This window comes from Pelobates fuscus, chromosome 5 (assembly GCF_036172605.1).
Source record: "Pelobates fuscus isolate aPelFus1 chromosome 5, aPelFus1.pri, whole genome shotgun sequence".
In the NCBI taxonomy this organism is placed as follows: Eukaryota; Metazoa; Chordata; class Amphibia; order Anura; family Pelobatidae; genus Pelobates; species Pelobates fuscus.
In genome coordinates, this window is record NC_086321.1 from 372,374,850 (window position 1) to 372,519,028 (window position 144,179).

The following is a 144,179-nucleotide window of genomic DNA, read 5'->3' on the forward strand; positions in this document are numbered from 1 at the left end:
GGGGGGCCCACATACTGCCAGGGATATTACTAGGGGGGCCCACATACTGCCAGGGATATTACTAGGGGGGCCCACATACTGCCAGGGATATTACTAGGGGCCCACATACTGACAGGGATATTAGTAGGGGCCCATACACTGACAGGGATTTTACTAGGGGCCCATATACTGACAGGGATTTTACTAGGGGCCCATATACTGACAGGGATATTACTAGGGGCCCATATACTGACAGGGATATTACTAGGGGCCCATATACTGACAGGGATTTTACTAGGGGCCCTTATACTGACAGGGATATTACTAGGGGCCCTTATACTGACAGGGATATTACTAGGGGCCCTTATACTGACAGGGATATTACTAGGGGCCCATACACTGACAGGGATATTACTAGGGGCCCATACACTGACAGGGATATTACTAGGGGCCCATACACTGACAGGGATATTACTAGGGGCTACACTGACAGGGATATTACTAGGGGCCCATACACTGACAGGGATATTACTAGGGACCCATACACTGACAGGGATATTACTAGGGGCCCATACATTGACAGGGATATTACTAGGGGCCCATACATTGACAGGGATATTACTAGGGGCCCATACACTGACAGGGATATTACTAGGGGCCCATACATTGACAGGGATATTACTAGGGGCCCATACACTGACAGGGATATTACTAGGGGCCCATACACTGACAGAGATATTACTAGGGGCCCATACACTGACAGGGATATTACTAGGGGCCCATACACTGACAGGGATATTACTAGGGACCCATACACTGACAGGGATATTACTAGGGGCCCATACATTGACAGGGATATTACTAGGGGCCCATACACTGACAGGGATATTACTAGGGGCCCATACACTGACAGGGATATTACTAGGGGCCCATACACTGACAGGGATATTACTAGGGGCCCATACATTGACAGGGATATTACTAGGGGCCCATACACTGACAGGGATATTACTAGGGGCCCATACACTGACAGGGATATTACTAGGGGCCCATACACTGACAGGGAGATTACTAGGGGCCCATACACTGACAGGGATATTACTAGGGGCCCATACACTGACAGGGATGTTACTAGGGGCCCATACACTGACAGGGATGTTACTAGGGGCCCATACACTGACAGGGATGTTACTAGGGGCCCATACACTGACAGGGAGATTACTAGGGGCCCATACACTGACAGGGAGATTACTAGGGGCCCATACACTGACAGGGAGATTACTAGGGGCCCATACACTGACAGGGATATTACTAGGGGCCCGGAGATTACTAGGGGCCCCTGGTTCTCTCTCTAGGTCCCAGGCTGGAAGGGATAGCAGTCCGGGTTACCTGCCCATGGAGGCGGCTGTGGCCCTCAGTCTCAGGCAGCACCGGGCGGCGGGGAGCATGGCGGCGGCTGGGTCGGGCTGCACGTTACACTCAGGCTGTCACCGGCGCCAGCACATGGAGTCCTCCACACTGTGACCTTCCCAGCATGCACCGGGACAGCCCATAACAAGGGCAATATTCAGCGCTCCGGGCGCCGGGTGATGACATCACCGCTCCAGGCCGCCATGTTTCTGGTGGGAGATGCTGGCTGTCATGTGACCGAATAGGAGATATTTTATTATTTATTATTATTTATAATTAGAGTCATTGAACCAACCCCTTATTAATAATATTATGGGATAACTTGCCACTCAGGTATCCAGAGTCATTTTATTAAACTGCTGGAGAAATAATAATAATAATAATAATAATAATAATAATAAAAAATAATAAATAATCATCATAATAACAATAATGATAATTATTATTATTAATAATAATAATAATAATAATAATAACAACAACAAAAATGATAATAAATAATAATGATAACAATAATTAATAATAATAAATAATAATAAAAATAATAATAATAAATAATAAATAATCATCATAATAATTGATACCGGAGAAACTGACGGAAGCCAAGCACAGAGAGATGGACACAGGTTTCTTCAGGAAGGAAGAGATTCTTTATTGGATCACCGATCGGGACTCAGAGGGACTAGCGTCACCAAAATACAGCAAAGTCTGAGCCCCGGACAATAGTGCAGGCTCCTTATATAGGCACATAACTCCTCCCATATTAAGCTCCACCCGCACATTCTCTTGACCAATCAACACAAATAAGAATTAACTTCCTGTTTGACCGCATGGCTTGTCCAGCACAATGGAGGAGGGGGAATACTATATCCTGTATTCTTGCACATGCTCCGTACACTACTGATCGTATCTTGCCTCGTGCAACCAACTGATCGATACGTCAGCATATGCACGTACACATGCCACGTGGTAATCTCGGCCTACTAAATTTATTTTTACCGAGATTCCACCACATTCCCCCCTTTGATGCCTCTTGATATTTTACAATTACTTGAGGCATCACTTAACCTTGGTTTGCTTACACCGCAAGTTACCTTGAACCAGACCAGACTTATCTTATGATGTGAATCTTTTTAACACTCATCTTCCTGCATTGGTTCTCCCTGATCTAAAGCCTTATACTTATAAATCGCCATTATCTGTGCAGCAGCCTTCCTCTCTGCTATATTTCCTATCAGGCTTTGCACAGACCTAACTACTAAGGGTATAAGACACGGCAGGAGTAGACACAACATTAAAATTAGTAGGACTCCACCTACCACTGCCTTAAGCCCTCCAAACCACTCATACCAGCTACCAAACCAACTACTTGGATTATACCCTTTCCATACCTGAGTAGGCACATGCGCTAGTTTAACCATATGGCTAGTAAGCTCAGCTATTGCTTGCCCTTCGTCATCTATTTGAAGACAGCAATTGCTCAGGTTAAACTTCCCACATACACCTCCCTCTACTGCCAAAAGGTAATCCAAGGCTAATCTATTCTGGTAGACTGCTGTCCTCATCCTGGTGTTATGCTTCGCTAGAAGATTGAGCGCCTGTGATGTTTCGTTAGTGATAATCTCAACCACCGCCTGTAATCTTATAATACGGTTGAGCATATAAATAGGGGTCCTGTAACCAAAAGTACCATCCTCAGCCCACGTGGCTGGCCCATAATAATCTATGATACGCTGGGGAGGCCATTCATTATCTTCCCAGGTGCCTATCTCTATGGGTCCCCTTTTCTTCCTATGATTCACATCATACACTTTAACACCTAAAGTCTCACCTGTTTCAATCGGTAACAAGAAGAAGGATGGTTTGAGCATACCCAACACACATGCCCCTTCCCAGTCCTGTGGCAACTCCGAATAGGCTTTCTTACCACAGATCCAGTACAAATTTGCTGGGGCTCTCCAGGTTGATGTGATGGATAGATCAAACCACACATCCTTTAAATTGGCGTATCTAGCAAACGGGTTAGATGGTTCTGAGACATTTGAAGCCGACCACCAAGTTGTATTCTTTGTATCATCATCATAAGCTTTTTGCCCTAGACAAGTTAATTCTCCTACAGAAGTATTATACATTATTCCTTTCCTTGCTATGCAAACATAACCTATGATGGAGGTCTTTAATCTCCACTCAGATTTACCTCTAACACTCATATGATAATCGGCTTGTGTAGATATTAGTTGGTCAACTGCCTCAGAACCGGACATTACCTCCTTTGCTTCCCAAGGCCATTGGTCTCCCATGTTAGTACCTCCACACACATAGCAGTTGGTAACATTAAGACTACCGGCAATACTTTCGGCTAAATCGATGAACAGGTTTTTAGCATTATGGGGGATCTTATTATCTATACTCATCTCTTCATAAAAGGAATGGTATACTTGATGAGTTTGGGAGGATACCGTATCAGTCTCTATCCCTATAAACAATACTGTCCCAGGATCTAAACCCGTCCCGTATATCTGAAACCCAAATAAATTGCCATATTTGTCTAAGAACTTATCGGGGTTATTTATAAGTATATGGATGGGATTACATTCCATGGACTTACAATATGGGCTAGTCGGCAACTTAGTCACTATCATGTCTTTGTCTACTGTCTGTCCCCAAGTCGCCCACCCCACACAAGACCAATATGGGCAAAAGTTATAGTCTTTACTTGGGCATCTAGGACCCACATATCCATTTTTACCACTGGGACAAATATATTTATCATTAGACCCATACGTCCTCTCCCATCTAAGATCCCCACATACATTCCACGGCTTTCTACCACTCGATATCGCTTTACACGCATCAAACAGCAGAACACCCGAAGAATGTACGGATTCTAACACCGTCTTATTAATTAGGGTCCCCTGAGGATCTCCATTCCTGAGAGTCAACCAAATTGTACGAGGTTGATACTCCGGACTGAAGCACCTAGGTTCTCCTACTCCTAAATGGCACACACTATAGTCTATATTTAAGTATCTACATCTCGATACATCTCCTTTACACTCGTATTGTGAATGCCAGATTAGGGTTTGGGAAATATGGTTACCTGTTCTCGTAGTCTTAATGCATACCTCACAGCTAGGAGTGTCGGTACCTCTACCTTCCTGAATATAAAAACACATATAAATAAACACTATCAAAAGCACATCTTTCGCCGTCATCCTCAGTCTTCGTCCGTGCGAAGGAGCCTCAGCTTCCAGGATGTGAGGGCTGCAGGGAATGGAGTTCTGCTCGTCTTCACAGGTGTCCCCTCGAGACTCCCCCGGCCCACAAACCATACGTCGGTGGGCGGACAGGCCCCACCATGGCCCTCTCACTCACTCCCTGCAACAACAAAATCCGTAATCCACACGATTCCTCGTTACTCCGACTGAGTAGTGCGTTTTAACCGGATCTTGCAGGGATTCTCTGGGTCTGCTGTAACTTGCCAAGAATCGACTGCTGCTGGTTTAACCCTGGAGTGATGTATCCACGGAGTCACTTCGGCTACTTTTATCGCTGTAGGGGTAGACAAAAGAACAACATAAGGACCTCTCCACTTGGGCCCTAACGGTACATTATTCCACTCTTTAATCCACACTTGATCTCCTGGATGATAACTATGAACAGGGGGATAAATATTCACAGGTAATCTATCTTGTACCCATTTCTGTACCTCCTCCATAGTCTTACCCAACTCTACAACCTGCTGCCGGGTAATTCCTTCTCCCAACTGACTCAAGTCCCCCCTTAAGTTACCAAGTACGGGAGGTGGTCGCCCATACATGATTTCAAAAGGAGAGAGGCCCATCCTTCTGGTAGGGGTACTGCGGATTCGCAATAAAGCTATGGGTAAGAGAACGTTCCACTTAAGTTGGGTTTCCTGACACATTTTAGCCAACTGGTTCTTTATAGTTCTATTCATTCTCTCTACCTTACCAGAACTCTGGGGTCTATATGCAGTATGAAGCCTCCACTTTATACCAAGCATATGAGTCAGTTGTTGTAGGCACTGATGAACAAAAGCTGGACCATTGTCCGATCCTATAGAACAGGGTAGTCCATATCGGGGCATTATTTCTCGTAGCAGGAATCTCACAACTTCTCCTGCTTTCTCTGTACGAGTAGGACATGCTTCTACCCAGCCTGAATAGGTGCACACAATTACCAGCAGGTAACGATGTCCACCCGATTTAGGCATCACTGTAAAGTCTATTTGTAGATCGGACATGGGGAGTCCCCCCATAAACTGGACTCCTGGTGGCTTTACTGGTCCTTGTCTTGCATTATTTTTAGCACACGTTACACATCTTCGTACAATGGCCTGAGTCAAGTTGGACAATCTTGGTATGTAGAAATGTTTTCTGAGAGATTCTTCAGTACTGTCTCTCCCAGAATGTGTCCCGTTATGATAATTTTGGACAATTTCTACCGCTAGTGATGCTGGTATGACTATTCTTCCATCTTCTAGCTGATACCACTTGTTCTCCAAATACTTTCCCGGTTCAGTCTTTAACCACTCCTCTTCTTGAGCTGTATAAACTGGAGTCCATTGGGACAGTGGAGTTGGTACAAGAGCAGCTATATGCCCCACATACTCCTGTCCCCCTGATTCAGCAGCACGCTTAGCTGCACCATCTGCCATCCGACCTCCCCTGGTTACATCACCATCTCCTCTCAGATGCGCTCGACAATGTATGACACCGACCCCTCTCGGCTCCCACACTGCCTCCAATAGCTGCAGGATTCCAGCTGCGTACTCGATTTCTCTGCCTTCTGAATTCAGTAGTCCTCCTTCTTTATACAAAGCTCCGTGGGCATGAGTGGTCAAAAACGCATACTTAGAGTCCGTATAGATGTTTACTCTTAAACCTTCAGCCAATTGTAACGCTCGTGTCAATGCTATCAATTCTGCCTTTTGTGCTGATGTTCCTTTCGCCAGTGGCCGAGCTTCTATCACCTTGTCTATTGTTGTCACTGCATATCCTGCATAGCGGATCCCTTCTTTCACATAACTACTGCCGTCGGTATAATATTGAACATCGGGGTTCTGGATGGGAAAATCACGAAGATCTGGTCTACTTGAGAATACTTCATCCATTACTTCCAAACAATCATGTTGACTTTCAGTAGGTTGTGGCAAAAGGGTAGCTGGATTTAAGGTGTTTACAGTCTCTAAATGCACTCTTGGGTTTTCACACAACATTGCTTGATACTTGGTCATACGGCTGTTACTAAACCAATGATTTCCTTTGTAATCCAACAACGTCTGTACTGCATGTGGAACTCGTACATAAAGTTCTTGACCCAGAGTGAGTTTATCGGCTTCAGCTACTAGCAGGGCGGCTGCAGCTACGGCTCTTAGACAAGGTGGAAGTCCGCTGGCCACTGCATCCAATTGCTTAGACATGTAAGCAACAGGTCTTTGCCATGATCCCAAGTACTGTGTCAATACTCCCACAGCCATTCTTCTTTGTTCGTGTACATACAGGTAGAATGGTCGTGTGTGATCAGGTAGACCTAATGCTGGGGCACTCATCAAAGCCTTCTTCACATCTTCAAATGCCGTTTGCTGTTCTTGGGTCCATAGGAAGGGGTCGTGCTCTGTACCTTTGATAGCTGCGTACAGAGGTTTTGCCAGTATCGCATAGCTGGGAATCCATATCCTACAGAAGCCTGCTGCCCCCAAGAATTCTCGCACTTGTCTTCTATTCTTGGGTATTGGTATTTGGCAGACAGCTTCTTTTCTCTCTGGCCCCATAATTCTTTGACCTTCAGAGATATGGAATCCCAGATACTTGACGGTTGGCAAACACAACTGAGCCTTCTTTCTAGACACCTTGTATCCTGCCTTCCAGAGAATGTGTAGTAGATCGTGCGTTGCTTGCTGACAGATTTCTTTTGTAACTGCTGCTATCAACAAGTCATCTACATATTGTAACAATACACACTCTCCTGGGATGGACTCGAAATCCAGTAGATCTTGACTTAGGGCTGAACCAAATAGGGTAGGTGAATTTTTAAACCCTTGGGGCAGTCTTGTCCAAGTCATCTGGCGTTTTGAGCCCGTTACAGCGTTCTCCCATTGGAAAGCGAAAATACATTGACTTTCTGCGGCAATTCGGAGGCAAAAGAAGGCATCTTTGAGGTCTAAGACTGTAAAGTAAGTAGCCCCGCCCGGAATTAAAGCAAGCAGGTTATATGGATTGGGTACAACTGGATGTATACTAACAACCGCATCATTGACTGCTCTCAAGTCCTGCACAGGTCGATACTCATCTGTACCGGGCTTTTGAACAGGCAGCAATGGGGTGTTCCAGGGGGAAGTACAGAATTTTAGGATACCATACCGTATGAACTTATCCAGATAAGATTGGATGTTCTTCTTAGCCTTCTGCGGGATATGGTATTGTCTTAGGCTCACTGGATAAACCCCATGTTTCAGTTCAATTTTTATAGGTGGAATATTGCGGGCCAGTCCTGGTGGGTTGTTCTCTGCCCAAACTCCTGGTATGTTAAATAATGACTCATTACTCCTAGGGTTTTGGCTAGTCAACACTGTATAAAGTCGCCACTCTTCCTCCTTTGGCACGGATAAAGTCATGATACCTGAAGGTCCACTAAACTTTAAAGATGCTGTTCCATTTGGCAGGAACGTAATCTGCGCCTGTAATTTGGATAGCATATCACGTCCCAGCAATTGGACTGGACACCCAGGCATATAAAGGAATTGATGCCTTACTACGTGGCCTCCCAATGTACAGAGTCGACTTTTAAGAACCGGTTTTTCAGCACTTCTTCCAGTTGCTCCTATCACAGTAATAGTCCTTCCAGATGGAGGAGCAACTAGATTAGTCACCACTGAATGTTCAGCACCAGTGTCGATCATGAACGCACTCCTTTTTCCCCCTATTGATACATCGACCATAGGCTCCGCTCGACCAAGGGGGATGGAGCCCGGTCGGTATCAATAGTCCTCCATGACCGTGTCAGCCAATCCTACAAAGTCCCTACCTTCTCTATCGCGGGACCTTTGCGCTGCTGGAATATACCTGTCTTCCCTAACACTTCCTCTGTTCCCATTACTCCCTCTATAACCATTACTCCCTCCGGGACCTCCTCTACCTCTCGCTCTGCCTCTAAAGTTTCCGTAGCCTGCCCTGGGTAGGTCTCTCTCGTACTGCTCTCTTTGCGGACATTCGTTCCTCCAATGCCCTTCTTCCTTGCAATACGCGCACTGATCCCTACTCAAAGGCTCCCTACTCCATCTATTATTGCCTCTATCTGGGCCCCGTTTATCTACGCCTGCGATCGCTACCGCTAGCATATCAGCCTTTTTACGCATCTTGCGCTCCTCCTCTTTCTTGCTTTCTGTTTCCCTATTCATATAAACCTTATTAGCTACCTCCATTAGTTGGGTGATTGACATACCTGCAAACCCTTCTAACTTTTGTAGCTTGCGCTTAATATCTCCGTATGCTTGGCTGACAAAGGCGGAGTTCACCATTCGGGAATTGTCTGCGTCTTCCGGATTAAAGGGGGTATACAAGCGGTATGCCTCCAATAATCGGTCATAAAAGACACTGGGCGCTTCATCGCTTTTCTGAATCACCTCAACTGTCTTCGACATATTAATGGCTTTCTTTCCTCCGGCTTTCATGCCAGCGATTATAGCGTCTCTATAGGCTCTGAGTTGAACCATATCAGCACCATTTACGTTCCAATCGGGATCGGTGTTAGGATAATGTGTTGCGGCCCATGCTGCTGGATTGGCTTGGTTTAAAGTACGGGCTTTATCTTCTAATGCTTTAATGGCTGCTTGATTAATTCTTGTCCTTTCCTCATTGTTAAACAAAGTCATTAATAACTGCTGGCAATCAGCCCATGTCGGATTATGTGTCTGTACTATTGAGGTGAACAGATCAGTCATAGCTTGTGGTTTCTCAGTATATGAGGAATTGTGGGTCTTCCAGTTTAAAAGATCGGTTGTAGTGAATGGGACATATACGAAGACAGGGTCAGCATGTGCCATTTGGCCTGCGGCATCGATATAGGCTGACCCGGGATTCAGACGAAGAGGCATCTGATAGTGTCTTAATTGTTGGGCACCGGTCAACTGTCGGGTCTGTATGGGGCTACGTGGAGGGGCGTCAGTCATAGGTTCCAGTCGGGGAGAAATAGGGTATGGGGATGTGGGAGTTTGGTTTTGGGAAAAGGTGGTAAATAAAACACTTCGAGCCGAGCTAGATGAAGCTTGACCGGAAGTCTGAAGTGGCGCCAAATCAGGATATTCGTTTTTAATGGGGGTTGGTCTATCTGGTTCCGGAAGGGGAGATTTAGTACGAGGGGGGGTGGATCCTGTACTGGAGGAGGAAGCGGAAGTGGATGGGGGTAATGAGGGGAGGGTTGCAGGACTTCCTGTATTCGCGTCACTTCCTCTTAACGGAAAGTAAGGGGGCGGCAAAGGGATCTCGGACTCAGGGGGCGTGTCCAAAATGGGCCTAACACCAGTCCTAGTGGACGAACAAGTCCTAGCTACCATGAGGCGACATTGCTCCTCGTGGCATGTCCGGAGCCATTTTGGCGAGTCATCTACGGCCTGTCTCCAACAGTCAATATAAGGAAACTGGCCGCAAAATTCAGGCCTACCTGATACAGCCACGTGTAAGCGCTGTACCAGAGTTGGATCCAAACTGCCACGTGGCGGCCATGCCGCAACCAAAGTAGGCCACTCCCTAGTACACAAAGTGACCAAACGTACAGGAGACATCTTAACCCCGAAATCACAAATTTTGAATCCCTTTTTAAAATTCTTCACCATACATCCCAAGGGATCCGGAATCGTTGACCGCGACGCACCCATTCCTAACAATGGAACGTCGTCGACAACGAACACTACACACGCGCACCACTCAACAGTCACACCCGTTTCCTCTGGCAACAACACCACGTGGTACGGTTACCAAGTGAAACGTACACAACAACAATAAACACTCAGGGAATTCCCGTACACACACAGCCGCTACACCAGTCACTATACAATCAATATTATGCCCTTTGGCGTAACTATACAGTCACCCACGCTATAATTCTCTATATACGAATTACCCGTCTATAACACACCCCAGTAACATCGTCTTTTACAAATAGCGGTTACAGTACGGTTAGCATAGGTCAAAGCACAAGTTAAGGTCACAATACAATTACTAGTGGCCATGGCGCCAAACATGCAATGGACGACAATGACCAGTACTCATACACAGTGTCAGTAAATATACAGGGTTATGGTACCGTGCACTATAATACAGCAACACACTATTAACACTCTCGCTAGACGGCTGAGCTCGCGCTATCTAACAAGATATACACTTTACTAAACAATCGTTAACACATTTACAATTCCCAACTAAACTATTGGCCAGTACCTTGATGGACTACCTAAAACTATATACACCCGTTTTGGTTAGCCACACTGCCCAATCACCACATATATAGCGAGCTAGAGAACCGAATTTACACAGGCGCCTCTTAGTCGCACTATCAAAAGTCTAGTGGGTTCCAAATTTACACGCCTTCCCACTTAGCCCAGATAGGATGAGAACTAGCGAACCGAATTTACACAGGCGCCGCTTAGTCTCCCGGTCCCTCCGACCTAGCGAACGTAATATACACCCTAGAACGCTAGTCTAGACAAGACACCGGTGTCCGGCTAGGGCTATTTACACCAGGACCCCGCCTGACTAACCAAATCAAACGGTCTGACTAAAGAGCGTTCGATCGAGCGGTGCGCCTTCGCTCCTTCCCTCCGACAGAGGGGGCAGATACACAGATTCAAAACCCCTTTGGGCCTACCGCACAATCGGTATACCCCTAGTGGGTCCTGCCGTCTAAAACAGCAGTTGTCTTACCTCCTCGTTCCTGAACCTGAGTTCACACTCATCGACGGGGACACCCCAGCACTTCTCACGTAGAGGCCGATGATCTCCTGGACAACAGACCAGTGGCGCCGAGACGAAGGGAGGTCCACGCAGAAGTTCAGGGGTGCAGCCGTAGAGAACGTGGGCAAAGATAGACCGTCTCACGCCTCTGCCTCTCAGCTACCGTTGAACGATGAGCTTCCCGGCCAATGCACCAAATGATACCGGAGAAACTGACGGAAGCCAAGCACAGAGAGATGGACACAGGTTTCTTCAGGAAGGAAGAGATTCTTTATTGGATCACCGATCGGGACTCAGAGGGACTAGCGTCACCAAAATACAGCAAAGTCTGAGCCCCGGACAATAGTGCAGGCTCCTTATATAGGCACATAACTCCTCCCATATTAAGCTCCACCCGCACATTCTCTTGACCAATCAACACAAATAAGAATTAACTTCCTGTTTGACCGCATGGCTTGTCCAGCACAATGGAGGAGGGGGAATACTATATCCTGTATTCTTGCACATGCTCCGTACACTACTGATCGTATCTTGCCTCGTGCAACCAACTGATCGATACGTCAGCATATGCACGTACACATGCCACGTGGTAATCTCGGCCTACTAAATTTATTTTTACCGAGATTCCACCACATAATAAATAATAATGGTAATAATGTGGTGGAATCTCGGTAAAAATAAATTTAGTAGGCCGAGATTACCACGTGGCATGTGTACGTGCATATGCTGACGTATCGATCAGTTGGTTGCACGAGGCAAGATACGATCAGTAGTGTACGGAGCATGTGCAAGAATACAGGATGTAGTATTCCCCTCCTCCATTGTGCTGGACAAGCCATGCGGTCAAGCAGGAAGTTAATTCTTATATTGTATTGATTGGTCAAGAGAATGTGCGGGTGGAGCTTAATATGGGAGGAGTTATATGCCTATATAAGGAGCCTGCACTATTGTCCGGGGCTCAGAACTTGCTGTATTTTGGTGACATTAGTCCCTCTGAGTCCCGATCGGTGATCCAATAAAGAATCTCTTCCTTCCTGAAGAAACCTGTGTCCATCTCTCTGTGCTTCGCTTCCGTCAGTTTCTCCGGTATCATTTGGTGCATTGGCCGGGAAGCTCATCGTTCAACGGTAGCTGAGAGGCAGAGGCGTGAGACGGTCTATCTTTGCCCACGTTCTCTACGGCTGCACCCTTGAACTTCTGCGTGGACCTCCCTTCGTCTCGACGCCACTGGTCTGTTGTCCAGGAGATCATCGGCCTCTACGTAAGAAGTGCTGGGGTGTCCCCGTCGATGAGTGTAAACTCAGATTCAGGAACGAGGAGGTAAGACAACTGCTGTTTTAGACGGCAGACCCACTAGGGGTATACCGATTGTGCGGTAGGCCCATAAGGGGTTATTTGTGTATGGAATCTGCCCCCTCTGTCGGAGGGAAGGAGCGAAGGCGCACCGCTCGATCGAACGCTCTTTAGTCAGACCGTTTGATTTTGTTAGTCAGGCGGGGTCCTGGTGTAAATAGCCCTAGCCGGACACCGGTGTCTTGTCTAGACTAGCGTTCTAGGGTGTATATTTTGTTCGCTAGGTCGGAGGGACCGGGAGACTAAGCGGCGTCTGTGTAAATTCGGTTCGCTAGCTCTCAACCTATCTTGGCTAAGTGGGAAGGCGTGTAAATTTGGAACCCACTAGATTTTTGATAGTAATCGACTAAGAGGCGTCTGTGTAAATTCGGTCCTCTAGCTCGCTATATGTGGTGCTTGGGCAGTGTGGCTAACCAAAACGGATGTAGATAGTTTTAGGTAGTCCATTCAAGGTACTGGCCAATAGTTTAGTTGGGAATTGTAAATGTGTTAAAGATTGTTTAGTAAAGTGTATATCTTGTTAGATAGCGCGAGCTCAGCCGTCTAGCGAGAGTGTTAATAGTGTGTTGCTGTATCATAGTGCACGGTACCATAACCCTGTATATTTACTGACACTGTATATAAGTACTAATCATTGTCGTCTATTGCATGTTTAACACCATAACCACTAATAATTGTATTGTGACCTTAAATTGTGCTTTGACCTATGCTAACCGTACTGTAACCGCTATTTGTAAAAGACGATGTTACTGGGGTGTGTTATAGACGGGTAATTCATATATAGAGAATTATAGCGTGGGTGACTGTATAGTTTCGCCAAAGGGCATAATATTGATTATCTAGTGACTGGTGTAACAGCTGTGTGTGTACGGGAATTCCCTGAGTGTTTATTGTGTTATTGTGTACGTTTCACTTGGTAACTGTACCACGTGGTGCTGTTGCCAGAGGAAACGGGTGTGACTGTTGAATAGTACGCGTGCATAGTATTCGTTGTCAACGACGGTCCATTGATAAGTATGGGCGCGTCGGAGTCAACGATTCCGGATCCCTTAGGTTGTATGGTGAAGAATTTTAAAAAGGGATTCAAAACATGTGATTTTGGGGTTAAAATGTCTCCTGTACGTTTGGTCACTTTGTGTACTAGGGAGTGGCCTACTTTGGTTGCGGCATGGCCGCCACGTGGCAGTTTGGATCCAACTCTGGTACAGCGCTTACACGTGGCTGTATCGGGTAGGCCTGAACTTTACGGGCAGTTTCCTTATATTGATTGTTGGAGACAGGCCGTAAATGACTCGCCAAAATGGATTCAGACATGCCACGAGGAGCAATGTTGCCTCATGGTGGCTAGGACTTGTTTGTCCACTAGGGCTGGTGTTAGGCCCATTTTGGACACGCCCCCTGAGTCCGAGATCCCTTTGCCGCCCCCTTACTTTCCTTTAAGAGGAAGTGACGCGAATGCAGGAAGTCCTGCACCCCTTCCCCCATTGCCCCCATCCACTTCCGCTTCCTCCTCCAGTACAGAATCCACCCCCTCTCGTACTAAATCTCCCCTTCCGGAACCAGAACCAACCCCCATTAGAACTGAATATCCTGATTTGGCGCCACTTCAGACTTCCGGTCAAGCTTCTTCTAGCTCGGCTCGAAGTGTTTTATTTACTAATTTTTCCCAAAACCAAGCTCCCACATCCTCATGTTTTGTTACCCCCCGACCGGAACCTCTAACTGACGCCCCTCTACGTAGCCCCATACTAACCCGACAACTGACCGGTACCCAACAATTAAAACATTATCAGATGCCTCTTCGTCTGAATCCCGGGTCAGCCTATATCGATGCCGCAGGTCAAATGGCACATGCTGACCCAGTCTTCGTATATGTCCCGTTCACGACAACCGATCTCTTGAATTGGAAGACCCACAATTCCTCGTATACTGAGAAAGCACAAGCTATGACTGATCTGTTCACCTCAATAGTTCAGACACATAACCCGACATGGGCTGATTGCCAGCAGTTATTAATGACTTTGTTTAACAATGAGGAAAGGACAAGGATTAATCAAGCGGCCATTAAAGCGCTAGAGGATAGAGCCCGTGCTTTGAATCAAGCCAATCCGGCAGCATGGGCCGCAACACATTATCCTAACACCGATCCCGACTGGAATGTAAATGGTGCTGATATGGTTCAACTCAGAGCCTATAGAGACGCTATAATTGCTGGCATGAAAGCCGGAGGAAAGAAAGCCATTAATATGTCGAAGACAGTTGAGGTGATTCAGAAAAGTGATGAAGCGCCCAGTGTCTTTTATGACCGATTATTGGAGGCATACCGCTTGTATACCCCCTTTAATCCAGAAGACGCAGATAATTCCCGAATGGTGAACTCCGCCTTTGTCAGCCAAGCTTACGGAGATATTAAGCGCAAGCTACAGAAGTTAGAAGGGTTTGCAGGTATGTCTATCACCCAACTAATGGAGGTAGCGAATAAAGTATACATGAATAGGGAAACAGAAAGTAAGAAAGAGGAAGAGCGCAAGATGCGTAGAAAGGCAGATATGTTAGCGGTAGCGATCGCAGGCGTAGATAGACGGGGCCCAGATAGAGGCGATAGTAAGTGGAATGAGGAACCTCTGAGTAGAAATCAGTGCGCATACTGTAGAGAAGAAGGGCATTGGAGAAATGAGTGTCCGCGAAGAGAACAGTATGAGAGAGATAGACCTAGGACAGGTTATGGAAACTTTAGAGGCAGAGCGAGAGGTAGAGGAGGCCCCGGAGGGAGTAATGGTAATAGAGGGAGTAACGGGAACAGAGGAAGTGTTAGGGAAGATAGGTATTTTCCAGCAGCGCAAAGGTCCCGCGATAGAGAAGGTAGGGACTTTGTAGGATTGGCTGACACGGTCATGGAAGACTATTGATACCGACCGGGCTCCATCCCCCTTGGTCGAGCGGAGCCTATGGTCGATGTATCAATAGGGGGGAAAAAGGAGTGCGTTCATGATCGACACTGGTGCTGAACATTCAGTGGTGACTAATCTAGTTGCTCCTCCATCTGGAAGGACTATTACTGTAATAGGAGCAACTGGAAGAAGTGCTGAAAAACCGGTTCTTAAAAGTCGACTATGTACATTGGGAGGCCACGTAGTAAAACATCAATTCCTTTATATGCCTGAATGTCCAGTCCAATTGCTGGGACGTGATATGCTATCTAAGTTACAAGCGCAGATTACGTTCCTACCAAATGGAACAACATCCTTAAAGTTTAATGGACCTTCAGGTATTATGACATTATCCGTACCAAAGGAAGAAGAGTGGCGACTTTATACAGCGTTGACTAGCCAAAACCCTAGGAGTGATGAGTCCTTATTCAACATACCAGGAGTTTGGGCAGAGAACAACCCACCAGGACTGGCCCGCAATATTCCACCTATTAAAATCGAACTAAAACTTGGGGTTTATCCAGTGAGCCTAAGACAATATCACATCCCGCAGAAGGCTAAGAAGAACATCCAATCTTATCTGGATAAGTTCATACGGTATGGTATCCTAAAATTCTGTACTTCCCCCTGGAACACCCCATTGCTGCCTGTTCAAAAGCCCGGTACAGATGAGTATCGACCTGTGCAGGACTTGAGAGCAGTCAATGATGCGGTTGTTAGTATACATCCAGTTGTACCCAATCCATATAACCTGCTTGCTTTAATTCCGGGCGGGGCTACTTACTTTACAGTCTTAGACCTCAAAGATGCCTTCTTTTGCCTCCGAATTGCCGCAGAAAGTCAATGTATCTTTGCTTTCCAATGGGAAAATGCTGTAACGGGCTCAAAACGCCAAATGACCTGGACAAGACTGCCCCAAGGGTTTAAAAATTCACCTACCCTATTTGGTTCAGCCCTAAGTCAAGATTTATTGGATTTCGAGTCCATCCCAGGAGAGTGTGTATTGTTACAGTATGTAGATGACTTGTTGATAGCAGCAGTTACAAAGGAAATATGTCAGCAAGCAACGCACGATCTACTACACATTCTCTGGAAGGCAGGATACAAGGTGTCTAGAAAGAAGGCTCAGTTGTGTTTGCCAACTGTCAAATATCTGGGATTCCATATCTCCGAAGGTCAAAGAATTATGGGGCCAGAGAGAAAAGAAGCTGTGTGCCAAATACCGATACCCAAGAATAGAAGACAAGTGCGAGAATTCTTGGGGGCAGCAGGCTTCTGTAGGATATGGATTCCCAGCTACGCGATACTGGCAAAACCTCTGTATGCAGCTATCAAAGGTACAGAGCACGACCCCTTCTTATGGACTCAAGAACAGCAAACGGCATTTGAAGATGTGAAGAAGGCTTTGATGAGTGCCCCAGCATTAGGTCTACCTGATCACACACGACCATTCTACCTGTATGTACATGAGCAAAGAAGAATGGCTGTGGGAGTATTGACACAGTACTTGGGATCATGGCAAAGACCTGTTGCCTACATGTCTAAGCAACTGGATGCAGTGGCCAGCGGACTTCCACCTTGTCTAAGAGCAGTAGCTGCAGCCGCCCTGCTAGTAGCTGAAGCCGATAAACTCACTCTGGGTCAAGAACTTTATGTACGAGTCCCACATGCAGTACAGACGTTGTTGGATTACAAAGGAAATCATTGGTTTAGTAACAGCCGTATGACCAAGTATCAAGCAATGTTGTGTGAAAACCCAAGAGTGCATTTAGAGACTGTAAACACCTTAAATCCAGCTACCCTTTTGCCACAACCTACTGAAAGTCAACATGATTGTTTGGAAGTAATGGATGAAGTATTCTCAAGTAGACCAGATCTTCGTGATTTTCCCATCCAGAACCCCGATGTTCAATATTACACCGACGGCAGTAGTTATGTGAAAGAAGGGATCCGCTATGCAGGATATGCAGTAACAACAATAGACAAGGTGATAGAAGCTCGGCCACTGGCGAAAGGAACATCAGCACAAAAGGCAGAATTGATAGCACTGACACGAGCGTTACAATTGGCTGAAGGTTTAAGAGTGAACATCTACACGGACTCCAAGTATGCGTTTTTAACCACTCATGCCCACGGAGCTTTGTATAAAGAAAGAGGACTATTGAATTCAGAAAGCAAAGAAATCAAATATGCAGCTGAAATCCTACAACTATTGGAAGCAGTGTGGGAGCCGAAAGAAGTCGGTATCATACATTGTCGAGCGCATCTGAGAGGAGATGGTGATGTAACCAAAGGAAATCGGATGGCAGATAGTGCAGCTAAGCGTGCCGCTGAATCGGGAAGACAAGAGTATGTGGGGCATATAGCTGCTCTTATACCAACTCCACTGTCTCAATGGACTCCAGTTTATACAGCTCAAGAAGAGGAGTGGTTAAAGACTGAACCTGGAAAGTATTTGGAGAACAAATGGTATCAGTTAGAAGATGGAAGAATAGTTATTCCAGCATCACTAGCGGTAGAAATTGTCCAAAATTATCACAACGGGACACATTCTGGGAGAGACAGCACAGAAGAATCTCTCAGAAAACATTTCTACATACCAAGATTGTCCAACTTGACTCAGGCCATTGTACGAAGATGTGTAACGTGTGCTAAAAATAATGCAAGGCAAGGACCAGTAAAGCCACCAGGAGTCCAGTTTATGGGGGGACTCCCCATGTCCGATTTACAAATTGACTATACAGTGATGCCTAAATCGGGTGGACATCGTTACCTGCTGGTAATTGTGTGCACCTATTCAGGCTGGGTAGAAGCATGTCCTACTCGTACAGAGAAAGCAGGAGAAGTTGTGAGATTCCTGTTACGAGAAATAATACCCCGATACGGACTACCCTGCTCTATAGGATCGGACAATGGTCCAGCTTTTGTTCATCAGTGCCTACAACAACTGACTCATATGCTTGGTATAAAGTGGAGGCTTCATACGGCATATAGACCCCAGAGTTCTGGTAAGGTAGAGAGAATGAATAGAACTATTAAGAATCAGTTGGCTAAAATGTGTCAGGAAACCCAACTTAAGTGGAACGTTCTCTTACCCATAGCTCTATTGCGAATCCGCAGTACCCCTACCAGAAGGATTGGTCTCTCTCCTTTTGAAATTATGTATGGGCGACCACCTCCCGTACTTGGTAACTTAAGGGGGGATTTGAGTCAGTTGGGAGAAGGAATTACCCGGCAGCAGGTTGTAGAGTTGGGTAAGACTATGGAGGAGGTACAGAAATGGGTACAAGATAGATTACCTGTGAATATTTATCCCCCAGTTCATAGTTACCACCCAGGAGATCAAGTGTGGATTAAAGAGTGGAATAATGTACCGTTAGGGCCCAAGTGGAGAGGTCCTTATGTTGTTCTTTTGTCTACCCCTACAGCGATAAAAGTAGCCGAAGTGACTCCGTGGATACATCACTCCAGGGTTAAACCAGCAGCAGTCGATTCTTGGCAAGTTACAGCAGATCCAGAGAATCCCTGCAAGATCCGGTTAAAACGCGCGACTCAGTCGGAGTAACGAGGAACTTTGTGGATTACAAAATTTTATTGTTTCAGAGATTTGGTACGTGAGTGAGAAGGCCATAATAAAGCCTGTCCGCCCACCGACGTATAGTGTATAAGCCAGGGAAAGTCTCGAAGGGACTCCTGTGAAGACGAGCAGAACTCCATTCCCTGCAGCCCTTACATCCTGGAAGCTGAGGTGCCTTCGCACGGACGAAGACTGAGGATGACGACGAAAGATGTGTTTATGATAATGTTTATTTATGTGTATTTTTATATTCAGGAAGGTAGAGGTACCGACACTCCTAGCTGTGAGGTATGCATTAAGACTACAAGAACAGGTAACCATATTTCCCAAACCCTAATTTGGCATTCACAATACGAGTGTAAAGGAGATGTATCAAGATGTAGATACCTAAATATAGAATATAGTGTGTGCCATTTAGGAGTAGGAGAACCTAAGTGCTTCAGTCCGGAGTATCAACCTCGTACAATTTGGTTGACTCTCAGGAATGGAGATCCTCAGGGGACCCTAATTAACAAGACAGTATTAGAATCCGTACATTCTTCGGGTGTTCTGCTATTTGATGCGTGTAAGGCGATATCAAGTGGTAGAAAGCCGTGGAATGTATGTGGGGATCTTAGATGGGAGAGGACGTATGGGTCTAACGATAAATATATTTGTCCCAGTAGTAAAAATAAATATGTGAGTCCTAGATGCCCAAATAGAGATTATAACTTTTGCCCATATTGGTCTTGTGTGGGGTGGGCAACTTGGGGACAGACAGTAGACAAGGACATGATTGTGACTAAGTTGCCTACCAGCCCTTATTGTAAGTCTATGGAATGCAATCCAGTCCATATACTTATAAATAACCCCGACAAGTTCTTAGACAAGTATGGTAATTTATTTGGGTTTCAAATATATGGGACGGGTTTAGATCCTGGGACAGTATTGTTTATAGGGATAGAGACTGATACGGTATCCTCCCAGACTCATCAAGTATACCATTGCTTTTATGAAGAGATGAGTATAGATAATAAGATCCCCCATAATGCTAAAAACCTGTTCATTGATTTAGCCGAAAGTATTGCCGGTAGTCTTAATGTTACCAACTGCTATGTGTGTGGAGGTACTAACATGGGAGACCAATGGCCTTGGGAAGCAAAGGAGGTAATGTCCGGTTCTGAGGCAGTTGACCAATCAATATCTACACAAGCCGATTATCATATGAGTGTTAGAGGTAAATCTGAGTGGAGATTAAAGACCTCCATCATAGGTTATGTTTGCATAGCAAGGAAAGGAATGATGTATAATACTTCTGTAGGAGAATTAACTTGTCTAGGGCAAAAAGCTTATGATGATGATACAAAGAATACAACTTGGTGGTCGGCTTCAAATGTCTCAGAACCATCTAACCCGTTTGCTAGATACGCCAATTTAAAGGATGTGTGGTTTGACCTATCCATCACATCTACCTGGAGAGCCCCAGCAAATTTGTACTGGATCTGTGGTAAGAAAGCCTATTCGGAGTTGCCACAGGACTGGGAAGGGGCATGTGTGTTGGGTATGCTCAAACCATCCTTCTTCTTGTTACCTATTGAAACAGGTGAGACTTTAGGTGTTAAAGTGTATGATGTGAATCATAGGAAGAAAAGGGGACCCATAGAGATAGGCGCCTGGGAAGATAATGAATGGCCTCCCCAGCGTATTATAGATTATTATGGGCCAGCCACGTGGGCAGAAGATGGTACCTTTGGTTATAGAACCCCTATTTATATGCTCAACCGTATTATACGATTACAGGCGGTGGTTGAGATTATTACTAACGAGACATCACAAGCGCTCAATCTTCTAGCGAAGCATAATACCAGGATGAGGACAGCAGTCTACCAAAATAGATTAGCCTTGGATTACCTTTTGGCAGTAGAGGGAGGTGTATGTGGGAAGTTTAACCTGAGCAATTGCTGTCTTCAAACAGATGACGAAGGGCAAGCAATAGCTGAGCTTACTAGCCATATGGTTAAACTAGCGCATGTGCCTACTCAGGTATGGAAAGGGTATAATCCAAGTAGTTGGTTTGGTAGCTGGTATGAGTGGTTTGGAGGGCTTAAGGCAGTGGTAGGTGGAGTCCTACTGATTTTAATGTTGTGTCTACTCCTGCCGTGTCTTATACCCTTAGTAGTTAGGTCTGTGCAAAGCCTGATAGAAAATATAGCAGAGAGGAAGGCTGCTGCACAGATAATGGCAATTTATAAATATAAGGCTCTAGATCAGGGAGAACCAATGCAGGAAGATGAGTGTTGAAGAGTCACATCATAAGATAAGTCTGGTCTGGTTCAAGGTAACTTGCGGTGTATGCAAACTAAGGTTAAGTGATGCCTCAAGTAATTGTGAAATATCAAGAGGCATCAAAGGGGGGAATGTGGTGGAATCTCGGTAAAAATAAATTTAGTAGGCCGAGATTACCACGTGGCATGTGTACGTGCATATGCTGACGTATCGATCAGTTGGTTGCACGAGGCAAGATACGATCAGTAGTGTACGGAGCATGTGCAAGAATACAGGATGTAGTATTCCCCTCCTCCATTGTGCTGGACAAGCCATGCGGTCAAGCAGGAAGTTAATTCTTATATTGTATTGATTGGTCAAGAGAATGTGCGGGTGGAGCTTAATATGGGAGGAGTTATATGCCTATATAAGGAGCCTGCACTATTGTCCGGGGCTCAGAACTTGCTGTATTTTGGTGACATTAGTCCCTCTGAGTCCCGATCGGTGATCCAATAAAGAATCTCTTCCTTCCTGAAGAAACCTGTGTCCATCTCTCTGTGCTTCGCTTCCGTCAGTTTCTCCGGTATCAATAATAATAACAACAATAATGATAATTAATAATAATAATAAAAATAAAATAATAATAACAATAATAATAATAATAATGGTATGAGATCAGAAGGGGAAATCCTGCTAATGTTTTAGGTGAAGTCAGAGGAAGCAAAATACTGGGATGGTGTAATTACAAATATACAAACCCACACCTTCAACATTTCACATGGACAGAGAGGAACACTTTCACTTTACAATGTGAGTGGGGCTGTGCTGATAAAGTTTAGGTGACTTACTAATAATTTGTAGCTAAACTATAAGTTAAAATACAGTTATTGTAGTTTAAATACACATTACTGGGAGTATTATAGCTGTGGAGCTCTGTTATACACTCAGACCCATTACTGGGAGTATTATTGCTGTGGAGCTCTGTTATAACACATTACTGGGAGTATTATTGCTGTGGAGCTCTGTTAGAACACATTACTGGGAGTATTATTGCTGTGGAGCTCTGTTATACACTCAGACACATTACTGGGAGTATTATTTCTGTGGAGCTCTGTTATACAGACATTACATGGAGTATTATTGCGGTGGAGCTCTGTTATACACTCAGACCCATTACTCGGAGTATTATTGCTGTGGAGCTCTGTTATAACACATTACTAGGAGTATTATTGCTGTGGAGCTCTGTTAGAACACATTACTGGGAGTATTATTGCTGTGGAGCTCTGTTATACAGACATTACATGGAGTATTATTGCTGTGGAGCTCTGTTATACACTCAGACCCATTACTCGGAGTATTATTGCTGTGGAGCTCTGTTATAACACATTACTAGGAGTATTATTGCTGTGGAGCTCTGTTATACACTCAGACCAATTACTGGGAGTATTATTGCTGTGGAGCTCTGTTATACACTCAGACACATTACTGGGAGTATTATTGCTGTGGAGCTCTGTTATACACTCAGACACATTACTGGGAGTATTATTACTGTGGAGCTCTGTTATACACTCAGACACATTACTAGGAGTATTATTGCTGTGGAGCTCTGTTATACAGACATTACATGGAGTATTATTGCTGTGGAGCTCTGTTATACACTCAGACCCATTACTTGGAGTATTATTGCTGTGGAGCTCTGTTATAACACATTACTAGGAGTATTATTGCTGTGGAGCTCTGTTATAACACATTACTAGGAGTATTATTGCTGTGGAGCTCTGTTATACACTCAGACACACAAACAATAGGGAGCTCCTAGAAAAGAGGGACGAATGAATTGCCCCCAAAATAAGGAGTGTCCATCCTAAATAGGGACAGTTGGGAGGTATGAAAAACAATTGCCTTACTAAGATTACTAAAATTAATAAGTTCAATATAAAGTCTTTAGTAGTTTAGCTGTAAGTGAAGAACCAAACAATTATATTGTTAAATATCTGCTATATTAGATAGACAGGATCCATAATTATAAACAGCTATTCATTAAATATTGATTGTGGAGAATTTAAGATTATGCTAGCTTTAGTGTACTAATAATCTTAATTTTAATAAGGACAGGAGGCGAGTATTTTGCATTAACTCTCTTTACTAAACTCCACAGCAGTAAAGAAAAAACGTAAAGTAACAAGTAAATCACTGAGCAGCACAGTATATAAGGGTCATACAGTCTGCATAACTTCCTCTTTCTTGAAGCGACATCCAAGTCCAGATAGATGCTCGAACGTCCAGAAACTCAACGAAACTGTAACAGTGGTCTCTGGCGAGCGGAACTTGAGTAGACTCCTGATAACGAGGTAGGAGATAAGACCAAAACGAAGTCGTCAACCCATCTTACGGAGTCGTGAGGTTAATCAACCAGCGATCAGTGGAGGTCCTGGAGAGGGTTACACTGAAAGGAGAGTATAAAATCGGTTAGGTACTGAACCGGAACTGTTCACACCTGTGTGTTGTAACGGAATGGAGTAAGTCAAATTAACAAAGACTGATAGAGAACTGATTATAGAGTAAAAATGGTGTGAGATGTAAGCATGTTGCATGACTAGAGTGTCTGTCTAGATGGCCGTACGGGCATGGAGGTGGAGAGATACCGAATGTGTCCCGTAGGTAAGTAATCACTAAATAAATCCCAATATCCGTCGCCTTCAGATCCACTCCCCCGAAGAGTCAGGGTAGGGAACAGAAGGGAGGGAAAATACTCGCCTCCTGTCCTTATTAAAATTAAGATTATTAGTACACTAAAGCTAGCATAATCTTAAATTTTATAACATGACAGGAGGCTTCCTATTTTGCAATTTTAACGCTGAAGAAGAGACATCCCAGCAGAAGGGGGAGTGCGAAAATAAAATGTACGGAAGGTGGATTCCCGAGACCAGTCCGCTGTTCGGAGAATATCCGAAAGGGACGCCCCTGCCATGAAGGCTGATGATGCCGCCGCACCGCGGACGGAGTGGGCGCCGAAAACGGGGTCTATACCTGCAAGGGAAAGGATCCAGCGGATCCATCGGGCCAGAGTGGTGACCGAGACCGGTGCATGAGGGCGTACGTAGGAGACTAGGAGTTGACCCGACGTAGAGGGGCGGAGTGAGGAGGTGACCGAAACATACCTGCGGAGGGTGGACACGACGCAGAGCTGCGGGTCGTTGGGGAAGAAGGGGTAAAAAACCGAAGTCGATCCCGACTTAGTACGACGAGAAACGCGGAAAGTGACCCCTTCAGGGGCCACCTCAAAGGCGTCAACATCGAAGGCCCGAACATCGGAAACCCGTCGAAAGGACACTAGGCAAAGGAGAAAAGCGAATTTAGCGGATAGTTGGCGTAGGGAGAGGCGGTCATTTGGAAGCCAATCCCTGAGAAAACGAAGGACTAGACCCACATCCCATAGGTGGGGGTATTTGGGGGCCGGGGGGCGGCGGAGCCGCATACCGCGGAGTAGACGGCAGACCAGAGGGTCTTTGCCGACCGGGAGATCCCCGACGGGGGTGTGAGCCGCCGAAATCGCGGAACGAACGACGTTGACCGAACGGTAGGAGCGGCCAGCTAAGAACAAGGAGGAGAGAAAATTAAGAATCATGGGAATAGGTGCTGTAAATGGATCGGAGTCCCGTTCCATGCACCAAGTAGACCAGGAGGCCCAAGCTGAAAGGTAGCATCGTCTAGTTCCCGGGGCCCATGAGTCCCATAAGAGGTCCCTAGCCGCCTGCGATAGTCCGCTGACTCGCCAGGAACCCCGGAAAGAGACCAAGCCACCAGGGGTAGCCGGTCTTCCAGTAGGAGAGGGTGGAGATACCCTTTGGGATCCGTGAGAAGGTCCGGGAAGGATGGTAGGAGAAGAGGGTCCCTGTAGGAGGAGGCCAGGAGGTCCGGGAACCATGGTTGGCTCTGCCACAAGGGTGTTATGACAACTAGTTTGATCCGTTGCGTCCGCATCTGGTGTAGCGTTCTCGCAATCATGGAGAATGGGGGAAAGGCGTAGGCTCCTGTCGTCGGCCATTGTTGGAGAAAGGCGTCCGTCGCCTTGCTCTCCGGGTCCGGGAGCCAGCTGAAGAATTCCGGAGTCTGGTGATTGTTGCGAGAAGCGAACAGATCCAGGTGAAATGGACCCCTCCGGGCTGCCAGGGCCCTGAAAATTCTCGTGTTTAGCTTCCAGTCGCTGACGTCTCTCCAGTGGCGAGAGAACCAGTCGGCAGTGAGATTGATCTCTCCCGGAAAGTATTCCGCTTGTAGAGTGATGTTGCGAGGAAGGCAGTAGTCGAAGATGTCCCTCGTGATATCCGACAGCAGGCGAGAGCGAGCGCCTCCCAGGCGGTTGATGTACTGGACTGCGGACACGTTGTCCATGCGTAGGAGGATGCAGCAGTTGGTGCTTTCCCGGGCTAAGCTGCGGATCGCGAATGAGCCTGCCAAGAGCTCGAGGCAGTTGATGTGCATGGAGAGCTCGTGCGCTGTCCATGTTCCTCCCGTGGAGACGGTTCCGTTGGTGGCACCCCAACCCCACAGACTGGCGTCTGATTCCAATACGAAGTCTGGGGTGTCTCCGAATATGGCCCTGCCGTTCCAGGCCTGCATGCTGTCCAGCCACCATGAGAGTTCCTCGCGAACTTCCGTCGTCACCGGGACGGGTTGGTCGTAAGTAGGCCTGTGGCGTAGGTACTTGGTCTTGAGACGTTGCATGGCCCTGTAGTGGAGGGGACCCGGAAATATGGCCTGGATGGAGGCGGATAGGAGACCCACAATCCTGGCCAGGTTGCGTAGTGGAATGGAGTCGAGTCGGAGAACCCTGCGAATCTCCCTGCGAATGGCTGCAATCTTTGAGGCTGGTAGTCTCAGAGTGCAAGTCGTCGAGTCGATCTCGAAGCCGAGGAATTGTATAGTTTGGGCAGGGGTCAGCTCCGACTTCAGTTGGTTTACCACGAAACCCAACGATTCCAGGAGGGACACTGACAGGCGAGTGTGTTGGCGGAGCCTGTGTTCGTCGGAGCAAAAGAGGAGAAGGTCGTCTAAGTAGATGATGCACCTCACGCCCCTGGATCTTAGGTGGGCCACCACTGGCTTCAGGAGTTTGGTGAAGCACCATGGGGCTGAGCTGAGTCCGAAAGGGAGGCAAGTGAACTGCCAAGGACGTCCGTGCCAGAGGAAACGTAGGAGTGCTCGACAGTCCGGGTGTACCGGGACTGACAGGTAGGCGTCTTTTAGATCGAGCCTGGTGAACCAGTCGTGACTTCGAAGGAGGTCTCGTAGGAGGTGGATGCCTTCCATCTTGAAGTGGCGGTAGACCACATATGCGTTGAGGGCGCGTAGATTGATGACGGGGCGGTATTCTCCTGACTTCTTCCGAACCAGGAAGATGTTGCTGAAGAAGCCGCCCCTGTCGTGGGCCGGTTGGATAGCCCCTTTGTCTCGGAGCTCGCGTAGCTCCGCGTTGACCAGGTTGTGGTCGGAGGCTGACATGTGGATGGGGCGAGGGGGCTGAACCTGAAGGGGAGTCCCCGCTAGGTCTATGACATAACCCTGTACAGTCTGTAGAATCCATGTGTCTGAGCAAAGGGCGGCCCAATTCTGGAAAGAAAGGGAAATACGGCCCGCAGTGCGGGTACAAGGTAACAGTGGAGGAATATGGGTTCTTACCTGCGGCAAAGCGGGAACGTCCACGTCCGCGGGGTCCGCGACCTCTATCTGAGCCTCTCGAGAAGGGTTGTTGTCGGTAGTCCCTTGTCGGGTAAAATGGTGTTGGCTGGGTGCGGGGGCCTGAAGGCCAAAATCGGCTGGCGGCACGGCCCCGTTGCCGGCCAGCCCTTCCAAAAACCCCTCTGGTGGGGTTGCTTCGGAAAACTTTGCGCATGGATGACTGCGCCTTATTGAGGGAGGTGAACACGTTCACGTGTTTATTGAGTTCCTTGAGGAACGGTTCACCGAAAAGTTTTCCTTGTGCCTGGGGCCCAATCTCCTTAGTGCCAAGGTCTGCCAGTTTGCCGTTAATACGGTACAACGCTGCTTTTCGCCTCTCCGAAGAGAGCGTAACATTGGTGTTTCCGATGAAACAAAAACACCGTTGTGCCCATTCACGAACATCATGTGCCCATTCCCTGATGTCCTCGGAGGAGAAGGAGTCGGCTTTTGCGTAGGCGTCATCCGCCAGATACATAATGCGTGCCAGGGGGCCTACAGAATCCAGCAGGTTGTCTTGGGCACCCCATAGGCCTTTCTCCACCCCACGGCGGGGGTCTCTACCACTACGCATCATGAAGGTCGACATGACCTTATCGAATTCCGGGGTCTGAGCGACTTTATCCGGCAGGGAAGGGCGTGGGCATTCAGACCTGAGTCTCAAGAGGTTTGCGAAGCCACAGGTGCATAAACCTGGCAAGGTGTTCTGGAGGCGACCAATCACCCGATCTGGGGTGCCGTATGTTACGGGGGTCGAACATCGCTTGACCCGAGGGGTCCAAAATAGTGTCTGAGTCGCGAGGTTCTGCGTCCGCAGTATCCTCGGTACCTCCAGACTGGGCAGCACCCAGGAGGGTCTCTCGCATGAAAGCGGAGACAGACTTCTCATCCGAGCCCCAAGCGTCGTAGTCCGAGTCAGAAGCATCAGCCTGCCATTCATCCAGGACTGCCATGTACTGGGCAGGGTCCTGCTCTTCGTCCGAAGAGTATTCCAGACGCGGGGCCGGGGTGTGTAATTTAGAGGGCTTGCGTTTGGCAGGTGCCTTACCCTTAGTCGATTTTGGCGTGAAACCTTCGCCTTTGTCATGGCGCTTTTTAGGGCGGGGATCGTCCCTTGACTGGTGGTCGGATAACTCAGATTCCGATTCGTGGCGGGAACGTCTGCGTTTTGGCACGTCAGGAGCCGCGGCAGAGGCACAGAGGCAGCGACAGCTGCGTTAATCATGGCCTGAAAGTCCACAGGGAGGTTCTGGGAATCTTCCATGGCAAGGGTAGGCAAGTACGTCACTGAAGGCACAGTAAAAAACGGGCACCCAGGTCTTGACAATAGGCTTAGGGTCAGGTTTGTATAATGGTGGGAACAAGCCCAGAATAACCCCAGCAGGGTATGATAGTGACCTTATAAACTGGGGCTCACCCAGTTAGAGAGAACTGCGACAGCTAGTCTCCCAGTAAGCAGCGTATTATAATGGGGGCTCACCCCGGTTGCACAGGGTAGAACCCTTAAGTGCAGGTCACAGTAATAATAAACAGGCAGCAGCACTGACCTGACTGACCCAGCCACAGTATATCTTGATAGAAGATGATGAGACAGCAAAACAACAGCATATAGAGGTGATTGAGCAGGTAATCCTTTTGTTGAGACACAAAGGGTGTGAAAAACCGCAGTGCAGGCTGCAATAGCAGGTGAATACAGGCACACTGCGTCCCTAATGAGGTGTACAAGGCAAGGTTAAGATGGCCGCGAAATTCTCGCGAGATTCGCGATCCAAGATGGCGGCCGCGAGGTAGGCCGCAAAGCCGGGGACTAAATTTATTAGGCCGGCCGCGAGTGGAAGCGGGCCGGCGCGGAACCGGTCGCGAACGGAACCGGCCGCAAGGAGGGAGCCCAGGAGGGCACTCCAGGTAGGGGGGGGGCGGTGGGGAGGCCTGGGGGACCGGGGTAAAGCCAGGGAAAGGTCCCAGGAGGTGTAAAGGGGGCAGAGAAGAGGGCCGAAAGGCCACAGAGAGCCCCTAGTCCCACAGCCCACTAAATAAGTACAAAGGCTAAAGTAAACAGCAATTTAGGCTAATGTAAATAGAATACATATAAATAAACAGATAAATAGGACGAAAATGATAATAAATATAAATATAAATATAAGAGCTCCAGAGGAGCAAATATTCTGACCTGTCTGCGATGGAGCAGTAAAGAAAGAGGAAGTTATGCAGACTGTATGACCCTTATATACTGTGCTGCTCAGTGATTTACTTGTTACTTTACGTTTTTTCTTTACTGCTGTGGAGTTTAGTAAAGAGAGTTAATGCAAAATAGGAAGCCTCCTGTCATGTTATAAAATTGCCTATGGCATTGCAAGTTCCAGGACTTAACTGTTCAGTAGAAACATTCTCCAAATCAGCTATTATACAACTTAAAGGGACACTATAGTCACCTGAACAACTTTAGCTTAATGAAGCAGTTTTGGTGTATAGATCATGCCCCTGCAGCCTCACTGCTCAATCCTCTGCCATTTAGGAGTTAAATCCCTTTGTTTATGAACCCTAGTCACACCTCCCTACATGTGACTTGCACAGCCTTCCATAAACACTTCCTGTAAAGAGAGCTTTCTTTATTGCAAGTTCTGTTTAATTAAGATTGTCTTATCCCCTGCTATGTTAATAGCTTGCTAGACCCTGCAAGAGCCTCCTGTATGTGATTAAAGTTCAATTTAGAGATTGAGATACAATTATTTAAGGTACATTACATCTGTTTGAAAGTGAAAACAGTTTTGTTTTCATGCAGGCTCTGTCAATCATAGCCAGGGGAGGTGTGGCTAGGGCTGCATAAACAGAAACAAAGTGATTTAACTCCTAAATGACAGTGAATTGAGCAGTGAAATGGCAGGGGAATGATCTATACACTAAAACTGCTTTATTTAGCTAAAGTAATTTAGGTGACTGTAGTGTTCCTTTAACTGAAAATTCCAGTTCTCCATATTCCCTGGTTTATTGAACGAACCAAAACATTACTGCGTTCTAAATAAATTACAGAATGAACATGACTTTTTATACAAATTCAACTGGACAGTACTATCCCAACCCAAAAGCATAACCTTCGGAGAGCAACCTATCAATTACAGATAATTATGAACACCCCTGATATAACATTATAAAGAATTTGCCTCCCCTCCTTTAATTTACTTTATCCCAAATCATCTCGCCTTACGCTCCTCCGTTTTGATCCCATCTTATCGAATTACTGTCCTTTTCTTCACCACCTCATGTCATCTTAACCTCCTCTCTCTTGTCAATTTATGTACCATATTTCTCTAATATTCCTTTCAATGTACACACTCATCACGCAGTCTGCCCTAATTCCCACACTCATCACACAGTCTTCGTTCTGCTTGGATCACTCATTCACACCATCAACTGCCTACCACTGCAAGGCAACATTACATAAAAAGCAATGTGTGGGCTCTCAGCCATGTGTAATACTATATGGCGTATTACTGCCACCCATGTGGTGCTACTATCAATGGATTCTGGAATGTTGGCAACTCTTTATCAAGAACGATTTCGAAATAAAGTTCTTAAAGAAAACCAACAGGACATGCCTGCAGATAGGTCCAAATTTGACCAATTTATAGGAAACAAAATCTCTGTATGTATGGACATAATCAGTCACTTGAGTATTTCACAATAAAACTGGTCACTATCTAGCTGTTGTGGAACTAAAAATCGCCTGTTGCTTTGATAGGCTTGCAGAGCATCTTTGGACTTGTAGTTTCAGCTGGTGTGCTACTGGTTGAAAATCCCTGCCATAGAGCTTTGTCCTATGTGTCAGCATGACACAGTCTTGAAGAAGATGTCAGCCCTTATTGACAGATGGATTGTAAGCGGAACCAATAGAACAGACCAGCCAGATTTGAAAAACACAAGGGGATCTTGTTCTGATAAATGTTTATTATATTGATAACTAACAAGTCACTAAACCAGGAGGTTAATACAAATACAACAGAAACGTGTGAAACACCCATCGTAAGATAGCTTTCTGTAACCTGGTGTGTTTCACAATCACAATAAGCTTTAAAGAACACAAGAGGGCAGCTGGGATGGAATGAGTCTGTGGGATTATGTTTAAATGTACCCCTTGCTTAAATCACAGTTTCACCGTTACTGCAACAGCATTAAAAAAAAAACATCAGATTAACTCCTACCATTGAAAGTGTCATACATATAAAAGGAATAATAGCACGATTTCTATAGTATTATATATATTTTAAAGAGGCATATTCTGCCCATTATGTGTATACTAGTATAATTTCCTGGTTTTCACTAGTATAATTCTGAGCTCACATTATAAAATCTTCAGCTGTTTTGTTAAACTTTATTTTCCATTTATCTTTGACACAAACCCAGAAAATTTCCTGGTTCGGGAAAATGAAAGTCTCTGAGAGCTAGGAAGTCGGCATTCTAATTCCCGTGATCTATACATTGTGCCAGGAAATGCTAGTTTGTAAAGAAATAAAGGTTTTGTAAATTGGGGGCCCTTTTCTGGCGATCACCACCACACCGGTATGTAAAATCATTAGTCTGTTTTATTGTATGCAATATGTCATTCTGATATCAAGGGGTAGAAGTATTCAATTTCTCAATCAATTGCCCTCCTTCCTTACTTGCTCATTTTGGTAGTATGTCGATAGGTGTCCTATTAAATATTCTGCTTTATCGACTACATATGCAAAGTTTTTTTTTTTTTATTCCCTATGTAAGTCATATTACAAACATCAATGCAGATATAACACATCTGATACAGCAGAAAAGCAGAGTCCCTGGAACTAAACATGAGTTACTGAACACTTACAGGATAAATAGCTTTAGCTTTGAAAGGCACACTTCAAGCAATGAAACCGAGACGGCATCGCTGGGCTTAGCTCAGACAGAGCTTGTATCTCTCCATAGGAAGTAGTGAAGGCGGAGAGCAGTGCCTGGCGTGCCACAGGTAATAAATTAAATCAGTTTGATTCCTTACAGGGAGGTGGGGAGGGCATTCTACAAAGTGTTTCTTTAATATCGTAATGAAAATACATCTTGGAGATTGTAGTTAATGGATACTTAGCTTTATGATCCCCTATTACAGTTAGGAGTTAAGATACACAGACAGCTTCACATTTCTCTGTTGCCATTTCCTGTGGATGGCAAACCACTTCATAGCTGGTAACAAACAGTTTCACTCTCTATGATTAGTAGAAAAAAAAAAAAAAAAAGGAGCAGCTAATGTTCTCTAGAGGCATAACTCAAATTGTGGGTACTATTATCACTATTAAAATGATAAACTGGCTTCTTGTTGGGAGGCAATGGTAAGTCGTTCCACGACAGCAGGAGCATGCATTCGACATGGGTCTTTTTACAGAGATTGCTCGCGTGGACTAGGGGTACTCTGTATAAATACAAGCTATTTTAAAGACAAACAAGATGTGAGAATCAGGTGTTACAGAGAGAGTAAGCCTCTGGTTAACGTAGAGTGCTCCTCTGGGATCTGGTGATATTATATCGGAGGAAGGAAGCTTGCGGTCATAGTGTGAGACACTGGAAATGGCAATTACATTAATGTAGTGTTTTACTGCAGCGGGCTACATGCTAAACACACTGGGGGCAGGAGAGGCAGCATACAAGGATAGCTAAATCGGACATGTTTAAAGGAACAGAGAAAGATGGCTTCAAGGATCAGTCAAATGAGATGAGCTGGGCTTCGCTGCCCCCCGGCCCCTGCTGGCCATGTGCTGGTTGCTGCTGTTGAGGTTGCTGTTGACCAGCTCCTACTGGCATCTGGAAGAAAAGAATGGGCTCAACATTCATTAATCAGACCCATCAGTAACAGCTAAGCCTCCCTCCACCTCAACTAACTGATGAGAACTACTTCTTAATGTACAGATTTTTTATTTACTTCTAAAGTTAGCTACTAGTGCTACAGACCACAAAGCAAACAAAGCATCCATAAGCCAGGTACACAGATTGCAACAAGATACTAAACCAACACACAAAGCGTGCCATATTATGTACATTGGACACACTACACCAGATTCGTAAACATTCTATTGCCCCAAACACTCTGCACTCCTCCTAAAGCTCTATTTCTACACAAACCCTCTATCCTGCACTTACTGGCTGGTACATAGGTTGCTGTCCTCCAAGGAAAGGCTGCTGAGAGGGCATGTTGCTCAGAGCTGGATCCTGACCAGGGAGAGTGGTCATGAGGTTCTGTAGAAAAGAGAGTGAGATAAAGCCACACTTAGATTCACATTCTATAATGAAGACTTGACTGAGTGAGCTAAAACATTCACATCCCAGAAAGACTGAAAAATGAAAATTAGCTATCAAATAAGGAGTAAATGCAGTGTACAAGTAATCATTATGAATGGTTTCAGATCAAGTCATTCCATTAAAAAAATAAAAATAAAATGGAGGAATTTGTTCTTCTACCAGTTTATCCTCTAAAACAAACACAAAATAGCAGCACTGGCAATATCAGAATGAAGATGGACCTAACTCCTTTCTGTTACTTAAGACAGATTTACCTGCATATTGTACGGCTGGTAACCCATTGGAACGTTCTGAGTGGGCATGTAACCCATGCCGCCTGCTGGAGGATTCTGGGACATTGGAGGAAGGCTCTGTGAAGCCACATTCTGTGAATAGAAACCAAGTTATTCAAACGGTCACCTCCACTGGGATCTCAAACGTCTTATCTATTACATTTTCTTACAGATATAGGATCCCTGCAATGTACTGATCAGTTGTTTAAAATTTGAAACATTAAAGAAGTAAATAAATACAAAGTACCACATTTCCTCTAGTCAAGGGTCAAACAGACAAGGTCTTGGGTCAGTGAAGCTCCTCCTTTTCTTGGTCTTACCTGGTAAGGCTGGGTAGGTGTAGGTTGGTAAGAGGTATATGTTGGGTTGGTGGTTGGCACTGGTTGCCCTTGCTGAGCTGAGGGCGCAGAGCCACCTGGATACATGTAGGCATTCACCATGTTGGGATCTGGGGGAGCCACGAGAAGTTTAAAATATAGACCGTGAGCCATCTGAATGTACAAAATCTCAAATCATAGTAATGAAGCGACCCTCACCTGTGCCCGGCACCTGCATGGGTGGGTAAGGAGCAGAGGTTGCCTGACCTGGCTGATTCATATACACACCATGCATTGGGGACCCCTCTACAGAGCCTGATGGACTGAATGTGCCAGGGTAAGCATTTGGCCCAGAGGGCTGGTACATGACTCCTCCTGATGCTGGCAGTGACTGTAGCTGCAAAAAAAGTACAGAAGTTATTGAGAGCTTGCCGATAGTAAGACCTGGGCCTAAGACAAGTCGGCACGATTTGTGTCTTATGAAAAGACTGCAGTACCTGAGCATAAGGCAATGAGAAAGCTGGCATCTGAGCCCTCATTTGGATGGTCTGTTTGTGTTGCTCCAACCGAAGCTGTCTTTCCTTCTCTTGCTCCTGCAGTCGTTGGATGGCGAGCTGCCGTTGCATTTCTAGGTATTCCTGGAACATAAAACTTTTCATCAGATAAAGAAAGCTTACAAATAAGGTTCTGTGACTAGACGGAGCAAAATAATCCCAAACAATTCAAGGAACGACCTGAAATCAGATCATTGACAGTTATAGAAGCAAAACAAAGTCAGTATTCTGTTAGATACAAATAGTGTCCACATAGACATCAACAAAGCCCCTATAACAGAATACCTGCTTCTTTTGCCTCATTATCTCCAGTTTCTGTGCCAGCTGGATTTGCCGCTGTCTCTCTGCCTCCTCCGCGGCACGGCGTAGCTTCTCGCGGTGCTCCTCACGGAGTGCGTTTAGTGCACCCCTTGCATCCCTGATCTGGGCCAACTTGTCCTGCAGTCCTTCGTAGTACACTGTTTGGAGAAGCCAGTATTTTATTCCATCTCACTCACATAACACATGGTACACACATTGTTGCCGCCACCCGCACATTATAAAGTCATTTTATGGTCACTCTCCCTTTACAATCGGTAATTCCCAGTAATTCCTTTTCATGATTGCCAATAATAATCATTTCGGCAAATATCAAACCTTATTATTAGCAATCTTGAAATGGAGGAAAGAGTCCACTTGACCTAAATGCCTCTGGGTATATAAAGCTGTATATAAAAAGGTGTCCATTGGCACATAATGAATAACAGAATCACCCACACCACGTTCGGAGCGGTAGATACCATTTCCAACCCAATGCTCGCCCCCTCACCCCACGATCTACAAGTCCCATCACAACACTCACAGCGCCTCTCGTCTAGCTGATTGAGCAGCTCCAGTAGCTGTGGGTGCATGTTGTTTATGGACTGGAAGAGGGAAAGAACGGCAGAGTCGTTGGTGATACTCCTGCCACGCATATGGTTGCTCTTCATTCGGTTGACGAAGGTGGTGACAGCATTCTGCAGGGCTTTCAGGAATTGTTCGTGGTTCTCCTCAGATTCCCCATTCTGGTACTGCTGCTGGAGGAGAGGGACAGAGGTCAGTCCTGGCTCAGTTGGTACACGGAAAATATCACACTAATTCCTTGGAACATTAAAAATAAGTATACACAGCCCCTGATTTAGTAGTGAAAATCCACGCACTGTATTCATGATATAATTCCTTGGGCCTACATTCCCAAAATTCAGCAGACATTCAGCCTCTCTAGTGAATACATTTAAAAATAGTTATAATCCCCTTTAAAGATTAAACAGATGTGCAACATAAAAGGGATTTTATGTCCCCGTAATATACACTAAATGGTGAAAAGAATAAAGATAGCTATATTACAATTGACATAGCATTAATAGCTCAGCCTGGCCTGCTCTTACCTCCATCACATTCACCATGCTCACTGGAGGCACCTCACTCGCCTGGACCACCGGCTCTGCCATTGGAATGGGTGCGGATGGAGTGGGGCTTTTTCTCACCTCCTCTTGCTTCTTCTCCCAGTAGTTACGATTGAGGTAACGAGCAAGCTTTGGGAAAGGGGAGACAGAGAAATAGAGTCAGGATGAAAAAACAAGGAGAGCAAACATGAAATGGTCTGTTTCAATTTTCTGTTTGTTTTACCTCTGGGTCGATTTCCTCAGCAAGAGGGGCAGATGAGTTCTAGAGAGATAAAAAACAATATACATTATATATATATATTTATTGAGATTAAGCATCCTATGAGCCTCCCTTCCTCAACACACTTTTACTTGGAGCAACGCTTCTTCCCTTCCATTTAGACAATCTAATTCTCCTTCCCACACCATCTCCATGGTGCAGTTATACTGCCCACACCCCTTCCATGTAACTGCCCTGTACCACACCCTCTTCCACCATCACACCCCTACCATATTGCTGTCCTCATACCCTTTATCACACCGCATCTGTTTACCCTTCCAAGTAGCTGCTCAGCATATTTACACGGGGGCAGAAGAAAGGGGTTAAGAGGCTATGAACGTGTGTTTAAGAAAATGATTCAAATAAATGGGGGTGGAGGGGGAGTCTTTCATCAGTGTCTAATTGTACAGATACTCACTGCAACAGTGGAGTACAGTGTGCTGGCTGGAGGGGCAGACGAGGTAACGGGCGTAGGATCAGTCTTTGGGTACATGCCATAGGTGGTCTTTTGCTTCTGTAATGAAGAAACAAAGTAACACAAGATGTTTAAACCTTTGAAGCGTTGAGGAAGCATCACTAACATTTGTTGAATAATCCCTATTTTGCATGTATCCAATAAACAAGCATACACTGAAATGCAGGATTTTAATGGTTACTGTTATAAGAACTAGGTGTGCTGTGCAAATACTGTATAATCATGTCATTTAAATACCATTACATAAAAACAATGATTTGCATTACATTTAGATGCATGCTTCCTATCTGATCATTAAAGGAACACACTACACAACGAAACAACTATAGCTTAAATAGTTTTTGAGTATAGATCTTACTGCACTATTCTCATTCAGGAGTTAAATCACTTTGTTTATGCAGCCTTAGCCACACCTCCCCTGGCTGAGACTCACACAGCCTCCCTACGATTTCCTGAAAAGGAGTCAAAATATTTTAGCTTGCCTGTTATTAGCTTTCAGGAGCATCTCGTGTGGGTTTAAAGTAAGATCTGGGTGAAAATAAAACCCCTTTTCTTTCTGGAGAATGTGTGAATGTGTGTCACTGAAACAGGAGGTGTGACTGGGGCTGCATAAACAAAGTGATTTGACGCCTAAATGGCAGAAAATCGAGCAGTGAGACTGCAGAGGTAGGATCTGTACAACAAAACAGCTTCATTAAGCTAAAGTTGTTTTGGTGGTATGAGTCTCCCTTTAACCCCTTAAGGACCACACTTCTGGAATAAAATGGAATCATGACATGTCACACACGTCATGTGTCCTTAAGGGGTTAATCATTGACCAGGATTGGTAGGATAGGAAGCAAAAATTCAATTGAAGTGGTTTAAATTCTGAATTTATTAACTCACTAGTAATTCACCAATATTTTTCCACAGCCGATAATTTTTTACACAAATCTGGCATTAAATAAACATGCTGACAGCAATCGCACTCATATCACTCTCAGTCAGCACCTCCCCGTCTTCAGATGAGCTCTGCATGTGGGAACTCACAGGCAGGGGAGATGTGAGGTTGCGACGTGGCACCTCATTGGCTAGTGCCTGGAGTTTCCAAATGCGGAAGACGGCGTGCGGTGACAGAGAAGTGAGCAAGTTATCAGTAAATTACAAGACCGATTATCACAAATATGCCGAATACTGGCTCTAATAATTGGGCTACCAACTCACCATCCGCTCTTTTTCCTCGGCCTCAGACTGAGACAGGGCGATTGCTAGCTGCAGCTCCTCCTCCTCCTGCAGGGCTGCCTCATCACGCTTGGGGGGCATCTACAGTTGGAGACAGGTACCAAGGTGAAGCACGTGGAAAGGAAAGAATAGCCAGTAAATAATAAAAACAATGCCCTAAACTAAGGAAAGATTAGACACAAGTTAGGGAGTGGGGGAGACAGGAAAATAACTCAAGCTGGTACTATTAAACTAAAGCACCAACAGCAATTGTAGAGGAATTTTTGTTTTGGATTTGAAGTGTGTTGATTGGGTGCGATCAATCTTCTCAGCTGAGATGAATTACTGTTTGTTGATTTGGTGTGGTGCAGCCTCCTAAACATTTTACAGCGTGTAATCTAACTGCTGCCATGCTCACCTTTCTGTTGGAAGTCTCTGTCCCTGCCGCTCCCGGCTCCTCCTGCCCCACCTGTGTCTTAAATTAACAATTAAACAAAGACAAGAAGGGAAAGAATAATAATATGAGAGGAGCCGGACGAGCAGAGGAGACTAGAGGTCAATCAGAGAGGGACTAATATCTTGGGGAACCACGGAACACTAGACCCACTGCTCTCACGGAAAAACTAGACCCGGAGCCCTCAAAGACAACTAGACCCACTGCTCTCAAAGACAACTAGACCTGGTGCCCTCAAAGACAACTAGACCCGGTGCCCTCAAAGACAACTAGACCCGGTGCCCTCAAAGACAACTAGACCCGGTGCCCTCAAAGACAACTAGACCCGGTGCCCTCAAAGACAACTAGACCCGGTGCCCTCAAAGACAACTAGACCCGGTGCCCTCAGAGACAACAAGACCCAGTGCCCTCAGAGACAACAAGACCCAGTGCCCTCAGAGACAACTAGACCCGGTGCCCTCAAAGACAACTAGACCCACTGCTCTCACGGAAAACTAGACCCGGTGCCCTCAAAGACAACTAGACCCGGTGCCCTCAAAGACAACTAGACCCGGTGCCCTCAAAGACAACTAGACCCGGTGCCCTCAAAGACAACTAGACCCGGTGCCCTCAAAGACAACTAGACCCGGTGCCCTCAAAGACAACTAGACCCGGTGCCCTCAAAGACAACTAGACCCGGTGCCCTCAAAGACAACTAGACCCGGTGCCCTCAAAGACAACTAGACCCGGTGCCCTCAAAGACAACTAGACCCGGTGCCCGCAAAGACAACTAGACCCGGTGCCCGCAAAGACAACTAGACCCGATGCCCTCAAGGACAACTAGACCCGATGCCCTCAAGGACAACTAGACCAGATGCCCTCAAGGACAACTAGACCCGATGCCCTCAAGGACAACTAGACCCAGTGCCCTCAAGGACATCTAGACCCGCTGCCCTCAAGGACAACTAGACCCACTGCCCTCAAGGACAACTAGACCCGGTGCCCTCAAGGACAACTAGACCCGGTGCCCTCAAGGACAACTAGATCTGGTGCCCTCAAGGACAATGAGACCCTGTGCCTTCATGGACAACTAGACCCGGTGCCTTCATGGACAACTAGACCCGGTGCCTTCAAGGACTACTAGACTCGGTGCCTTCAAGGACTACTAGACTCGGTGCCTTCATGGACAACTAGACCCGGTGCCTTCATGGACAACTAGACCCGGTGCCTTCATGGACAACTAGACCCGGTGCCTTCATGGACAACTAGACCCGGTGCCTTCATGGACAACTAGACCCGGTGCCTTCATGGACAACTAGACCCGGTGCCTTCATGGACAACTAGACCCGGTGCCTTCATGGACAACTAGACCCGGTGCCTTCATGGACAACTAGACCCGGTGCCTTCATGGACAACTAGACCCGGTGCCTTCATGGACAACTAGACCCGGTGCCTTCATGGACAACTAGACCCGGTGCCTTCATGGACAACTAGACCCGGTGCCTTCATGGACAACTAGACCCGGTGCAATCATGGACAACTAGACCCGGTGCAATCATGGACAACTAGACCCGGTGCCTTCATGGACAACTAGACCCGGTGCCTTCATGGACAACTAGACCCGGTGCCTTCATGGACAACTAGACCCGGTGCCTTCATGGACAACTAGACCCGGTGCCTTCATGGACAACTAGACCCGGTGCCTTCATGGACAACTAGACCCGGTGCCTTCATGGACAACTAGACCCGGTGCCATCATGGACAACTAGACCCGGTGCCATCATGGACAACTAGACCCGGTGCCATCATGGACAACTAGGCCCGGTGCCTTCATGGACAACTAGACCCGGTGCCTTCATGGACAACTAGACCCGGTGCCTTCATGGAAAACTAGACCCAGTGCCATCATGGACAACTAGACCCGGTGACTTCATTGACAACAAGACCCACTGCCTTCCCGGCACAAAATGCATAAAAGACAATAAATGCTTAAAGTTAAACAAATCTGTGAGAAAGGGAATATTTCCTTAGACCACCATCACTTTCTAATGTTATTTCCAGATGTTTCAAAAGGCTCTTGTTAGTTTTAAATATCTAACAACTTCACAAGGAGGTGGTGTATTTTTCTACTCTAGGTATTGGTGACTTTGTTTGTACTTGTTCTGGTAAAGGAAAACAGACCAGACAAATAAAGCAGAACTAGGTGGGAACGCACAACAAAATAAGAAATTGCACAACTCCATGGAGCACAGACATGAACATACTGACAGGTCCTCATATTCAGCTCTCCAGCAAACACACAGAAGTGGCACACAAACATTTACGATACATACACAATGACCAACACTCTGGGGATGGACCAGGACACCTCAACACAGGCAGGGTAATCAAGTATCAGGATTTAATATGGACACAATGGATGCATATCAACAGGAGCAGAGAAGACTTGGGAACTCACCTGTGATTGCTGAGATAGAGGGCTGGTAAGATACTCGGGGGGCAACTCTCCACTTGATGTGGATTTGCCCTCACCTTTCCTGGAATGAAAGAAACACATCAATATGTCTGCATGAGAAAGGTGCAAATCTATGAACATGGCATGATGGGTAATACAATATCTGGACGGGTAACAGGTGGAGGAGATGGACAGGATAAAAACTCATGGTGTGAAGAAAGTGAAAAACATGAACAGTGCAGCTCAAGTTACAAATTAGCACAGAGGAAGGAAAAACTCTCTGTGAAGACGTGTGAAGGGTTAGCTACTCTGTTGAGATAACTTACATTCAGCCTCCTTTCTTCCCTCACTTACTTGTTGAGCTGCTCGAAGCAAGGCTCACAAACTCGAACCTCCTTCTCAATTCCAAACTTCGGGATGGTAGAGTATTTGGAAGAACATTTCCCACAGAAGATCTGCCCACAAGCACGGCAATGGTGCTGCAAAGAAAGGGAGAACACGTAAGACAGGGAAGAAACTGAGAAACACAAAGGGGTAAGCAAACAAAGTAATGTAGAAGGCAAGGGAAGTTTAAGTTGAGTATGAAAAGAAATGGGAAGCTATGGATATACATAAAATGCATAAAATGTCCACGTTCTTGCAGAGAAAAGCACCTAACACTGACCTTTCGGGTCATTACCCCAAACTGCACCCGACAACGGTGGCACTCCTCAGCATCCACCCACTCAGGAGCCTGCAAAATATGAGCATTCATATTTTCTTTATGCTCGGCATGGCAAAAGAAGGCAATATATTTAGAAAAAATTAGTAGGAGGCACACGTGTCCAAATTTGCCAAACTCACCCGCTCTGCGGCAAACATGGCATCGCTCTCCTTAAACTCAGGGAAGTTATGACCTGGAATAAAAAAAGTTTTTTAGAATAATTATGGGGTTAAACCTATTTCGGTACTATAATTAACATAAGACAGGAAAAAACACAAGACACAAGCATTTTGACCTCAGTAAGCTGGTCTCAATGTTTCAACTACTCTGTATCTCTCTCTCTCTGTGTGATGTGTTTCACACACGTTTCAATTAGCCACACACTGCAAACCACACACTTCAGCACAACTGTGGTACTGCAGTTACCATGAGCCTCTGCCAGACTGTCATACGATAGCTATAGGCTGTTATCCTATGGAAATACAGTATAATACTATAAATATTGCCCCACAACTTACCCTCCACTTTCATGATTTGGTATGTATCTTGCACAACCTTATACTTTGGCTCGTTACGAAAGGCATGGGCCCACGCCTGGATCAGGTAAAGGATCTTGTTTCGTACGTTGGGCTCCACCTGTCGCTGAAGAGAACATTAACACTTGTCACATGAACATGGCCCAGGATCGCGTACTAGTAATGGTTATGAAGGTACAGAGATCTTTATGTGAGGCTCCTAGAGAATGACTTGGTTACACAAAGCAAAGAGAGCACTGAGATTAGAAGTAGGCTCAGCTCTCAAGTGAGCGAGAAAACTGCCTAGCAGCTTGTAAAACAAGAAAAGGAGTGGATCTCGCATAAACACGAAGCCTAATCTCTGTATGTTAAATGTGACACTATCATGATCTGAGCTCAATGACACACCGGCTCACCTGACTAATCAGGAAGCTGTGAAACATGGTCACATGACTCACCATTCTGCTCTCTGCAGGGAATTTCCATCCAAGTATAGAGCCCCAAGCAAGAATAAACAAAACAACCAGAAAATACTCACACTTGCGGGTGGGGTCGTCAAAGCATACTGTGGGGGGGGACGACAGATTTTCTTTGGGGGCTTAGGAGGAGACGTTGGCTTTTGATGCATACAATACACACTACTTGGAGGAGTAGTGGTGGCACGGTAGCAGGGAGATACACGTCACTGTGGTGGGGGTGGGTTTTGGTGCACACATTAATGGTACACTGTCGCCCTTGTTTTAAATGCACACTGTCAGGCTGGGGGAGAGTGTGTCACTGATATCATATGAGGGTTTCATACAGATTTATTCTGCTTAGCTGTAGCCAAGGGAGATTAAGAGTATGCTCTCACCTGGCTGAGGTATGGCATTTTAGCTCTCTATTTCAGATTTGATAGATGCCCCAGTTATATTATCTTTATCCACTTAAAGACCACATGGCGGTCTCTGGTGTCATACAGTGCAGGGCTTTAATGCCCAGGGACGGCTTAGACCATCAGTAAAAGCTACCTGCAGTGGTTACATCTTGCTGTTGTCAAGGAGCTCCAGGGTCTCCTCTGTCAGCTGGGGATGCAGTTAGTGGCCCCAGACTGACAGGACAGCTATGAGCAGAACCCAGAGTAAGCGCAGCTCATAGTCCTTTAAATCTCTCTCAGTCGCAGTATTTCTGAGTCTGCCCTTCAGGAAAAAAAAGGAAAACCCCAGGTATTTTTAGATATCTGGGGGTCCTCTCTGTCAGTTGGGGCCAGAGTAAGTGTCCCCACACTGACAGAGATATGACCAGCGCTCAAAGCGTTGCTCATAGCCCTTTAAATCATTGCTCATGCTGCAATCAGACAGAGCCCTATGTACTGTGTGAGCTGGGAATCCCTCTCCCTTGAGAAGTGAGCTTAGTGGTACAATTACGACAGGAATTATGGGTTAGATTAGAGGAGAAGGTATACATGTGGGGTATCACTGTACTTGAGAACAGTAGCAGAATACAAAATATGGGATGTTTGCAGTAGTGGGACATGGTATATAAATGTTTCCAAAATAAATAGTGTGGAATAAAACCCACAAAATAGTTTTACTTATTTGACCTGGGTGCCAGGTCCAGCTAGGATTAACCCTTGTTTCTATAAACATAGCAGTTTCAGAGAAACTGCTATGTTTATAAATGGGTTAATCCAGCCTCTCACTTCTTGCAATAGTTGTTTTACAACGTCTAAAAATGTATTAAAATCCTACATATATTGGGAATTTAACAATCAGGACTAATTAGTAAATCTAGTTTGAGTTATTTTTCTTAATTTGCAATTGGTGTGACGAAATTATTAAAGGGACACTATAGTCACCAGAACAACTACAGCTTCTTGTATTTGTTCTGGTGAGTAGAATCAGTCCCTTCAGGCTTTTTGCTGTAAACACTGTTTGTTTCAGAGAAAATGCAGTGTTTACTTTACAGCCTAGTGATAACTCCACTGGGCACTCCTCAGATGGCAACTAGAGGTGCTTCCTGGGGCAGTGCTGCACAGTGTGACTGACATTCAGTGTCTCCACCCTCTGCATTGAGACACTGAGCTTTCCTCCTAAAGATGCATTGATTCAATGAATCTATATGAGGAGATGCTGATTGGCCAGAGCTGTGTCTGGCTTGTGCTGGATCTGCCCCTGATCTGCCTCCTTGACAGTCTCAGCTAATCCTATGGGAAAGAATTGTGATTGTCTGCGATCACCACTTCTGATGATGCCAGCCAAGCAGGCAGATCAGGGTGAAAGCCAGCAGCAGTCTGGAATAAAGGTAAGATTTTATTATATTTACAGGGGTAAGGGGGATGGGCGGGCAGGGGGGCTAGATAGTGTTTTTAACACAATAGGATTAGGAATACATGTTTATGTTTCTGACCCTATACTGTTCCGTTAAAAGTAAAACTGAGAAGAAGAAAATTTTTTTTTTAATCATTTATTCCTATTTAATATTGTGTAATGAATAGAAAGCCCTATTTTTCCTTAAAAAATTATATATAATATATATGGGTGCACCTAAACAGAAAGCGAGAAATTATGGTAGAATAAACACATGGCAAAAGCGACAAAAAGGCCTTGGTCACAATTGTGTAACATCACAAAAAAGTCTTACTCCTTAAGGGGTTAAAGAACACACCTGGCACCATAACCACTACTACGCCACTTTGGTATGATGTTCTGCTTTGAGATCTGATTGAAAATAAAACAATTTTTTCATGGAGGCTGTGTCAGTCACAGCCACGGGAGGTGCATTGTTTCATACTTTTACTGTAGACGTCTTCTCTATTTCAAATTAGCTCATGAAAATTAAGCTTTAGTCATTTTTAGAAATGTGCTTCTATTTTTAGATCTCGCTCTAGGTATCTTTACTTTGTCTCTGTCATACAAACAATCGAGGTACAGGGCTGGTGACAGACAGCTGGGGAATTTGGATGATGTTCTGGGTCTCATTTATTAACATTTAAATTAATAGAATTAAAAAGTTTTTAAAAATAATTAAAAAAAAGTTAAAATGGTATAATTTCATTAGGTTTCATTACAGTAAACGAAAATGACTTTGTTAAGGTCTGGCCCGCCAGGGTGGGCCTTTCCCTCATCTGATGACCCTGGGTCCATTACCTTCTGTAGTTCTTTCAGTTCCTCCATGGTCTGCTTGTTCGCCACCTCATCGTGCACAGTCTGGCCGCAGTTTTTCACCACAGACTCCAGAACCTGTACGGAACACAAAGCGGTGAGATCTACCACTTGTCTGGATATTATGGGAACACCGTTTTCTTAATGTTTACCGAGCTCTAAACATAAACAGGCACTAGATATGATGTTATCAAAGAAACATAGAAAGGACAAGGCTTCCTGAAAGGTATATAAATATATACTGTACGTGGTACATGTTCCTAGGTTTGGCCTTATTCCACAGAGATACCTCACCTCGAGAGCAAATAGAGCCACGTGTGGATTCTTGTCATTGACCTTCTTCTTGATGGCATTCATTGCATATTTAGCTCTAAAATAAGAAATGTGGGGTGAGTCTTCACCAACAGACAGAACTAGAGACAAAGGGGGAAGGCTAATTGAAGATTACCTCTAATCCTAATAACAAGAAACCACCAACGGAAAGCTGTCACTTCATAGAATTTGTAATACTGACTGAGTTAGTTACTAAAGTGATAATTCAAAGTGAATTCCAAATTTAAGTACAGAGTAGCCAGATTAAAAAAAACAGCCACATTTTTTCCATTTTGACCTTAAATTTGAAATTCACTTTGAATTATCACTGTAGTAGATAACCATGTGTTTTTTTTATTTGTTATGTGTCTTACATCTACAAAATGACCTTAATAGAGCTGCAAACTAGCCCATATAAACATATAGAATACAATATGTTCGAATCCACTACCTACTGCCCGAAAATCATTCTAGTATTCTTAAAATACATGATGTGAACTTTTTGACTATTTATTAATATGCTATTTCAATTACGGTCTCCTCTATATTAGTGAGGTAAATCAAGCATGTCATCTCAGTTAAGTTGACATGATATAGAGTTGTAATTCATATGATTTCGACCCCCCATTGAAAATCAGGTTTATTGTCAAAATTTACAGACTTTCAGCTGTTTGCAATGAACAAATCAAACAAAAGCAATTGAAATAGCTCGACGCAAATCAAAAGCTTTAAGTGGTTTCCTCAAATTCAACAGAAAATGCAACTTATAATGACTTATCCAGTCTCAAAATTATTCAACCCCGTGAATAGAATCCCTCACAACAGCACAAATATGCGAAATAGGTGTTGTAGGTGTTGTGTGCTTGAGCTGGAGCACTTGAAATACATGAACTGGCTAGGGGTTTGTTGAATGTCATGTTTAACTGCATGTTAGAAATAGGGCTGAGTCAAAAGAATGGTCCACAAAGTCCACAAAGAGAAGAGCTCATTGTCTTCACAAATAAGAAACAGGATACAAAAAGAAAGCTACGGCACTGAATGCTCCTGGAGACACTGTTGGAAGCATAGTTTGCAAGTTTAAAGTTGAAGGAACAGTGATTACACTACCTAAATGGGGCAGAATAAAGAAGCTGTCAATGGCTGCAATCAGATTTCTGAAAAGGCAGGTTTTGAAAAACCTGCTAGTGACTGCAAAAGACCTGGTGGCAACAGGCACCCGAGGTTTCAGTGAGCATAGTAAGGCTCGCACTAAACGCAGAATGTTTTCCATGCCAGACCTCCAAGTAGTACTTGTGACGAAACCAACCTCGCCACTGGGCATTGGAGAAGCCTGTTTGCCCGCCTCCTACCTGCTGACTATGGCCCTGGGTTATTTGGCCCTTCATGTACAATATTTGGGCATAATGGACTTATATTCTACGGTTTCTGGCCCTTTAACGGTTTGGTACTTCGATACTGCACTTCGGATACAGTCGAAGTGCCGAAGCCGCCAAAGTGCCCACCATTAGACATTCGAACACGTGGCGGTGGCCATTTTAATGCAGTCGAACGCGGTCAGCGGTGACCTGTACCTTTCCCTACCCTTCGACACCGCAGCTGGAGACTAAGTCCCGTTCCAACATTCGAACACCCGTTCGAATGGGACTTTGTCATATTTCCATGTGAAATAGACCGCCACTCGACTAACGACCAACGTGGAAGTTTAAACCGCGTTTTACTTTGACACAAGTCGAAGTGCGTTCGACTATTCGAACGCCACCTTCGGATGGGACTTTACCGATTTTCAAGGCAGGAATAGACCGACCACACAGCCTGAAATCTGTGGAACTATCTTGGGCATACAAACAGACGTGTGGTCGGTCCAAAGAGACTTTTTCCATATCTCTGGAACCCCTGAACCGATTGGTACGAATTTTTAATATGTTTGTCCTCAAGTTATGTGGTTCATGAAAATATAAGTGTTATTCCTGTGTGATACAAAATCATAAAGTTATAAAAATGTATAAAATGTTTAAGTTTAGCTGGGAGATAATTGAGTAGATACAGTAAGAAACTCAATTATCTCCCAAGCAGAGGGGAGGGAAACTGTGGGTTGTACTATTATGTTATTGGTTATTTTATACCTCCCTGTGAGCGGTCCTGTATTGGTAAAGATTGTAATAAAAGCCAGACTGGGTGTGCTAGCACCTCATATCATCTTGTACCTTCATGAAGTTTCAGCTCATGTTTGGGGGATTGGAGAACTACACTCTGGGGATTGCTATAATCACTATACTCCCCAGGGTATGATCACTGAGCTCTGCTAAGAGCTTGTTCCTGTTCCTGCCCTCTGGAATTCAGAGAGGTCCACCTACTGGAAGCTAGACCCTGGTCTTTGGTCCAGAGTGGGTAGCGTGGCGAGACCCCAACCAAGCTGCGGCGGTTCGTGGGAGTCTACAGTGGTTATGGTGACTGGTGGAGTGCTTGGAGTCCTCGGAAAGCACTAGGAGCATCCGTCAGCGGAGGGTACCCGGTCGGGGTGCCAGCGGTTCCGTTACAGTACTGTCCCAAAAGCACAAGAAAAGTCGGCTCCAATGTGCACACACAATAACATGCTACGTCATGTTTCCTATTAGAAATACTCAGCAGAAAGCTGGCTGCAGCAGGGATTATTACAAGTGTTTGTTTTTGTCTCTGGGCATTGTCCAAAATGCAGATTTAGCCAGGTGTATTCTTACACTAAGTTTTAGTAGGGGTAGAGGTTGACCAGGTGCCTAAAATCAAGCTTTAACATTCAGATGTTGGACTTCTGTACTAGAAAACTATGTATTTGAGGAAAACACAATATGGTGTGAAACACAATGGAGATTCATGCACAAACACTGAACTGAAATCGGAATGACAACATTTAAAGAACATTTTTATCTGATCTAGAAAAATGATCTGCCTTCACTAGTCACAGCTCGGCTATTCTGGCCTGAATTTGCCCATTTGTATTTCAATTTGCTGCAAACCAGGGTTTTGTGAATAAACACCAAAGCTACTACTTGTTTAACTGCATGAAAATCTGAGAAATAATAAACTCTGGCAGGTAGGTAACAGGGATACACTTACTGGGTGTCTCCCTGACGAATCATATCACATATCTGCAGAATGGACTCCCAATCAGTCTCCAGCAAGAGCTGGCTGGTGGCTTTATCTGTAAAGAGGAAAACAGAATTGATTAAATCATGCTATCTCCTAACAGCCTGATTTGTGTGATATGAAATAAAGCGGACAATCACACTGTGTTTTAGTTCAGTATTGATCCCAGACTGCCATATATTTTAATTTTCATGTCAGCCATCCGATCCTGCAAAAGTTCCTTCGTTGAAGAAACCTATCTGCAATTCTCCCATATAGAAGCAAATCCTTAACTTTATTTGAACTCAAACCCAAATAACAGACTCTGTGCAAACACGTCTCCCTGAAGTCTTCTTCACATAACGAGCCCCTCTCTGGGTTTCCATCTAAGAAATTACCCCAGGAATCTGTTTCACACAATGGACTGGTCCATTCGCACCTCATGAATATTTGTGCATTAATGTAACTAACAGACTAAGCAATGATTCCTATTAAAATTGCATAAAACAAGTCTGGAGTGAGTCTGGTGCAGTTTTGCTGAATATATCTTCCATTATAGGTCCTGGTTATAGGCACATCAAAGCAGCCAACCCAAAATGGGCTTTTATATTTAATCCTTTATGGTATAACAGCATTATCCATGGCTCAGATATAAAAAGACATCTCTGTACTGTAGGTATAGAATCATACGCGTTCTGTTGTAATCTATGAATACTCTGATCTTTCTAATATGTCTACTTGTCCATACATTTAGTGATCATTCAGCTATCACAGTTTATGAACAGTATTACATGCAGACTAAGTCAGCAGGTATATGTTGTCATAAAAGTATACCCAGACGTCCTTCCGGTATAATATGTCATGCCACTTTAGAAGCGTTACCAAAACACATTTAGCTTAGTGAAGCAGTTATGGTGTATAGATCATGCCCCTGCACTCTCTCTGCTCAGCTCAGCTCTCCATTTCAGGAGTTAAATGTTTCATGCAGGCTCTGTCAGTCACAGCCAGAGCGGCATAAACAGAAACAAAAGTGATTTCCCAGGGGGCATAGGCCCGCGATACGGAGTACATACCCGTCCATACTCAATTCTATTCGGATTTGGGATGCTTGCCATCTCAAATACAGACTGGCACCGTCCCCCTCCCCAATGACTCCAATCCTTAGGAATGGGGACTTTCTCCCCGGCATGGCTCCCAGAGATTTTCGTAACATCGAACGAACTGGGCTGCAACGTCTACATCAGCTGTATCGAAATGGCTCGGTAGTTCAATTTGCGGAACTACAACAAGGGGCCCATTTGACCCCCGCGGATTTTTTCCGCTATGTCCAGATTTGCGACTTCGCTAGCAAACCTCACATTAAGACATCTGCTCTGGGTCAGTTGACCTTTTATGAAAGGCTTTGCTCCAACGGGACCGCCCCCAAGGGAATGATTACGCTTCTGTACGCTCACTTGAGCGCAGAAACTGGAGAATGGGGAAATCTGAATTACACGGATCAATGGGAAACGGACCTCGGTGAAGTCTTGGAGGGATTGGAGTGGAGGGAGATATGGGAGGCAAATACCACTGTCTCGATTTGTGTCAATCTCCAAGAGCAAGCATGGAAAACTATGCTTCGGTGGTATACCACGCCTGTGAAACTATTTTGCATGCACAAATTAGATAATGATGACTGCTGGCGGGGCTGTGGTTCCCGGGGCACATATATCCACATGTGGTGGGAATGCTCAAACCTCACCGGCTTCTGGAGGTCAGTAGAAGACCTCCTGAGGCAGACGTTCAACAGACCCCTAGGTATGGATCCCTGGGCATACCTGCTAAATAGGTCTCTCGATGGTTGGACCAGGAGGGAACAAAAAAATTGGTGCATAAGATAACCCTAAGTGCGCCCCGTGCTATAGCGATCGCGTGGCTTTCCCCGGAAGGCCCGGACTTCTCCGGAGTGATATCTAGGATTAGAAAATGTAGAATAATGGATGACTTAACTGCTAGAGTGCAGGGGACAATAGCGTTGTTTCAAAAGACTTGGGAGCCATGGGACAATAGTCTACTGGGCTCGGGCAGTGCTTGACGGCACCTTATCTTGTTGCGGAGACACCCCCCCTCTTTCCTTTCTTTCCTCGCATCTACTCTGCTTTCTATATTTCGGCTGTTTCTCCTTTTTCCTCTCTCTTTGCTCTGGATTTTCACTTTTCTCAGTCTCATCCCTTTCTTGTTCCTACTTTTTTCTCACTCCCCTCCCTCTGGTTTCTCCATGGGAGGTGGCGTTTTCTTTTTCGCCTCCTGTAGATACGAAGATGCGGTTGGATGAACAATGTAGTCTGTGAGCGAGTTGGGCACTCACATAGACTGGGATCACGGTCTAGCTGCCATGCAAGTACCTAACTTTAGACAGCGGACACCTTGGGCATATGTCAGGGATTGGCACGTGATGTCAATATAACTATATACAATATGGCCCGGCGCAATGATTGTACTGTTTTCGTTATTTCCCCGATTTTTTTCTGGGCTTCTCTCACAGTCATTGTTCCTCTTTTTATATCAATATGCAACGTGAGTAGCAAGGCTGCCATTACTCATCAACACAGAATTCGATTTTGATTGTGTATGGAGCGCTACGTGTCATCCAACTCACTGTTACCTAACAGAATTGTGTTTTATGTTTTATTTTTTTTACTCTTCAACCTTCAAAACTGTGTTGTATTAATCTATGACATTGTCAAATACTGTAAGATGCACACAGACGCTGGTTTGGCTCTGTGTAATTGTTGTTGGTACATGCACGACAAAAAAAAAGAATAAAAAAAAAAAAAGAAACAAAAGTGATTTAACGATAACTATATATAATGATATTGGGGAGTCTATACATAGTTACTATATATTTAGTGATATTGGGGGGGTCTATACATGGTTAGTATATAATGATATTGGGGGGTCTATAAATGGTTAGTATAGTTATTGGGGGTCTCTAAATGGTTAGTATAGTTATTAGGGTCTAAACATAGTTAGTATAGTTATTGGGAGTTAATTAATGGTTGGTATAGTTATTGGGGTTTATTAATGGTTAGTAAAGTTATTGGGGGGTTTATTAATGGTTAGTATAGTTATTGGGGGGTTTATTAATGGTTAATATAGTTATTGGGGGGTTTATTAATGGTTAGTATAGTTATTGGGGATTTATTAATGGTTAGTAAAGTTATTGGGGTCTATTAATGGTTAGTATAGTTATTGGGGGTTTATTAATTGTTGGTACAGTTATTGGGGGTTTATTAATGGTTAGTATAGTTATTGGGGTTTATTAATGGTTAGTATAGTTATTGGGGGTTTATTAATGGTTAGTATAGTTATTGGGGGGTTTATTAATGGTTAGTATAGTTATTGGGGGGTTTATTAATGGTTAGTATAGTTATTGGGGGTTTATTAATGGTTAGTATAGTTATTGGGGGGTTTATTAATGGTTAGTATAGTTATTGGGGGTTTATTAATGGTTAGTATAGTTATTGGGGGGTTTATTAATGGTTAGTATAGTTATTGGGGGGTTTATTAATGGTTAGTATAGTTATTGGGGTTTATTAATGGTTAGTATAGTTATTGGGGGGTTTATTAATGGTTAGTATAGTTATTGGGGGGTTTATTAATGGTTAGTATAGTTATTGGGGTTTATTAATGGTTAGTATAGTTATTGGGGGTCTATAGATGGTTGGTATAGTTATTGGGGGTCTATAGATGGTTGGTATAGTTATTGGGGGGTTATTAATGGTTAGTATAGTTATTGGGGTTTATTAATGGTTAGTATAGTTATTGGGGTTTATTAATGGTTAGTATAGTTATTGGGGTTTATTAATGGTTAGTATAGTTATTGGGGTTTATTAATGGTTAGTATAGTTATTGGGGTTTATTAATGGTTAGTATAGTTATTGGGGGTCTATAGATGGTTAGTATAGTTGTTGGGGGTCTATAGTTGGTCGGTATAGTTATTGGGGGTCTATAGATGGTTGGTATAGTTATTGGGGGTCTATAGTTGGTCGGTATAGTTATTGGGGGTCTATAGATGGTTGGTATAGTTATTGGGGGTCTATAGATGGTTGGTATAGTTATTGGGGGGTTATTAATGGTTAGTATAGTTATTGGGGTTTATTAATGGTTAGTATAGTTATTGGGGTTTATTAATGGTTAGTATAGTTATTGGGGTTTATTAATGGTTAGTATAGTTATTGGGGTTTATTAATGGTTAGTATAGTTATTGGGGTTTATTAATGGTTAGTATAGTTATTGGGGTTTATTAATGGTTAGTATAGTTATTGGGGTTTATTAATGGTTAGTATAGTTATTGGGGGTCTATAGATGGTTAGTATAGTTGTTGGGGGTCTATAGTTGGTCGGTATAGTTATTGGGGGTCTATAGATGGTTGGTATAGTTATTGGGGGTCTATAGATGGTTGGTATAGTTATTGGGGGTCTATAGTTGGTCGGTATAGTTATTGGGGGTCTATAGTTGGTCGGTATAGTTATTGGGGGTCTATAGATGGTTGGTATAGTTATTGGGGGTCTATAGTTGGTCGGTATAGTTATTGGGGGTCTATAGATGGTTGGTATAGTTATTGGGGGTCTATAGATGGTCGGTATAGTTATTGGGGGTCTATAGATGGTTGGTATAGTTATTGGGGGATTATGTGACCCTGTATCTCACACAGGGCTGGCCCCTGACACTCCAGCTGTCGCGGACTACATTTCCCATGATGCCCTTGGCTGGGTGAGTCCAGCTGGAGAGCCCGAGGCTGGCCGTGACCGGTGCAGGACTCAGACCCGGATCCCACGCTTACCCAGCAGCCTTTCAAACGTTCCGCCCCCGCGACCCATCTCGGTACCGAATAACCCGTGACACAGACACCGACACAGCAACAGCTCGTCTTCCGCTTCCGGTGTGACAGAGGGGGCGGGGCGACGGGAGATGGGCGGGGCCGGAAGTGAGAGGTTGCCACAGCTGGTAGCTTGTCCGTCCAATCGCTGGGCATGACGGTTACCAAGGAGACGGAGAGAGAGCGTTTGGAGCTGGACCCTCTTCCCCCCCTTCATTGTGTGGGACACTATAGCCCCCCCCTGTCTGCCTTTAGGGGCCCCTGAGGTCACCCCAATCTCTACCCCCCCCTGTCTGCCTCTAGGGGCCCCTGAGGTCACCCCAATCTCTACCCCTCCCCCCCTGTCTGCCTCTAGGGGCCCCTGAGCTCACCCCAATCTCTACCCCCCCCTGTCTGCCTCTAGGGGCCCCTGAGGTCACCCCAATCTCTACCCCTCCCCCCCTGTCTGCCTCTAGGGGCCCCTGAGCTCACCCCAATCTCTACCCCCCCCCCCTGTCTGCCTCTAGGGGCCCCTGAGGTCACCCCAATCTCTACCCCTCCCCCCCTGTCTACCTCTAGGGTCCCCTCAGTTTACCCCCAATCTCTACCCCCCCCCCCCGTCTGCCTTTAGGGGCCCCTGAGCTCACCCCAATCTCTACCGCCGTCTGCTTCTAGGGGCTCCTGAGCTCACCCCAATCTCTACCCCCCGTCTGCCTCTAGGGGCCCCTGAGCTCACCCCAATCTCTACCCCTCCCCCCTGTCTGCTTCTAGGGGCCCCTGAGCTCACCCCAATCTCTACCCCTCCCCCCCTGTCTGCCTCTAGGGGCCCCTGAGCTCACCCCAATCTCTACCCCCCCTGTCTGCCTCTAGGGGCCCCTGAGCTCACCTCAATCTCTACCCCTCTCCCCTGTCTACTTCTAGGGGCCCCTGAGCTCACCCCAATCTCTACCCCTCCCCCTGTCTGCTTCTAGGGGCCCCTGAGCTCACCCCAATCTCTACCCCCCCTCGTCTGCCTCTAGGGGCCCCTGAGCTCACCCCAATCTCTACCCGACCCCCCCCGTCTGCCTCTAGGGGCCCCTGAGCTCACCCCAATCTCTACCCCCCCCCCCTCGTCTACCTCTAGGGGCCCCTGTGCTCACCCCAATCTCTACCCGACCCCCCCCCCCCCGTCTGTCTCTAGGGGCCCCTGAGCTCAACCCAATCTCTACCCCCGTCTGCTTCTAGGGGCTCTTGAGCTCACCCCAATCTCTACCCCTCCCCCCTGTCTGCTTCTAAGGGGCCCCTGAGCTCACCCCAATCTCTACCACCTCCTCCTGTCTGCTTCTAGTGGCCCCTGAGGTCACCCCAATCTCTACTCCCCCAACAATGTGTCTCCTTCTAGGGGCCCCTGGTGTTGGAAAGACCTTGCTAATGAAGAGGCTTCACAATATCCTTTCTGTTATGGCAGCTATAGAAGGGCAAATTATCTTACATGGTTATTTGTGTTATAGATGAAATTTAATATCTGCCTTGATGCCCTTCCTGATGTGTTTGTACACCGCACCTCCTCTAGACTGTACGCTGGTTTGAACCAGGTCCTCATCAACCTATTGTTGTTCCTGTAACATTTTGTAATTGTCTTAATTACACATGTCATGGTATACATTACCTTGGTTTTTCCATCAGTTTATGTGGCTTTCCATGCCATCATGGCTCTATGTTCTCAATGCAACAAGTGCCTCTGGCTTCACTCTTCAAAACACTGCATTTACAAGTACAAGGATTCCCAACACGTTACCAGGCATACAGGAGCACAGGGCTACAAGTGTATTCTCTTATGAAAATATGGTGGGACCCAACATTCATTTTGGGTAATAAGCAGTAAAAACTGCATTTATTGGGAAAGAACAATGTAGCCAAATGGTAACTCCAACATATTACATGATGGCAGATCATGGAAGTTGTAGTACTGTGTGCATGGCTGTGTTTGCCAGTAGGTAGCTGCTCAGGTGCCTCTCAGCAACTGATACCTACCTACCGTTGGTATTATTTATATAGCGCCAACATATTCCACAGTGCTGTACAATAGGTAAACCAGGCAAACCCTTCATTCTAATAGGTGGGCATTGTAAAGGCAGCCATGTTGAATAAAGTCTAGAGACAAACATTTCAGCTGTTTTGGCTTTAAATTTTAAATCCATTTTGAATTTCTGACATTTGTCATTTAACCCTGCTAGCGAGTAATCGTGGAAGGTTTGGTGCTTAGACGAGGCAGTGGTCAGCAGGGCAATATTAATACTGTCATGGATGAGCAAAGGATAGACTTCTCATATTCCCAATCTTCCCTGTATTCTTTGGTTCAATTCTTTAACCATGTTCATTAAAAATTACCTCTAAAGACACAGAGGACCTGTCTGATGTACCTCCCACCCAACCCACAGTAAGTATTTTTTATTTTACATGAATTAGGCGTATGCATTGGACTTTCTCTATGGTGTGTTTCCTCTTGGGTGTTTACTCACTAAACTTTGAATTGTAGCAAGTTGGAACCCAAAATTTAGGCAAGCGAGTCAAGCCGTGACATGGCTGATTTGGATTTTGTTCCTAAATCGGCTAGTTTAGCCTAAGATTTTCAATTCGGATTTCAATGTGATATAATTTAACATTTAGTATAGGATCGAAGAGAACTGCATAAAAACACAATCTTGGTAATGATTTGACTTGATGTGATTTCTCCTTCAGGTTGGTACCAACTTGACTGACCTAACCATTCATCGGACACGGGTGACAGTGCGTGAGGTGGGCGGATCCATGGGACCTATCTGGTCCAGTTATTACAAGGACTGCAAATCTGTGCTGGTACGTTGCTTTCAGTAATTATTTAGCTGACCACTCTAATAGCTGGAGTTGGGGAACAGGTATCTTATTCTTATGGGCATAAATAGTGATGCCCTGTAGTATGTAGAATTCATATTCTGCAGGAAGGCATTAATCAATAAAGGATAATAAATGGGTTTCCTTCCTGTTGTATTTGAATATTGTGTACTTTAGACTGCACTATTCATGCATCATTCACATGCTTAAATGTGGTGGTTCTGTCATCCTCTAACTACCTTATTCTTTAACCCCTTAAGGACACATGACGTGTGTGACACGTCATGATTCCATTTTATTCCAGAAGTTTGGTCCTTAAGGGGTTAAAGAAGCAGACAGACACATTCAGCACTTCAACTTGCTGAAGTGCTTTTTGTGCCTGGAGTCTGTCATATCTGTGACAATTTAGAAAAATACAGATTTTAATAGAAAAATGCACGTTTATGAAATGCCTACCCAGCTGTCACCGATACAGCCATGAAGGTTTTCTTCCGCTTCCATTACCTCCACATATCTAATGGAAGTAGCAGGCGTGTTGGGCTAGCCTATCTGCCCCCCCAATTCTATGCAAAAACATAGGAAAGCTGCAATCATACAAACTTGCAGCTCTATCGGTTATTTCCCCGGCACAAACTAAAAGTCTATGTCGGAGAAAGAGGGGGAGGGCTTTAGGGATATACCGATTGTCGGTTTTGCCGATATTATCGGGCAATATTCTGATTTTTTGTAAATATCGGTATCGGCCGATAATCACCAGTAATATCGATAATGAGGTGGGCCGGCACGTCCATAATGCAGCACAAGCGGCCTGGGGGGCGCAAGAATAGAGTGACTGGCAAAACTGGCATGGCAACGGGGGGAGGGGGAGGGGGATTGGAAAAGGAAAGAACAGTATGGGATGGCGGGGTAGAAGGAAAGAACACTGTGGCACGGAGGAAGAAAAGAACATGGGGTGTGTGTGAAAGAACACTATGGGGGTGGGTGGTGAATGAACACTGTGGGACAGGGGGGTGGGGACGACATTAAGGGAGGGCACTAAGGTACAGGGGAGGGAGAGGGAAAAGTAACACTGGGGTAGAGGGGGGACCACTAAAAGAGAAGGGAGATGAACATTAAGGTGAATGGGGGGAGCACTAAGAGACAGGTATGGGGGGTACCTACCGCACATATTTACACACATACACACTGCGTCCACTACCCACACTGCATCCACTTCACAAACACACACACACTGCATTTATTAATCAAATACTCACTGCATCCACTACACACAAACACAAATATTTTTGAAAACATAAAACAAATTTGACTGGCATGTATATTTTGTGCATTTACCACTTAAATAAAAAAAAGATTTGCAATAAAAAAAATTAAATAATCATGTTCCGTTAACAGTAGATTTGTGTAGAAATTTTATTTTTTTCAAATCAGTAAATGTACAGAATATCGGTAAGCTTATCGGCCTGAAAGTTCCCAGATTATCGGTTTCTGCTCTAAAAAAATTTATATTGGTCGATCCCTGGAGGGCTTGCAAAGACTGCAGACAGCTGGTTTGCTAATTTTGCCAGCTGATTGTTCACATACCCCCCTAAAGGAAACATGCAGGAAGAAGTACATGTATGTTTTTGTTGGGGTATATCTACTTAGTTATTAAGTTTCAGTGATTCTTTAACTGCTGATACATCCTGTCTTGCAGTTTGTCGTGGACGCTGCTAACCCATTCCAGGTGTCTGCATCCTGTATCCAGCTCTTGTCTGTGCTTTCATCTCCTCTGCTGGTCACTGCGTCGGTGCTTATCATTTTCAATAAAATGTAAGTTTTTAGGGTTCAAATTGGCTCTAAATGTAAAGAACATCATGTGTGTCCCATTTAACAGCTTTACTTGTCTTTTTTGCACGCATATGTATTTTATCGTTTCTATTTTTCCTTTTGTATAACATTTACACAATCATTTATACAATGAACCCAGATCTGCTAATCTCCACTTTGCCACTTTGTATCAGTTAAAGACCCAATTCACAGTTTGTGTCCTTTTATTTATTTTTTTATGAACCGGACTTGATCTTGTACCTAATTTCAGGGACCTAGCAAGCTCCATGTCTCTGGTGGAAATGAAATCACTGTTCAGAATGGATGACATCATTTCCTGTGCAAAGCAGCCAATCACTATACTGGAAATAAGTGCCCTCGATGGCACTGGACTCCAAGGAATTCTACAATGGCTGCACTCCTCCAGTGATTCCAAGAACTGAACATATACATCTTTTTTTTTTTTTTTTAAACAAGTAAAAGAAAATATTGATCTGTACCGTCAAAATGTCACCACACTCGCGTAGACCTGCCACCAATGGGAACAAGCAAATACAATAACTTGTAACATGAAGCTTTTATGAAGGACTTTCTGTAATGTGTTAAATACTGTTAATCCAGTGGCCCATAACCCTCTGGGAATCCAAAATGGCTCATTATATCATTTTATTTTCCCATCAGGCTACAGGAGATTGTTTGATGTTGCTTCTCTCTCTGCAATGGACACATTTGAAGTAGAAGAATCTTATTGAGGGGATTTATTCATTATCTAGCTATAGTGAATTGATAAAATAGTTTGTAAAATTTTGAGAACAATATCTGATTTGTTAAAATTCCCCAACTCCAATACAGCCACAGTTTGGTTATTTTAATCCAAATGTTGGTATTTGATTTTTAGTTCACTACAATTCTGTGTGCAGTAAAAAAGCCCCAAATTGTTCTGCAAATTGTTTGTTTTAATGTTAAATATATTACGTTTTGAAGAATGGAGCTCTAAACCAACTTTCCAGCTGAAGAATTTTGCCCTTGATTTTTGTCAAAAATGGTTACCATAAGTGTTTAATTTTAAATACAGCAATATGCCTGTAAGCCAGAATCACCTGCAGAAAGGATGTCATCTCTGCCTTAAGGTGTATTAATGTCAAACAGAACTATCAATAATTGAAAGATATATTGGCTTTGTTTAGTTTATTTACTAGTTCTTATATAGCTTTCATATTCCAGAGCAGTTTACAAAATCTAGCATTTCATTATAGACTAGTTTACACAATCTAGCATTTAATCATAGGCTAGTTTACAAAATCTAGCATTTAATCATAGGCTAGTTTACAAAATCTAGCATTTAATCATAGGCTAGTTTACAAAATCTAGCATTTCATTATAGACTAGTTTACAAAATCTAGCATTTAATCATAGGCTAGTTTACAAAATCTAGCATTTAATCATAGGCTAGTTTACAAAATCTAGCATTTAATCATAGGCTAGTTTTACAAAATCTAGCATTTAATCATAGGCTAGTTTTACAAAATCTAGCATTTAATCATAGGCTAGTTTACAAAATCTAGCATTTAATCATAGGCTAGTTTACAAACTCTAGCATTTAATCATAGGCTAGTTTACAAACTCTAGCAGTTAATCATAGGCTAGTTTACAAACTCTAGCATTTAATCATAGGCTAGTTTACAAACTCTAGCATTTAATCATAGGCTAGTTTACAAACTCTAGCATTTAATCATAGGCTAGTTTACAAAATCTAGCATTTAATCATAGGCTAGTTTACAAAATCTAGCATTTAATCATAGGCTAGTTTACAAAATCTAGCATTTAATCATAGGCTAGTTTACAAACTCTAGCATTTAATCATAGGCTAGTTTACAAACTCTAGCATTTAATCATAGGCTGGTTGGCAGACAGAAAGATGGACATGTTGCACTGGCAACCCAGAAGTGTGATGGGATGCTTAGAATTGGGAAGACGATACAATCTCTCCTAACCATTAAGATATAGAGAAGTGTTGGTCTTTATCTGACGCAGATCACTCCCAGTGTTTCCGCTCTTCGCTTTATGTCCTGCAGTATTGTGTGATCTGAATTCCTTAAAGGACTTCGTTGTCAGTGCTTCTATCAGCAGATGCTCTCGTGAGTCAAAGCGTGGAGTTGCTCTCGTGAGTCAAAGCGTGAGGAGATGATTTTATATCCTCCCTCCTCCATCCCACATGCTTTAGTCTGTGATTGAATAGGTGGAGCAAAGTGTTAAGTGTGAGAGGTGCACTGATTGCTGTAGTTGATCTCACACGGCACACTACTACACCACCGGGTTAAACGTGGGGGCTAAGTAAATATGTTTAATGGAGATTGATGTCATGGTGAAACTGAGAGATAGGGGATGAAAAAGAGAAACAGGATCTGGGAAATAAAAATGTAGATGTATGTATTATATAAAAGTGAGTGTTGTGTGTGTGCATGTTTGTGTGTATAAATTTGAGTTCTAGATGTAAGACCACCACTGGCCCACAGATAGCTCAAGGGACTCTCTAAACACCAGAGCCACTTTAGCTTACCAAAGTGGGTATGGTACAAGGATAGCCTTTCTGCAGTATTTAATTTTACTCACTGAAATACTTACTCATTGGTACGAGAGCCTAATTTCCAACTCTCTGACTGACATGGCTTGCAGATTGAGCTCAGAGCTCTGCTTTAAAGCCCTGTTTTGTCCGTTTGCTAAGTACCGTAATTAAAACTAATTTTCAGTTTACTGTAGATTGGTGTTTAATAAATAAACCCATATGTTCCAAGTATTTTATCACAATTTATGTTAAATTTAACTTCAGTCCAATAGCAGGTCTTAAAAAAAAAAAATAGAATAAAATAAAAATATATATACTATTTGTGTATATCTGCTGTCTCTAACCCCATTCTTATTTATTAGTTAATATTGGCTGGATTGGGCAGAATATGTCATGCCGCGGACAACTGCCTGCAATAAACAGGATTATTTGCTAAAGTGAGACTTTAAATTAATCAAATAAAAAATAGCCGAACTAGAGAATTCTCAGTCCGCCATGTTTCCAGTTTGGCTATTCTGGCCTTAAAGTTGAAATTCACCTTCAATTCTCACTTTGGTAAAAAAAAAACCCTGAAAGAGTTTTCTATAGCAGCACTTACCTTCTGAGGGCAACGGAAATGCTTTCTAGGACACTAGAGGGGACCTAATGAAGATGTTTTGCTGAGTTTACTTCAGTCTAATTATTGAATATATATATATATAAAAACCAAGAGCATCCTGTGATAAAACTACCTATTTGTTTCCCAAAAGTTATTTTTCTGCATTCGAACAGCCGACCATCCCCTGACTCATTAAAGGGACACTCCAGGGACTCAGACCACTTCTGCCCATTGGAGTGGTCTGGGTGCAAACTCCCACTACCCTTAACCCTGCAAGATTAATTATTGCAGTTTTTGGCGGGGGAGGAGCGTGAAGGGGTTTTAACCCCTTCAGCAACTTGGGATGGGGGTGGGAGGGAGAGGGGACCTGCAGTGCCAGGAAAACAGTTTGTTTTCATGGCACTAGAGAGTCCCTTTAAGTTCAAAGATAACCACAGGATTAAGTGCTCTCCCTTGTCGCATGAAAAGAGGCAGCGGGACTTGGTCGTCGAGTGTCTGGAACTCCAAGTCGTACACTCGACCCCGCGAACGCCGGTCAACTTCGCGAACGCCTGCTTCTTTTCAAAGACCAACCCCGAGAGCGCTGTTCGGTAGGTTTATTTACACGAACAAGCCATAGGAACTGTTCATAGAAACATAGAATGTGACGGCAGATAAGAACCATTTGGCCCATCTACTCTGCCCAATATTTCAAAATACTTTTAATTAGTCCCTGGCCTTATCTAGGTTAGCCTTATGCCTATCCCACGCATGCTTAAACTCCCTCGCTGTGTTAACCTCTACTACTTCAGCTGGGATGCTATTCCATGCATCCACTACCCTCTCAGTAAAGTAATACTTCCTTAAATAATTTTTAAACCTTTGCCCCTCTATGTCCTCTCCTTATGGGAGTTTGGAACTCCTGAAATTGACCGACCGCTGCCACTGAAAACTATGGAACTGTTTTGGGCAAACGCCTCATGAGCGGTCGGTGAAAACGTTACCTCGGTGGCGATTCGGCTACTTGGACAACTTGGGCGCTCAGATCCAAGCTATCCGGGGAAATTATCTTTATGGGGGTTCCTATATGTTTTATGTGTATTTTTATGTATTTTCAAATTGTGTTTTGTGCAGAGTCATTGTGACTCAGAAATTAGTGGGCGTGTTGTGGGAGTTTTTGTGGGCGTGTATACTGTATTCCTGAATTGCATAAAAGCTGGCCATCTGGCCTGAATAAAATTATTCCTGTTGTACCCTTCATCTAGTCTCGACTGATGTTTGGGTATGTGACTGACGAAATGCTGGATTTACTTTTATGCTTCACTGTGACTTTCAGGAATGTACGAATCAGCGCTACCGGCTGCGAGCTATAATCACTAAGTCCCTAGCAGTTCAGGAGTATACGAACGAATGGGTATACGAAATACCAGCATTCGTTACACATTCAATTTTATTAATTTATTAATTTTGAGCCCTTTTAGGTAAAAACAAAACTCAACTACCATTATATATCCTGAAAATCTGGATACATTTTCTATCATAACTGGGTAAGTCCAGATATTGCAATAGCGATGGGCTCTTAGACCTTCCGTATAGCTGTACTGCCACTCTTCAACCATTCCTTCATTCCCACTTAATGTGGGTACCCCTCCTACCATCGACCTATCATTATCGTGGCATGTCTCATTCGTTGGCTTTTCCCTCATAACCCTATGACTATTTTCTGTTTCTCACATCCTTGCCACCCTAGTTGTTCACTACTCCGATAACCCTTTTTGGTTGTGCTGGCGTCTTCCTTTCCTATAGTACCTAGTTAATTTATGTGTACCCTTCTTATTCGCACAAGCCAATAAAGATTTTTTTTTATTATTATTATTTAAATACTTTATGAAAATATATTGATGTAGACATATTACACAATTTTACTGCATTAAAAATTAAAATAAATCTTATATATATTTAGTGTATTCTATATTTATCACATGCAGAATGTCACATTTGTAATGAAATAGTCTTTGGTTCTTCTTGATTTTGGGTTGTGGTGAACAAACAATGTGTGATGAAAGAGCACTGTTTGTTACAGATGAGAGAAATTCGGATTCGTCCGAAATGTATTGAGTGGTTTATCGTTGTTATGAAGTTAAAGCAGTTGATCAATGGAGATGCAAGCTTTGTTGTACAGAAAGCAAAATGGTGATGATTTACATGTTCATATCAGATTATCATCCTTGTTGTATGTAGCGTACATCGAACATAAAACAAAACTAAATTCTATTGTTTTTCAGTTTAGAACTTCTTTTAATCCTTTCATTGAATGCATGTCTCATGAGTGTGCCTTATTGCCTTTTCAAAGGTAAGTGATTACTATATCATCTTATATCCTGGGGTGTTAACAATGTATTATAACTAGGATTCTTTTATACAAAAACAAAACTTCTGCAAGTCAGACACAGGATGTATTTTGTGGTTCATTTCTCAGCTGTGTTACATATAACATAACCTAGCATGACAAAAATAAATTCTGTTATTTTTCAGCTAAGAATATTTTGACTCTTTCATTGAATGCAACAAACACATATATATTTGTGTTCGGAGCACAAGGCTGTAACAAGTGAAAGTGCTTAAAGTTGTGTTGATGTAACACATAATATATGAAAGTCGATTATGGCGCGCTGTAATGGATGATTCTGTAGGCCTGTAATGAAGAGGGCACACCATTAAAGTTCTAAAGTGTATATGTGCTTAGGGGTTGAGGAGGGAGGGACATGCAGATCGCCCGACCAGGTAACGGTGTGGTAGAAAAGATGGGGGTTCCTTTAAAAGGGCACCCACGCCCCTCTCACAACTACAGTAATTCAGCAACGGAAGGATACCGCACTCACACTTAGGAATCCAGGTGCTTATCAAGGCCAGAAATGGCAAAAAACAGTTTAGTAGATAAAATAAATTAAGTCCAGGCACTCAGGATTGCTGCAGGAAGGCAGGTTTATTGGAACAAATTTGCAACGTTTCGACATACACAAGCTTGATAAAGGCCTCACTGTAGGCCGAAACATTGCAGTTTTTGTTTCAATAAACCTCCCACAACTTCAGGCCAAACCTTTATATTTGTGTTGGGGGCACAAGGCTGTAACAAGTGAAAGTGATTAAAGTTGTGTTGACGTAACACATAATATATGAAAGTCGATTGTTGTGTGCCAGAACAGACTGCTGTAAGCCTGTAATAAAGAGGGCAAAAAGGAAACATACCATGCATATAAATTTATTACAATCAACAATCATAATTACAATTAATTACAATGTCATATCAAAAAAGGCTTGCCTGATTTCGTGTACAGGTTGAGGAATATAGCGAGCATAAACCGAGGACTTCCAGTGTCCTAGAGTTTTTATAATGTGCAAATCGCTAGACCAGGTAAAGGTGTTGGAGAAAAGATGGGAGTCCCTTAAAAGAGGACCCAAGCCCCTCCCACAACTACAGGCCAAGCCTATACACATATATGTCAACAAATTCCATTACAGCCATCACGCTACATCAGAGGTCAGCTGAATGACGAAACATATAACAAGCAAATTAACTGTCCCACAAATGGGAACTTTTATATCACTCTGCCAAAATAAGTCATTTGTTTGTTCATTTCATAATTACAAATATGCCCTTATATAAGGTGTGACAGAAAAGTATGTCCTATTTCTTTTCCAGCCGCAGGTCTATAGAATTCTGCTCGCACTATATGAACAGGTCAGAGCAGTGTCTCTACATATAACGTCTAGTAAGATATATAGACCATTAGAATGCTTGCCATTGGTTTACCTATCTCAGACAGGATTATAGAAGAGCCATTCTCCTTCAGGAAGAGTGAAATCACGGGAATTAAGAAGGCTCCTGAGCTCACTAATCAGTTGCTGCTGATATTCGGTTGTGAATATATGTTCTATTTCTTCTCTGTTCATCGGATTTTGGTTGTTGAATTGCTCACTGACAGTAGTGTTTCTTAGATCTGGGCAGCACATTAGAAGATTACTGACTGATTCAGTCTCTGCTAAGCTCCCATATAAGCAGATCTCTTTGTCCGTTATGGACAAAGGATCAGGCTGCTCATTTTTAAACAGTTTCTCACAGTCTGTGCAGGAAGGGATTCGCCTAAAATTACATTTTTGAGCCTGGAAACTGAAGGTTTCGCATTGGACCTGGTTTGGGAACATAATAGCAGGGCTATTTCTATGTCTGCACACGGCATAGGAAATAGCCTTGTCCCACTTATACAAGGCAGATATACGGATCATGATCTGCCGCGGAATCTTTCCTTTGCAAGACATCGATGAACCATATGCAATTTTCAGAATTCCATTTGTCCTAGCATCTCTGTAACAGCTGTATGCAATGATGTAAGCTGTGAAGGCAAAGTCATTGGCCACTGGATGGCTTCCGATCGTCCGATCCATCTTCCACAGTGAACTGTTAACATTTGCAAGTTGACTGATAAAGTTCTGTGGGTCTTTAACGTTATCATTTTCCGCCATCTAAGGAAAGAAAGGAAGCCTGTAAGAACGATTGCATATATGGATTTCCCCTGAGTTGTGGAGAATAAAGCAAGTATTGACATGTTCTCCAGAGAGGATAGTACACAACATCTTGTAACCAGGGGCGTACCTAGAGCATTTGGCACCCGGGGCGGATCCTCCTTATGGCACCCCCCCCTCCCCAAAATGTAAAAAAACACCCAATTTTTTTTACAATGAATGTAGCACTGAGCAGTGTTTGTGCATCTAAATGTAAGCATGGGTTTTTGTATGGAAAATGTGTGTAGTGTTGGCGTTTGAATGCAGGCATGCATTTGCGTGTAGTGTTGGCAGTATAGGGCAGTGGTGTGGTTATATCAAAAACATGGTGATGTTTTAAAGGTGTGTTTGTTTGTAGTGTTGTTTGAATGCAGTGGTGTGCTTGTGTGTAGTGTTGGCAAAATGCTAAGATGTATACACATACACAAATATATACACACAATCAGACAACACATTTGCATAGAATTCATACTAGCCACCCAGATTTCCTGTTCTGTGCTGGCTGACACCTCTAAACTTCGATCTTTGTTTAGCAGATAACTCTTTTTTTTATATATTTAAATATATAAAAAAGTTTTATATATAAAACTTTTTTTTTATATATTTTATATCCCTATGTGAGATTGCCATATTTAGATCTAAAGAGCACCCTAATTTGGCATATTTAAATATGGAAATCTCACATAAGAGCATTAATTTAGGGAATTATCTACTAAACTGCTAAAAGATCAAAATTTAAAAGCCTTTTACTTCATTTTAATCTTTCAGTTGTTTAGTAGATAACTCCCGTATTTGTTATCCTTATGTGGGATTGACATATTTAAGGACACCAAATAAGGGAGCTATCTACTAAACACATACTACACATTTATATACACACAGACTTGTACATCTGTGGTTGTGTGTGTATATAAATACACACACAATCCCAGACATACACCTAATCACAGACACACACAAAAATCACATTCTTACACACATTTAGTAATTAAGATATCCACCCAGCTTCCCTACCTTGCTCTTGGATCTTCCCCATGGTGATTAACGGTTGCTGCTGGGCGCTCTTCCTGCACAGCTCACTTGTGCTCCCAGTAGTGATGACGATGCCATCTTATCCCAGCTGCCGGTTCACTGCAGGGCGTGCACTAACCTCACTGCCTCCCAGAATATACCTGTCCTTGTCCCTTGTGTAAAAAAATGTGTTTGTGACAGCGTATGTATGTGCATTGTGTGTGACTGCATATGTAATTCGTGAATGTGAGCCTGTGTGTAATGTGTCTATGTGACAGTAGGGGAACAGTTGTATGTGCCTGGGTGGGTCGGAGTAGATTGGGGTCTTGGACTTCGTGTGTGATATTGCAAGAGGGAATAGGGCAGGGAGGGTGAGGGTATAATGGCACGGAGGGTGGGGGATATAGGGCAGGGGGTGGGGTTATAATGACAGGCGGGTTATAGGGCGGGGGGTATAGTAGTACCTTACTATTTAGGAGGGTGCAGGGTCTGTTTCACCATTTGGTGGCTGCTCTGGGGTTATAATGGCAGTGAGGTGGGGTATAGGGCAGGAGGGGTGGGAGTATAATGGCAGGGGGGTTATAATGGCAGTGAGGTGGGAGTATAGGGCAGGGGGTGTGGGGGTAAAGGGGTGGGAGTATAATGGCAGGGGGGGTATAGGGCAGGGGGTGTTATAATGGCAGGGAGGTGGGGGTATTGATACCGGAGAAACTGACGGAAGCCAAGCACAGAGAGATGGACACAGGTTTCTTCAGGAAGGAAGAGATTCTTTATTGGATCACCGATCGGGACTCAGAGGGACTAGCGTCACCAAAATACAGCAAAGTCTGAGTACTGAATACATAGAGTACATTCCTTATATAGCACTGTAGCTCCTCCCACAATTAACTACACCCACACATACCCTTAACCTATTTAATAAATAGAGTCTAAACTCATCCATCCGGTCTAACCACGTGGCTCATCTGATACAAAGGAGAGGGACGCGTAATTCCAGTTCTTACATTCCTGCACCTGGTCAGTACAGTGATAACAGTATCTTAGCTACGTGTAATTAACTAACTGATACTACAAACACATATACATACATATGCCTTGTGGCAATCTTAGCCTGCTAAACTTGTATTTTACTGGAATTACATCACATTCCCCCCTTTGATGCCTCTGATATTTCACAATTACTTGAGGCATCACTTAACCTTGGTTTGCATATACCTCAGGTTACCATGAACCAGACCAGACTTATCTTATGATGTGAATCTTTTAACACTCATCTTCCTGCATTGGTTCTCCTTGATCTAGAGCCTTATACTTATATATCGCCATTATCTGTGCAACAGCCTTCCTCTCTGCTATACTTCCTATCAGGCTTTGCACAGACCTAACTACTAAGGGTATAAGACACGGTAGGAGTAGACACAACAGTAAAATCAGTAGGACTCCACCTACCACTGCCTTAAGCCCTCCAAACCACTCATACCAGCTACCAAACCAACTACTTGGATTGTACCCTTTCCATACCTGAGTAGGCACATGCACTAGTTTAACCATATGGCTAGTAAGCTCAGCTATTGCTTGCCCTTCGTCATCTATTTGAAGACAGCAATTGCTCAGGTTAAACTTCCCACATACACCTCCCTCTACTGCCAAAAGGTAATCCAAGGCTAATCTATTTTGGTACACTGCTGTCCTCATCCTGGTATTATGCTTCGCTAGAAGATTGAGTGCTTGTGAGGTCTCATTAGTAATAATCTCAACCACCGCCTGTAATCTTATAATACGGTTGAGCATATAAATTGGGGTTCTATAACCAAAGGTACCATCTTCTGCCCACGTGGCTGGCCCATAATAATCTATGATACGCTGGGGAGGCCATTCATTATCTTCCCAGGTGCCTATCTCTAAGGGTCCCCTTTTCTTCCTATGATTCACATCATACACTTTAACACCTAAAGTCTCACCTGTTTCAATCGGTAACAAGAAGAAGGATGGTTTGAGCATACCCAACACACATGCCCCTTCCCAGTCCTGTGGCAACTCCGAATAGGCTTTCTTACCACAGATCCAGTACAAATTTGCTGGGGCTCTCCAGGTAGATGTGATGGATAAATCAAACCACACATCCTTTAAACTGGCATATCTAGCAAACGGGTTAGATGGTTCTGAGACATTTGAAGCCGACCACCAAGTTGTATTTTTAGTATCATCATCATAAGCTTTTTGCCCTAGACAAGTTAATTCTCCTACAGAAGTATTATACATTATTCCTTTCCTTGCTATGCAAACATAACCTATGATGGAGGTCTTTAATCTCCACTCAGATTTACCTCTAACACTCAAATGATAATCGGCTTGTGTAGATATTAGTTGGTCAACTGCCTCAGAACCGGACATTACCTCCTTTGCTTCCCAAGGCCATTGGTCTCCCATGTTAGTACCTCCACACACATAGCAGTTGGTAACATTAAGACTACCGGCAATACTTTCAGCTAGGTCAATGAACAGGTTTTTAGCGTTATGGGGGATCTTATTATCTATACTCATCTCTTCATAAAAGGAATGGTATACTTGATGAGTCTGGGAGGATACCGTATCAGTCTCTATTCCTATAAACAATAATGTCCCAGGATCTAAACCCGTCCCGTATATTTGAAACCCAAATAAATTTCCATACTTATCTAGGAACTTGTCGGGGTTATTAATAAGTATATGGACTGGGTTGCATTCCATAGACTTACAATAAGGGCTAGTCGGCAACTTAGTCACTATCATGTCTTTATCTACTGTCTGTCCCCAAGTCGCCCACCCCACACAAGACCAATATGGACAAAAGTTATAGTCTTTATTTGGGCATCTAGGACTCACATATTTATTTTTGCTACTGGGACAAATATATTTATCATTAGACCCATACGTCCTCTCCCATCTAAGATCCCCACATACATTCCACGGTTTTCTACCACTTGATATCGCCTTACATGCATCAAATAGCAGAACACCCGAAGAATGTACGGATTCTAACACCGTCTTATTAATTAGGGTCCCCTGAGGATCTCCATTCCTGAGAGTCAACCAAATTGTACGAGGTTGATACTCTGGACTGAAGCACTTAGGTTCTCCTACTCCTAAATGGCACACACTATAGTCTATATTTAGGTATCTACATCTTGATACCTCTCCTTTACATTCGTATTGTGAATGCCAAATTAGGGTTTGGGAAATATGGTTACCTGTTCTCATAGTCTTAATGCATACCTCACAGCTAGGAGTGTCGGTACCTCTACCTTCCTGAATATAAAAACACATATAAATAAACACAATCAAAAGCACATCTTTCGCCGTCATCCTCAGTCTTCGTCCGTGCGATGGAACCTCAGCTTCCAGGATGTGAGGGCTGCAGGGAATGGAGTTCTGCTCGTCTTCACAGGTGTCCCTTCGAGACTTTCCTGGCTTATACACTATGTGTTGGTAAGCGGACAGGCTTTATTATGGCCTTCTCACTCACACCTGTAACAATAAAATTTGTAATCCACAATAATTCCTCGTTACTCCGACTGAGTAGTGCGTTTCAACCGGATCCTGCAGGGATTCTCTGGATCTGCTGTAACTTGCCAAGAATCAACTGCTGCTGGCTTAACCCTGGAGTGATGTATCCACGGAGTCACTTCGGCTACTTTTATCGCTGTAGGGGTAGACAAAAGAACAACATAAGGACCTCTCCACTTGGGCCCTAACGGTACATTATTCCACTCTTTAATCCACACTTGGTCTCCTGGATGATAACTATGAACAGGGGGATAAATATTCACAGGTAATCTATCTTGTACCCATTTCTGTACCTCCTCCATAGTCTTACCCAACTCTACAACCTGCTGCCGGGTAATTCCTTCTCCCAACTGACTCAAGTCCCCCCTTAAGTTACCAAGTACGGGAGGTGGTCGCCCATACATGATTTCAAAAGGAGAGAGGCCCATCCTTCTGGTAGGGGTACTGCGGATTCGCAATAAAGCTATGGGTAAGAGAACGTTCCACTTAAGTTGGGTTTCCTGACACATTTTAGCCAACTGGTTCTTTATAGTTCTATTCATTCTCTCTACCTTACCAGAACTCTGGGGTCTATATGCAGTATGAAGCCTCCACTTTATACCAAGCATATGAGTCAGTTGTTGTAGGCACTGATGAACAAAAGCTGGACCATTGTCCGATCCTATAGAACAGGGTAGTCCATATCGGGGTATTATTTCTCGTAGCAGGAATCTTACAACTTCTCCTGCTTTCTCTGTACGAGTAGGACATGCTTCTACCCAGCCTGAATAGGTGCACACAATTACCAACAGGTAACGATGTCCACCCGATTTAGGCATTACTGTAAAGTCTATTTGTAGATCGGACATGGGGAGTCCCCCCATAAACTGGACTCCTGGTGGCTTTACTGGTCCTTGTCTTGCATTATTCTTAGCACACGTTACACATCTGCGTACAATGGCCTGAGTCAAGTTGGACAATCTTGGTATGTAGAAATGTTTCCTGAGAGATTCTTCAGTACTGTCTCTCCCAGAATGTGTCCCGTTGTGATAATTTTGGACAATTTCTACCGCTAGTGATGCTGGTATGACTATTCTTCCATCTTCTAGCTGATACCACTTGTTCTCCAAATACTTTCCCGGTTCAGTCTTTAACCACTCCTCTTCTTGAGCTGTATAAACTGGAGTCCATTGGGACAGTGGAGTTGGTATAAGAGCAGCTATATGCCCCACATACTCCTGTCTTCCTGATTCAGCAGCACGCTTAGCTGCACTATCTGCCATCCGATTTCCCTTGGTTACATCACCATCTCCTCTCAGATGCGCTCGACAATGTATGATACCGACTTCTTTCGGCTCCCACACTGCTTCCAATAGTTGTAGGATTTCAGCTGCGTACTTGATTTCTTTGCCTTCTGAATTCAGTAGTCCTCTTTCTTTATACAAAGCTCCGTGGGCATGAGTGGTTAAAAACGCATACTTAGAGTCCGTATAGATATTTACTCTTAAACCTTCAGCCAATTGTAACGCTCGTGTTAGTGCTATTAATTCTGCCTTTTGTGCTGATGTTCCTTTCGCCAGTGGCCGAGCTTCTATCACCTTGTCTATTGTTGTCACTGCATATCCTGCATAGCGGATCCCTTCTTTCACATAACTACTGCCGTCGGTGTAATATTGAACATCGGGGTTCTGGATGGGAAAATCACGAAGATCTGGTCTACTTGAAAATACTTCATCCATTACTTCCAAACAATCATGTTGACTTTCAGTAGGTTGCGGCAAAAGGGTAGCTGGATTTAAGGTGTTTACAGTCTCTAAATGCACTCTTGGGTTTTCACACAACATTGCTTGATACTTGGTCATACGGCTGTTACTAAACCAATGATTTCCTTTGTAATCCAACAACGTCTGTACTGCATGTGGGACTCGTACATAAAGTTCTTGACCCAGAGTGAGTTTATCGGCTTCAGCTACTAGCAGGGCGGCTGCAGCTACGGCTCTTAGACAAGGTGGAAGTCCGCTGGCCACTGCATCCAGTTGCTTAGACATGTAGGCAACAGGTCTTTGCCATGATCCCAAGTACTGTGTCAATACTCCCACAGCCATTCTTCTTTGCTCATGTACATACAGGTAGAATGGTCGTGTGTGATCAGGTAGACCTAATGCTGGGGCACTCATCAAAGCCTTCTTCACATCTTCAAATGCCGTTTGCTGTTCTTGGGTCCATAAGAAGGGGTCGTGCTCTGTACCTTTGATGGCTGCGTACAGAGGTTTTGCCAGTATCGCATAGCTGGGAATCCATATCCTACAGAAGCCTGCTGCCCCCAAGAATTCTCGCACTTGTCTTCTATTCTTGGGTATTGGTATTTGGCAGACAGCTTCTTTTCTCTCTGGCCCCATAATCCTTTGACCTTCAGAGATATGGAATCCCAGATACTTGACAGTTGGCAAACACAACTGAGCCTTCTTCCTGGACACCTTGTATCCTGCCTTCCAGAGAATATGTAGTAGATCGTGCGTTGCTTGCTGACATTTTTCTTTTGTAACTGCTGCTATCAACAAGTCATCTACATATTGTAACAATACACATTCTCCTGGGATAGACTCGAAATCCAGTAGATCTTGACTTAGAGCTGAACCAAATAGGGTAGGTGAATTTTTAAACCCTTGGGGCAGTCTTGTCCAAGTCATTTGGCGTTTTGAGCCCGTTACAGCGTTCTCCCATTGGAAAGCGAAAATACATTGGCTTTCTGCGGCAATTCGGAGGCAAAAGAAGGCATCTTTGAGATCTAAGACTGTGAAGTAAGTAGCCCCGCCCGGAATTAAAGCAAGCAGGTTATATGGATTGGGTACAACTGGATGTATGCTAACAACCGCATCATTGACTGCTCTTAAGTCCTGTACAGGTCGATACTCATCTGTACCGGGCTTTTGAACAGGCAGCAATGGGGTGTTCCAGGGGGAAGTACAGAATTTTAGGATACCATACCGTATGAACTTATCCAGATTGGATTGGATGTTCTTCTTAGCCTTCTGCGGAATGTGATATTGTCTTAGGCTCACTGGATAAACCCCATGTTTCAGTTCAATTTTTATTGGTGGAATATTGCGGGCCAGTCCTGGTGGGTTGTTCTCTGCCCAAACTCCTGGTATGTTAAACAATGTCTCATCACTCCTAGGGTTTTGGCTAGTCAACACTGTATAAAGTCGCCACTCTTCTTCCTTTGGTACGGATAAAGTCATAATACCTGAAGGTCCATTAAACTTTAAGGATGTTGTTCCATTTGGTAGGAACGTAATCTGCGCTTGTAATTTTGATAGCATATCACGTCCCAGCAATTGGACTGGACATTCAGGCATATAAAGGAATTGGTGTTTTACTACGTGGCCTCCCAATGTACAGAGTCGACTTTTAAGAACCGGTTTTTCAGCACTTCTTCCAGTTGCTCCTATCACAGTAATAGTCCTTCCAGATGGAGGAGCAACTAGATTAGTCACCACTGAATGTTCAGCACCAGTGTCGATCATGAACGCACTCCTTTTCCCCCCTATTGATACATCGACCATAGGCTCCGCTCGACCAAGGGGGATGGAGCCCGGTCGGTATCAATAGTCCTCCATGACAGTGTCAGCCAATCCTACAAAGTCCCTACCTTCTCTATCGCGGGACCTTTGCGCTGCTGGAATATACCTGTCTTCCCTAACACTTCCTCTGTTCCCATTACTCCCTCTATAACCATTACTCCCTCCGGGGCCTCCTCTACCTCTCGCTCTACCTCTAAAGTTTCCGTAGCCTGCCCTGGGTTGGTCTCTCTCGTACTGCTCTCTTTGCGGACATTCGTTCCTCCAATGCCCTTCTTCCTTGCAATACGCGCATTGATCCCTACTCAAAGGCTCCCTACTCCATCTATTATTGCCTCTATCTGGGCCCCGTTTATCTACGCCTGCGATCGCTACCGCTAGCATATCAGCCTTTTTACGCATCTTGCGCTCTTCCTCTTTCTTACTTTCTGTATCCCTGTTCATATAGACCTTATTTGCTACCTCCATTAGTTGGGTGATGGACATACCTGCAAACCCTTCTAACTTTTGTAGCTTGCGCTTAATATCTCCGTATGCTTGGCTGACAAAGGCGGAGTTAACCATTCGGGAATTGTCTGCGTCTTCCGGATTAAAGGGGGTATACAAGCGGTATGCCTCCAATAATCGGTCATAAAAGACACTGGGCGCTTCATCGCTTTTCTGGATCACCTCAACTGTCTTCGACATGTTAATGGCTTTCTTTCCTCCGGCTTTCATGCCAGCAATTATAGCGTCTCTATAGGCTCTGAGTTGAACCATATCAGCACCATTTACGTTCCAATCGGGATCGGTGTTGGGATAGTGTGTCGCGGCCCATGCTGCTGGATTGGCTTGGTTCAAAGCACGGGCTCTATCCTCTAATGCTTTAATGGCTGCTTGATTTATTCTTGTCCTTTCCTCATTGTTAAATAAAGTCATTAGTAACTGCTGGCAATCAGCCCATGTCGGATTATGCGTCTGTACTATTGAGGTGAACAGATCAGTCATAGCTTGTGGTTTCTCAGTATACGAGGAATTATGGGTCTTCCAGTTTAAAAGATCGGTTGTGGTAAATGGGACATATACGAAGACTGGGTCAGCGTGTGCCATTTGACCTGCGGCATCGATATAAGCTGACCCGGGATTCAGACGAAGAGGCATCTGATAGTGCTTTAATTGTTGGGCACCAGTCAACTGTCGGGTTTGGATGGGGCTACGTAGAGAGGCGTCAGTCATGGGTTCCGGTCGGGGAGAGATAGGGTATGGGGAGGTGGGAGGTCGGTTTTGGGAAAAGGTCGTAAATAAAACACTTCGAGCCGAGCTAGATGAAGCTTGACCGGAAGTCTGAAGTGGCGCCAAATCAGGATATTCGTTTCTAATGGGGGTGGATTCTGGTTCCGGAAGGGGAGATTTAGTACGAGGGGGGGTGGATCCTGTACTGGAGGAGGAAGCGGAAGTGGATGAGGGTAATGAGGGGAGGGGTGCAGGACTTCCTGCGTTTGCGTCACTTCTTCTTAACGGAAAGTAAGGGGGCGGCAAAGGGATCTCGGACTCAGGGGGCGTGTCCAAAATGGGCCTAACACCAGTCCTAGTGGACGAGCAAGTCCTAGCTACCATGAGGCGACACTGCTCCTCGTGGCATGTCTGGAGCCATTTTGGCGAGTCATTTACGGCCTGTCTCCAACAGTCAATATAAGGAAACTGGCCGTAAAGTTCAGGCTTCCCGATACAGCCACGTGTAAGCGCTGTACCAGAGTTGGATCCAAACTGCCACGTGGCGGCCATGCCGCAACCAAAGTAGGCCACTCCCTAGTACACAAAGTGACCAAACGTACAGGAGACATCTTTACCCCAAAATCACAAACTTTGAATCCCTTTTTAAAATTCTTAACCATACATCCTAAGGGATCCGGAATCGTTGACTGCGACGCACCCATACTTAACAATGGAACGTCGTCGACAACGAATACTATACACGCGTACTATTCAACAGTCACACCCGTTTCCTCTGGCAACAGCACCACGTGGTACGGTTACCAAGTGAAACGTACACAATAACAATAAACACTCAGGGAATTCCCGTACACACACAGCTGTTACACCAGTCACTATATAATCAATATTATGCCCTTTGGCGTAACTATACAGTCACCCACGCTATAATTCTCTATATACGAATTACCCGTCTATAACACACCCCAGTAACATCGTCTTTTACAAATAGCGGTTACAGTACGGTTAGCATAGGTCAAAGCACAAGTTAAGGTCACAATACAATTATTAGTGGTTATGGTGTTAAACATGCAATGGACGACAATGATTAGTACTTATTATATAATGTCAGTAAATATACAGGGTTATGGTACCGTGCACTATAATACAGCAACACACTATTAACACTCTCGGTAGACGGCTGAGCTCGCGCTATCTAACAAGATATACACTTTACTAAACAATCGTTAACACATTTACAATTCCCAACTAAACTATTGGCCAGTACCTTGAATGGACTACCTAAAACTATATACACCCGTTTTGGTTAGCCACACTGCCCAATCACCACATATATAGCGAGCTAGAGAACCGAATTTACACAGGCGCCTCTTAGTCGCACTATCAAAAGTCTAGTGGGTTCCAAATTTACACGCCTTCCCACTTAGCCCAGATAGGATGAGAACTAGCGAACCGAATTTACACAGGCGCCGCTTAGTCTCCCGGTCCCTCCGACCTAGCGAACGTAATATACACCCTAGAACGCTAGTCTAGACAAGACACCGGTGTCCGGCTAGGGCTATTTACACCAGGACCCCGCCTGACTAACCAAATCAAACGGTCTGACTAAAGAGCGTTCGATCGAGCGGTGCGCCTTCGCTCCTTCCCTCCGACAGAGGGGGCAGATACACAGATTCAAAACCCCTTTGGGCCTACCGCACAATCGGTATACCCCTAGTGGGTCCTGCCGTCTAAAACAGCAGTTATCTTACCTCCTCGTTCCTGAACCTGAGTTCACACTCATCGACGGGGACACCCCAGCACTTCTTACGTAGAGGCCGATGATCTCCTGGACAACAGACCAGTGGCGCCGAGACGAAGGGAGGTCCACGCAGAAGTTCAGGGGTGCAGCCGTAGAGAACGTGGGCAAAGATAGACCGTCTCACGCCTCTGCCTCTCAGCTACCGTTGAACGATGAGCTTCCCGGCCAATGCACCAAATGATACCGGAGAAACTGACGGAAGCCAAGCACAGAGAGATGGACACAGGTTTCTTCAGGAAGGAAGAGATTCTTTATTGGATCACCGATCGGGACTCAGAGGGACTAGCGTCACCAAAATACAGCAAAGTCTGAGTACTGAATACATAGAGTACATTCCTTATATAGCACTGTAGCTCCTCCCACAATTAACTACACCCACACATACCCTTAACCTATTTAATAAATAGAGTCTAAACTCATCCATCCGGTCTAACCACGTGGCTCATCTGATACAAAGGAGAGGGACGCGTAATTCCAGTTCTTACATTCCTGCACCTGGTCAGTACAGTGATAACAGTATCTTAGCTACGTGTAATTAACTAACTGATACTACAAACACATATACATACATATGCCTTGTGGCAATCTTAGCCTGCTAAACTTGTATTTTACTGGAATTACATCACAGTATAGGGCAGGGGGGATTATAATGGCAGGGGGGGATTATAATGGAAGGGAGGGTGGGGGTATAATGGCCGTGGGGGGTGGGGTATAGGACAGGGAGGGTGGTGGTATAATGGCAGGGGGGTTATAATGGAAGGGGGGTTTAATGGCAGGGAGGGTGGGGGTATAATGGCAGTGGGGGAGTGGGGTACAGGGCAGGGAGGGTGGTGGTATAATGGCAGGGGGTACAGGGCAGGGGGGTGATATAATGGCAGGGGGGTATAGGGCAGGGGGTGATATAATGGCAGGGAGGGGGTTATAATGGCAGGGGGTATAGGGCAGGGGTGATGGTGATATAATGGCAGGGAGGGTATAGGGCGGGGGGGGGGATATAATGGCAGGGGGTATAGGGCAGGGGTGATGGTGATATAATGGCAGGGAGGGTATAGGGCGGGGGGGGATATAATGGCAGGGGGTATAGGGCGGGGGGGGATATAATGGCAGGGGGTATAGGGCAGGGGGGGTGGTGATATTATGGCAGGGGGGGTTATAATGGGCAGTGGGGGGGTGGGGTACAGGGCAGGGAGGGGGGTATAAAAGTTACTTACCATTTGGCATTTTGGAGGGTGCATGGGCAGCAGCTCCTTCCCAGGCAGGCAGCAGGTGCAGGGGATCTGTACAGAGTGACCGCGGGGGAGCAACCTGGCTCTGCGCCCCCTGCTGGTACACTCCGAAATAGCCTCCCTGCAGCTCAGTGTGAGTCAGAACACAGGCTGGGAATCCCCTCCTTGTGCTCTGACTCACTGACTGAGCGCCGGTCTGCCGGAGCTGCGGGAGAGCAGGAGGTACAGAGCCTGGCACCCCCCTGCTGAGTGGCACCCGGGGCGGACCGCCCCCCCCCTTAGTACGCCACTGCTTGTAACTAATGCAATGGTTCTTAAAGGGTTAATCAAATCCAAGCACCAGGACCACATCAGTGATTTGAAGTGATCATGATGGTGCCTGGAGTCTATAAGTGCAGCGTTTCGTTATAAAAAAACCTGCAATTAGCCGGCCATAAAGAAAAGTTCAGTTTGGCTTATTTGAATTCTGTACACATTTGACATTTGACGTGAGACAGCTAGTGGCAGTATACCCCTCGCCCCCCCCACCATGTCCTCCGTGATGTCCCTCTAGTGAGGTGGTGTGACCTCAGTTGTGGAGAATCAAGCTGGAGGGACTGAGGGAAGGGAGGAAACAGCACAGCAAGGATCACTTACGTTAACCAAAACCAATATTTTATGAAAACTTTGTATTTTGATGTCAGTAACCTTTTAACCCCTGTGTCTGGACCCAAAATTAGGTTCACTTGCTATTTGAATAAGTCTCCAGGCCATCACTTACAGTAAGTGGTTTACTTTAGTATCTGTGCCTTCCTAAGAGCTACAGAGACCCATCTGGCACTGGATAATCTAATGAAGCAGTTTTGTTAAATCACTTGTGCTGTTTATTATATTTCAGTTGTAGAACAGGCTATTTTAGTTAGTTTGGATTTGAAGTTAAGATTCCCAAGTAAGTGTCTTGTACGTAATATGGGCCAGTAATTAAGCACAAAAAGCACAGTAATTAAAAAGGATCGGTCACCCTTGAATAAAACATTGAAAATCACTTATAACGTGTGCAATCCTTTTTATCACGTGTGGTGCTCAATTTTCTCTTAAATGTATATTAAAGACAGTAGGCATCATGATCCAGTTCAACCCTGGCATAGCAAGGCACACATTGCACGGAAGCATTCTGTCTCTCCTTATATGCTGACTGACAGTGGCCTTGCTGGAAATTGAACCTGTGTTTCTAAAGGTTACAACCAGTAACCAGTTTAACTCCCTCATCTGCATAATCTATTTCGAATCTTCCTTGGATATTGGAAAATTTACCAAGGATTCAGATCTGTTTTTTATTTTTATTTATTCATTTATTTATTTTTGTAGTTTGTTACTTATGCAAAGGAATATAATTTTGTAATAGGTGCAAGCAAACCAAAGAACGCCATACTTACAAATTCTAGCAGAATTGAGTAGGGGGTCTGCCTGGCCAGATGTGTCTTGCATTGTTCGAAAATCTCTGGACACCTTATTCTTAAATTTCCCTGCAGGTGATCAGGAATAAAATCTTCCGGTAGGATTTGTGGTTTATTTATGTGTCCAAGGAAGAAAATTGCATGTAGGACCTGTGGCAACAGAAATATTTAAAAATGATCTGGGTTTTTTTTCTGGTTCAAGCCATGCAAAATATTTTTGAATTTACATGAGGATTTCTTATAGATTTGTAAATTGTAGCACTTTAAGAAAAGCAAATAATAAAAAGAAATGCCCCAGTTATTTAACTATTTCACTACTGTAGCCAAGCTAAAATCTTACATAGAAACACAACTACATTGAAATATACTCAATATATCTGCTTTAATAAAATAAATTAAATTAAATTACCAGCACCTGTATTCTTTTTTGGGGGGATACGACAATGTTTACATTGCATGGCTAAACACACCTCTAGTGGCTGTTTTCCTGACAGCTTCTATATGGTGTTTCCCTTGTGAGAACCGAGTTAGACTCTGTTGTGTGATGCTCAATGTTCTCACGCACTGCATGACAATGTTGAATGTCCTCTAACGCTTTTCATACGGAAGCACCAGATTCAGTCCTTCACTATGAGAAGCATTTGCCGCGCATGTTCTTCTCATCCTCATTATTTCTCTATTAGAAGCATTGTTTTTTTAATGAGAAGATGAAGAGGAGAGAACTTCCATGAAGACATCATGGGAGGTGGAAAAGGACATTGCCTTTATTTTTATTTATTATATTTTTTATCCTTATGCCAAATCTCAGCAACTGGGAGCAGCCATTTTGTTCTCTGTCCATAAAGTCTGTTTGCCCTACTGTGGGATTGATTTTACTGATGGATTATGGGTAAATCTAATTGGCAACTGAAACGGGACTTTTCTTTAAACTCCGAAAATTGGCACGTTATGTCAACCTGTCTGCTACACATAACGAAAAGTATATCCTCAGGAAAAAAAAAAAAACGTTTCTCTGCTGAAGACCATATGTCATTTTGCAGTGCGGAGAATTGGTTTTTATACAATACTTATTGCTAGTTCTTGTTATTCTGGTCAGATCGGCTGCCAATGACTTACTTTTTTTAAGTACTTGGTGCAAACTTCCGGAGTAGCGTTTGTTTTGCCAAGGATCCCTAAAAAGACATCGATGAATAGTTTTCCACTTGTAATTATATTTTCCCTCTCGTGTTCCATATGCAAGCGTTTAGCTCTGCAAGACAAAGGTTGGCATTGGTCAGTACATGTACCGTAACATATCATGGGGAACTAGAGACACAATCTTCTCTGGACTTAAATATACGGTGTTTGTGGGACAGTTTGGTCAGGATTCTTGGCAGGGCATTACTTAGTTCTAATACTTCCTGGGACTTTAGCCCATGTCAAAATGTAATAACCCCTCCATCAAGACTGCATTCAAGGCCAATTCCCAATGCCATTATTTAACCACTGCATGCTATATCCCTCACCCCCATCTTGTACGTTTACCCCCTATTTCCTTTTACTCCCTTGTGTCTCTCGCCATCTCCCTAACACCCATGTTGTCTCTGTTCCTCCCCACCTCCTATAGAACCATTTTTGTCTCTGACCCCCATCTCCCTATGCAGTCCTTTGTCTCTTTGTGTATCCTTTGCTAACCCCTATTACTCATTACCGTATTATCGTATCTGGCAGGAATATGCTGATGCTGTACTGTGTTTCTTTGATTAGCTGCTGTCTAGTATAAAATGATAAAAGCACTAGTATCCTGCTACGAAAGAGTTCAGAGGCTGAAGAACCCCATGCCCATGGCCCCTTTAGTCCCTAAAGCCACCCCTAACAAGGCATATGATGCTGGGTGACATGTAAAAGGTCTGTGCTGGTTGACCCCAGTGCTGGTACCAGTTGAGGTGTAAGCATCACCTTGACCCCAACTTCTCCTCAGTCCTTTGTACATTATTAATATATAATCAATATTAATATATACACATCCCGATTGTGTGCAGGGCAATACCTCTTTAACCATGTTTTTTTTTTTTTTTTTAGTGAGAGTGGCCACTGCATATCTTCCAACCATCCAGGTTTCCAGCTCCTTTCTCGCCGTCCCGGGTTGTTTCCCGGGTGTCCTCTACAAGCTCAGCGTGAGTGCATCATTAAACAATCTCGCACTGTGATGACGCATTTAGAACCACGGAAGTACTTCGTGTTGCTCTGTGGGCAGGGCCAGATTTTCCTATAGGCTAACTAGGCTTCAGCCTAGGGCCTCAAGATCAAGAGGGCCTACATTTGTTAGCAAAATTAAAATTACACTATTCTAAAAACAGTGAACACTAAAACACTGAACCGAAAATAAGGAGAAATTCTACGCATATGATATGACCACGGCAATGCTCTGATTGGGTCTCGCGAGATCCATGGTCTGCAGCTCTGCGGAGCTGCAGACCGGAAATGAGGGCCACGGGACCACCAGGGACCCCACCGGACCACCAGGCAGCCCCCACTGGACCGCCAGGGATTTAAGGCAATTTTTTTAGTCACCCCCCCCTCTCCTCATCACCCTCCTCCCTCTCACAATCACCCCCCCTCTCCTCATCACCCCCCCCCTCCTCATCTCAACTTTTGTTAAATGTATTATCCGTGCCACATTTTTTATAAAGGTTAGTACCAATCACAACATGTTTCATTTAACATATTGATATATATCACAGTAATGATGTATTTTATTGTCTCTCATGTAATTTACAAACTTAAAAATGGGAGGTGAAAGGGCCTCATAAGTGGAATAGCCTAGGGCCTCTTTTCATCTAAATCCGTCCCTGTCTGTGGGTGCTCTGCATTAAGTTGGGCCGGCTTGTAAAGGCTGTCAATCAGCCTTGTGTGTACACATGCCAGACTGTCACTCCCCTTCTTTGGGCTGCCCCGCCCCCTTTTTAGACAGGACAGACCATTTTGGGCATCACCAGTAAGGTTGACCCAAGGCAAGTATTATAATACATTTTGCAAACCGTTTGACTATTTACCCTGGGAAAAGATCAGGGCACTCCTGGCACCATAATCACTACAGCGGACTGTAGTGGTTATGGTGCCTGGAGGGTTCCTTTAAGTTATGATATATAGTGTCATATTCACCTGTCCACTTAAGAGGATAAAATGCCCTATATCGGGGGGCGGGGCCGGACCGCCAAGCGGGAAGGTCGCAAGTCAAAGCGGCTCCTGCAAAACGCTACGGAAAATCCACTAAAATCATGCAGGGCCAGCTAAAACCGAGCCGGCAACACAGATGCCCAGTGCCAGGGGCCTGCTGGACCCGGGGAGAGGCTGGCTCGCTGAGCTTCAGTCCCCCGGGGGAGAGGATCCGGACAACCCAACTCGGGCCTTCTTCTGCGGTGAGTGGGGCAGACGGCCGCTGCCACACTATCCTGCACCACAGTACCTGGCCAAAGGCGCAGACTGATGCAGATCCGGCTCCGTTCCCCCCCCCCAATGGACCGGGGGGGTGATCCCGGTCCTCACCCGGTGGCCATGAGGGTGGCTCCACGGTCGGGGAAGGGGAGCCTGACCGCTACATCCAAAATGGCGGGCGCCACGTGCGCGGTCAGCAAGGGGAAGGCCCCCTCCCTCCTGGCGCCCACCGCTGATCTACAAGCCCCTGACACCCGAACTTGCCAAATAGGGAAGCGGGAACACACTGTGCCAACCCTCCCAACTGCTCCAGCCACCAACACGGAAAAAAGCAGCGTGAGAAGGCAACTGTCAGCGGCAGCACCGAGGGGACAGAACGCAGCGCAGCGCCCGTTCCCGCCCGAGGGGACCGCACCAACCGCCCAGCGTGACAAACCCACCAACGGACTGTCCCTGAGCTCGGCTAATACTCAGCCTGCACCAAACCAGCCTGGAAAGCGGTGGATCTCCAGGAATAATGCCCCGAAGACATCCAGCCTAACACACCAAGCCAGCAACACAGAGGAACAAGGCAGAACAAAACAAGGACAAAACAAGCCCTGATACCTGCTCTGGAGGACGCTTGCACTCTACCACACAGACACAACAGAGCAGGTATCGGATAAAATCGGGCCTGCCCCCATATGATTAGGTCTTGGCCCACTGGACTGCCGACCCCTTCCCACGGAGGAGGCACAAAGAACCCAGGCGCACCAGGGTGACAGCTTTGCTAACTGTCCCAATCATACTTCCCTCTCTAAAACGAGACGACTCAAACCCAATAATCTAGTTATGTCAATAGTCACTATATCTTGAAATAGGCATTCAGTTTAAGCTAATTAAGCGCCCAGTACTGAGGGCGGCGAAAAGAAGCGTCTGTACAAACTGCTTTAAAATCATTTACTTTTAAAAAATGCGCAACCACACTGTTAGGCAAACGTAGTACACTTATATACTGCAAGGCTACCCAGACTAAAGCTGTATGTATGTTTAATCTATTGAAAAACACTTCCTAACAACCATAACTTGAAACATTATTTCTGCTGTTGTAGACATGTCTAGCCTAGCCTTTTTGTACACACATGACCTTTGAAGCATCGATTGCTACACTAATGGCCATGAGCAACAGGGAGATGCATTTCATGTTACATGCCAGCTAGCTTCTCTTCCCAAAATGTTGAAGCATGTTATTATTATTTTATTATAAAATTGTGCAGTCAATTCTATGCCACAATGATGTTAATACTGTTTACTGTCTGGCTTGTCACAGCTGTCGTGGCTTACACAAGCGTATTGTTATGCTATGCACAGAAAAAATAAAGAATAAAAAAAAAAAATAAAAAAAAAATGCCCTATATCATTTTAAGTATGTTAAATACAAAAAAAATTAAATACCTTTTCTTCGCTATTTTCTCCTCCATGGTAGGGATGTACTGTAAAGAAAGAAAAGTGGGCCATTATAAGATCAATGCAGGAGCCGGTAACGGTGTTGTGAAAATAAAAATATAAGAATAATATCCACTGCTAAGAGTTGACAAATTAGTGACCCATTTTAGCTTAAGATTAGGCTTTTCACCAATTAAAACATTTTAAAGGAACACTCCAGGCTGAAGTTTACCTGCTTTATTTAATATGTTGTATAGATAATGCATTAAAAACATAATTATTCTCATATTTGAGGAGACTGTATTTGAAATAAATCGCCACATTTCTATGTTATGTCCTCTCCTCTCTACCCATGAACAGCATGGTGTCCAGTGTAACTAACTGTAACCTAACCTAAACAGTGCATCTAAGTATGTGGGAGCCTGGGATGTCCCTTTAATAATATAAACCCAATCAGTATAACTAACTATAACCTAACCTACACAGTGCATCTAATGTGTGTGGGAGCCTGGAGTGCCCCCCTCCCCCCATCCCATGTCGCTGAAGAGGTTAGAACCCCTTCAGCTACTTACCTGAATCCAGCTCCTGATGTTGGCGGGGGAGACCGAATGCACATGCGCAGCAATGGCTGCGCTCGCATTAGACCTCCCCATAGGAAAGCATTATTTAATGCTTTCCTATGGAGAAAATCTGACGCTGGAGGTCTGTGAGGACTCATTTGACTCATAACTCTGGTTCAATCCACCAATTGGTTCAATCCACCAATCAGAGTGTTGTTATGAGTCAAATTACACAGCGTGGGAAAATTCGAAAGAACTTTCCAACGCTGTGTAAAATGACAGAGCACTCTGATTGGCTGGCTTAAACCAAGCCGAGCGCTCTGAGCCTAATTGCAGGGCGGGGCAAGGCTTTATAAGCCTTCCCCCACCCTGCAGAGCTCAGTCTGCGCGGAGCCCTCCATGGGTGAAGATGGATTATTTTTTTGCACTCTGGTTTTTTTTCTTCTTTTTCAAAGTGCGACGGTTATTATGGATTTTTATTTGGCCTTTTTTGGGGCTGAAAAAAGATTTTAGAAAAAAAGACATCAAATGGTTTAAGTTTAATAACATTTTTTAACAGGTACCTATTTATTGGTCCCGCCTCACTATTTTTAGGGTGAGGGGGTAGGTGGGGGTTAATTTTGTTGGGAGGGGGTGACTAGGGATTTGGGGACCCCTAGTCACCCTGGGGGGGGGGGTACATTTTTATTTAGGGCCCCCACGCACCGCTCGGGGGGAGGACATTAGGACCCCCGCCTTATTCTAATTAAGGGCCCTCACCAACTGCTCAGGGGTGGGGGCCAGGGGGGATGACAGTAAGTCCCCCCCATAATAGTTGATAATCCCCTGAATGAAATTGTGAAAAGCCAGCAGTTTTAGCAACTGCTTTGCTCTTTGAAGTTATTCCTATAACTAGAGTTGTTGAAAGTTGGCAAGTGAACTGTAAATTTTGCATCAAACCCAGCTGAGCAGAATCATTTTTCCAGCTTGACATTTTTATGTATTAGTATTTGTAATTCCCTTGTAAATATTCAACAAATCACAGTTTAGCGAATAAACCCCACTTATCTCCTAGGCTTGGCAGACACCTATTCACCTAGTAGATACGGATTTAAGTGTGCGCGGCAGTCTGCGTTACTGGTTAATACAAAGTAACAAGGTTTAACAGCAATCTCTTTACCTGTTTATGGAGAGCAGAGCAAAGATTCGCAGATTTTATATCGGACGTCGTCCACAACCTTACTTGTTAAACTAGAGAAGGAAAGGGAGAAGGAGATTAACACCATAAGCAGAAGGGGATTTCCTTTTCAAAATAAATGAAAATGACGTATATGTAGGGCGTGCACTGCCCTCCCCATTAACACTCGCCTGTTCGAGTTCTGCCTCAAAGTTACATACTGTATTTACTATAGATTAGGAAGCACTGTGATCGTAGAGTTTATATCAGTAAACTAAAGGATATAGTAGGGGTTCAAACAGAAATAGATAGATCCTGCACACTCATGTTTCTCTCAATCTGACGTGTAAAAATAATGGAGTGATTATCCCCTAAAGGCCAGCATGATGGAAGATTTCACAGCTATTTATTACTGACATTTGCAAATCTTGTTGTCGGTTATAAACAATTCCTGGTTTATTGAATAAACACATCTGGGTGAATAGTACCTGTTGCCCAGTACTGCGACTCCCATTAATTTCAGCCAGGCCTGGGCATGTATGTTCTATCAGTGCCCTGTTTAGTGACCCTGCACTGCACAGTGTCAGTTACATTATGCATTGCGCTGTGTGGGATTTTAGAAATCTGATCTGGCCTTAGAATTAACAGGCAGATGATATAATGTGTATAAATATTTGTGTGCGTTGGGTTTGTCTACACAGGGATATACGGTACAATGTAGACTGACTCCTTGGGGCTAGGCACGAGGGAAGGTTCTTATTACAGACGTAAATGGGAAGGTCTGTAAATCTGGAAATGTGTTTTTTCTTTTGTTTCTTCTGAAAATGAAACTTACATCCAACATTCTGCACTTGATCTCCAGCAGAGGGCGTTATCCGTAGAGCAATGGACTGCTGGCATTCTGTACTGATTCACCAGCAGGTGTCAATCCTACCTACAGAGAGATGCAGGCCAAAACAGGTACAAAATAGTGTTCATTTTGGCGGCAAATTTCAATTTAGTTTTAGTCATAGTCTTTGATACGTACACTCCCACAATCCAATGTGTGTGATACTTTGTATTTTATCTTCCTATCACAATGTATAGAGCGGTGCTTTTTGTAGGGTCTTGCTAAATTAGGATGGGGAGCTTCTGTTGCTTCATTCACCTACTCTTACTTGACCAGAAGTAATCTGCTGCTTCTTGTCCTTAAAGGAAGCTGTCTTCTCTCTCTCCCCACTATGTTCTTTCTTATTTCGTTTCTCTCCGTGTTGGCATTCAACGAGTTAAAGGAATGCCCCAATGAGGATTTGGGTCATGAATAAAAATTGTAAATAAACTGATGCTCATATAACGCTTTCCTGCAGCAAATCCCAAAGTGTCTGACACACCTCCAGTGACTTCTGCTCAATGCAAGAACTGGCTAATATATTGTAGTATAGAATTTAAGAATTAAATCTGGTCGCTAAGGCAAGTATGTTTCCTTGTTTAGAGCCTTTAAAGTGACAATGGGCCGCACTTCATTCAAGGTCTGCTTCCTTTAAGTCAGAGGAGGGCTTATGTGATAATCCTGTTTGCCTAGTATCAAGTCTTGTGTGATGTTTTAGAAGTGCTGTGACGAGGCCGTACCTTGAAAAATAAAGTCAAGATGGGTGTTTTAAAGTTTTCCAGCAACACATGGTGCACATTGAGGGAATTTCTCCAACATTCTCATGGATATTGAAACAAAATAGTGACAGGAACTCTTTTTAAAAACGACGGCCTTCTTTACAGGAAAGAAGAGTGCACGTTTTGTAGTAGCACAGTTAGTTACATAAGAATATTTAGGGGTACCCACTAATCCTAGGATCTCCATTAGGTTACAGTTACCCCTGGTCCCATAATACTGTGAGCTGATTGTTATTAGTAGGAGTTACAGTCCACAGAAGTTAAAGTTTAGGAAAGGGGTACGATGGTGTAGAGCAGGGGTAGGCCACATTTGGCACTCCAGATGTTTTGGACTACACCTCCCATGATGCTGTGCCAGTTCCTACCCCTGAGGGTGTACTGCTAAAAACAAATTTAAAAAGGGCACATCACTGGACAGATCGCTGACAATTACTTACTCCTAATCACTAACCTACCCTCAGGAGCATCGGGCTATGTGTCGGCTTGGGAGAGGGATCTGGGGCCCCTGGAAGACCCGACAGACTGGCAAGACATTTGGGAGGCCACTGCTTCCATAGCTATCTGTGTAAACTACAAGGAACAGGCCTACAAAACCATGCTAAGATGATACCTAACACCCACACATCTACACCACATGGGTAGGTCAGACTCAGACCTATGCTGGAAACAATGGGGACACAGGGGAACATACATTCAGCTATGGTGGCACTGCCCCAATCTGGCACCATGTTGGGAATAATACACTTTGCCCATACTGACCCAATGCTTAAGCTACAGATGACCGGCTGGCCAGTCTGTTTAAAATTGGTTAACTTGTCAGCTATTTGCAGTAATCTTTATCCAATGGTTAGTGAATATACCCCTAGACAATTAAGAGCTGTAGAGCATCATGTAACAATTAATAGGTGTTATATCCTGTATGTTTCTGCTGTTGGCCTTATTTCCTGTTTTTCTCCCTTTGATCATAACTGAATTTGAAGTGCGTAGTTATAGTGAAACTTAGCTTTGAGCAAGGCCCGAACATGAAGATACTCCCGCAAGCTTGCTATAGGTTAAGATAAGATAGATGATTTTGTTAGGATTGGATAATGCTTGTAAGACCAGCCCTGTTTCCTGTTGAACATAACTTGTTACACAGTCTATTAAATGTGAGAAGTCACTTTGAACCTTATCTAGTGTGCCTTGCTGTGGGCTGGCCCTTCCACACCGCGGTCTTTTTCGAAGGCACCGACCGCGGTGCAACATATTTTATCCTATTCACGGGTAACTATCAATATATTTTTTGGGGAGTAGGAGTGCCCTTCCACCATGCCGCGGTCTTTTTAGAAGATACCGACCGCGATATAGCACCATACCCCCCACGACGGAATCTTCCTTTGTTTTCAACATTCCTCTTGCTCATACCTCGGTGGGGGCCCCCACCGAGGCAAGGTACTTTTATTGAGTTTATGTACATATATGTGTTTGAATTTTTCACATTGTATGTTTTTTGTATCTTTAGATACTTTTGTTTTATACATTGTATCTATAATGTTTGTCTAATATCTACTCCGATATTCATTTAAATAGGATGTATTTATTTCATTTACTCAATTTGTTTTTTAATTAGTGAATATTGTTCAACTACAGATCTGTTTAGTCATGCTCTCTACTTACTAATCTACAGAATTTTCTTAAAGCTTTTTATTAATAAATATTTGTAAAATTTTTAATATTATTTCAGTTTATCTAGGAGCGCACATACATTCCAAATTTTGAGCCTACACTCAAGCCAAGTCGCTTGTGTATGTATGTTGCTGCCCATTTAATTGTTTGATACTGATTACACCTTTTCCATTGGTTCATTATTTTTTTAACCTTATCTTGTCTCGTTCATTGGGGGCTCCTCACCAGCTGGTTTTGGGACAAGGAGAAATACAGAGAGTTGCAAATTGATACAAAAGACCATCGCAAGGAAAAATTCCTCATTATCACACCATCATGGGCCGAGGTCGCAAACCTGATCTGAAACTTTCTCCAAGTGACCATCCCCCTAGAGCCCTGGATCTGGCTCCTCTCGAAACCCTGGGACCCCTTAACCAGAGCACAAAACAAACTAACAAACAAAACAGCCCAAGCAACGATAAGAGCAATAGCGGAACTCTGGGGCACTCCAAACATACCCACACTCCCAACGGTCATTCGTAAAACCAAAGAAGCAATAGAAATGGATAGGATCTCAGCCAAAGTCCACAAAACATTTTTATAAGATCTGGGAACGATGGTTGAATGAACCTTTCCTATCGTAACCGACCCATAGCAGAATTCATGAACTACAGAGACTTAGACACCATGAGGAAAGGAACTTTTCACCTATTTTTCCCCGATGTAGTTCATGCTATATGAACGAAACGCGTAGGGCTGTTTACAGTGTGTTAGAATTTTCCATTTCATTTATTTACTTTTATGTGCATTTTTTGATTTGGATTATTTTGTGCCTTAAGAAGAGTTTCTCCTTGTTTTTTTTATAGACATAGCTGGGATTCTCCTTCTTCCTGTCACAACGATCAATTTTGATGTGCCCGATTACTGTTTTTATCTTGTAGGTGTAACTTGTATTAAACATTTTAATTGTGATTGGAAGCCCTGCACTATTATTTTTTCCTTTCCTTACATATGTCTGGAATCTGTCACAAAGAAAATCTTCAGTTATATTGATATACCTTCAATCAGTTTGGGTGTGAGTGAATGTAATTGTTTTTCTGCTACATTTCCTTGTTTTGTAGATAACCCTTTTTGGGTATTTTTGCATATTTCAATTCATGCACTTTATATTTGTGGGATGGTTTTAAGTTCCCTTGTAGTCTCTGTAACGGATCACCTGGCACCCCGACTGGTTGATGGATGCTCCTAGTGCCCAAGGGCTCCAAGCACTCCACTTGACACCATAAGCACTGCAGACCCCATGAACTGCCACAGCTTGGTTGGGGTCTCGCCATCTCCTACCCACCCTGGACCTACAACAAGGCTCCAGGCTCCAGTGGGTGAACCTCTCTTCCTTCTGAGAGCGAAGCAGGCACAAGCTCTTAAAAGAGCTTAGTGATTATAGCCAGGGGAGTATACAGCGTATAGCAATCCCCAGTGGAGATGCAGCCTTTTCCCCCACACATGAACCGAAGCTCTATGTTGAGGGTAAATCAGGAACTCTGCAGTCTGAGGGTTTATTGTCTCTTATATACAGGTTTTCCCACAAAGTTACCACCCACATGGACCTTGTGGAACACAGGATACAAAGTTACAAAACCAGGACAGACTTGTACAGTTAGACACTCCCAGCTAATGTACACAAACCCTCCCCTCTGCCTGTGATACAATTAACAAACACAATGGGCTAACTTAATTACTCACAGGCAGAAAACACACATTTTTCCCAAAACACAGAAAACACCCCAAAACACCACATATCCCTCTGGATAGCCCTGATCTGGGTGAACAACATATCCAAAAATCACCCAGATCAGAGCAGGGGTTCAAAAGCTTTCTGGAAGTCTCTTTTGACCGACCGCAAGTATGGCTTTCATGCCTAAAATAGTTCCACAGATTTAGGCTGTGCGGCCGGTCTATCTTCTCTATCCTGGAGATAATCGGCTTAAGTGGCTGTGGTAACTTAATTATCTCCAGTAACAGGAACTATCTCTAAGTCAAAAACTGTTACAAAAAGTAACAGTCTCTTTATTAACATTTCACAAGTTAAAGAAGAATGAACCAGATACCCACCTCAGCATTTTATTATTTTATACCACATGCACATGATTTTGTTATGGCGACATCAAAACATATTTGATCATAGCCTGCTCTAGATTGATAGGGAGTAACAGTTGAGGATAATAAAAAAAATCGTCTCTCCTTAATGAGAGGCTGGAGATTCTCTCTCACTCACTCATACACGCTTGAATGCTGAATATGATCTGCTGATGGGACTCTGTTTATCTTGATCAATAATTTTTATTGTATTCTGTGACATTAAAATCTGTGCAGTATATCTCTTGAAAACATACATGACCTGTGTGTTGAAACAACAGTCAGACAATATCATATATGTGTTTACTCAAACTTCTAAGGGCAAATGAGTATCTTCCATATTAGGAGAATGTGGTTAGACCTGTTCTGAAAAGAGCCAGATCACGGTTGCTTAGGGCCCTAGGCAAGATGCAAGCTTAGGGCCCCTGCCTAGAGCCCTGGGATCTGTTCTGTAATTGTGTTGTGTGTGGTTGAGTGGTCATTCTTTTGTCTTTCTTCCTGCTTAACTTTTGGCATGTGGGAGCTGTTTTCCTTGGTGGTCCAGCTGAGGGCACTTTGGAGTAAATCCTTGGTGATTCTGTAGACCAAGCATGTAAAATTTGCTGCATGCGACTCACAATTATATTTGCAGTTCGCCTGCCCTGGGGCCGCTTTGTGATGTGACTGCGACCAGCATGAAAGATATTTCCTCTTTGATTATTTTCTTCCCTCACATGGTCACTAGAGCACAGAGTGGCTGTCTGTCTGCAGACACTCACGCACACTGATAGGCACACACACACTCAGTTAAAGGCAGATAGTAACACATACAGGCACAGGCGCACACACAACGGCACTGCTACAGCGACACACACAATTGGAGTCACACGCAGTCACAAAGTCTCACACACAGGCAGAAAGTCACACACACACATGCAGGCAGTCACACACACAGGCAGACAGTCACACACACACACACACACACACAGGGAGGCAGTTACACAGACAGTCACACACACGCACAGGCAGGCAGGCAGTCACACACACAGGCAGGCAGTCACATACACACACACACAGGCAGGCAGACACACACACAGGCAGGCAGTCACTTACACAGACAGTCACACAGGCAGGCAGTTACCCAGACAGACCGTCACACATAAACACAGGCAGGCAGACAGTCACACACACACACAGGCAGGCAGCAAGACAGACAGTCACACACACACAGGCAAGCAGTCACACACACACACGCACACACACAGGCAGACAGTCACACAAACAGGCAAACAGTCACACACAAACACAGGTAGGCAGTCGCACAGACAGACAGTCTCACACACACACACATAGGCAGGCAGTCACACAAACAGACAGTCACACACACATAGGCATGCAGACACACACAGGCAGGCAGACAAACAGTCACACACACAGGCAGTCACAGGCAGGCAGGCAGGTAGACAATCACACACACAGGCTGGCAGACAGTCACGCACGCAGACAGGCAGTCACAGTCACATAGACAGACAGTCACACACAGGCAGGCAGTCACATAGACAGAAAGTCACACACAGGCAGGCAGTCACACAGACATACAGTCACACACAGGCAGGCAGTCACACAGACATACAGTCACACACACACACACACACAAAGGCAAACAGTTACACACACACTTACATATTTCCAGTGGAGGCAGTTGGTTGTTGGGGAAGCAGTGACTCCTTTCTTCTTCCCTCTTCCTGTGCAGCAGTTACCAGAGGCTTTGGGAAGGTATTACCCCCGCCTCCACCTCACGATAAGCCTCGTCCCTGCCACTCCTTAAGCCCTGCCCCCGCTTTTTTTTAATTTATTTTTTTAAATAGACCCGGGTGGAGAATAGTGAAATTCTCCATCCGGGTACTCCTGTCACCCGACCATGTGCAAGCTGTGCTGGCCACATGCCCCCCCCCTGGTCCATGACGCCCTGTGCGGCAGCACAGCTCGCACACCACTTAGGCCGGCCCTGGCAACAGCATACATTCACCATTTCAGTCCCATTACCAAACTTTCCTTAACATATCGAGGTAGTTGGACTGAAACATTGGTTTTGTTTACTTTAAAGCTCTACAAGCATGAGGACATCCACTGTTAGTTAGGCAACTTTTTTTTATACTGTACTCTTTGAAATAAACCAAGTTTTTGTTTTTGCGGCCCACATAAACGTAAACATTGTTTATTTGGCCCGTGTTAGCCTTTGCGTTACACATGCTCGCATTACACAAATAACCCTTTCTTTCTCATTAACGAATGTTTCCAGTACAGTAAATTGTTACTATAGGTGGTTTGCCTTGATGAGCTTACACTTAATGGCCATTGATATGGTAGTAAAATCCTCTGTTAATTAATGCTGTATAGGAGTTTGGGATAGACAAATAACCCTACCGAATGCTTGCGCATATAAAGTTCACTGGACCCATGTACTAGAGCTAGAACGTAGCCAATATTATTTATAAAGTTATTCATGTCTAAATTGGCTAAATTGTAGGTTGTTTGATACATTGGTAGATCTTGTTAAATAAATATGGGGATTCAGTTCCACCATATGGCCATATTGTGTTAAGCCCACCCCTACACCACAGTACACTAATATCGATATTTGGGGTGCTGTGAAATAGTGGTGGGCTTAAAAGGACACTATAGTCACCAGAACAACTGCAGCTTATTGAATTTGTTCTGGTGAGTAGAATCATTACCTTCAGGCTTTTTAATGTAAACACTGTCTTTTCATAGAAAATGCAGTGTTTACATTACAGCCTAGTGCTAACTTCACTGGCCACTCCTCAGAAGGCTGTTAGAGATCCTTCCTGGGTCATGGCTCCCTAAAATGTATCGAAACATTCAGTATCTCCTCCCTCTGCATGCAGACACTGAACGTTCCTCATAGAGATTCATTGATTCAATTCATCTCTATGAGGAGATACTGATTGGCCAGGGCTGTGTTTGAATCTGGCTCTGCCCCTGATCTGCATCCTTGTCAGTCTCAGCCAATCCTATGGGGAAGCATTATGATTGGATCAGGCCACCACTTCTGCTGATGTCAGCAGGCAGTGGGCAGGTCTAAAGGAAACTGGGACAAAGTAAGCAGCTACAGACTTGAATACAAGTAAGATTTTACTATTTTTGGGGAGACATGAGGGAATCAGGGTGGCTAGATGGTGGTTTTAACCCTATAGGGTCAGGAATACATGTTTGTGTTCCTGACCCTATATAGTGTTCCTTTAACACAATATGGCCATATTATGGAACTGAATCCCCATATGTATTTGCTAAGATAGGTGATTTTAATTAGCCTTTTTAAATGTAAAACTGTATTTTCTAAATGTTTCGGTCTTTACAGCAGCACCAGAAGTGCATGTTCTAGGTGTACCCCAATTTCCATTTTTTTATTGTAAGATGTTGATAAATTTGTCTTATCTTCGTTGGTAATGAAACCTTTCTCTGGTTGTGATAATGGTACAACCTTGTTAAATATCAGTGATCATGTTGAAGAAAAATATATGAAAGAACCAATACGTTTAATGATGTTTTCAACTTATTAACATTGGAACTGATAAATAACATTCTTCATTGACTTAATGGCTCTTAGATATATGTTGGTTCAATAAATCAGACAAACATATAATCACATATATGCACGTTCAATAGAGCACACAAACATAATTAGAACAATAAACCATTGCACATAAAAGTGAATACTTCAAATATTGCTTTCAAATTGTGCAAAGAATGCAAAAGCAAAGTAGTATTATACAGTATATATGTGATTTTACAGTAAAACTCATTATATAGTATATGTATCACTATACAGTAAAAATCATTATTCAGTATATATTTCATTATACAGTAAAAAAAATCATTATACACATGTACAAGTCAGTATATATATAACAGTAACAGCAACTTGAACACGCATATATTTGACATTATTATAAATTACGTTGGTATCAACATTTTTTTTTATGAGACTTTTAAACAAGGTTCTTTGTTTTTTTCTGTCTCTGTCATCTGTCCTTCCTTTGAATTATCGTTGTAGAGCTTAAAGGACACTCTAATTAACTGTGTTGAAATAATTTGACAAAAAAAAGTCCAAGACATAAAATTGGAAAATGGTGCCTGTGGACTTTCAGCATTATATCTACCACACTGAGCTGTAATGATGGATTAAGCTGTAGTGGCTGGTTTGTTTAACCCCTTAAGGACACATGACATGTGTGACATGTCATGATTCCCTTTTATTCCAGAAGTTTGGTCCTTAAGGGGTTAAAGGGACACTGTAGGCACTATAATTATTTAAATTGATTGAATTGGCTGTAGATATTGGAGTCCTGTGGCGCTGTCCCTCCACCCAGTGTTACACCGTTTTCAAGCAGTTACTGGAGGTGTGGCTAAGGCAGAGATACCCACTTCCCTAGCGATACCAATTTATACCAGCAGTGGGCGCTGTGACAGTTTTAAGTAATTAGCAGAAACTGTCTTCCAATCACATCCACCCATTGCTTCTCAGGCTAATACTCAATAAGACTAAGTAGCAAAGAGGGGGTGGGCTGCTGAGGACTCTCGTTTACAAATGGTTAAACGCGGAATAGAGGGACGACACCAGCAGACTCCAGACACTATAACCACTAAACATGTGCAAGTATTTGTTTTAAGCGATTCATCTAAATGAAATTACTAGCAATCGTCAAATGAATCAATTGCGAAATTTCGGTCAGTTCACAAACAAACCAAATCAGAATCATACCAATTAAAACCCTTTTTACGTTTTTTTCTGAAGGATGTTGATTTTCAAGATTCTAATTTGGTTCTTATGTGAAGTAACGAATTGTTCGGAATTGATTAATTTGACGATTTGCTAGAATTTTAATCAAATTCGAATCGAATTTTATTAAAACAAATTTTTGCACATGTCTACTAATCACTTCTCTGAGATGACTCACTTACTGTCCCTACAGTGTCCCTTTAACATTTCTGTACCCATGGAGCCTTCCTTGACTTAAGAAATTTCTCGATTTGGTAATGCCAAATCTTTATTATGGTAAAAAATAAATAAATTAAGAACTAGGTAGATTGGAGAAAAGAACTAGATACAGATAAAAAACAAACGGAAAAAAAAACAACAACATTGTTTAAAAATCCCGTAAGTGTTCCATAGTGTTTTTTAATGGCACCAGAAAACATCATTGACATCATTTTCTTATAGAGAACACTACTCTGTTGTACCGCCTCTCTCCCCTCTTTTTTGACACTATCTAAGAAGTTTTGGTTGTGCCTGTTTGTTCATTTATTTACATTGTAAACGAGGCTACGCTGAGTCTGCTGCCATGCGATTCCGTTTATTAGAATCTTCATGTTGCTGCATGCATACAGCATTGTGCCAGGAATGTCTGACACTGTGTGCTTGGATTGCCAGATACCCGAACACACAGGAACCCATGTAGAGCATCAAAGTGTGATGACATCGCGGAGGTGTCTTTCTACTTTCTCATCCACAGTATGATGAGTTAACTTTCACAGTGTTGAATGTCTGAGGAATAGTTACTTTCAGCAAAATCTGCAAATGCAGAGAAACCTAACTGAATCTTGACAGTCAGGCCTACTTGCTATCATGATGGAACTCATGCAGCCAGGTTGACAGCCCTCTAGAGTAGAGATGTTTAGTTTAAAAGGACACTACAGTCACCATAACAACCACAGCTTAATGTAGTGGTTGTGGTGAGTATAGTCAGTCCCTGAAGGCTTTTTTTTTGTAAACACTGCTTTTTCAGAGAAAAGACAGTGTTTACATTGCAGCCTAGGGACACCTGTACTGGCAGTCACTCAGATAGATACTTTAGGTGCTTCCTGTGTCAGTGCTGCAAAATGTGCAGCACTGACATTCAGCATCTCCACACTCTGCATGAAGACGCTGAACTTTTCCCATAGAGATGCAGAGATGCATTGATTCAGTGCATCTCTATGAGGAGATGCTGATTGGCTCAGTTCGCCGTTTCGCTGCATGAATTCCTATAAATTTCCCATCGGATTGTGAGATCATGAAGTCTGATGATCCCAGCCAAGGGAGCGGAGCGAATCACCTTTTTAACGCGAGGGAGCCTGGGGACAAAACAGGAATACATGTTCCTTTAATATAATATTTTATAACCATCAGACCAGTGTGAAATATTGCAGCATAAGGGCTAAAACATTACATCTAGATTTTAATAAAATGGAATTGTGAAATGAAAAGCATATTCTAAGCAACAAAATCACTTCATCCTAATGAAGTGGTTTTGGCGCATAGACTCTGTCCCTTTTTTTCTGGCAATATAAACAATTCCGAGAAACAGTCATTTTTGCATTTGCCCATAAATTTGTCCGATTGACAGTCACTAGAGGCACTGCCTCAAGAAGGTTATTTCCCATAGAAAAGTATTAGATTCAGTACATCTCTCTTCTCCATGAGATGCATCTAATTGGTGGAGCATGGCGACCGCCACACCATGCGCTATGGGCCCCCAATGTTTCACTGTGAGTTTTGGCCCAAGATCATCTGTCAGGTAATCCAGCTCATCCAGTCTCCTCCAGGTGGCTGCTTCTGCTCTTCTGAGATAATCCTGATGAAGATCATAAATCAGGATAATCTCAGAAAAGAAGGAGCAATGGCTGCCAGGAGAAGACTGGCTGATGTTTGATTACCGATACATTTAATGGTGTTTTACCTGACAGGGACCCTATATGTGAAGGAACACTATAACAATAAATAGATAAATTTTTCATGTTCGCATGTTTCTTGATACCATTGTACATGAAACAGCTGTTTTGTCCCAAGTTGCAACGTATTCATCCTTTGTTTCAAAAACAATCACAATGAAGTGGCTATGGTGCGTGTAGTCTCCTGGCACCATCTTACCTTTGAGTGTTAAACTGTTTAAGAGTGCTTTATAAACACATAAGAAGTGTCCCCAGGCATCGGTCTGCTGCTTCACCTCTCCTGCTCGTCTAATGCGGAATTCGTTTGAGCAGACCGGCAGAAGAGGAGAAGCAGATGATCAGAGATCGGGGACACTTCTCCAGTGTTAAAAATGTGAAATTGGTTTAACATTGAAATGTAAGACAGCGCCATCGGGCTCCAGGCATTGTAACCTCTTTCATTAAAGTGGTTATGGTGCCTGGAGTGCTCTTTTTATGGAACAAAGCACACACGCCATAATACAATTTCCTGAAATGTATGTTTTTTTTTATCTATGCTTTGACATTATATGGCCACTAGTATTAGTTGCTCACTAGTTTTGTATGGTCTCATACAGAGGTAAGAGTCACACAGCAACCTCAATTATGTGTTTCGGCCACTTGTAGGCTTCATCAGTGAGGTTCACCTGCTGTCTGTGGACACTAGACTTGCGCGTTTAGTTTCAAACAAACTGTGTTTCGTCCAAATTGTGGGCGATCGGCCGGTCGTGACCTTTTTATAACTCTGAAATAAATCATGAACAAATGATGGGCAGTTTATTTTAAATCATGATTCAGAGTTCCGTCAAATAAAAAAGTTGTTTGTTAGGAAAAAAGATGATTGGTGGCTAGAGGACAGTCACTAAATATTGATTATAATCAGTAAATCAAGTGAGAAGTGACCATCCGAATAGTTTTTCCTGAAACGATTGCAGTTCGAGACGAAACACCACATGGACGAAACAAAATCGACTGAATCTAGTTTTTTTTTTTTTTTTTGCCAAATTGATTTGACTGAACCAATTTTTTTGGCCTTGCACATGTCTAGAGAAAACTGAGTCTTTGTAAAAATGGTGCTTTTTTTTTGCACAATATATTGACAACATATTCTGCTCTATTCTGCTCTATATTATGCCATCATGTTGTATTTATATTTGTGTGTCTTATTCTTTCAGTCTTGTTGTTATAGCTCTGTTAGGCTTTAAAGTTTTCAGTTTTGCCATTTTTAACAAAATTATTTTTCTTTTATTTGTGCTCCGAGTATGCTAACGCTATTTCTTTTTTTTTTATTCTCTGTACGAGGTATGCGCACAATACCGATTTCATTGCCTATGTTGCCAATTAGCTCTAGTTTTCGTTTTTTTTATGCATTTATCATGACTCATCTCTTGAACTTTAAAATAAGATTCCTTGCACAATATGGAATATAGCCTAACGGCCTCACTGAGCAACTAATACTTTTTACGATGAGCAGCAGAATATAGAACATGTTCGGTTCTGTCTTCAGTTTTCAACTTTAGCGTTCAGCTGTGTCCACTTTTAGAAAGCCGAAATTCTCAGCAGACAGCTCATCTAAAATATCACAGAAAATGGTAAATATGGATTTATGCAATTAATTATGTCACAAATAATTATATTATATAATAATATATATAAATATATGCCGTGCGGATATGACGGGAACGTTGTCTCTGGAGCCTCCTGGGGCCATTGGTTTTCTAATGCAACAATTGGTCTCCTTAGTCCGGGCATTGTTTTGCACTGGCAGGGACACAAGGTCGAGCCATCACAGGGGTGTTTGGCCTGACCCTGTGCTAGGATTGATTGCCTGGAAATAGTCTCTCATTCCAGCGGTTTAGACCAATGCGGGAGGGCTGGCAGAGTGTGGCTTGATTGGCACCCTCTTAAAGGGGCAGAATTAACTCAACATAAAATTAGTAAGTTGTTCAGTCATTTTGTGTTTACTGCCTCAATGTTTCATTGTCCAATCATTGTAATTTGTCCTGATATTAAAGGGACACTCTATTGCCCAAATAAAAAAAATAAAGAAAACAAAGCAAAACACTGTTTAGTGGATATATGCTAATGAAAACATGTATGCATTTAATTGTGCATTTTTTCATTGAGGGTATATCTAAAAACTGCTTTTAATAGCTGCAGATCTCTTTTTTGAAGCCTTCACAAGCCCTCCCTTCCTAACCCTGCCCAGACCTTCTGTGACTGTCCAATCACAGGCTTCCCAATGCAGCTCAATGAAAGGGCCTTTGTTAGGCAGGTGCTCTGGGCAATTGCTGCCTCTTGAGTTTAGCTCCACTGAGCTGACAAAACCTGGAAGCAACCAATTGTCTGATTAAAAGGTGTGTGTGTGTGTGTGTGTGGAGGGGGGGGGGGGGGGAGAGGTTAGTTTAAACAAGGTTAAATTATAAAAGTGGCAATTTCTATTTAACTCTCCACTTTTTGTGAAATGAAAAAAGGACACCTTCAACGCAAGTGCGTTACATGTTTGGAGTGTTCCTTTAAAGGAACACTATAAACTTGTATTCCTTACACTATAGTATCCCTGTCCCTAGCTCTACATTGGTCCCCCGTCTTTTGCAGTTAAAAAAAGCACCTTTTTTCAGTGCAGTGGCTCCCTTGGCACTTCTTACCTTTCTGTCTCCCATGACATCATTGAGGAGACATGACCTCCTCCGTGATGGTCCACTCCAAAGCTCCTCATAGAGAAGCAACGTGCATTCAAACTTCCCCATATGAAAGAATTGCGTCAATACTTTCCTATGGGACTTCTGTGTCACGTGACCAACGTAGTAATATCAACTAGAGGTGGACTTATTGTGCAATGTAAAGTGTTTCTAAAAACTGCTCTGTTTTACATTGTAAGAGGGACAGGACCCATGCACCCAGACCACTTTATTGAAATAAAGTGGACTGGCTGACTATGGTGTCCCTTTAAGTATTCTGACCCTTGGCCTGTTTTTGGACCGTGACTGTGGTTTGTCCCTGTGTTTCTTGCTCAGACAGTATATTTTTGACTGTGTCCCCTGGCTTGACCGAAACCTGAACTTTTGTCACCTGTACACGGACTCATGGACTGACTTTGGACTACCCCTCCAGATTCTTTCCTGTTCTTAAATTACAGTATTAATATTAAGTTGAACTAACCAACTAAACATGTAATTTATACCTTTAGATTCCTGTGAGGCAGACTGACTTCAAGTATTCAGGATAATGAGCTATAAGGTGAAAAAGAAAGGTATTTTTTTATTTTTTTGTAATGCGTTAACAGTGCAATCCTCTCCCCCCCCCCATCCCATGCTCAAAAGTGGAATATGATCTACACTATGACATTTGGAGATGAAATCATTTACAGACACCACCTGGAATGTTTGCCTCGGTGTTGTACCTTAAGTGTCAATATTGACTTTTTGGCAGTTATCCATGGCCTCCTAGATATTTGTGGTGTACATCCCGATGATGATTAGCGGGCCTACATACTCACAATTTTTTAGGGCGCAAGGATAGTTATAAGAAACCCAGAAACTGAGACTCGTTATGGAATCGTAACATACCTGCTTTAAGAATACGACCCTTAAAAATAATTCAGAATTTTGTCAAACGCGTCATTGCTGCTGTTCACAAAATCCCTTGTTCTCGCCCTGATTTTTTTAATCTCTTCATTTTGCTGAAGTATTTCTTCTTCCTATTAGTAAAATAAACAAGTATATAAATATTACAAAATATATTATTATATAAATATAAAATAACTATTTTTAGGCAATTCGGGTATGAAAGAAGTGTAATACAATCTAAATCACGGCCAGATAGATACCTCATCGCTCAGGTCATGTGGATAATTATAGACTTCTGATTTTCTAACACCATTCTTTGCTAATTCAGGTAAAGTCTTGGCAATTAGGCACATTGTTTCCTCTTCATAAGTAAACACACGCCCATCTTCAGCCACCAGGACTACCTGCTGAATACCAGAGCACATGCTTGAATAGTTCTCAATGATTCCCAGAACTTCCATCTTTGTCTGTTTGGGCAAGTAGAGACTTTGCCAAGACTCCAACATGTATGTCTGTCCCATGTACGCAGTGCCATTCAGATCACACACCAGTAAAGATAGTTGGGTTTCCTTTGGAAGTTTTAATACTTTCCCTTTATTTTTCTGCACATATTGAGAGATTGCATCGAGGTCACCAGCTGAAGAAGAAAAAATTGAGCGGAGATCTGGGCTATCACAAAGCAATCTACAACAAGTTTAACAATTAAACATTTACATTTCAATATCAACATTTCTTAAAACCTGGCAGCTTCACATTAAGCTTTAACATCTTCTTAGATAACAAATACATTAATTTATCATAGTGATAGATTATATGTCAATGCATAAGGAGATCTTTATTAAATACTTACCTCTTGGGGACATTCCCCCCAAGATTCCGACATGCTGGCTTCACTTCAAGCTCGTGACTGAACGGAGTGACTTACATCACTCTTTTCCTGTTCCTTTCTGATAACTGCTAGATGCAATTGTCATAGGAATACCAAAGGAACTAATGTGCATTCGCTTAAGTTACTGAGTAGAAGAACCATCTGTAGAAGGGTTCTTCTGCTATCTTCTGCCACTCCATCCTCAGCCTTCATAGAGGCCTGTGCTGACTATGTTGAATTATAATTAACCCCCCCAACAAAAAAAGCAACATTTTCAATGAGTTATGCTAGCACAAATCAGTGTGTGTCAATGTATATGTATGTTGTGTGTCAGTGTATATGTAGTTGTCAGTGTGTGTATCTGTGTGCCAATGTGTGCGTGTATTTTATAAGTATATAGCATTGTATGTATGTATATAGGTAAAATGTATGGATGAAATGTGATGAATAATCTTGTGTGTACCATGACAGGTACAATTGAAATAAGCAGCAACATTTTACACACATCTTGGAGCCTACCAACCCATACACCAGCAATGGAACTACCGCTGGTGCAGCCCCATTGGGGCCCACACACTTAGGAGACCCAATAAATGGCCCATGCACCTAGGGCCACCCCATAAGTATTTCTGAACAAGGACCCGGTTGGGCGCAGAAGCCCTTTTAAAAGCACGAGGGTGTCCCTGTAATATTGGCAATGCTGGGAGGAAGTGAGAGCAGGTCACTTCCTCTCAGCTACATATAGAGCACCGTGCGGTGATGCTCAGAGAATGAGGAGGCACAGATTGGGGGAGGAGGTCGGAGAGCAAGGAGATAGTTCCATACTCCAAACTTCTATTTGTCTACCTTTTCTCAGGAGGGTGGCGTCTCTGCTATCCAACGGTAATGCAGTGCTGGCTCTGAACTGTGCCGAGTTGTCCCTCTCCTCCAGCTGGGCTTCTTTTGAGTGCTGAGAGGAAGTGATGGACACCACTTACTCCCAGTGCGGCCAGGCTCAAGATGAATGGGGAGAGGCTGTATTTTTTTCTTTTAAATTTAATATTTTTATCGTGCATGTTAGGTATTACATACAGGCTCTTGGTGCCCTCAATAGCATTCCTCGAGCACATTTTCATATTTGGCAATTGGAGCTTAAGTGAGACATTTTTAAGATATATATGTTTCACAGAAGTGTGTGCATTGTGGAGTTAATTGTTTACAGGCTTTGTACGCGTAAGTGTAAGGTCGCTCATTTGTCTAGTGGGCTTCTTAGTTGGTTACATGCTTGGGTTACCACGGGCACCTGCTCTTTATGTGTGAGACTGTGCCATCTGGCCGTTTCTCTGTGGCATTGTTAATGTTTGGGCCTGATGGTGCCAGATCGTGGTTGCCCGTGAGGACCGGGATAACCCCCGCCGGACAGCCAGACGCCGGTCAGAGAACTGGGAGAGCAGCCGTCTCTCTCCAGCTCAAGCTTGCTAGGCCTCTGGCCTCAGACGGGTTGCTCCTATGTCGTGCTGGGTCGGTAGTGGTATCGCTGTGTTCACCCGGTGCTTGTGCGTGTTATGGGCACCTGTTTGGGTCAGTGGCTGTAAGTGGCACGGAGCTGGCTCCAGTAATTTAGCTCTGGCGCTGGAGCTCAGACGAGACACGTCTGATCCGTTCGGCGGTCAGGCCCCGCCCCCGAGAGGCTGTATTTTTATGGACCAGTGCCGTCACAGATCCGCAATACAGTTTGGTCCATAACAGGATCATATAACATTACAGAGCATGGCCTGGCCCTGCTGGGGACATTACTGACAACTACAGCTGGTTGGTGCATATTCTTGATTTTGCTTAGCCAAGAGTGACTGGACACAAAGTCAGGATTTTATTGCTTGGTGACATCTTCATTGTGTGACAGTGTGGCTATTCATGGTATATGTGTTGTATAGGAAGCCAAGAAGACAGGACAACATCAGAATGATGTAGGTAGACTGAAATAGCCTTGTACGTCAGATGCTTCTCTTACCACTCACATTCATGTATTCTGTTGTTTAGTAAATATATAATATTTTAAGTCACGCTGCAGGGCCGGCGCTACCATTAAGGTGGATTTCTTATTGTGTGCATGTTTGTAAATGGGGGAGTGTGTAAATTGGTTTGTTTGTGTGTGTAAAGAAAGTGTGACTTTATGTAAAGTTTGTGTTTGAGTGACAGTATGTGTGTTAATGAGTGTGTAAGTGACATTGTGTGTTAGTGTGTGCAAGTGACTCTGTGTGTGTGTGTGTGTGTTTTAAGGAGAGTGTGCAAGTGACTCTGTGTGTGTGTGTGTGTGTGTGTGTGTTAAGGAGAGTGAAAAAACTGACCTAAAAGGTCAGAAAAGACAGGGCGCCCCCTGGTGGATAATGGTAAATACACATAAAATATAACTTTTAATAGTTTCTAGTAGTAAAATATATAATTGAAAAGGGTGCAACACAACAAAAAATAATAAAATAAAAAGTAGAGAGGTGAAGTATTAACTCCTTATTAGGGATACTAGTCCTAAAGGTATCACTTGGATAGAAGTGATACAATCTTGAAAGGAAAATGAATCCCTATAGTCTGCTTGTGCAGTGACTTTAGAATGATAGCAACTTTGTTTGGATTCCCCCTATTTGCTCTTAGATATATGTAGTGTATCCCCAACAGGACCCTGGTTGATAAACACTAGGGAAAATTCTTGCATTATCCAGTGTAGCAAGGTTAAATAATATCTGAGGGAGAAGAATACATAAATGAATATCCCATCTGGAGCAGAGAGAGGGGAGTCTGTACTAAAGTTGCTAGGAGAGTGTGCAAGTGACTCTGCGTGTGTGTGTTAAGGAGAGTGTGCAAGTGACTCTGCGTGTGTGTGTTAAGGAGAGTGTGCAAGTGACTCTGCGTGTGTGTGTTAAGGAGAGTGTGCAAGTGACTCTGCGTGTGTGTGTTAAGGAGAGTGTGCAAGTGACTCTGCGTGTGTGTGTTAAGGAGAGTGTGCAAGTGACTGTGTGTGTGTTAAGGAGAGTGTGCAAGTGACTCTGTGTGTTAAGGAGAGTGTGCAAGTGATTCTGTGTGTGTGTTAAGGAGAGTGTGCAAGTGACTCTGCGTGTGTGTGTTAAGGAGAGTGTGCAAGTGACTGTGTGTGTGTTAAGGAGAGTGTGCAAGTGACTCTGTGTGTTAAGGAGAGTGTGCAAGTGATTCTGTGTGTGTGTTAAGGAGAGTGTGCAAGTGACTCTGTGTGTGTTAAGGAGAGTGTGCAAGTGATTCTGTGTGTGTGTGTTAAGGAGAGTGTGCAAGGGACTGTGTGTGTGTGTTAAGGAGAGTGTGCAAGTGACTATGTGTGTGTGTGTGTTAGGGAGAGTGTGCAAGTGACTCTGTGTGTGTGTGTTAAGGAGAGTGTGCAAGTGACTCTGCGTGTGTGTGTTAAGGAGAGTGTGCAAGTGACTGTGTGTGTGTTAAGGAGAGTGTGCAAGTGACTCTGTGTGTTAAGGAGAGTGTGCAAGTGATTCTGTGTGTGTGTTAAGGAGAGTGTGCAAGTGACTCTGTGTGTGTTAAGGAGAGTGTGCAAGTGATTCTGTGTGTGTGTGTTAAGGAGAGTGTGCAAGGGACTGTGTGTGTGTGTTAAGGAGAGTGTGCAAGTGACTATGTGTGTGTGTGTGTGTTAGGGAGAGTGTGCAAGTGACTCTGGGTGTGTGTGTTAGTGAGAATGTGCAAGTGACACTGTTAGTGAGTGTGTTAGGGAGAGTGTGCAAGTGACACTGAGTGGTGTTAGAGTGTGTAACTGACAATGTGTATGCCAGTGAGAGTGTGTATAAGTGAGAGTATGTAGGTGACATTGTGTAGGTAAGTGAGAATGTGTATGTGTTAGAGTGTGTAAGTTAGTTAGAATGTGTAAGTGTGTATGCCAGTGAGAGAGTGTATTAGTGAGATTGTGTAAGTGACACTGCAAAGGTAATTATTGCAATTTTTAAGAAACTTCAATAATTACCGTTCAGGGTTAACTCCTCTAGTGGCTATGCACGGGGACGTCCAGTCACGGAAATACCACTGCAAGCGTGGCCAATGAGGAGCGAAAGCGGAACCAAGCCAGCACAAAAGACTGCTGGACCCAGGTAAGTGACAGAATGTGTTATAACCCCTGCTGCACCACGAGGGGAGATGCGCTTGATGGAGGGGGAAGCTATAGTGCCAGGATAACAAGTTTATTTTCCTGGCACTATAGTTTCCCTTTAATATCTACTCCGTGCGCCTCTTTCCCTAAATGTAGTGTAATTCAGAGTTTAGTGAATAAGCCTTTGAGGGAATGTAGCTGCGTTCTAAAGGGGGGGCGTCAAAATGTATTCTTGCCTAGGGCGGCAAGAATCCTTGCACCGGCCCTGTCACGCTGTAAGTGTAGATGACTGAATAGAAGAACTTATATCATTATGGTCACTGATCCTAGAAATCAGGGGAGCGTACATGGGCGAGGGACACAGATGGTTAGGGAGATTTACCAAAGTGTTTTGTTCTAAAAAAAATGGTCTAAAGTACTTAAAGTAGGGAAATTACCATGGAAACCAGTAGAACCAGCTGGCACATCCATTGGTGTCTGCTCCCCTTTTACATTTTTGGACCACTTCAAACACAACGTTTTGATAAATCCCATCTCCCCCATGTTTCTATTTATCCTTTTCCAATGCAATGTGTGCTCTGGCTGTTTAATACAACCAGCAAGTATCGCAAATTATAGGTGATTAATCTAGAAAAAAAATAATAATCACTCACGGTTCACTGAAAGTTTCTTCATCAGTTCTTGCTCATCTTCCAGGGACTTGTCCTCATTGCAGTTCTGCTTACAGAAATCATTTTTTCTAATCAAAAGAATATAAAGTGTTATATACTTAATTTTTGTCAGTCTCCTTAAAGGAACACCCTAGGCACAATAACAATGTCATCTAAATCAGGTTGTTATAGTGCCTTGGCGTCCTAGTACCTTGGCGTCGTACCTTAAGGGATTAAACCGTTTATAAAATGTTCAACCCCCAAAGTTGTGCGATGTAGCCCATTCACCCAGTTCCTCATCTTCTGGTCTGTCACTAGCTTCCCACCAAGAACACTGCGAGAAAGATACCTGTCCACACTGACACAGAGGACTTGGCCGGAAGAAGACAAGTTGAATGGACAAGCAATGTGGTAAGACAGCACCCAGAACCTTCCGATACCATTACAAATTCACTGAGACGAAGCTGCTATGGTGCCTAGAGTGTTCCTTTAATTTATGTATTTTCTTTCTTAAATAGGTTTATGAATACTAACCCTGGGGTGTATGGTTTTCTGTCATCATGGGATATAATGCACATATGTATACGACATACAATCTTTGACATTCTTCTTGAAAACAAGCAAACAAAATGTTTGTGTTCCTATGCGTCTGGTAGGATCGTCTGAATTCAAGGAAACTGTGAAAGAAAAAGAAACAAAATGTTAAATACATAATGTTAGAGGATTATAAATAGACTAAAACATAGACTAGCATGTTTCAAAAATGTTAAAATTCACAGGGTTGTTCACTAAAGTGAGAATTCAATAGAATTTTCGAGTGAATTTCAAATAGAATTTCAAAGTAGTTGAAATGAAAGCATATGTAACAGAGAAATAGGTGACAGAAAACATTGACGCTATGGAGAACGGAGTCCAGTATTATCACCCTTTGAGGGTTCAAGGCTTCCATTACTCTTTACCAGGGGTCCTCGAACTCCGGCCCCCCCAGATGTTGCTGAACTACAACTCCCATGATTCTTTGAATTACATAGATAGCCAGAGAATCATGGGAGTTGTAGTTCAGCAACATCTGGAGGGCCGGAGTTTGAGGACCCCTGCTCTGAACCATCGTGGCTTGGCGAGATCAGAGGTTTCCACACTGTACTAGCTGTTCCATACATTGGTCTACCCAAGGCAACCTATTTCTAGGCATATTGATTTACCTGTTACTACGAGATGTCATGTTTATCAATACAATATATGAATATGTTTCATAAAGGATACAGCACAGATACAATATTCTCCTTTACAATCCACAGTATAAAAAAATAACTTTTACAAAGATAATATCACCATGAAGTCTTTAAGGTAGCCCAAAACCAGCGTCTCAGTACGTTCAAATGTAGAAAGCAGCCATTAAACTTTCAATGTGCCTTAACGGGATACTATCTGCACACATACAATACAAAAACCTTACACGCTTTAACCCCTTGATGACACATGACATGTGTGACATGTCATGATTCCCTTTTATTCCAGAAGTTTGGTCCTAAAGGGGTTAAGTTTTTTGAGCTTATTACGAAGTCTTGCAGAAAGTGGCTGGTAACAACCCCCCAAATAGTTTACACTGCTTTGGCTTCTAAACGCCGTTATGGGCACAGGGATATTAAGGTATCAATGCTGCTCTCTACTCGTGCACCTTATGCCAAGTGGCATTTGCAATTACAATTCTTTATATAGCTCCAACACATTCCACAGCGCTGTACAATAATTTACATAATGGAACAGTAAGTGGAAAAGGCGACCTCTAGATTTGGATCCATTCACCTGTGATGGAGTCTGGAGGCCAGAGCAGTTTAAACCATTACAGAGGGGTAACCAGCCACTTAGCCATACACGTCTCTTTTCTAATGTGCTTTCTGCGAGTCTTAGAAATAAGCTGAAACCTATACATTGTAAGATTAATATTGTATTGTATGTGTGCAGTCTTCCTTTAACAGACACTAACACGTATGACGTTCTCTGGCACTTCTGCTTAAGGCTCGCCGAGAGTTTAATAACTGCTTTCTGCGTAACAGTATAGAGGAACAAATAAACATGACTCTACAAAATGGCGCGTGAAGCAGATACTAAAATGAAAGCTATCGGTATGCAACAGCTATAGTATGAAAATATATGTACTCATGCCAGAATTTGAGTAGTAAGCGCCCCCACACCCTGTTAGAAACGCGTTATACAAAATCAAAACAGAAAATGTCAATTCACGTTGAATTCCTGACAATGAACACTTTACTGACTAACCCTGTATAGAGCGCGGTTACAATATATAACAATGTATATATATATATATATAGTATTTCCAATGGATAGCAAACATTTTACACCGGAAAGATAAAAAGTTAGCTTCCAAGTCAATGCTACTCGTTTTATTGACCTTGGAAAAATAGGAAGATTTAAGGCTGACAGGGTTAGTTACCAAAGTGAGAACTGTAATTCAAAGTGAATTTCATATTTTAGACAAATATAGCTAACTTTTTTCCAAATCAGGTCTTTTGGCCTTAAATTGGAAATTCCCATCAATTCTCACTTTAGTAAATAACTCTGTGAGTTTATGTTGATCTCTATTAAATGAGGAATTTAACCTCTTTCCTACCATATGGACACCCTTATTGTTGACATTTAACTACTTGGCTTCAAGAAAGAGTCACTATAATAACGAACCCTTTCAGTGCCAAAATACATGCCTATTAGTCACATTGATTTAACCCCTTCACCGGCAGACAGACATTTTGCATAACTGTGTTATTCCGAAATTTCTTGGCCAGAAAGAGGGACACACTATTAGTGGCATTAACCTCTTCTGTCCCAGAAAGAGGAACTCCTAGTGGGGAATATAACTCCCGTCCCTGGAAGAGTAAGACCCGCCAGATGTGAAGTTTAACCCTATCCCCATCAAAAAGACAGAGTCCTAACTGGTGTATTTCCTGGCTCAGAGAATAAGATCTCGGAGTTCAATCCCTTCACTAATGTTCCTGAACTGTGGTTTTTATCCCTTTCTTGACCGCAGAGAAACAGCCGGGGAAACAGACCCCGGTGATATGTAAACCCTTTCCTTATAATAGGAACAATCACTGCCCTAGGCATGTCAGAAATACACAAACATTTTACCCTTTCCACACCTCATTCTCTCCATCCCTCTCTCTCTCTCTTTTTCTCTCTCCCTCTCTCTGTCTCTTTCTCTCTCTCTCTCCCTCTCCCTCTCCCTGTCTCTTTCTCTCTCTCTCTCCCTCTCCCTGTCTCTTTCTCTCTCTCTCTCCCTCTCCGTCTCCCTGTCTCTTTCTCTCTCTCTCTCCCTCTCCCTGTCTCTTTCTCTCTCTCTCCCTGTCTCTTTCTCTCTCTCTCTCTCCCTGTCTCTTTCTCTCTCTCTCTCTCTCTCTCCCTCTCCCTGTCTCTTTCTCTCTCTCTCTCCCTCTCCCTGTCTCTTTCTCTCTCTCTCTCTCCCTCTCCCTGTCTCTTTCTCTCTCTCTCTCTCCCTCTCCCTGTCTCTTTCTCTCTCTCTCTCTCCCTCTCCCTCTCCCTGTCTCTTTCTCTCTCTCTCTCTCTCCCTCTCCCTGTCTCTTTCTCTCTCTCTCTCTCTCTCTCCCTCTCCCTGTCTCTTTCTCTCTCTCTCTTTTTCTCTCTCTCTCTAAATTGTTTCCTACCTTGTCTGGGAGTTAAAGAGTGTCGGTGTCTGTGGTGCCTCAGTGTCTGAACGGTTTAGATTACTGACGCTGTAACACCCGAAGACACTGGGATTTATTCACTAAACAGTAAACTGTGGCGAATTGCAAACCAAACTGCAAAATTTCGGCTAAAACTAGTCAAACTATGACTATAGTGGAAATGGAAGTGATTCCATACCAACAATTTTGGCCAAAATTTTGAAGTTTGGTTACCAGTTCGCTAAAGTTTACTGTTTAAGTGAATAAACCCTGTGGCTCTGTACAGACTCTGCTCACTGCGTTGGAAATTCTGTTCTCTGAATACACCCAAAGTGTTTGTTAAGCTATGAATACACCCCGTCACGTGACAGTAATGATACTGTGCCTACGTAGACTGAAATGTAGGGAGGGGGAGAATAGAATGTGCTCCAGACCGATGGAGGAAGTGTGACACATTTATTTATTTATTTATTTATTATTGCCATTTATATAGCGCCAACAGATTCCGTAGCGCTTTACAATATTATGAGAGGGGGATTTAACTATAAATAGGACAATTACAAATAAACTTACAGGAACAATAGGTTGAAGAGGACCCTGCTCAAACGAGCTTACATTCTATAGGAGGTGGGGTGTAAAACACAGTAGGACAGGAATTTACACTCAAATAAGGTGGGCTGCCCTTTAGGAGAGGGCAAGAGGCAGGTATGTGAGATAAGGGTTAGTCTTGGAGGCCATAAGCTTTCCTAAAGAGATGGGTTTTAAGGCACTTCTTAAAAGATGCAAGACTAGGGTAGAGTCTGATGGCGGTAGGCAGGCTATTCCATAGGAAGGGAGCCACCCGCGAGAAGTCCTGCAAGCGCGAGTTGGCCGTACGAGTGCGGACAACGGACAGGAGGTGGTCACGGGCAGAACGGAGAGACCGAGAAGGGACATACCTATGGATCTGTGAGGAGATATAAGAGGGGCTAGAGTTGTTCAGTGCTTTATAGGTGTGAGTTAGTACCTTGAATTGACTCCTATAGCATACAGGAAGCCAATGTAAGGACTGGCAGAGGGGTGAGGTGTGAGAGAAACGACTAGAGAGGAAAATCAGTCTAGCAGCAGCGTTCATTACGGACTGTAAGGGTGCAGTACGGCTATTGGGAAGACCAATCAGGAGAGGGTTACAATAATCCATGCGGGAAATTACTAGAGCATGGACAAGCTCCTTGGTAGTACATACACAGAAAATTCTATTCACTAACCCGCGTTTAGTCAGACATTCAGCAGGGATTTCCAAATTGTAGGCCAAACTGAAAACAAAGCCGACTTAGAGGATTTTTCCAATTTTCCTAGTGTGACCTAAAATTTGTAACTTGCTGCTGAATTCAGCGCAATTCACGATTTAGTGAATAAACCGGTTTCCGAAATAAGCGTCAGGGAACCGCAAGGTTGTTCTCAAAATGATCTCTACCCGATTGTGATGCAGATCACAATCTCCCCTCGAGTGCCGAGCACTGAGATCTTTTGATTTCCCTGCCGACTCAGTGTAGGACCCCTCACAGCCAGGGCCGTACCTCCAGTCCCCTGTCTGAGCCTGGGCCAGAGGCGGCTGTCTGAGCCGCGTTATGGGTAATCCTTTTCTGTCCACCCGATTTGATGCAGACTGCAATCTCCCTCGAAGGCCGAGCACTGAGATCTTTCGATCTCCGTGTCGGCTCAGTGTAGGACCCCACACACCCAGGGTCGTAGCTTCAGTCCCCTGTCTGAGCCTGGGCCATAGGCGGCTGTCTGAGCCGCGTTATGGGTAATCCTTTTCTGTTATTGACTTTGTTTCAAGTTCTACAAAACTGAAATCTAAATGGCAAAATTAATGCTAAAAAAGCCAGACTTCCAACTGAAGACATTTTCAAGGTCAACTATTTCAGCCTAAATCATGCCATTTATATTTCAATTCCCTACAACTTGGATTTTAGTGAACAACCCTGTCACTATACTCTCTTTTTTTAATGCACTGCAAGTTATTGCTGTAGCAAGAGGAACATTGCTAATCTCAGAACAATAGCCATGTGGCTACTTACACTTCCAACAACTATCAGGCTGCTGGAACACAAAGTACATTTATAATCCCTCCATCCATCGGCCTGATCGGAAATGACTACAAAGTCCCTGAATTCAACGATAACACCCGAGACTGGACACAACATTTAAGAGTCATCTAAGTGAAAGGTCCTCACCTCTTTCTAAATGACAGAACTAATGGATTGCAGAGTTTCTGCAATTGATTAGTTAGGTCTGTGTGCTGCAGTGAACCAGATACTTTATAGGACAATATGCTATTTTCCAAAGACAGAGGGCAATGCATAGAACTAAGTGCTCAGAGCACTTTGAGTGTGTTCAACTGCACTTCCATAAGTTATTTGCACAGATTGCTGTTTGCACTGTACATGAGTTGTGTAAGTGCACTTTATTTATTGCACTTTATAATTATATGTAGCACTATAAAGTTACATATTACACTTTATAATTCAAATGTGTGAAGTCACAGATTTAAAAATAATGTAAGTCTTAAAGACACAGCACACCTTAGGAGGTCTGATGTTAAAGGGACACTCCAGGCACCCAGACCACTTCTGCCCATTGGAGTTGTCTGGGTGGCAACTCCCACTACCCTTAACCCTGCAACTGTAAATATTGCAGTTTTTTATAAACTGCAATATTTACATTGCAGGGTTAACTCCTCCTCTGGTGGCTGTCTACTAGACAGCCACTAGAGGACACTTCCTGGTTTATAGCACATATTTTCTGCTATGTGAGGACCTCCAGTGTCGCTGAAATCCCCATAGGAAAGCATTTTTAAAGCTTTCCTATGGGGAGGTCTAATGTGCGTGCACGGCATTGCTGCACAAGCGCATTAGGTCTCCCCCAGCAGCGCATGCGCAATAGGTCTCCCCCGCCGGACGACGTCAGTGGGGGAGGAGCATGGGTGGACCCTCAACCAGCGCCGAGGGACATCGTCACTGGAAACAGGTAAGTCACTGAAGGGGTTTTAACCCCTTCAGCAACCTGGGATGTGGGGGTGGGACGGAGAGGGGACCTGCAGTGCAAGGAAAACGGATTGTTTTCATGGCACTGGAGTGTCCCTTGAAGTAGACCTTGTGCATTTGGTTTTGTCTAAATTGCAGTTGGGATGAATTTGGACTGATCCGACTGTTTGGCTGAATTCTGAATCTCCTGTGCGCCATACAGTGGTGTATCCTGGTTTTGTGCTGCCCTAGGCAGGACAAAACTCAGGCGCCCCCCTCCCACCCACGCCACCCTCACCCAACCCTCCCCCCCCCACCCGCGCCACCCCCACCGAACCCTTCCCCCGTCCCGCCTTCTAAATACACACACACACACATTCACTGACAAATACGCATACACTAGGTAACAGAAACACACTCACTAGCAGACACACACACAGTCTAACAGACACACACACAGTCTAACAGACACACACTTACAGACACACACACTGACATACACACACACATACACACACACACATACAGACATACACACACACACACACACATACAGACATACACACACACACACTAACAGACACACACACACACACTAACAGACACACACACACAGACACACTAACAGACATACACACACTAACAGACATACACACACACAAACACACACAAACTAACAGACACACACACAGACCCACTAACAGACATACACACACTTACAGACATACACTTACAGACATACACACACACTAACAGACATACACAGACATACAAACACACTCAATCACTCACATATTTAATACATTTTTTTTTTTTTTTAATTAACCCCCCCCAGCCTCCTTACCTTTGGGAAAGCTGGGGGGGGGATATCTGTCTCCCTGGTGGTCCAGTGGCTGCTGGGAAGTGCGGGTAGGTGGGCGGCCGGCGAGGGAGCACTTCCTCTGAGCGGTCTGCTCAGCTCCCTCGCGCGCCGAGGGAGCTGAGCAGACAGCTCAGAGGAAGTGCTCCCTCGCCGGCCGCCCACCTACCCGCACTTCCCAGCAGCCCGCCGGCCGCCCAGCATGCCTTGTTAGCCGCAAGGCTAACAAGGCATTTGCCCTGGGCATTTGGGGGCGGCTTTTTTTGCCGCCCCCTGAAAAATGCCGCCCAAGGCAAATGCCTTGTTTGCCTCGCGGCAAATACACCCCTGGCGCCATATGGGCCTAAAAACAGAGCCAATGACGAGCACGATAGCCAAACATGTTTGTTTCATTAAATATGTGGAGTTCAACCTGTGATGCCAAAAAATAGATGATTTACTGTAAAAAAAAACTTTTTTACTGCTCCACCAAGTATTCCCTCTTTTGGTTACTATTTCTCACTTGTTTAGGGAACATTGTGGCTGGAAATTGTGACTATGATAAGATGCAAGATATGTACTTAGCATTTATATTATGAATATATTTCGCAGAGCACTGATTGGCCCTTTTTATGCCGTTTTTTGGTTTGTCTGAATCTTTCTCAGAATAGTTTTTCACGAACGATGTTCGTCCAAGCCCAACACAAGAACGAACGTTCGAGATCTCAAACAAAATTTAAATCTCAGAAAAAATGGTTCAGCTAAACCAAGCAATACACACAAATCTACTCTGAATTTATACACTCCACAGCTATAACACTCACATTAAGGTGTCTTTAAACTACAATAGTCAGTTTGTGTAAATAAGACACATTTCTAACTAGTTCTCTTGGGACTTGCCGTGGACATGGGTGGGGGAAGAGAGGGTCATCCCACTTATTAATAAATAGTCCCCATGGCTTAGTGGCAGGAGGATGGAGATTGATCTGTCCACCCCCCATTATTTAAATTAAAAGTCCCCACCTGATGCTTATGGGCTAATCACAAAGAGAACTACGATCCGCCCGTGTTAATTCACAGGCCTCTTCCCCATGGGATGGGGCCTTTAAAGCGAAGGCTGCCAAGTCGCTAATTTTAACCATTTGGTGGATATGCTGCATGGAAAGTACGGAGAAAACTAGAAAAGGTAGAGTGGAAACTGCATTTTTTTTCTCTAGCATCCTATGATGTTAGTTCTTTATATACATCAATCCCACATGAAAGAGGTTATGAAGCGGTGAAGTACTTTTTACATAAGCTATTGAGCCTTAAAGATATACAAAAAATTTTTTTTGATCAATTGTCTAAGGTGGATCTCTGAAAATAAAAATTAACCAGCAGCAGTGGCTTACCCATAGTGCTCGCAGCTGCGACTGGGCCCGTCACTCCATGGGGCCTGGCCACCATGTTGACCCCTGAAACCGTCTTTTATTCAGGGCTACTGCACAGCCACAGCGCCACAGGATGCCCGGTTGCCGGGTTGTCGGCAGGAGGGGAGTGCACAGCACAGTGCTCCCTTCCTGCCGGTCATTGTATGTATGCCACACTACATAGAGGTGAGGGGGATGGGGGAGGAGACACATGTAGGGGCTGGGTGAGGAAATAAGACACATGGTGGGGCTGGGGGGAGGAAAGAGGACACATTAAGGGGTTGGGGGGTGTAAGGAGACACATAGAGGGGCTGGGGAGGAAAGGAGACACATGGAGGGGCCAGGGGGAGAGAAGGGATGAATGGAGGTGCAGGAGAAAAGGAGACTCATGGAGGGACTGGTGGGGGGGAAAGAAGACTTGTGGAGGGGATGGGGGAGAAAAGGAGACATATGGAGGGGCTGGTGGGAGGAAATGAGACACATGGAGGCGTTGGGGGGGGGGGGGGGGAATGAGGCACATAGAGTGGTCTGGCATCACCCTTCAATTTAATGTCAAACTTATTCGACAGCAGTCTGACATAAAACAGCGTACTGAAATAAAAAGTCCTGGTTCAAGCTGTTTTTAAACTGTCTACTTTTAAACTGTCTCTTTAACCAGGGAAGGTACATAGCTTTCATAGTTTTCCGAGTACATCGTCAGGTCTAGATGTTATAACTCAGGTTCACTGGCAGAACTATTTCTGTATAAATGTCTGTGTGTGTGTATCTCTTTGTCTGTGTATCTGTTTTGTCTACGTGTGTCTGTATGTATATCTGAATGTTTGTCATAAAGTGTGTCTGTGTATCTGCATGGGTGTCTATATGTGTATCTGTCTGTATGTGTATCTGTTTGTCTGCACATGTGTCTATGTGTATCTGTATGTCTCTGTGTGTATCTGTGTGCATGTGTGACTGTATAAGTATCTGTTTTTCTGTATGTGTCTGTTTGTATATCTGTTTTTCTGCACGTGTGTCTGTATGTGTATCTGTTTGTCTGCATGTGTATCTGCAAGTATCTGTATGAGTGCCACTCTGTGTATGTGCATCAGCATGTGTGTCTATATGTGTGTCTGTGTATCCGCATTTGTGTGTCAGTGTTTGTATCTATAGAAGTGTCATTCTGTGTGTCTGAATGTGTGTCATTCTGTGTGTCTGTGTATTAGCATGTGTGTCCCTGCATGTATCTGTATGTTTTATACAAATGGAGTGGGGCGGGGAGATGCATGAGGGCCCCAGGGCACTTTTTGCAACGGGGCCCTTTGGTTTCAAGTTACGCCTCTGCTCAGGTTAATGATTATTCATTCCATTGACCTATGGAAGATAAGTGGACCCAGCTGAGAATAAAACCTGTAATTTGAAAACCTGAGAATTATCTACTGGTTTACATCACTAGCAACTCACAGTGCATAGGTTTGTGAGAGGTGGAATTAAACCTAGGTCTTCGGTCTGCACAACCTGTTGCAGTGTCCGGTATTGGCAGAAATCACTCCACCTGCTGGTTATACCGCGCAGAAATTCTGCTGTAAGTTTCGTTTTTCTAGAAACGAGAGTCAGACGTTCCCATTTCACAAATAAACCTCCCCCATTTATTACACAAAGCTGGTTTCCTGCATTCTACCATTACTAGGAAACCAACACCCCCTGTATACACTATCTGTAAAACATTAAACCAATTAAATTATACTAATACATAATGCGTGTTATTTAGCACAGTGCTCTATGCCCAAATATTCAGCATTAAACATATTATTCTCTAATGGTATGCTGTATATAAATATGAAACAAAATAAACATTGTTTAGTGTTCAACCTCCCGTTTCATGTTGGTGCATTGTGAGACCATGTAGCTGGAATAGATACTAAGAGCATTGCAGCTCACGGAGTTACAGTCGTTGTACAATCTGGATTTTCCTCGCGATCTAAGTCCCAGATATACCAGTACTGAGATTATAATGGGAAACGGAATCATCATAGGTTTTGCAAGAACATTAGGTAAACTAAAAGCACCCCCTTATAGCAATTAGGGACACAAGACACTATGACTATCTCTTTACATTGGTTATTGTAGCGGAAACCCAGCTAAACTGTGAACTGACCAGATTACCTTGTAAAGTATGTGCTGTCCTGGCATCCCTTCCGTGTGTTTCCCTATCCTGACCCTGTGTTTCATTCATCGTACTTGTAAAGCTATCTGCTCCCCGTTCGGGAGAGCTTATACGTTCGTCTTCCAAACGGTGACCACCCCAAGATCCCATTTAGAATGTTTAGTTAGAACGTTAACACCTCCCTAACTAGGTGTGAAACCACAAATCGCAAGTGAAGCCTCGGCGCGTGCCGATCTCTGGGTGGCGACCCGTTCGTTAGACCAACGTCATCCAGGGGGAGCATTTATGGATTGCTTCTTATCTTGTTCAGTTCCCGAACAAGGTCCTCCCCAGTACCCCTTGGAATGTTCGCACCAATCAATTAGAATGTTGGCAACTTGCAACATAAGTGCAAAACCAAAATAAAATTTTGCAACAAGTGTGAAACCGCAAGGGAAGTAATTAATGAGTGCTACCCCTGGGTGGCCGCCGTTCGTATGGATGAAAGCCGACCAGGGGGAGCATTCATATGCCGAAAGGAGACGCTTCTGTGACGGAGCTCCCTGTACCCCTGTCTGGGTGCCTCCGCCAAGGTCCGCTTCCTAGCTGGAATAGGAGACTAACCGCAGCACTTCTGCCCACAGTCGCTGACTGGGGTCCTGGAATCGCTCCCTCCTGGAGCCGAATGGTGAATTCGCTCTAGACACCCAGAGTGACTGGACAACACTCAGTCCTGGAAGCTCTAGTCCTTACAAGGACTTTCACCGTTGAATCCTCCACACCGCAACTGTGATTAAAGAATGGCTCTTTCCCCTCCCAGTAACCAGATGACACAGAGTTCAGAGAGTACAAGCTGGAATCGTTTAATGGCAACCACAACGGGCCTTTTATGCAGGTCCCCATGCAAGGGGCACTCCCCCCTGGACCTGAGAGTAGACTACAGTAAAAACATACACACAATTGCATTGGCTCTCAGGCCCAGGGACTGGTGGGGGGGAAAGAAGACTTGTGGAGGGGATGGGGGAGAAAAGGAGACATATGGAGGGGCTGGTGGGAGGAAATGAGACACATGGAGGTGTTGGGGGGGGGGGGGGGAGGAGATGAGGCACATAGAGTGGTCTGGCATCACCCTTCAATTTAATGTCAAACTTATTTGACAGCAGTCTGACATAAAACAGCGTACTGAAATAAAAAGTCCTGGTTCAAGCTGTTTTTAAACTGTCTACTTTTAAACTGTCTCTTTAACCAGGGAAGGTACATAGCTTTCATAGTTTTCCGAGTACATCGTCGGGTCTAGGGGGCCCAGCCGCCCAATCGACCCCTGCGACCGGGGCGCCCGCCAACATTTTGGTGCAGCCACGACCGCGCGAAAAAAATGCCAGCGCCGCATTGAAAGATCGGTTCATGGGTTCAGGACTTTCCTGGAGGTCATAATTTGACCGACCGCACACATAGTTCCATGCCCAAAACAGTTCCAGAGAATCAGGGCTTGCGGTCGGTCTAGTTATGTAGTTTAAAAACCGAACAAAGTCAATGTTCTTACCCTGGAGCTTGTTCCCCTTGTTTGTGGGAATGTTTCCACCGAACAGTGTCTTTCTAAGTGTTGTAGAACCGAACGCAGGCGATCATGGAAGTCCAGCGGTGTTCAGGAGTTTTAGAGTCCGAAAATAGTTTCATGAACTCGACGACCAAACACCGCTGCCTGTGTTCATGCGAACAAGTTGGCCGCCACCTCGTGGTCGTCCATAGGAGTTGTGGCAACCCAGACAAACACTTAGAACACTGCGGTGAAAATTGCTACAGAGCATCAATTAGGCTTAACAAGCTCCAGGGTGGTCTCCGGTTCGTGCGTCTGTTCGGTTCCCGAACCATATAGTCCAAATACACGAATGTAGAATTTTACATCACATTTTACAGGGTCCATAGTCTGCAGGCAGGAGGCTGGCAAGCAGGCTCCTCCAGGAACTCGTTGCAAACTCACTTGGAAAGGGGAGTTTTTCACAGCTTCCCTTGCCTGGTTTCACACAGGGACTTCACGAACAGAGGAGGTTCGCACTGGACACCGTTGTGAAGGTCCCTGAGACTGGTGGGGACATTCCTTCGGGACAATGGCGGTTTGGCGGGCTTTTTGTAGCTGTGAGTCACAGAGGCGGGAAGCTTTCCTGCGCTGGGACTCCCAGGTACAGAGGCTTATGGGATAAAGACCCCCCTGGGCACTGGAGGTGGGAAACCCTGAGGATGGGTGGCGGATACTGGGGACAAAGGATCTAGAGTTCCTGTCACACGCACAGGCCACTGGGAGGGGCAGGACACTGGGAGGGGACACTGACTGGCAGGAACCAGGGACAAAGGTACTGAAGTTCCAATTCCGTTATGTGATCCTAGGGAGGAGGAGGACCCTGGGAGGGGACATTGTCTTTTTGTGTGTTCCATCCCTTTTATTGGGAAAAAGTATAAAGCTGAGTGTGGCCAATAAAGTTGTTGTCGTACCCCTGAAACTGTGTGTCGTCCAGTTACTGGGGGAAAATGGGTCTCTTCACTTACTAATAGCGGAGGTAACTGGTCAGGTTACCCAGGGTCCGCTACAGTTATTGTGACAAGCTACCTGGAAACCTTTTACACGGAGTAAATCGCACTTATTTGACGCTGGACATCCTCACGGAGTCCAGTGTTAAAAAAGATCCCTATATGAAAGCATTGAGTAACGTTTTCCTATTTGTGGGTTTTAATGCGCGTGCGCCCCTCGCCGTGCATGCGCATTCGGCTCCACTCGGATGCTGACGTCAATGGAGGAGGAGAGGTCTCCAGTGCCGAGGGAGCCCGGTGCTGGATTAAGGTAAGCAAATACATGGTTAATTAACCATTTATTAGACGCGGAACGGGGATGACTAGGGCTCTATAGCGTTAGGAGTACATATTTGTATTCCTAACGTTATATTGTTCCTTTAAAATTATGTAAATTTATATTTATCTTCTAAAGATTCTCCTACTACAGCACTTGCACACAAAAAATTCATTATCAAGCAGATCCCTTTCTCCCCAGGATCCCAACCAATCATGTTCTAGAACAGAATTAGGCAACCTTTGACAGATGTTGTGGACTACATCGCCCATAATGCTCTTAAAGCCACAGTGCTGAAAAAAGCATCAAAGGGTATTTAGTCCATAACATCTGGAGTGCTGAAGGTTGCCTATCCCTGTTCTAGACTATGGCTGAGCTATAAGTAGCTTATTCTCAAGCTGCAGTCCGATAAGTCACATAAAGAGGCTGGTATCAGAGGCAACCTGCACCCTCTAACCTTTACCTGCCCCCATAGCCACTGAACCACCAGAGGCGATGTCACTGTAGCAGAGCTCCCTGAACCCTGGCTAGGTATCTCCGCCAAGGATCACTTCCTAGCTGAAAACCGGGGAAAACCTCAGTCGCCGTGACTTGACTGGGGTCCTCCTGGAGCCTCTCCGTCCTGGAACAGGGTAGGTGACTAGCTCTATTTCCTCCCAGGGACTGGTCGACACACAGTCCTGGGAGCTTTAGTCCTTACAATGACTTTCCCCGATGAATCCTCCACGAGCTGGAACAAGGCGCTGAGCAGTGATTAGCCCTTTCCCCCCCAGTAACTAGACGACACATATTTCTGGGAGTACAACTGGTTTTAATGAGTCGAACTCTGCCTTTTATGCACAGATCCCAGCACGTTGGTCTCCAAACAATACAATACAAGCAACTTCCAGGTGTATCTGTGCCTAGGAGATAATTGTGTTAAAGACCGATAAGCTAATTATCTCCCAGTAACAGAGAGGCAAACATAAAAGTACCCCAAAATATTATAAAAATATACAACAGCCCCACATGTCCTACATCCCCAAACAGCCCTGATCTGAGCGCCAAGGTTGTCCAAATAGTGCTAAGATCCATACAGTATAGGAAAAAAATGCCCTGACAGACCGCACAGGTGGTCCTATACCCAAAATAGTTCCAGAACAATGTGTGCTTTGGCTGGTCAACTTTCAGGAGCTCCGCCTCGCTCTCAGCGAGCGTTTGTTCCTCTTAGTCCCAGGCACTTTCCCTCCTAAAAGTGCTCTTCTGGCGGTTGCAAAGTGGTTCAAAACACCGGACCAAGTTGCCCGGGAACCACAAGGTCACATAGCTGAAAACAGTTCCATAACAATTGCGACTAAGTAGCGCTGAGGACCGTTCGCGGGTTAGTTCGCACGAATGATCCAAGGTGATTGGGAACCATGAAGTCCTCATGACGAAATTAGTTCCATAGTGGTCGCGGCTAATTACCTCTGAGGAACGTCCGTTGCTTTGTTTGTTTGTGCGAGCGGCGCCAGGGAGCGAGCGTTCAGTTAAATCCAGAGAAGGGAAAGTGGCGAACCACGGGCACCGAGGGAAAGCTGCTAAGGGTGGCTGGGCAGAGTAACTCCCGAACAGGGTCTCAGACGTGGACCTTAGTCGGTGGGCAGGAGGCCAGCTTCCACACTCCTTTAGGAGTTTGTGGCAAACGTTTGTGGAAAGAAGCGTTTGTCACAGTCACCAGTGACAGTCCTGCTTTAAATAGAGCCCATTTCGCATAGATAGAATGCCCTGTTTAGAGAAAATATCCTATCTATACAAGTTAACACTGCCTTATTGAGATTCTGGTGCCTCTATTTTACATACATTTTCTGCTTTTCCTTTGTCTACTTTTTGGATACTATCGCTGCATGCAGTTACACAAACCCAAAATGTGGAAGAAAAAAACAAGTGATTTTTAATGCTATTCAATTTTGAATTGTCATTAAGACAGCTTAAATCTGCACTTGATTAACTAATTATGGCCTTGATTTCATATTTTTGCATAAGCTTTTTAAATCACTTAATATTTTTGGATATACATTTCAAATGATTTTTTTAAAACATTGAAATATCAAAAATTTACCATGTATATATATAACAAATCTCTGTTTAGTTAATAAGCGAGTGCACTGGTTTGTATATTTATATATATATATATAAAAAATATTTTTTAATATAAAAAAATATATTATTATTAAAATTCTAATTTTTTTTTAGAGGCACATCAAAAAATATGAAATCATTTGAAAAGTATCCAACAAAAATGTAAACTCAAAGCTTTTATTTGGAGGGACAGACTATCCCTGAGCTCAGTGTAACTCCCCCAGGAATGCAACTTTACTGTAAAATACTGGGTAGGGTGAGTTTCTATTAACCGTTAAAGTGCCAGCAGTGGAAATCTTTCCTACGCCTCGTTACAGCTAACCCACTCAGTGTCACACAGGGCGTTACAGGAAATCCAAGCAGTGCAGCTGTTCTGAATATTACGGCATTCTCTTTTCCTCTTTCGTTTTCCTTTTCTCATTCTTTCTTTACTTTCGTAGCCGGTGTCTGCAAGTTTGCTGGGTCTCAGGACATTCTGTTATTTTTTTTTTAACGCTACTGAATGCAAACTTCGTAACATCTGGAGGAAGTGGAGTAAGAATAAGAACTTAGACCCGTCTTGGATCAGAATATAAGTGGTAAGATTTGTATCAGACTTCTAATTCATTCATTGACATAGTCGCTACGCACAGACAATCTCTGTAGAATACATGTCCGTGCCACTAGTTTAATGTCACTTCCCTATTGTTGATGTGTTATTGAAAACAAACAGAAAGGTGTGTTTAACCAAAGTGCGATTTGTTGGCAATTTAGAGTAAATTCAGAGTGCATTTCAAATTTTAAGCTGAAATAGCTGAAAACATAGCTGATTTGAAGTTTTGCTTTTTGGCTCTTTTTTAAAATTCCCTTTGAATCAGTTGACTCTGTACAAACCTGTTTGTTTTTTCATAAAACTGGGAAATGTTAGGAATTTCCTGGTAACTGCAGATTATATACAACACAGCTGAACTGGAATGCTTTCTAAAGGACAATATTTGAAGTTCAGAGAAAACCCTGACAATGGGTAATTCTAGTTTTATCATTTTTATTAAGAATAACAGGAGTGATACAGGTAATTATTTTTTTATTTTTGACCTTAAGCTCACAAGTTATTTTATTAAGGACTTTTCTTACAATTATTGTATTTGCTGCCTTGTAAACTTGGAAGTAGAGTCCGCTGTTCCTTTTGTAACAGTTTGTGTTCATTATTTGTCTGCATTCCTCCATTGTACAGCGCTACAGAACATGTCGGTGCTTTATAAATACCAGATAATGATAATTGTTAATATTATGTTAAACATTATTTATAAACATGTTAAGTTTAGGGTTGATTTACTAAACAGTGAATCGACAAGCAATGTATACAGAGAAACATTACTATGCCTTGTTGAATAACAGAAAGGAAAAAAATATATACGGTATATATAAAAGATGAGAATTGTTAACGATTAATTGTACACCATGTACAGTAAGTTAAGAATAGCAATAGTATACCATACTGCGAGCCATGCTTTTATTAGATGCCAAGCCCAGAAACAGCTCTGTGTATCTCTGTGAGCAATGTTTATATAAAGCACATTTTTACCGTTCTATAGGCCTTGATTCCAATTCTATTGGAATAAATATCTGGTCTCGGGCAACATTTTTCTAGAATTTTGACTGGACTTAATACAAGCCAAAAATCTTCTAGCAGATAAAACACATTTGTCAAACTGTTTTAAGGACTAAACCTGTTAGTCATAAAAAAAATTATGATAAAGAAATAAAGAATGAAAAATCACTTGGAGGTCAATTTTGTCCCCATATTAGTACAAGAGAGTACAAGAGAGGTTTAACAACTCCTCTATGCCCCCACTCACCAATCTGGAGTGGGGGCATGTCTGCAAAACAGCGAGCAGCCAGTTGCCGTCTGCTGTAAGGAGACCATTGACTTGGCAGCTACTTCTGCCCAGTTGCTAATATCAAATAGGGGAGACCTGGCTCTGTGCCCCCACCCACTGGCATCAGGTGGGGGCTTCAATTTAGGAAATAGGGGTGGACAGATCCTTCCCACTCCCTGTATCCCCACAATGGAGCTTTTGTTTTAAATAATTAAGTGGAGTAATACAGTGGGGCTCTAAAAATATAATAATATGGGTGGACTTGGTGTCCCCCCCGTGCCTTCACCCGTGCTCTGTGGGTGGTTGGTAAAAAAGAAAATACATTGGGGGATCATTTGTCCACCTGTGTCCATTCGTGATCTGAAAGAAGGTAAAAAATATAATTGGAAGTGATTTCCCTTTAAAAGGCATTCCGATTTCTATTTGGATCAGCAAGCTCTCATGCCATATAAACCCTTTCCCGGCATTACGGCGTGCTATGCCAATCTACAAAAAGAGGCCTTTAATGCCGTTAACGATCTAACCCTCCCTTCAGGCTAAATACTTACCCTCCATGGAGATCACGATCGGGGGACATGCCTGACAACCCAGGCAGTCCTCCACAGCCAATCCATCCAATCCGAGTCATGTGATCGTGATGACAATGCGATCAAATTACTTGAATCGGTAGGATTGGCTGCAGGTCGGCCTGGGTTGTCATTCAAATCCCCCAAAATATAATTAATAATACAAGACAATAACATATAAATAATTTACATTAACACTTCTATGTATGTATGTATCTATCTGTCTGTCTGTCTATCATCCATCTATCTGTCTCTCTGTCTGTCTGTCTGTCTGTCTGTCTATCATCTATCTGTCTGTCTGTCATCTATCTATCTATCTATCTATCTGTCTGTCTGTCTGTCTATCTAATCTATAAAATCTATACAATGCTCAGCTTACTTAAGGACCACTTGTGCAACCCACATTTATTTGAAGAGCATAAATATTGTTTGATTCATGGTCTTGAAATAAATGTGGATTGCACAAGTGGGCCTCATTAACGAAGCTGCACATTGTATTTGTTGTTTGTGTTGCTGTCTGATCTCTCTGCTGGTGTAGCCAGTTTACATACTTATGCTGTGCTAGGTGGATTCGATTTTCTGTTTCTTGGCACTGCTGTGTACACACTCCTATATCTATTCTTTGCTAAGTGTATTTTGATAGATATTTAAAACATATGATGATGATGTCAACTATACATATTTCACAGAACCTGTTCTATGACAATTTTAACTTGATAACTGCCGAAACGTAGAAAACAGCAAAAACATACCCAGGATATATCAGTTCATGGCTGGGGATATATAAATCAAGCATTTTCACCGGAGAAATCACAGTTTAAAGAGTAGTAGTCATGGTTCACATATCTTTAGAGAAATGTAATTAATTACAAATACTTCCACCTGTACATTGTGCCAGCAGAATTTAGCAATACCTTCATACTGACAACTGGATGAATGGTGAGAGTAGAACAATTCTACAGGTGATCTCCTGCTCTGTCACAGCAACTACAACACATGCCTGTAGTTGCTGGGATATTCCTCCAGCATATTTGTCTTGCGCTTACTGGGGGAATATAGGACACTGATGTGTTGGCACTGCGTCTGTGTGTTGTCGTGACGGGCTAGGTTTGCCCTGTTTAGAGAACTGTTCCCAGGCTGGGTCGAGAAGGGGGCAGTTAGAAGCCTGGACCAGGCTTTACAGAAATGGCGCACTAAAAAGGAGGTGATTGTTAATGTAACAGTCCCTAGATACCGAATTATATAACTTTTCTTCATGATCTCAAAGGGCCAGGGCTTGGTTAAGGTGTCAGGTGATCACTCTTTCCTTTTTAGTCTTTTCATAACTTCACTGAAACACAAAGGCTTTATTTTGTACCATTTTGTACCTTGTGTATTTACGTTCTATGCCTAATATGAGTCATTGTCATCAGGTGAGTGCATCAGACACCACTGTAAACACACCCACGCACACACATGTACAAACACACAGATACAAACTCCCACTCATACAAACATTGACACACAAAACATACTGAATACTGTTCGACACCTAAAATGAGCCGTTGGATACTTAACTGTGACTTTCTATTTTAGAATTTTCCTATTGGGAACCCTACAGAATACTAAGCCCATTACCAAAACCACTATGGCGAACCGAAGCTCTCAAAATGAAGACCAGGTGAGTAGTGCCCTCTGCTAGTAGCAGACAGAATGCACAAAATAAATGTATTAAAATGTGAATATTTTGTCTATAGAAAAAGATCACATAATGTGGGGCAGGGTTACCTTATAGGAATCTCTCTAGCCCAGCGGTTGCCAAACTGCGTGCCGCAATGGGAACACAGGGGCGCCACAAGATATTTTCCGGTGCTATGATGATAGCACCGGGACCCATGCCTCCCTCTCCCCTGCCGGCTCTGCAGGATCAGAGATCTGCCTCCTAACCCCACAGACCTACAATACCTCCCCCATTACACAAAAGTACCCCCCCCCCATACACACACACTGCCCCCCCCCATACACACACACACACACACACACACACACACTGTATGGGGGGCAGTGTGTGTGTATGGGGGGTACACACACATTACCCCCCATACACACACATTACCCCCCCATACACACACACTGCCCCTCCATACACACAAACAGTATCCCTCACACACATTAGACTCCTCACACACTGCCCCCCCACACACACTGTACCCCTCACACACACTATACCCCTCACACACTATACCCTTCATACAACCTTCCCCACACACACACTGCACCGCCCACCCACCCACACACACACACTGCACCCCTCTCTCTCTCTCACACACACACACACACACACACACACACATACTGGCACCATAACCACTACACAGTGCTGTAGTGGTTATTGTGCCTGGATTGTTTCTTTAAATAATCTACCAGTGCCCCGCCAAAGATTAGATTCTGGATCTGCGTTTGAACGGCAAGCATATATACAACCTAGAAAATTGTTTAAATTTGGAGCGTCTTGTAAAAATATTGAAATATTAAGGACGCCTTGAACCTAAAAAGTTCGGGAACCACTGCTCTAGTCTTTTATGGTAACAGCACAGCAAAGTAGTTCAGGAAATCAAGGGCTTCATTTTAGCCTTTTATGGGTCACCTGAGTTCTGGTACCATAATTCGAAATTTGCATCAACAGCTCCCAGAAAAACACATTTATTCCACATATATATATATATATTTTTTTTACGTTAGTGTTAATTTGAAAGAAATTAAAGTAGAAAATCCTTAGAAGAACCAAATCTCATACTACCTCAAAAACAAATAAATACACCGTACAAAGTGTACAATTATTTTCGTAGTATTTTAGTAATATTCGTAACTAGTAAGCTGAGGTGAGAGACGTTGCAATATTAAGACCAAAATAATTGAGCTGGAAAACGTTAAAGGGATTTGTTTGGCCTGCTTTGACCTTTATTTTGCAGTTTGAGAATCCTTTGGAAACACTGTTTGGCGAATAAGCCTCTCATTGAAAATGTCAGTGGGTTATAGAAGCTTTCGCATTGTTGTATGGGTTCCTTCAGAACTCCCTTTCTTTGTTTTCACTTAGTGCCTGATTCACTTCATCTACGACCCACCTTAACACTTCACAATCATAGGGGGATGGCCAAGAGTGCCTTGCCCCTCCAAAATTTCAAGTATTAAAACTATAGGGCTTTGCGGTTCCTGCTCTGGCACAGTGACGGATCAAGAACCAAATCTCGTTACTGATGGGGGGGCAGGGTGAAAAGGACTGTAGCGGAGAGATAGAGGGCTCTAGTGACGGAGATAGGAGGCTGTACATATATGGTCACATACAGGGACACAGAAACACAATAACACACAGATACACAAATATACTCACACTGACAATCACACAGATTCAAACATATTCCTTCACAGGCACACACAGAGATACACACCACACATACCTACACTTACACACACTGGCACACACAGATACACATACCTACACACAGATACACGCACTGGCACACAGATGCACACACATATCTGCATATACACACAAATACACACACTGGCACATAGATACACACATACCTACACATGCTCACTGGCACACACAGATACACTCACAGATATGCACATACACACACATGCACACACACCCAGATACAAACATATAAACAATGACACAGATACACACTGACTCACACCTATACACACACTGACACACACACATACCTACACACAAATACACACGAAATTGCCCCGTTGCCACTACTGTTGCATTTGCAGTTGACGTTGGGGAGCGGCCACACTGTTCAAAAATGGTTTGACTACTTTCAATGGGGTGCCAGGTCACTCCTGGCTTTATAATCACCCCAAAACAGTGTGCTGTAGTAGTTCTGGTTTTGGAGTGCTTCTTTAGAAGTGTTCCTGGTAAAAACATAATTTATGCTAAATAATACCTTTCTCTGGTACGTTTACCCATTTGTGATTGTAATTTTATAACTGTCGATTTGCCAAAAAACGTACTGTCATTGCTTCCTGGTTCAATCTCATGACACCTTTTATATATTTCTCCACAGAATATTCTCACTAGAGAGGAGAAGAAAAGGTAACGTTTTGCATTGATCTATTGTCGCTAAGCTCCAATGACAATAAATTGAGAGCATTTTAATTAGAGCCTAATAAGACAATTCTTGAATCTGTTGCCAAACTGTTTTATTTTTAAAAGAAAAGAAAGAATTCCATTTTAGATTTCACTATGTCAAAATTAGAAGCTGAGTACGGTCACATTTTACTTGTATCTCTTGGGTTTTGGAATCGGAATAACGACATTAAACAACAAAATCAGCAACTTGATGATATTTGATTTAATTTAATTATATTAAATATTATGGATTTTAGCTCATTTTAGAAATATCTTCCAATAGAATATCAATGTTAGCAGAAAGCATGCACTTGTTTTTCTTAAATTGAAATACAACATATAAATAGTAATATTAATAATACTGCTATTAAAGAAGGTTTAGTTTAATCTCTATAATCTATCCTTAACACTTATCTCTATTTGTCCTGCTTGAACTGTACGGAACACTTGTTTGGAGCCTTTGAAATTGCAGTAAAGATACTACCTAAATGTATCCCTTAGGAGATTTTAGGTTAAAGGGACACTTTAGTCACCAGAACCAATACAGCTTATTGAATTTGTTCTGGTGAGTAGAATCATTACCTTCAGGCTTTTTGCTGTAAACACTGTCTTTTCACAGAAAATGCAGTGTTTACATTACAGCCTAGTGATAACCTCACTGGCCACGCCTCAGATGGCTGTTAGAGATCCTTCCTGGGTCATGGCTGCCTAAAATGCATCCAAACATTCAGTATCTCCTCCCTCTGCATGCAGACACTGAACTTTCCTCATAGAGATTCATTGATTCAATTCATCTCTATGAGGAGATACTGATTGGCCAGGGCTGTGTTTGAATCATGCTGGCTCTGCCCCTGATCTGCCCCTAGTCACTCTCAGCCAATCCTATGGGGAAGCACTGTGATCGGATCAGGCTACCACTTCTGCTGATGTCAGTAGGCACTGGGCAGGTCTAAAGGAAACAGGGACAAAGTATGCTGCTGCAGACTTGAACACAAGTAAGATTTTACTATATTTAGGGAGGCACAAGGGGCTCAGGGTGGCTACATGATGGTTTTAACACTATAGGGTCAGGACATGTGTGTGTTCCTGACCATATAGTGCTCCTTTAATGTCCTAATGGAGCATACTATTCCTATAATTTTTAAGCCATTGTTTAATCAGTACAGAACCATACCCACAGGAGAGCCCCCCAGGGCACTAGGCATACATTGAACAGATCCAATACTTAGGCCACATAATATTCAGCTGACATATACAGTGCAACCAAGGACTACTCATGTTTGTCTACTCTAGCTTACTTTTCTCTAATCACTTGATCACCTGATTGGATATACATTGATCAGCCTCTACATTAAAATCACCTGTCTAATATCAGGTATGTCCTGTCCTTCCTAAGTGACTGGTAAAAATGCTGTAATTGTAAATAAGCAAAGGGTGTCCTCCCACTTTGATAAAACAAACAATCCATTGATAGTAGATCACCCGAGATTATATTTATAAGTTTACTCAATTTAACATACTTTTCACCATCGCTAAAATATTTATATTGGAGTTGATTTTTCTTCCCAGGTGGAAAATCTGGATTGTGCGAGATCGGGAAGCGGAGACTTGGGAAGTTGCTAATATTTCCTAAATTAGCAAAGTAGGGCATAAAGTAGGGTGTTTTTTTCAATTTTATATGTTTCATTGGGTTTTCAGTCCACGCAACAATACTAATTGGAATTTCAAAGAACTCTTTCTCTATAGATATCCAACTTTTCTCCGTACATTGAGGCCAATCTGATATACGCATTAAGTGAGATGCTTGATAGTATTGGTAAAGATCTGGGACACCAAGCCCCCCACTACTCTTAGGCCTCACTAAATAATTATTAGCAAGGCGAGGGGATTTCTTTCCTCAAATACATCTAATAATCAACTGTTTAACCCGTTTAAAAAAATGACTTTGGAATCAAAATTGGGATTGATCTTCTGTTGGTCTGTAAATCCTGGCATTTTATTTGACCGGTAACGCTAGTTTGTGTTTCGTTTGTGTTTTGCAGTAAAAAGGCAGAGATTGATGCGAAGATAAAAGAAAATTTAGTGACTAGTGGAACAATTTTCATCGACAAATTTGCAGACATACTTAAGGCAAATAACGGTTCTCCAGAGGTTAATTCACATTACATGCAAAGAGTAAGTAACTGGAAATGATGTGTCTGAGGAATAGCAAGGAGAAGCTTCATTTAAACTGATGAGCACAAATATGTACAGAGTTAGACAATTCATTACGATGGCAGAAACTAACTTTTTTTTAATATAGTGGCCCAAGAATGCTTCTACAGCAATGAATGTGTTGCTGCCACTCCATATTACAGCAAGTATATAACATATATTGTGATAATCTTACAGTATGACAGGGACCTCCTTACACCACAACCGTATATCTCCAATAATAATACACTGTGTGCGGGGAGACAGGGGACCTCCTTACACCATAACCTTATAGCTGCAGTTATAATACACTGTGTGCGGGGAGACAGGGGACCTCCTTACACCATAACCTTATAGCTGCAGTTATAATACACTGTGTGCGGGGAGACAGGGGACCTCCTTACACCATAACCTTATAGCTGCAGTTATAATACACTGTGTGCGGGGAGACAGGGGACCTCCTTACACCATAACCTTATAGCTGCAGTTATAATACACTGTGTGCGGGGAGACAGGGGACCTCCTTCCACCACAACCTTATATCTCCAATAATAATACACTGTGTGCGGGGAGACAGGGGACCTCCTTACACCATAACCTTATAGCTGCAGTTATAATACACTGTGTGCGGGGAGACAGGGGACCTCCTTACACCATAACCTTATAGCTGCCGTTATAATACACTGTGTGCGGGGAGACAGCGGACCTCCTTACACCATAACCTTATAGCTGCAGTTATAATACACTGTGTGCGGGGAGACAGGGGACCTCCTTACACCATAACCTTATATCAGCAGTTATAATACACTGTGTGCGGGGAGACAGGGGACCTCCTTACACCATAACCTTATAGCTGCAGTTATAATACACTGTGTGCGGGGAGACAGGGGACCTCCTTACACCATAACCTTATAGCTGCAGTTATAATACACTGTGTGCGAGGAGACAGCGGACCTCCTTACACCATAACCTTATAGCTGCAGTTATAATACACTGTGTGCGGGGAGACAGGGGACCTCCTTACACCATAACCTTATAGCTCCAGTTATAATACACTGTGTGCTGGGAAACAGGGGACCTCCTTACACCATAACCTTATAGCTGCAGTTATAATACACTGTGTGCGGGGAGACAGGGGACCTCCTTACACCATAACCTTATAGCTGCAGTTATAATACACTGTGTGCGGGGAGACAGGGGACCTCCTTACACCATAACCTTATAGCTGCAGTTATAATACACTGTGTGCAGGGAGACAGGGGACCTCCTTACACCATAACCTTATAGCTGCAGTTATAATACACTGTGTGCGAGGAGACAGGGGACCTCCTTAGACCATAACCTTATAGCTGCAGTTATAATACACTGTGTGCGGGGAGACAGGGGACCTCCTTACACCATAACCTTATAGCTGCAGTTATAATACACTGTGTGCGAGGAGACAGGGGACCTCCTTACACCATAACCTTATAGCTGCAGTTATAATACACTGTGTGCGGGGAGACAGGGGACCTCCTTACACCATAACCTTATAGCTGCAGTTATAATACACTGTGTGCGGAGAGACAGCGGACCTCCTTACACCATAACCTTATAGCTGCAGTTATAATACACTGTGAGGGGAGACAGGGGACCTCCTTACACCATAACCTTATAGCTACAGTTATAATACACTGTGTGAGGGGAGACAGGGGACCTCCTTACACCATAACCTTATAGCTCCAGTTATAATACACTGTGTGCAGGGAGACAGGGAACCTCCTTACACTATAACCTTATAGCTGCAGTTATAATACACTGTGTGCGGGAGACAGGGGACCTCCTTACACCATAACCTTATAGCTGCAGTTATAATACACTGTGTGCGGGGAGACAGGGGACCTCCTTACACCATAACCTTATAGCTGCAGTTATAATACACTGTGTGCGGAGAGACAGGGGACCTCCTTACACCATAACCTTATAGCTACAGTTATAATACACTGTGTGCAGGGAGACAGGGGACCTCCTTACACCATAACCTTATAGCTCCAGTTATAATACACTGTGTGCTGGGAAACAGGGGACCTCCTTACTCCATAACCTTATAGCTGCAGTTATAATACACTGTGTGCGGGGAGACAGGGGACCTCCTTACACCATAACCTTATAGCTGCAGTTATAATACACTGTGTGCAGGGAGACAGGGGACCTCCTTACACCATAACCTTATAACTCCAGTTATAATACACTGTGTGCTGGGAAACAGGGGACCTCCTTACACCATAACCTTATAGCTGCAGTTATAATACACTGTGTGCGGGGAGACAGGGGACCTCCTTACACCATAACCTTATAGCTGCAGTTATAATACAGTGTGTGCAGGGAGACAGGGGACCTCCTTACACCATAACCTTATAGCTGCAGTTATAATACACTGTGTGCGGGGAGACAGGGGACCTCCTTACACCATAACCTTATAGCTGCAGTTATAATACACTGTGTGCAGGGAGACAGGGGACCTCCTTACACCATAACCTTATAGCTGCAGTTATAATACACTGTGTGCAGGGAGACAGGGGACCTCCTTACACCATAACCTTATAGCTCCAGTTATAATACACTGTGTGCTGGGAAACAGGGGACCTCCTTACACCATAACTGTCAGGCTTACCTTGCTGGGAGTCCAACATGCAGAGATAAAAGCTCACCCTTGCATTTAGACACAGGCCAAGGTGGTCAAGGTAGAACTCACCTGGCCTGTGAATCTGTGCACGGGGGCTGTGCAGGTAAATGCTTGTAGTCGCAGTACAGACAAGGAAATCCAGGAGAGTAGTCGTAGGTAAGCCAATGGTCAGAGGGTGCCGGAAATCAGGGGATACGAGTAACAAGCCAAGGTCAAAGGATGCCAGAATTCAGGAGATACGAGTCACAATCCAAGGTCAGGCGAATACTTAGTACGTGGAGTAGCAACTCTCTAACCAGAGTCATTGAACTGACACTGCCCTTAGGGAGGAGCAGTGTCTTATACCTTGAGGATTAGTATATCAGGTTCAGCTGGAGAGTGATCGACAGGTCTGAGCCAGGTGAAGTCCAGCCCCTTAGTGCTGCAGGCAATACAAGATAAAACAGGAGTTATCCCAAGTCCTGAAATGGCTCAGATGTTAAAGAGCAGGTTCAGAACTGCCAAGCATACAGGTTCAAATCCCTCTTCGGAAAATAAAAGGGCGACCCCGTCTGGCAGTCTGGAGGTCAAGGCGTGAATCCTGACAGTACCCTCCCCTTAAGAACGCACTCTGGGCGTGAACAGGTTCCTTTTGGGAACTGTATTCCTCATCTTCGGACTCCGTATCACTGAGGAAGTCCTTGTAATCGAAGTATCCAGAGTGGAGTCCCTCAGTCGGGGACCTTGGGGTATCAGTGTCGGGTACTGGTGGAGAAAGGTCTGGGCCATTCAGAGACCTGGTGCAGGCGGAAATAAACTTAGTCCCACAAACCATTTTATCTGAACTATTACCCATAGGTGAGTTTTCTGGAAGTGGTGATTTCTTGTGGTCTTGAGATCCACTGGCATCAGCAGCCATCGTAGTCTGGGTACTCTTCTGCATCACGGAACGTGGAAATATCCGACAGCACCTTTGACATTTTTTAGGCCGTGTTGCCGGAATAACAGGGTGCAGCTGAATTGTACCCACTTGAAGAGGTTCAGGCCGAGTTGGGCGAATAGGGCAGTGAGAGATAAAGTGCCCTTCTTCACCACAATAAAAACAGAGACAACGCGCCCTCCTTCGATCTCTTTCTCTAGATGGCAGTCTTGTTTTAGAGCGGACGAAGCCTATCTCCATGGGTTCCTCCCTGTCCACTGGAGATTCACAGCTAGCTAGAGGAAAACCAGGGTCACAAGGCGGTTCCTCCATGTCCATTGGAGTTTCATAGCTAGCTTGAGGGAAAACAGGGGTACAAGGAGGTTTACTGGAGGAGGGTTTGCGTTGTGACCTTATGGGGACTTGGTAGGAGTCCTTTTCTTTAGGCAACAGCGATCTGCGGTTAGATGGAGCAGGCTTGGGAGTAGCTTTCCTGGAGGCAGAGCTCTGAGAGTCCATTGCGGACATAAATGACTCCCAACTGTCCAAGACAGTGCTTTTCTCCTTTAGCTTCCGGTATGCCCACTCCTTGATCCGTCCGACAAGTAAGTTGATGGCCGAACGGACCTTGACAAAGTCACTGTTGTAAGTATTAGGCTTGAGAGCAAAAAGAAGTTCACAATCCAGTCTGAATGCTGTGAAGGAGGTACGGGAACCATCAAAGCGGTCAGGCATCACAACAAACGGTTCTGGAACTGGGCGTACTGTGCCTTTAAGAGATAAAAGTTCTTGCTGCAGTTCCGAAACAGTCTGGTTCAGGCTGGACACTTGCTGAGCAAGGGAGGTGAGCATTATCTCTGTGGACTCCATAAGGGTCAGTTCAATATGTCAGGCTTACCTTGCTGGGAGTCCAACATGCAGAGATAAAAGCTCACCCTTGCATTTAGACACAGGCCAAGGTGGTCAAGGTAGAACTCACCTGGCCTGTGAATCTGTGCACGGGGGCTGTGCAGGTAAATGCTTGTAGTCGCAGTACAGACAAGGAAATCCAGGAGAGTAGTCGTAGGTAAGCCAATGGTCAGAGGGTGCCGGAAATCAGGGGATACGAGTAACAAGCCAAGGTCAAAGGATGCCAGAATTCAGGAGATACGAGTCACAATCCAAGGTCAGGCGAATACTTAGTACGTGGAGTAGCAACTCTCTAACCAGAGTCATTGAACTGACACTGCCCTTAGGGAGGAGCAGTGTCTTATACCTTGATGATTAGTATATCAGGTTCAGCTGGAGAGTGATCGACAGGTCTGAGCCAGGTGAAGTCCAGCCCCTTAGTGCTGCAGGCAATACAAGATAAAACAGGAGTTATCCCAAGTCCTGAAATGGCTCAGATGTTAAAGAGCAGGTTCAGAACTGCCAAGCATACAGGTTCAAATCCCTCTTCGGAAAATAAAAGGGCGACCCCGTCTGGCAGTCTGGAGGTCAAGGCGTGAATCCTGACAATAACCTTATAGCTGCAGTTATAATACACTGTGTGCGGGGAGACAGGGGACCTCCTTACACCATAACCTTATAGCTGCAGTTATAATACACTGTGTGCAGGGAGACAGGGGACCTCCTTACACTATAACCTTATAGCTGCAGTTATAATACACTGTGTGCGGGGAGACAGGGAGCCTCCTTACACCATAACCTTATAGCTGCAGTTATAATACACTGTGTGTGGGGAGACATGGGACCTCCTTATACCATAACCTTATAGCTGCAGTTATAATACACTGTGTGCGGGGAGACAGGGGACCTCCTTACACCATAACCTTATAGCTGCAGTTATAATACACTGTGTGCAGGGAGACAGGGGACCTCCTTACACTATAACCTTATAGCTGCAGTTATAATACATTGTGTGCTGGGAGACAGGGGGCCTCCTTACACCATAACCTTATAGCTGCAGTTATAATACATTGTGTGCGGGGAGACAGGGGACCTCCTTACACCATAACCTTATAGCTGCAGCTATAATACACTGTGTGCGGGGAGACAGGGGACCTCCTTACACTATAACCTTATAGCTGCAGTTATAATACACTGTGTGTGGGGAGACAGGGGACCTCCTTACACTATAACCTTATAGCTGCAGTTATAATACACTGTGTGTGGGGAGACAGGGGACCTCCTTACACTATAACCTTATAGCTGCAGTTATGATACACTGTGTGTGGGGAGGCAGGGGACCTCCTTTCACCATGACCTTATAGCTGCAGTTATAATACACTGTGTGCGGGGAGACAGGGGACCTCCTTACACCATACCCTTATAGCTGCAGTTATAATACACTGTGTGCGGGGAGACAGGGGACCTGCTTACACCATAACCTTATAACTGCAGTTATAATACACTGTGTGCAGGGAGACAGGAGACCTCCTTACACCATAACCTTATAGCCCCAGTTATAATACACTGTGTGCAGGGCAGTGGTGTATCCTGGTTTTGTGCTGCCCTAGGCAGGACAAAACTCAGGCGCCCCCCCCCCCCTCCATCCCTTCCACGCGCCACCCCCACCCAACCCTTCCACCCTGCCCCGCATTCTAAATACACACACATGCACTGACAGAAACACATACTCACTAACAGACACTCATTCACTAACAGGCAAACACACTCACACTAACAGACAGGCACACACTGACAGACAGACACACACACTTACAGACACACACACTTACAGAAACACACAATAACAGACAGACACACACTAAGAGACAGACACTAAAAGACAGACAGACACTAAGAGACAGACACTAAGAGACAGACACTCAGAGACAGACAGACACTAAGAGACAGACAGACACTAAGAGACAGACAGACACTAAGAGACAGACACTAAGAGACAGACACTAAGAGACGCACACTAACCGACGCACACTAACACTAAGAGACAGACACTAACAGGCGCACACTAACAGGCGCACACTAACAGGCGCACACTAACAGGCGCACACTAACAGACAGACGCACACTAACAGACAGACGCACACTAACAGACAGACGCATACTAAGAGACAGACACTAACACTAAGAGACAGACACTAACACTAAGAGACAGACACTAAGAGACAGACAGACAGACTAACAGACAGACTAACAGACAGACTAACAGACAGAGACACACACTAAGAGACACACTAAGAGACACACACTAAGAGACAAACACTAAGACACACACTAAGAGACAGACTAACAGACACACACACTAAGAGACAGACACTAAGAGACAGACTAACAGACAGACACACACACTAAGAGACAGACTAACAGACAGACACACACACTAAGAGACAGACACACACACTAAGAGACAGACTAAGAGACAGACACACACACTAAGAGACAGACACACACACTAAGAGACACACTCACTCACATTAACTCACTTTTTTTATTTTATTTATTTAACAACCCCCCCAGCCTCCTTACCTTTAGGAATGCTGGGGGGGGGGGGGGGGGGGGTTCTCCCTCTTCCTGGGGCTGTCGGTCGGGCTGCTGGGCTGGCTGTTAGGCGCGGGCGGCACTGGCGAGGGAGAACTTTCCCCTGAGCTCTCTGCTCAGCTCCCTCGCGCGCCGCCCGCAGAGTGAGGCTGGGAGGCGGAGCCGGAATATGACATCATATTCCGGCTCCCAGCCTCACTCTGCGGGCGGCGCGCGAGGGAGCTGAGCAGAGAGCTCAGGGGAAAGTGCTCCCTCGCCAGTGCCACCCGCGCCTAGCAGCCAGCCCATCCAGCATGTCTGTTAGCCGCAAGGCTAACAAGACATTTGCCCTGGGTGTTTGGGGGTGGCTTTTTTTGCCGCCCCCTGGAAAATGCCGCCCAAGGCAAATGCCTTGTTTGCCTCGCGGCTAATACGCCCTTGGTGCAGGGAGACAGGGGAACTCCTTACACCATAACCTTATAGCTGCAGTTATAATACACTGTGTGCGGGGAGACAGGGGACCTCCTTACACCATAACCTTAAAGCTGCAGTTATAATACACTGTGTGCAGGGAAACAGGGGGCCTCCTTACACCACAACCTTAAAGCTGCAGTTATAATACACTGTGTGCAGGGAAACAGGGGGCCTCCTTACACCACAACCTTAAAGCTGCAGTTATAATACACTGTGTGTGGGGAAATAGGGGACCTCCTTACACCATAACCTTATAGCTGCAGTTATAATACACTGTGTGCGGGGAGACAGGGGACCTCCTTACACCATAACCTTATAGCTGCAGTTATAATACACTGTGTGCGGGGAGACAGGGGACCTCCTTACACCATAACCTTATAGCTGCAGTTATAATACACTGTGTGCGGGGAGACAGGGGACCTCCTTACACCATAACCTTATAGCTGCAGTTATAATACACTGTGTGCAGGGAGACAGGGGACCTCCTTACACCACCATAACCTTATAGCTGCAGTTATAATACACTTTGTGCGGGGAGACAGGGGACCTCCTTACACCATAACCTTATAGCTGCAGTTATAATACACTGTGTGCAGGGAGACAGGGGACATCCTTACACCATAACCATATAGCTGCAGTTATAATACACTGTGTGCGGGGAGACAGGGGACCTCCTTACACCATAACCTTATAGCTGCAGTTATAATACACTGTGTGCAGGGAGACAGGGGACATCCTTACACCATAACCTTATAGCTGCAGTTATAATACACTGTGTGCGGGGAGACAGGGGACCTCCTTACACCATAACCTTATAGCTGCAGTTATAATACACTGTGTGCAGGGAAACAGGGGGCCTCCTTACACCACAACCTTAAAGCTGCAGTTATAATACACTGTGTGCAGGTAAACAGGGGGCCTCCTTACACCACAACCTTAAAGCTGCAGTTATAATACACTGTGTGTGGGGAAATAGGGGACCTCCTTACACCATAACCTTATAGCTGCAGTTATAATACACTGTGTGCAGGGAGACAGGGGACCTCCCTACACCATAACCTTATAGCTGCAGTTATAATACACTGTGTGCGGGGAGACAGGGGACCTCCTTACACCATAACCTTATACCTGCAGTTATAATACACTGTGTACATGGAGACAGGTGACCTCCTTGCACCATAACCTTATAGCTGCAGTTATAATACACTGTGTGCTGGGAAACAGGGGGCCTCCTTACACCACAACCTTAAAGCTGCAGTTATAATACACTGTGTGCGGGGAAATAGGGGACCTCCTTACAACATAACCTTATAGCTGCAGTTATAATACACTGTGTGCAGGGAGACAGGGGACCTACTTACACCATAACCTTATAGCTGCAGTTATAATACACTGTGTGCGGGGAGACAGGGGACCTCCTTACACCATAACCTTATAGCTGCAGTTATAATACACTGTGTGCGGGGAGACAGGGGACCTCCTTACACCATAACCTTATAGCTGCAGTTATAATACACTGTGTGCAGGGAGACAGGGAGCCTCCTTACACCATAACCTTATAGCTGCAGTTATAATACACTGTGTGTGGGGAGACAGGGGACCTGCTTACACCATAACCTTATAGCTGCAGTTATAATACACTGTGTGCAGGGAGACAGGGAGCCTCCTTACACCATAACCTTATAGCTGCAGTTATAATACACTGTGTGCGGGGAGACAGGGGACCTCCTTACACCATAACCTTATAGCTGCAGTTATAATACACTGTGTGCGGGGAGACAGGGGACCTCCTTACACCATAACCTTATAGCTGCAGTTATACTACACTGTGTGCAGGGAGACAGGGAGCCTCCTTACACCATAACCTTATAGCTGCAGTTATAATACACTGTGTGCGGGGAGACAGGGGACCTCCTTACACCATAACCTTATAGCTGCAGTTATAATACACTGTGTGCGGGGAGACAGGGGACCTCCTTACACCATAACCTTATAGCTGCAGTTATAATACACTGTGTGCAGGGAGACAGGGAGCCTCCTTACACCATAACCTTATAGCTGCAGTTATAATACACTGTGTGTGGGGAGACAGGGGACCTCCTTACACCATAACCTTATAGCTGCAGTTATAATACACTGTGTGCGGGGAGACAGGGACAGGGGACCTCCTTACACCATAACCTTATAGCTGCAGTTATAATACACTGTGTGCGGGGAGACAGGGACAGGGGACCTCCTTACACCATAACCTTATAGCTGCAGTTATAATACACTGTGTGCGGGGAGACAGGGGACCTCCTTATACCTGTGAGTAGAGGTTGTTAAGCTTAGAATGTATTTTTATAATTCTTGATCCGAATAGAGCAGAATTAATTTAGTATTTACATACTTAGTATTTACACATTTACAGAAATTATTAGACACTATTTTACTCATGTCATCTTGTGTTCTAATGAAAGTATGTCACCTTTTGCCGAGTTTTACTGAGCTATTTTAATATTGCTTACTCTCTATTTTTATTGTTTATCCCTCTCACAGGTTCTCCATTCCATCTTCTTTATTGGATATGTTAGCAAACCAAGAGTATATCCCGAGGATTTTATTCCTGAATCAGTACGGGAATCTTTTAAAAAAAAGTTTCCTGGGCCCTTTAGGGATTACAAAAGCCATGTTCCCCACCAGACTCCTTACTCCATCCTGCTGGAGTTTGTAAGTATGGCATTCTCCAATTTATTTACAAAATATAATTCCTCGTTTCAGTATGAGTTCAGATCATGCAACAGCCCATCAGAATCCCATGAAGGACAATTAAAGGACCACTATAGTGCCAGGAAAACATACTTGTTTTCCTGGCACTATAGTGCCCTGAGGGTGCCCCCACCCTCAGGGTCCCACTCCCCCCCGGCTCCCTCGGCGCTGGAAACTCTCCTCCCTCTTCTTCTGTCATCGGCTGAATGCGCATGCACAGCAAGAGCCGCGCGCGCATTCAGCCAGTCCATAGGAAAGCATTATCAATGCTTTCCTATGGACGCTGGCGTCTTCTCACTGTGGAAATCACAGTGAGACAGCCACTAGAGGCTGGATTAACCCATAGGTAAACATAGCAGTTTCTCTGAAATTGCTATGTTTATAGCAGAAAGGGTTAACCCTAGGTGGACCTGGCACCCAGACCACTTAATTAACCCCTTAAATCCGGAGGACGTACTATTACGCCCTGCAGGAACCGGCTCTAAACGCCGGCGGGCGTAATAGTACGTCCTCGCCATAATGGCCGCCCACGTGGCCGGCGCTAATCGCCCGCTGCAGATCGCGGTCAGGGGGGATGCCTGCCCCCCCAGGCAACCCCCCCTGTGGCCGGTGACCGCGATCTGCAGTCTCTGATCGCAGTGACAGGCTGTCACTGCGACCAGTATTCAGCATGTGTCAGCCGATTTCAAATCGGCTGACACATGCGGCCGGCGGCTTTCCCCTTCTGCAGATCGCGGTCGGGGGACTTACCTGGCCCCCCAGGCAGTCCCCCTGGGGTCAGTGACCGCGATCTGCTAGGTCTGAGATCGCAGTGACAGGCTGTCACTGCGATCTCAGAGCTCTCTGATCGCAGTGACAGCCTGTCACTGCGATCAGTGTTACATGTGTCAGCCTATTGGCTGACACATGTAACTGGCACAGTGATCCCCCTGCAGATTGGAAGGGGGGAGTGCTTGTACCACCCAGGCACTCCCCCCTGTGGTCAATTACCCAATCTGCAGGAGGTGATCACAGTGACAGGCAGTCACTGTGATCACTGATCCTGTGTGTCAGCCAGTGATGTGAAATCACTGGCTGACACTGTCTCTGCCCCCTGTCCTGTAATAAAAATAAAATATTAGTTAAAAAAAGAAATAAAAAAAATGACAGTTACAAATAAAATATACTTAGATCATATATATTATATATATATGATCTAAGTATATATATATATATATATATACACATACACACACATTTACACATACACGACGTGTATTTAAATATTAATATATATATATATATATATATTAATATCAAATTACACGTAGACTGATACTGATTAAATATATATATAATTATTGTTATATATATATTTATAAATAATATAAAAAAAAAAAAATATGTAAATACGTAAAAAAATAAAATAAAATAAATAATTAAAAATAAAATATTAAAAAATATATAGATGTGTTTTATTTCGTTCTAACTGTATTGTGATATTAATATATATATATTTATATCAAAATACACGTAGAACGAAATAATATATATATCTATATACATAAATATATACGTATATATCACTATATATATACCTATATATAAATAAAAATATTAAAAAAATATATATATATATATACGTATATATACACATATGT

General features: G+C 44.0%; 6 protein-coding genes across 14 annotated transcripts in view; 2 read left to right on the forward strand and 4 right to left on the reverse strand.

Annotated features, from left to right (window-relative positions):
* MRPL12 (mitochondrial ribosomal protein L12) overlaps positions 1-1,540 on the reverse strand; it is an 8,710-nt gene extending 7,170 nt beyond the window's left edge. The window contains exon 1 of the mRNA XM_063453409.1: positions 1,369-1,540. Within this exon, the coding sequence (XP_063309479.1) occupies positions 1,369-1,427 (59 nt within the window). The 5' untranslated portion in view covers positions 1,428-1,540. The remainder of the gene's footprint in view (positions 1-1,368) is intronic.
* Positions 1,541-31,518: 29,978 nt separating this feature from the next.
* On the reverse strand, positions 31,519-53,591 carry HGS (hepatocyte growth factor-regulated tyrosine kinase substrate). Of its 6 annotated transcripts, none has more exons than XM_063456224.1 (22): positions 53,481-53,591; positions 48,647-48,731; positions 45,536-45,611; positions 45,227-45,319; positions 42,102-42,219; positions 41,724-41,776; positions 41,545-41,613; positions 41,235-41,359; positions 40,884-40,962; positions 38,411-38,467; positions 37,996-38,094; positions 36,736-36,831; positions 36,282-36,320; positions 36,041-36,187; positions 35,476-35,689; positions 34,920-35,092; positions 34,578-34,718; positions 34,300-34,477; positions 34,084-34,211; positions 33,746-33,856; positions 33,333-33,428; positions 31,519-32,996 (listed from the first exon to the last, which is right to left on the reverse strand). In XM_063456224.1, exons 1-22 carry the CDS (start codon positions 53,515-53,517, stop codon positions 32,895-32,897), a joined length of 2,316 nt encoding a protein of 771 aa, XP_063312294.1. In that variant the 5' UTR covers positions 53,518-53,591; the 3' UTR covers positions 31,519-32,894. The 6 variants fall into 6 exon arrangements, with proteins under 6 accessions (XP_063312294.1, XP_063312295.1, XP_063312292.1 ...); XM_063456225.1 differs by having other exon boundaries at positions 38,411-38,461; positions 42,102-42,225; XM_063456222.1 differs by having other exon boundaries at positions 35,476-35,686; positions 42,102-42,225.
* A 1,076-nt stretch (positions 53,592-54,667) lies between these two features.
* On the forward strand, positions 54,668-58,615 carry ARL16 (ADP ribosylation factor like GTPase 16). The gene is made up of 5 exons (XM_063453411.1): positions 54,668-54,920; positions 55,858-55,914; positions 56,217-56,333; positions 58,045-58,160; positions 58,429-58,615. The coding sequence occupies exons 1-5, from the start codon at positions 54,861-54,863 to the stop codon at positions 58,598-58,600; spliced, it is 522 nt and encodes a 173-aa protein (XP_063309481.1). The 5' UTR covers positions 54,668-54,860; the 3' UTR covers positions 58,601-58,615.
* Positions 58,616-64,617: 6,002 nt separating this feature from the next.
* Positions 64,618-86,755, reverse strand: LOC134610450 (uncharacterized). 3 transcript variants are annotated; one of them, XM_063453413.1, is made up of 6 exons: positions 86,702-86,755; positions 86,217-86,287; positions 84,507-84,544; positions 80,772-80,904; positions 79,635-79,805; positions 64,618-65,824 (listed from the first exon to the last, which is right to left on the reverse strand). In XM_063453413.1, exons 3-6 carry the CDS (start codon positions 84,530-84,532, stop codon positions 65,120-65,122), a joined length of 1,035 nt encoding a protein of 344 aa, XP_063309483.1. In that variant the 5' UTR covers positions 84,533-84,544; positions 86,217-86,287; positions 86,702-86,755; the 3' UTR covers positions 64,618-65,119. The 3 variants fall into 3 exon arrangements, with proteins under 3 accessions (XP_063309483.1, XP_063309482.1, XP_063309484.1); XM_063453412.1 differs by lacking the exon at positions 86,702-86,755 and having other exon boundaries at positions 86,217-86,330; XM_063453414.1 differs by lacking the exons at positions 84,507-84,544; positions 86,217-86,287; positions 86,702-86,755 and adding an exon at positions 82,691-82,745.
* A 10,031-nt stretch (positions 86,756-96,786) lies between these two features.
* Positions 96,787-111,551, reverse strand: LOC134611913 (uncharacterized). The gene is made up of 7 exons (XM_063456228.1): positions 111,233-111,551; positions 108,087-108,229; positions 107,556-107,641; positions 102,202-102,578; positions 101,942-102,072; positions 101,557-101,605; positions 96,787-99,944 (listed from the first exon to the last, which is right to left on the reverse strand). Exons 2-5 carry the CDS (start codon positions 108,155-108,157, stop codon positions 101,962-101,964), a joined length of 645 nt encoding a protein of 214 aa, XP_063312298.1. The 5' UTR covers positions 108,158-108,229; positions 111,233-111,551; the 3' UTR covers positions 96,787-99,944; positions 101,557-101,605; positions 101,942-101,961.
* A 12,309-nt stretch (positions 111,552-123,860) lies between these two features.
* LOC134610451 (uncharacterized) overlaps positions 123,861-144,179 on the forward strand; it is a 24,622-nt gene continuing 4,303 nt past the window's right edge. The window contains exons 1-4 of one of the 2 annotated variants that reach the window (XM_063453415.1): positions 123,863-124,129; positions 127,552-127,636; positions 132,142-132,274; positions 142,330-142,500. In XM_063453415.1, coding sequence (XP_063309485.1) covers positions 127,626-127,636; positions 132,142-132,274; positions 142,330-142,500 — 315 coding nt within the window. In that variant the 5' untranslated portion in view covers positions 123,863-124,129; positions 127,552-127,625. Of the gene's footprint in view, positions 124,130-127,551; positions 127,637-132,141; positions 132,275-142,329; positions 142,501-144,179 lie in introns of both variants that reach the window. The other variant, XM_063453416.1, reaches the window with a different exon arrangement.

What these genes read in the sequence shown, in the direction of transcription:
- HGS (XM_063456221.1), bottom strand. Translation starts at nt 53,517, where the DNA reads ATGGGTCGCGGGGGCGGAACGTTTGAAAGGCTGCTGG. An exon ending in GCATGGTGAATGTGATGGAG is followed by an intron (nt 35,690 to 36,040) that starts GTAAGAGCAGGC and finishes CCTCTCCTCCAG; the next exon opens with CAGCAGTACCAGAATGGGGA. An exon ending in AGCAACCTATGTACCAGCCA is followed by an intron (nt 32,997 to 33,332) that starts GTAAGTGCAGGA and finishes CTTTTCTTCCAG; the next exon opens with ATGCCAGTAGGAGCTGGTCA.
- ARL16 (XM_063453411.1), top strand. Translation starts at nt 54,861, where the DNA reads ATGTGTCTCCTTCTAGGGGCCCCTGGTGTTGGAAAGACCTTGCTAATG. An exon ending in AGGACTGCAAATCTGTGCTG is followed by an intron (nt 56,334 to 58,044) that starts GTACGTTGCTTT and finishes CCTGTCTTGCAG; the next exon opens with TTTGTCGTGGACGCTGCTAA. An exon ending in CTTATCATTTTCAATAAAAT is followed by an intron (nt 58,161 to 58,428) that starts GTAAGTTTTTAG and finishes ACCTAATTTCAG; the next exon opens with GGACCTAGCAAGCTCCATGT.
- LOC134610450 (XM_063453413.1), bottom strand. Translation starts at nt 84,532, where the DNA reads ATGGAGGAGAAAATAGCGAAGAAAAG. An exon ending in GAGAAAATAGCGAAGAAAAG is followed by an intron (nt 80,905 to 84,506) that starts GTATTTAATTTT and finishes TTTGTCTTGCAG; the next exon opens with AGCTAAACGCTTGCATATGG. An exon ending in ACTCAATTCTGCTAGAATTT is followed by an intron (nt 65,825 to 79,634) that starts GTAAGTATGGCG and finishes TTCTTTCCTTAG; the next exon opens with ATGGCGGAAAATGATAACGT.
- LOC134611913 (XM_063456228.1), bottom strand. Translation starts at nt 108,157, where the DNA reads ATGTCAAAGATTGTATGTCGTATACATATGTGCATTATATCCCATGAT. An exon ending in AGAAAACCATACACCCCAGG is followed by an intron (nt 107,642 to 108,086) that starts GTTAGTATTCAT and finishes TCTTTTGATTAG; the next exon opens with AAAAAATGATTTCTGTAAGC. An exon ending in CACATGACCTGAGCGATGAG is followed by an intron (nt 102,073 to 102,201) that starts GTATCTATCTGG and finishes TTTTACTAATAG; the next exon opens with GAAGAAGAAATACTTCAGCA.